A 128,979-nucleotide genomic window follows, 5' to 3' on the forward strand; every position below is an offset into this window, starting at 1 on the left:
TTTTTTACTTTTATATTTGTTTTGTTTAAGTATACTACATTTCTGAAAATTATGGTGTTACCTTTTTTACATTGTGTGTACATATATGACAGAATCTGTAATGACAGGAATGCTCAAACTGGGCTTTGTGCAACACTGTTAACTTGTTTATTCAAACTCAACCACGAATTATTAGTATTTAATAATGCGACGATACACTAAAATTAGCTGGACACTGTCAGAACGACTTGGGCGGGCCTTATTGTGCCCAAAGTTCTAGTTATCAAATTCAAATCCATTTTTGTGTTTATTTACCATATAACTGCAAAGTAACTTTTTGCGTAATATTAAATTGCAAAACTACTTAACCAATTTATAGTAAAATAGAATATTTTTTTGCATTTTAATAATATCCAAAAAGTAAGTAATCATTATCATATTCTAATACAAAAATTTGGTTTGAGTTTGGTATGGCACAATTGAAAATGTCGCCAATTAGCCCATGTCCAACTTACTTACAATGGCTATGCTCCAGCTATTTTTAAAGTATCTCAAAAATGTGTTACCATGGTATAAAACTATCTATTTCTGGGGAAATATTTGTTTCTATAGTTACTCAGATTATAACTTTAAATTCCCTGGCAGGAGGCTCTTCCTCAGTAAGTAGTATTCGGCCTCTGTTAAGTATATAAATAACTAGTACAATTAATATTAAATTGGACGCCACCAGCTTTTTAACGAACGCAGTTCAAAACTAATAAAAAAGGCGGAAATGCTGGAAACACCTTATTAATGAAATTTAAAATAATCAAACAAACCAAAACTATCTCCGGACACAATTAAATCCAAATTAATATTTATTTCTAAGAACAATAAACAAAGTTTCAGCAACAAATAAATTTATTTAAAAAATAATAAGTTCGCATTAACTGCGTATCCAAAAGAGCACAACGAACAAAAGCAGTTATGAATAAAAAACAAACTCAAATTTCTATATATTAAAGATAAGGATAGGACTTATCTATGGAAAGCCGGAATGGTTGCAGCCCTAAACTGGATTCCCAGCTGTTGAAGTGAGTTGAATTTCTAGTCTGGTGGTTCGATCCTTTGTGGTTGAAACTCCCAACCTGGCAGCCGTAGAACAGCGAATATAGAGAATAAAATCACCATAAATTTACTTTGATTTAAAATTTATATAGACAGAGGAAGAATTCAAATACATTCAGAGGTTTTATTGAATTTTTCGAATGAAATGAGAGGTCAATAACAAATTAATTTCTTCAAAAACTCGAAAAAATAAATCAGAAGTGCCACAATACGTGAACAAAGGAATATTCAAAATGTTTGAAAAAAAAAACTAATAAGCCGAATGGCATGTTTACAAGATGGAGAGATACACTCAATTAATGTGTCAAAATTCTAGTCTTGCAACTTATTCAAAATCAAAAGTATATAGGCACACTATTTTTTTGCTCTGTACAGATGAGATACCAAAAACAAATGAGGATTTTATTAAATATGAGGAATTTATTCAAATTCGAAAGAAAGAAATTTATCAATGTGAGGTAGTTAGCAAACATACTATGGTACACATTTTATAACCAGACAATAATTTAGAACATTAAAAAAATGTTTTTATTTGTTCTTAAAATATATTGGAATCTTAGCTTTGACTTTTTTATATACATTTGTTGAATATTTAATAAACAATTAAAGTTTAGTGTATGATTCATTTTCACCTTAGACAAGGTAACCCAATTTTAAGGAAAGTAAGGAGTTTTTTGAAAAAATTATTGTTATATATTGAAATACATAGATACATTGCTTGAGAATTTATTTCTTAAAAATAACACTGTCCAAATGTAAACCATGTAAACCAAACTTTAGATTTTACATAACCACACAGGAAAAAGTCATACATAGGTATTAAATCGGAATTGCGTGAAGGCCAACTTATGTCACCTCTCCTGGAGATCAGTTTGCCATGAAAAAATTTACGAACTCGTGGCAGAGATTATTGGACGTGTGTGAAGTTGCTCCGCCCTGTTGAACCATGTTCTTTGGTTGTAACCATCAAAGTTGGTAATTCAGACTCGAAAACAGACTCTTTTAAGTAATAATTCAAGGCCACATCACAACTTCATCTGTCAGGCTTTCCACAGGCAAGTGCACTTGGCCTGGACCCCTATCGTTATGTACACAGTTAATACTCCCACACACAACAACGCAACTACCGCAATACATGAAGATGGCACTGCTAGGCTATTGACTGTCACATATTGCAAACCAATTTGGATGTTATTTCCTTGTAGCTGAAAACTTTGAGAATAAAAATTGATGAAAATATGTTCATGTTACCTACACTCAACAGACAGAAACCTGTCCAACTTTGATGTTAAATGGACATGTTCTGCAGCAAAAAGAGTGCAAAATACCTTGGAATTCATTTAGACCGATGACTAATCTGGAGCACACACATACTATCATAGAGAAAGCAATTGGGCCTAAAACTTAGTTAACAGCATTGGTTAATGGGTCGAATATCCTAACCAACAATCAACAACAGCTGCTAATACAGAGTCACTGAAACCCGTCTGGAGTTATGGCATTATCACTGCATCCAACTCAAATATAGCAATTCTAGAAATATTTCAGTCAAAAGTACTCAGAATTATTGTAAATGCTCCATGGTATGTACCCAACAACGTTATTGCTTGTGACCTTTAAATTCAGTCAGTTAAAGAAGAAATATCTCGCTTCCTTCCGTGTGATTCATCTCATAGATTTTAGTGTCAATAGTGATGTGTTTTTTAGTTATCCTTCAATCAAACTAAAAAAATTTAAGTGAAAGGAAATTGCCAAGATAGCTTAGATATTGCTTTTAATCATTTGCTCATTGTAAATTTTAAAATTCAAAAATTCGACCCAGAAACAAAGCGAACTAATATTTATAATGTCGAAACACAATTTGGAAAATTTCGAAAATAAAAATTGTGAGTTAGAAAAAATATATTTTGGGAATAATTTCTTACAAATGAACCCATTCAACTCACATTTGTTTGTATACCTGTACACCTACGACTCCATATAAAATCGTTTCGTGGAGGTATAATCCAAGTTTTGTATCTGCAGGGTTCTATTGTAAACGTGGCCTACAATCAAATATTTGTAATGCTATTGTCGAAGAAGATAAAAACAAAAAAATAAATTATATATATATATATATATATCATTTATTTTTACATATAAAAATATATTTATACCCATTTTAAATTTATACTTTGAATTTATTAAACAATAAATCAACTAGATCACAATAAAATCCCTTTTCTACAAATTACAATATAGTTCACTACTTACCAATAAACCCAGATTAAAGAAAATATTGTTATATTAACTGTTTCATGATATATATTATGACTATATTATCTGAAACACGCATCAAATGCAATTCCACTGTAATTTATTATGCAAATATTAAAATTTACTTTTGATGATCACCTTAAGGACTTAAGGAGATTTTTGAGTTTTTTACTGAACACACTGTTTACTGCAACAACTACATAGGCCATGCACCAGAGCAAAGATAGAAGTTCAAATGCAAAGTTCTAGAGAACGGATTTATTTTTGAAATATGTTCAGGGGTGTCCTCTGAATGTAAATCCAAGTGGGCGTCATTTGGGGCGCCCGAGTCAGCCGCCATATTGAAAAACACGTTTTATCGAAATCTTGTGAATCGCGCATCGTACGACAAATATAGTAATTTATACGTACGACAAGTTACTATATTTATTACATATTTTTTATTTGAAACTTTTTTTGCATAAAGCATAGATTTTCAATTATAAGGCTCCAAACTTTTTGCAATATATAGTTAACGGTTCATGATAAATATTGTAAAAAGTTTGGAGCGGCTGACTCGGGCGCTTCCAATGAAGCCTACTTGGATGTAGATTCAGGGGGCACCCCTGAATATATTAAAAAAAACTGTACTCTAGAACTTTGTAAAAAAGTACCCGGCGCTTGGCCTAACACCGACACGCAAAAGAACTAGGTTCATGGGTTGAACCGCGTTAGAATTTAAAAAATTCTTGATGTTTCCGCACCCACTTTGGAGCCATTATCAAGAGACGGTATAGGGTGGTTATTCGTTCATTGATCTGGTCTTAAAAACGCAGCTAAGACCAGCAGTGAGTGTGTGTTAATGTCAACAGTGTTCTTGATGGTAAGCATATTATTTTTATTTTCTGTTTCAACCTCTATATATTTTTTGTTTCAGCTTTTCTTTTCCTCGGTAAAATTTTAAGGAGTAGGCAGATTGAGGTCTTGGAATCAACCAGGAAAAAGGGGTGATTCGTTGCATTGAGTAGGCAGATTAAGACCACGGATTCGGATCACTTCTTACCAATGAACGAATAACCACCCTGTTCCCACCCTTCTCTTGATAATGGCTCCAAAGTGGGAGCCGAAACGTAGAGAATTTTCAAAATTCCATCGCGGTTCAACTCGTGAACCTAGTTCTTTTGTTCACGTTGCTTAACAGAGCGCTAACGTGTTAGAATTGATATAAAAAATTCCGTTTTGGAGATTTTTGTTGAGTTGATAATGACCAAATAAAAGTCATAATTGAAGAGGATCGTCATATAACTATTCGAGAGGATGCGTTTGTTGTAGAATCAACCAGAATTCTAGAATTGGATTTTGATACAAAGGTACTATAAAAAAATTAAGAGATCTAAATTTTTTTTTTAAAACTCCCTTTTGAAAAACGACTTTTTGCAAAGGCACATTTTAGAAGATAATGGTAAAAATATTGACCTAATACTAGACTGTAACACACGATGGAACTTCTTGTCATATATGGTAGGCCGAATTCTCAAATTAAAATCGTGAGTTTTTAAGACGTTACTAGATTTGAAATCAAATGTAAAATTTACAGACGAAGAGACCCAAGACCTTCATTACAACTTGGAAGTAATAAAAACTACTGTTTTGTCATTATGTTGCCGTGATTCAAACGTTGCGCCTCTAATTATGCTAGAGGAACTTAATCTTTAGTCAAACGATCTACGTGGAAAATTAGCCAAATCTCTTAGAAAGAGAATAAAGGAAAGGCGAACAAATATATACGATGTTTTGCAAGATTTGCATAACAATGAGGGTTTTTTTTAAACTGCTGTCACAGAATATTTCATGAAACCATCTTCGGATGATATACGAATGTATATAGTGGAACTGTTGAAAGATAATTCTGCACAAAGATGTTAAATACATAGCCATAACCGAGAGCATCGGACGCAATTACCACCAGTGACGAGGAGTTGACAAAGAAATAAAGAAAGTGACTGTAAATAAATCAATTTCAACAGTAAACACAGATATCCATTCCATTATTAGGGTAGAAATTTACGACAGCGCTGGCGGCGGTCGCGAAGTTTTTTGACTGCAGCGTATAATTGCTTTCGATAATGCCTACAAGTGTTGAAGCCGAGCGAACCTTTTCATCCGTCATATATAGTCAACTAAAAAGTTCCTAGGAGACAAAATTTTAAATGCCTTGTCATTTATGATCACATTTTCAAGAAAGAACGAAAAAAAATTATTTGACTTAACTGATGTACGATGAAAAGTTCTTGAATAAATATTTTTTTGTTTAAATATTGTGTTCATTTTGATAATTACTTGAATTTGAGATAGTAAAAGATAATAGGGTCCTTGCAGTGCTTGGTAATTTGGGTATTTAACATATTTAAAAATTTATATATCACTTCTTATTTATAAATTTGGTTTGAACTGTATTTTATTATAACTGAAAATATTATAAATCGCAAATATAAATTGATGATAATTTGAATAATAACACGTGACAGAAAACATGTTAATATTGGTTACTGCGGTTGTGACGTAGAAACTAAGTAAATACTGAAACGTGGTCGCCGCGTGTCGCCTTTCAAACGCCATTCTGTGGTTGTGAGTGGAGGTAATTGATTGTTTAGTGTGATTTTTGTTTTAGGAAGGGTTTCCAAGACTATTCTAATTGAAATATCGGCCGAAATAGGATATCGAAGCAAGATCGAACAATCTATCTAAGGTAGATGCTTTCATGGTTGCTATGTTCTTTGCTAATAATCAATTATTAACTTCAGTTGAAATATGTGGAGTTAAAAACACATACTAATTGGACTTTCTTATAGTAACGTCATTATCACATTTATTTGCTTGAACTTTATTAAAATGTCATAAGGTTATATTTTGATTAAAGCTTTCGATGTCAAAACATTTGTATTATCTTTCAGTGCTGATCGAAGCACCTATGAGGATGCTGCCATTGGATACGTCCAATTAAAACGAGAAGGTGCTTTCTGTATTATAAAAGGTAGAATATGTCCTGAGCACAAAGTACGCAACCGATATTTTGTTTCTACTGCCAAGGAGAAAAATTTAAGTTGCCATATATTAAAGTATTTTATAAAGTATACATCCTGTAATAAATTAGGTGTACACCAGCTTCTGATGGGCTTTATATCAGAAGGACGCAGCACTGCAGTTGCTTTCCAGGAATATGCACAGACACACGAGAGAAGAAATCTGTCGAGAAGCTTGTTAATGCCACAAGTAACCGAAGTTATAACAAGTTGTGACATCAACTTCGTTATGGACGTATTATGACATCCTGCATTTATGAAGTTGTAAAACACCAATAGGCACGTTAGTGGAGCAAATTGTGGGCAGTTTAAAAATAAAGGAAACTGTAGCGATGCAAAGAGGAAAAACATTTGAAAAAAAAATATTGCTGATCATTGAAGCACAAATGAAAATTAAATCATAACCTGTAGGATTACTACTATCACCCTAGTATCCCTACTTAGGAGCATCTCCAGATGCTATTAATGATCAATATGAAGAGAAATAATATGTCCCTCGAGTGCAAAAACATATAATTTATGTATAAAAGATGGGTTAATAACAAATAAGTGTAAAGCACAAATAAGCCTGCAAATGCATTTATTTAATAAGAAACGGAGTTTATTCTGGGTTGCAGATCCATCATTCGAAATTAATAATGAAATTAGCGTTATTCATGTGGAGTATGACAATGTCTATGTAGAAAATATAATGTGCATACCATTTCTGGTTCAATAATATTAAGTCTGTTTACTTACTTTCTACGTCACACTCAGTCATATGACAACAAATGCGTTTTGGCGCGCCATTCAGTTATTTAAATTTATTCATTTTTTTAATCTAATTTGCCGTTTAAAAAAAATTAAAAAATAGTGTGATTAAGAAGATATACTAAACGTAGTTAAGGTATAAAAAAAGTATGCAAGGACCCTATTATAAAAATTATAGATACTCTATCTACAATATTCACGAAAATTCAGTCAATTAAAAAAAATAGGAAAAATTACGTATTAAGGAATTGAAGAAAAAAGTTGCGTAATTACGTAATTGGCATTTCCGGAATTCTGGAAGCACTAGAAATATCCAACTCAATTTTATGGGACCTGGTGAGTATTAATTATCACTATTAATAAAAAACCCTTCAATCGAAATATCCATCTGCCAAACTGATATAGTATACAGATTTGGTACTAGATCTCGTTAGGGATCAAATAAAGGGTTTCGTATGTGCCTCAGTTTAACCCTACTCTTCATCGATATCGGATATTCGCTGATTTTCACCGGACCGTAACAAGATTTTCTTGTATTTGACTGGTAGGAATTGCTCATGTTACCTATTTGTGTTTTAATTCCTTGAGATATTTGTTATTATTTTATTATAACTATTGTTTTTGACTGATAGTCAGCAATTATGTTTCACATTCTATTTAAATAAATAAATAATTTTAAGATTAATGAGTTTCTGTTATTGATGATGACCTTTGAACAAAAAAAGTAAGATAAGTGTATAAATTCACAAAAAAGAAGCTAAATTCCCATATCCGTCTATGAGACGGATGTTCCTCATAAATCAAAAAAATTATGTTTCGTCTGACAGGTTCATAAATAATTATCTATCAAATCTACTATACAGTCGAAACCGATTATAACGACATCGTTTACAACGACCGATCGGTTATTACAGCCAGATGTAAATGCCCGCCCGAATCTCGAGGACACTATTCCGCAAATATACCTCCTATAACAACATCGGATACAGCGACATATCGCTTACAACGACGAAACTTTATCGATATTCATCGACTATAACAACCAACCGCTTCTTGTCCCAGTCAAGTGCTATAAATTATACAGAATATTGAAAACAGCAAAGATACTAAAAGTCTTTTGTTCTGGATACAATTCTAATGATATCGGAAGTTTGGGAAAAGGTCACACAGACCACTATAGCCAACTCCTTTCGCCATGCAGGTTTCAAAGATCTCTCTCCATCACAAGCGGAGGACGACGATGATATTCCGTAAGCGAGAATGATACAATCTACAGATGAAGATGACAACGTTCCACTTGCTGAATTGGTTGCTCAGTTGCAAAGATCTACTGCTACAGAGATAGAATTGAGATAGAGGAATTTATTGGAATAGATGACAGTGTCGCTGTGTGCGCCTTAGCTACCGAAGAAGAAATTCTTGCAGAAGCTGAAAGTAACAATCGTAACACTGAAGAATGGTTTCCTCCAACAACAATTTCCGAGGCTCTAAATGCTATGACTGAAAACTTTAAAATCTAGAACTCGTACTATAAGCAGCTAAGTACATTTTGTATTCTAATTATTTCTTAATAAATATTTCATTTCTGACATTTCATTTGACAAGTTCACATACATAACTTATAACTATACTAGATAGATACCTATGATAATATAACTACACAACTAATATAACTACTGTACTTGGATATATGTATTCCTTATAGCAACTATCGGATATAACGTCGGCAATTATACGGACCCTTCAATGTCGCTATATCAGGTTTTGACTGTATTTACCAATCTGTAACCTATAATTTTATTTTCGTTCTGAAAACCTGTTTTTTCGGGAATACCTCGATTGAAAACTGGGAAACAGTTTATTGGTATTTCAGTTAGAAGGATTATACTTGCTTCCCAAATAAGGAACTTACAGATATTGTACCAATGAGCAAAATATTGGCACACATTTTCTTCTTAACTCTTACTCTAAAGCTAAAGTATGGTAAACTTTTGTCAGCTAATAAATTGATTGTAAGTAAATAAAAAACTTGAAAATTGAGTACTAAATTCGTTGATTTCTACAACTCCATGTTATTTAAACATTTTTATCTTTGGTATAATTTTTTTGGTGGTTATTTATAACTAAATCAATCGCAAATTAAAAAAGTTTGACATTTTAAAAAAATTGCATAATAAATATGGGAATAGTCGTGAAAAATAATAATTATAGATATATGTTATGAAAAAACCTCAACGCTTGATTAAAATTTAAATCTATGTAGACCACATGTAGAAGTAGGTATTTTGCCAAAATGGTAAATATTGTGCCAATGGAGTACAAATAATGCTAGCTAATGGTACTTTGCTCAAACCCATCAAAAAGGAATGAATTCTATCTTTGCTGTATCGTTCGTACATAGGTGATCGCAAGAAATATAATATCAAAAGCATTGTCCTTTTAGATATCTGTAAACGCTGCTGTGGCGTCAAAGCTTGGATATTCTTTTTTGTACTGGATCGGTATAGTTCCATACTGTAAAATAAAATTAGTTTAATATCGTATACAATTGCAGAGAACATTAATAATAACAATTAAAATCTTGTCCCTTGATTAGAAGTTGTTTATGAATTAAAATTTTATTTACCTTGTAATATCTAAAGCTAGAGAAATCATCCATGGTTTCCATGTTTTGGTACCAAAACAAGCCATTGACGTTAGATGAATAATCGGTTTAGCAATATAAATACTTTCTGCAATCAACTGTCTTTTACTTATAGTGGTTTCAAGCAACTGATTTCTATTATCGGCTCCTAATTGTGGTAATGGTTTCCAGTCCCTTAAACCTAAAAGTTTACATTGAATGACAAATCTCAATTGATTAAATAAATGAAACAAATGTTTTTGTGATTCCAATAAATTTCTAATATAACATAACAAAAAATATAAAAAAAATCTTTATGACCATTTATAAGCGAAATATTCCGAGTTGTATTTAATCTATTGTTAGAGGAAGTGTTTCCTATCTTTTGCTTTCATTTTCCACTCTTGAATTTATCTGTCTTTTTCTCTTGGGTCTTCTATTATGTTTATGTAACATATTTTCTTTGCTCTGTCTCCTTTTCTGCTTGTTCTGTTTTTAGTTGTTTTCCTAAAATCTGGCAATTTTCTGTATATGCTCTGTTCAAATTAATGAATCTCATTGTTTTGTTCAGTACTATTTTTCCAAATAAAAAAATTGTTCATTATTTATTCTCCTTTACCATTATTTCGTTTCAAGTATTTTCCTTTCCTGCATATTCAATTCCTCTTACGAGAATGTATTGATATCTAATTAACCTAGACCAGTTCCATCCATAAATAAAATATTGCGTTACCATAGTCCACCGAAATTGTGAAAATTTAAAAATTGGAGTATCGAGCCATCAACAAGTATCTGTATTTAAAAGGGTTAAAAGGTAAGCAGATTTACTAAAATATGCTTAATACCCTTGGTGATCAATGTCCTTCGTATGCGACCGTGAAAAATTGGACAGCAAGCTTCAAAAGAGGTAAATTTTCCATTGAAGATGATGACCAATCAGGAAGGCCAGTTTCTGGTTCAGTCTCCGAAAATATCGATGCAGTTCATGACATGATTTTATCAGACCGTCGAATTGGGTCAAAACGGATATCTGAAGCACTGAATATTTCATACGAACGCTTTCATTATATAGTTTACGTCAATTTGAACATGAGAAAAATTTCTGCAAAATGGATACCCAAATGTTTGAATGTTGACCAACAGTGTGCAAGAGTAGAAGCATCGCGTTCGATTTGAAAACGATGTAGACTTCTTAAGCCAAATTGTTACTATGGATGAGACATGGTTACATTTCTATCATCCAGAAACAAAGCAACAATCGATGGAATGGCGACACTCTGGTTCTCCAAGACCTAAGAAGTTTCGTGTCCAAAAATCTGCTGGAAAAGTTCTTGCTTCAGTTTTTTGGGATTGCCATGGAGTAATCATGATTGATTTTTTGGATAAGGGTAGAACAATAACTGGAGATTACTATTCGACATTACTGACCACTCTACGGGAAGAAACTAAAGAGAAAAGGCGCGGAAAGCTATCCAAAGGTGTTTTGTTTTTGCAGGACAACGCTCCTGCACACAAATTTCATGTAGCCATGCAAAAAATTCGTGGTTTAGGGTTTGAATTACTAGAACACCCTCCTTATTCACCAGATTTGGCTCCGTCCGACTATCATCTCTTTCCTCAACTGAAAAAAAGTTTAAAAGATCATAAATTTTCTTCCAACGAGGAGGTAATAAAAGCTGTGGAGGTCTGGTTTGCAGAGCAAAAAGAAACATTTTATTTTGAAAGGTCTAGAGATGTTGCAGGTTCGCTGTAATAAATTAAGAGTAGAATATGTTGTGTAATAAAATATTTTGACATTTTAATTTTGTTTGGTTCTATAGTAGGCTAAGAATTTTTCAATATATCCTCGTACATATATATATGAGGAAAAGTCATTTGACCGGTCCTGATAGGAATAGTGTTAATAAGTTTGTAACAGCACTAAAAACTAAAAAAGAAGAGGAAAACGAGATCAGAAGCTTTTGCACAATCCCAACAATCCCCTTCTACAACCAGCATACTTCAGTTTATAACAGCAATCGCTGGAAGTCTTCATCATTTTCTTTGCACCATTGTGCAAATAAGCGCGTATTCATTGCATTGCTTCTTATTTTTTTAAGTGCATTAATCACAAATTGAAGCGATGTTGCAATCTATAACTTAAATTTTTCTCTACTAGATGTTATCGGTGGATAACACAGTTACCACTGGTATAATTCTTATAAAATGGCTTATAAACCCAGGATATCGCACAACCATGACAGGACTTCCTCTGTTGTCACATTCACAAACAATTTTGTGAATAGAATTGATTTTTCCTTAAAAATATCTTTCAAGACATTAAATATTAATTCACCTTTAGTATTTGTAGTTTTCACGAATAGTAACTCTTCATGAATTTCTTTGCCCATAACAAATCAAACATATGTCAATAATAATGCTTCATTGCCACATAAATTCTTTTGAGTATATCAAATTATAAATATAGCAGATTGCCTGGAAAAGATTTCTTCCCATTAAATTACCATTTTTTGTTTGTTTTCTGACACTGGCAATCACTAATATCAATTCACTTTACTTTTCTTTTGAAAGATTGTAAACAAATTCCTTCACTGTCCAACAAATTAATAACTCTTATCCTTGACATTAGTATTTATATTGGTGACGTATCAAACCAATTCATGCAAAATTAAAATCAGATACGTTGCGGACAGGACGACGACCGGAGCGGCTACCGCAAGTCCCGACGCGTTGTACTGAATATGCAAGTTTTTACAAGTAACAGTCAAGCTAACATCTTAGTCCTTCACTACCAAATAAATTTTCATTGACCCCCATCGAGTCTCCCGTGACCCCTGGTGGTCTACCTGGAATCACGGCACTAGACCAACCCTCACAATTACACTGTCTGATAAGCATTGTGCTGTTCACCTCTGGTCTCTACAGACAATAATTTATTATCTAAATATGCAAGGGTGTAAGTATGAAGTTTGGTGTAGTGTAGAGGTACTAGTAAACAGCATGAATCTAGAATCTATATAACTAATAATCAAATAATTGGTTATTGACTGTAATTTCAAGTAATGGAAACTAGTTGCTAGAACAAATTAGTATGAGCTTTCCTAAAAATAAGAGGAAATATTAGTTACAATACAAACCTATTGGTGGAGAAGAATCTATCTTTCTCATAACTCTCCCAGAACGTTTCAAAGTGAAAGAAATTGAATCAAATTCAGATTGTGATATATTTCGTTTCTGATGAGTTATAGTTTTTCTATTTAATACTGGAATCGATGGATTCTGAATGATTGGTTCTTTATAGTGGAATATTAAAAACATTCTTGAAATACATCTAAAAAATAAATTATTGTTTATTCACTGTGTGTTATTAATTCTACATTAATTAAAAGATTTTCGTTTTGTTAAGTTGAATGAGGATTTTCAAAATTTTCCTGTCTTAGCTACTACTACTGGCACTACAGCCCTAGAAGAGCCTTGACCTCGTCCCTCCATTCCTCCAGTCATCACGGTTTAACACCTAGCTCCTGAAGATTCTCTTTGACATCATCCTGCCATCGTTTGCGCGGTCGCCCAGGGGGCTTCTGCCGGTACGCTTTGCGAATCCCCTGCTTTTCAGACGTACACTTCAAGTGGCCTTAGCTGGTTACTCCATTCAATCCCAAGTGTGAAATTGTTGATTTCCCCTATGCTACCCATAATTTCTAAACTAATTGCAGATAACACAACTTAAGCGAACTTTTCCTGTTTCAATTCATTAGTTCTATCACTATTAAGTTTTTTATCTGTAACAACAGGTATTCAATAAAAATTTGTAAGCAACCCCATTTCTAAGAGAAAGTTAGCCAATTAGTTGATCTTGCAACAGTTTTGCAATCAAAATAAAACTTTAAAACTTTTGAGCGTTGAGCGCATAGGGATACAACTCGGTAGTCAGTATTAAATCAGTTGATGCAGACAACTCAGAGTACAGAAAGAATATTGCATCCATCCCTACCATTGGATCCAAAAAGTTGGTTTATTTACAGGATGCTGTCTAGCAAAAATATAGATTTTGGATGGGAAGAGAATGAAAAACCAGTTCATCTAGTTGTACAATGCCTTACTAATGTAGACAGATGCAGATACAATAATCCTTATGGTTACACTATGTAACCCTTAAATATTCATCTATCTAATTAACCAAGTTATTGTCTACAGTTACAAGTCAAAAATATTGTAGTTAAACTCAAGTTAGGTTGATTGCCAATCCACAAATTCAATTTTATAGACAGTTTCTTAGAAGTTCTTTATCATTTCACTTACTTGAAAATTTGTATTGATACAATAATAATCCATTTTCCAGTGTTGCCCCAAAGTTTACTTGCTGAAAGTTCACAGAAAACCTCAGAATATTCAATCACAGTCAACCAGAGTTTGATCTTTTCCACACTTGCACTACTGTCAATTTGATAAGCTTTCTTAATAATTCTATCATTAAACATAACAAGAAGATTAGAGAGACAGTAAATTAGTTCCGACACTATATGAGAATTATTTATTCTACCTGAAAGATGAAAAGGTAACAATTTAGCGAACGAATATGTCATTATTGACTTTAATATAGTGCTTTTGTAAATTCATCATTTATGGTGGTGTGATACACTTATAACTAGATGCATTTTGAAGAGTTCTATACTTCACAATCAATATGGATTTTGTAATATCAATTTATATAGGTTTATCATATCTTGTAAATGTTTCCACTATAAACTGTAGTTAATGGCACCCAAAATTAATTGAAAAGCTACTGACATAGACTTTGTGGTATATTATGTTGTATCGAAATAAGTTACAAATATCACTCTGCATTATTTCGAGACTGAAAATAGTTACCTTTTAAAAAGTTGGGAGTATCGATATTCCATCACTTTCTGCCAAATTATTTTTAAATAAATAAAACTCAATTTACTATTGCTTTTAATTTGTTTTTTCCCTATTCGCCCATTTTCGTAAATAAAATACCAATGAATAATTTGCAGACATAATAATCATTATTATGATTTGACAAAATATATTCTAAAATTGACTATAAGTCAAACAAATAATTACCTGCCAAGAAATAAGATATCCATTTCACACTTGTTTCCCAATCTCCAATATTGTTTGGGTTTTTGCTTACCCATGATTTATATGATTGGTATAATTCTGGCAAACTAAATAATAAAGAAGACATTTTAATGTTGTTATAACATAATATTCAACGTGAATTATTAAATAATATTAAGACTTGTTAAAAAGTAATTATGTATGGCCCAAGTCCAGAAGTTACGAGATTAGGTTATGTTAGATTACATCTTTCATAAGTCATCTCTCTTCTTCATTTTTTAATCAGCCAGGAACTTATTTTCAGTTATATATTTGTCACCGAAAAATTGTAAATACCGTTAGATTATAACCTATCCCGCAAGATTGTGAATTGTTGAAAGATTGTAAACCGTAACATATTGCTTACAATTTAACGCATTATTTTTCAATAGAATCTAATCTATCGAAGTGAAATTGTTAAAACACAATCTTACATTTGTTAACTGTCAACTTAATCTAACCATATAATTAATTCTATAGCTATGAGTTATTTTCAACACTAAATCAATTTACAATCATAAAAACACTGATTGTTTACATTCGACCAATCAGGTCTACTCAGACCTTAACCCAGAAATAGTTTTTGATCAGTTTCCTAACGACGCTTTGTTTTCGGCGGAAATCCAAACTTACAAATCAACCCAGGAAAACCTTTAATCATTTTATTTTCATGCTTAATTACTCTGTTTAAAGTTTTTTATTCAATTGCAAATTTCAATGCTTAATAGTTTTTATTGAGAAGTTATACCCAGTGTCTGCACGTGTTGTACACTATATTTTACCGACGACTTTACAAAGAAAACAGTTGTTGATGTCCTAAAAGAAACAAATTCCTTCTTTCCCGAAACGGAAAAAGCATTAAAAATTTTGATCGCTTTACCATGTACAGTAGAGCGACCCCTTAGCAGCCTCAGAATCACCATGACAGAAGATCGCCTTAACGGTCTGGCTATGATGAGTGTACACAGAGTTATAATAAATAAAAACCTAAATAACTTTAATGATAAAGTAGTTGAAAGTTTTGCAAAAATCATCGCAGGTTATGTTTAAATTAAATATTATTTTTGTTAAAATAAATAATTCTTACTGTGTTTAAAACTTTGATTTAGTTATTGTGCTGACGAGGGTTTGTGAAGTTTTATACATTGATATTAAAACAGTTCTTTTATAATAGTCATCGAGACAAAGACTTCCAAAGTGTAACGCTTCAATTTGTTAACTTTAGTAAATCACTGTAATCATAAAATAAAACACAATTAAAAAGAAAAGCCTTTTATATTTTACAAATTTAAAATACAATACTTATTGTTTATATTTTAATAAAATATCTTTTAAGATTTGTTACAATAGTGCTTCTATAGAAGATAGGAAAATTTTACCCTCTGTGGTACAGTGAGGTTCAGATATGAGCTGGTTGGACATTTCATTTCACTCAAGCCCAATTTTTTACAAGTGATTGTATGTAAATTACACAAAGTATTGAATGACTGACTTTTTCTGTTATTTCTTCCATGACTAAAGTCACTTTTACAAGAATATGTTGTGAACCTATCGAAGTATTGGATGAATTACTTTATGAGAAAAATAACAGTCAATTCAGAAATGAAGTACAATAGAGAACAAAACAGACCTTGAAACTTCTGGAAATTCCATCGACAAAGCAGTAATGGTGAATTTGCTGTTTACTTTAAACATTTTGTCAACTCGTTGAACAAAGTCATCTGAAACGGCAGATTTGCGCCCTTGGTCCCCTTCATCATGCCCATCACTCATGAAGTTTCCCTCATATACATGACTCATTCTCCGATGGATTTCTGTAGCACTATATCCTTCAGCCTGTAGAAAACGAGTGTAGTGCGAGAGCTTCGCAGTCGGCTACAGTGCATGCCCTCTTTCTTCTGACCGTGTAGCGTTGTCACGAAGCAATCGATGGTTGAAAAAAAACAGCCCTCGTAATATCTAATATTCATTTTAGAGCCATCTATATTTTGTTACATTTTGAATTTGGCGCTTGAAATTTGAAACTTTTTAATTTGATTATTTTTATAAATATCCATGTCTATTCAGAAGATTTCAGTCTCTGAAGACGATAAGTTCGTATCGAAACCCGCTTTAGACAATGTAAATTGTGAGTATTTAAGTGAATATCTCCAACAGTTAAAGAAACTCCAAAAGAAATTTAGCAAAATGTGCAAAAAAGAATTTAAAGAATAAATTCACAAGAAAATTAAAACAGGACAATCAAGAAACAATTGTGTGACTCTAAAAAAGGAAATTAGTTTTGTATTAAACTGGGCCATTTCATTTGTAAGGAGCACTAAACAGTTTCATATGTAAAACTTAGTAGATTAGAAGTAAAGTAAAGAAAATAAAGTTTAATACATTGATTGCAATCATTTATCATCATTAACAATATATCTGGGTCGGAAGCTATCTGACCATACCTCATATGTTATACAATACCACATTTGAAGGTTGATGTATAAAGTATAATTTCTACATAAAAAAATTGAACATGTTTAGTTAGTACGCAGTTGATAGTCTCCATTTTGTGTAATGTATCTAACCCAAGGTAAAGCCTGGTATCCACTTTTTTCAATAATCTTCAAGTATCTCACTTGTATACCTGAAGTGGTGAAATAAGGAATTTCAAATTTAACTTGTATTGGTGGTTTTCCTTCCGTATCTTCACATTCAACACTGGGAAGTCCAAAATGAGCTCTCATTAGATATTCCTTGCCTCCTGGAAATGATTTAATGCTCCAAGTAATAGCATTTTGTTCAGGAGCATATTTTACACTACCAATAGTTGTTTTGAATTTAGGAGAGTCGGCATCGTGAGGCACTGGAATGATTATTTCAACATTATTTGCAGTAGATCGCCTCTTAAATTGTGATCTAGCCTTAATCATGTATTCAACTCTACTATGTGCATGCCGTTCTATAACAGATTCAATCCAAATTAGAGGTTTAACATGTGTATTCAAACGGTACGACATTAATTCAAATTCACCATCAGGAGGAATAAATGAGATAGTTCTGTCAATTTCAAATCTAGATAATCTAACACACTGGTGAAATTTAACATCTTCCAACTCCACAGATTTAGATTTCCCTCTCCCCGTACTTTCGAATAATACTTTGTCATTAAGCCCTAGTCTCAATTCAGGCATTCCAGAAAGATATACTCTCATTTTGATAGCCCCCACTATTTCACTTCTAAGAACGTTGCCATTAGCACTTGCTAATAAGTTTACAGATTCTATTACATCTAAAAATACTTCATTTTTTCTATACTTGATCCCTTCAGAACGCCACGATACTGCATTTGTTACAGCAACAGGAATTCTGGGTTGTATTTCTAGCTTGTGGCCCTCTTGTGTGATATATTCTTGAAGAATTTTGCTGTCAGTGGTTTGAGGGTATCCAAAATCAAGAAGCTCATCCAAAAGCTCATAGATCACAACAAAATTATCCCTTATACTTTCTTCTTCGAGTTCTTTAAAATATTCAGTCATAACTTGGACAATTTTATGTAAAAATACAAATACGAGAGCTATGTTCCCATTTTTCTTTGTAGTACTTACTATGTAAAGATTGTTAGTCTTGATGTAAGAAAAAGTACATTCAGCAATTTGTAAAATTGGAGTTACGAGCCCTTCTTCCTCTTTTTCCATCAACAAGGGCATGAATTTTTCGATAACTCCCAGATCAATATCGCCTCTGTAATTTCTAGAAATGAGAACTTTTCCTTTAACATCTAAAATATATATAGCAGAACAGGACATTTTGATTAATATTATTTCTATATAAACTTTAAGCCGATTCTTATGACTTTTTATTTTATTCTGGAATGTCCTACAATCTTTGGGATTCTTGCATGAAATCCTGCAAATGAAAATATTAATATTTCAAAGTAATAACCAAATTACTATTACTTACTACATAATGGCATCAAAGGGTTTAAAATTATAATTAATCGTAATTTTATTATATAAAGTAATATTATCAATTTACATTAAAAATTACACGTTACATAGTACTTATCATAAATGACATTTCCCATCTGTCAGTATTCTTCTGTTCTTTAGTATGATATCGTTAGACCTACTAAAACATTTTTCAATCCACTATACATTATCTACAACTCGACATCATCAAATCCCGATTTTGCCTAATACATATCTGATAACAAGAACAAAATACAAAATAATTTTTCCATATTAAGGCCTGGAACCGTCTATGAAATTGTGTATTTATCTTGAGACTTACATTAAAAAAATCTAAGTAGATTCAATGTACCAAATGTGATGAGAATGTAATTATACCTATTTCTCATTTAATCTATCTTGTAATCAGTTTAGACAACTTCTTGCAATTACCTCAATAAAAATAAGAAACAAAGCTTATACATGAATAGATTTAAATATACAAGTCCACTTTTATTAGATGGCGAATCAACAGTTGCAGTAGAAAATAATGTAAGGTTATATGATGGAGATCAAAAGGTGAAACTGATTTTGCCATTTGAAATTTAGTGTTTACCTTTAGATTTTTTAGACGTCTTTTGAAGGAGGGGAGCTGATAATAACCACACATCGAATTTTATGGGGCCGTCCAGGACAGATACCTAGAGGTCAAACATGTTTATCCTTACATTTGAGTTTTGTTGTCTTTGTTGAGGAAGAATCACCTAGTGCATTTAGTTTCAGTAGATCTCGAAAGATCATTCTACATTTAGCTGAATCAAATGGTAAGAATGCAAATCTCCAACTTACAGATCATATAAATAAATTTTTTGCTACAATAAAGGCTTTCTTATGGAGAGATTTCATATATTTTTTTCTTGAAAATATTCCTTGTAAAGCATTGATCAAAAGTTTTTATACTATCTTACTAATAAAATTCAAAATCTCAATGCTAGTTACAGAACACCAGATGATAATTGACTAAATTATTTGAAAAAAATCCCATCACAATAAAATAAAATAGGAAACACAATACCAGACACAGTAATGACAATATGATTAAAAGAAATATTTTTGGCTGAATAAATGCTTGTCTACAACATTTGTTTTTTCCAAGACAAACTTTGAGAATTGGTATTTAAGAGACCCAGAGTTACACTAGAGTCTTTAATAGAGAATTCAAACACAATAACTCTTTATTACCAAATATTTTTAACAAGATAAACTTTTTTTTTATGTAAAAAACAAGCACCCTTTTACACTCCAGTAATTCGAGTGGTGCATACCATGTGAAAATGCCTGTGGATATTGATCTTGAACTTCTGTAGGTTATAGTACTCAGGGAAGATGTGCAGTCTTGCACTTCTCTAAAGAAAGGAGTCCCTATGTATTTACCATAATTATGGTAAATTGAGCATGTATACAATCTCTTAAAAAACTTTGACTTTTATTAATAGTATTTTAATTTATTTTTGTTATTTTTATTGATGAAGGTACCACTTTTCTCTATTTATTGAATTTACTGGTTTCTCAATTATCTTAATGATCAACGACAACAGTTAATATGGTTTTTATAGAGTCTTTACTGTAGGAATTTAAATCATAATTTAATTATATTCTTTACAAGTTCTACTAGTCAAAGTAATGTTATATGTAATTTGTTACAGATACTACTAATGGACCCCAACTAACAAGTATTTATAACTTCATAAAGCTATCTTTTAGAGATGGCTATACAAACAATGTTCTATCTATTCTTAATGAAGTGCTACAGACAAAGCAATGGGAGCCCAAATTACCACAAATACCTGTACAAAATAAACCCAATATACCTGTTATTAAACCAAGATTGGGAATTGTAGGAATAGAAAGGAGCATTCAAGCAAAACAAAAAGAGACAGATGCTTCTATAAATATGGCATTTCAAGATTTAAATAAACTTATGGCTATGGCAAAAGATATGGTTAATATATCCAGAACAATATCAACGAAAATTAAAGAAAAACAAGGTGATATAACTGAAGATGAAACAGTACGCTTTAAATCTTACTTATTGAGTCTTGGTATTGATGATCCAGTTACTAGGGATTCTTATAAATCTGATAATCAATACTATCAGAGTTTAGCCAAGCAAATTTGTAGTTTTCTACAACCACATCTTGAAGATATGGGAGGCATGATGGCTCTTAGTGATGTCTTCTGTAGAGTCAATAGAGCACGAAGTTTAGAATTACTGTCTCCTGAAGATATATTGAATGCTTGCAAGATCATGGAAAGTTTAAATTTACCATTGAAATTGTACCAGTTTTCATCTGGGGTAATGGTACTACAGTTAAGTAGCTTGGACAGTGCTAGTATTTCAGAAGCTACTGCTACTTTGGTATGTTACACTTACAGTTTACAGTATCTTTATTGCTTAGTCCTATACATAAGTTAGTTTCTTATATTTGAAAATAATGGGAAATTCTGGGAAAAATTTTAAAACTTTTCGTATGATTTAAAAAATAGCAGTTTAGAATTTGTATGAAAAAAAAAATTCTAACAATATAAATGAGGTGCAAAAATTGAATTGGAATATTATCCTTTTTTCACTTGAAAATGGGACTTTTGTTTTAAAAGATAATGAGCAGGCGGAATACTTATTTGTTTCATGTAAAACTGATTAAGGGGGTTATATAAGATAGGACAGTTTCTGAAATAAGATTAATATTGTTTTTTCAACAACCAACATTAAAAAAAAAATGTAAAAAATATTTTTGAATTTATAATGTGGATAATAACCTTTTTTAAGTAGAGAGAACATGATTATACTCTTATTTGATCGCAATAAAAAAGAACCTACAGAAGTAAACCTGAATTTTATTAACAATATAAAAGGTCAAGCAAAAGAAACTAAACAAATAGTCCTTCAGCTCTTATTTATAGTCACAGTCTTGTGAATCATCCTCACATTCGGCATGCAAAATTCCACATGGTTCACTGGCCAGGAATGTCATAAAAAATTGAAGTTTTTCATTTTGTATTGCAAAGTAACTGCAACGTCTGTAAATGTTTTATTTTTTTCGACTTTGACTTTTCAATTCCTTGGAATGGGTTTATATGTTTGCCAATTTTTTGTCTTTTTTAGTAATCAATTCAAATTTTTTTGAATTATTGTTATGTTGATAGTTTGGTTCCATTTTTATTCTAACCAAGTAAGGTCTGTCTTTTCTAAAAATTAACTGTTTCATGCCTTCTTTACCTATAAACTTTTTCAAATCTTTATCCAGTGCTTTGTAATCTTAAATCAACCAATTTTCTTGAAGTTGTTTTACTGTATCAATTTCCTCGTAGATTTTTATGTATTCTTGAACATTAAGCAGTACTTCATACTTCTTTAGTCTTTTTTCAAGTCTTCCAAAGACCCTATCCGCTGACAAAAATGAGTGCCCTTTGGCTGGGAAGGTTACTCTTATTTCTTGAAAAGAAGGAGGAGGATCATTAATTAGCCATAGAGATAATGAATACATTACAGTCAGAATTTATATTACTTCCTAGAAAATGAATCAAAGCGGGTGCAATTTCATTTGCTCCCCTTCCTTCTTGAGTTTTATTCAAAGTGGATAAAAATGGAGAGTGGGTTTCATAATCAGTTATGCAGAAATTATAAAAGGATAATTGTCTTAAGTAATAAGCCTTAACAATTGGCAATTTAGGAAGTTTTTGCACTTGTTGGAGATTGAAACCAATCACCTGTGAATCCAGTTCTTCTCGCTTCATCAATATATTGAATTGTTTTCCCCTTAATTTGTGAATACACTCTTCAGTTAAAATAGTCACTTTCTTGGTAAGATCACAATATTTAAGCTTATTTTTTTTTTCGAAAGCAAAAACTGCATACATATGATGCTGGGCTTCCGAATCCTATGCTCAAGTTTTTTGAAAATGTATTATAAAAAAGACTGTGTCGAATCTTCAAAGCTTCCTCAACTGTGGAATTGTGATATTGAGACTTACAGGTAAATAGAGTCTCCTGGACTTTTGTCTATTATAGTGCCTTTTTATTCGAACAATGATCTCACCATCTATTTTCTTTAATATCCTCTCCTAACATTATAGTATGTGTAATTGTATGCAAATCTTTATCCAGTGCTTTGTAATCTTAAATCAACCAATTTTCTTTAAGTTGTTTTACTGTACCAATGTCAGTAATGCTAATTAGCTTTACTGACTACAACTCCTTCAAATTCTATAACTTGCCACTAAAAAAAAAAAATATATTTCACTAAATCCTCTAGAAAACAAGTTGTAAACAACACTGAAGTGAAAAATATGTGTGTGGATAAAAGTCTTTTAGAACCTACATCTGATTTCTGATTGTAAAAACTAGAGTGGATAAAGTCTGGTCTGTACCAAATTGCACGTTTATTCATCTGAAGTAATAACATTTTAACATAGGTTTTAAAGCAGATAAAGATCCATTTGAATGATTTGGAGTAGTGGATTAAATTAAAATGCAACTTATGAATGTATCGCCATCCAGAAGCGAAAATTGTAAATTTTGGATAGTATTCCTTTTGCATTTTAGCTCCTCAAATGTTCTATTAGACAAGGGCAGTTTTGAAGTCTCATTGAGTATGTTAAATTGTAACTTTAGGTTAGATGGGCATAAATCATCAATTACCTGTAGTTTGCATTTGGCAAGAGAATTTCTAGACACCCTGTATATGTTGACGTTTAGAAATAAAAAAAAACAGAAATCTCGTTAGTTAAAGTTGGTGGATATGTGTTTTGATATAATTAAATGAATATTTGAATAATAAAAGTTTTGGGTCTAACACCAAATTGCTAAATTATGTGGAAAATAATCAAATCTTCATTATAATCATTATATTTGGAGTAATATTTCTATTATATCGTAGGTAGAAGAAAAAGAATCACTTTCAGCAGAAGAGTTATCTCAACAATTAGGAATTTCTTTAACATTAGCTAAAGAACGACTACTTACTGCGGAGAGGTATGGCAAATGTTGTAGAGACGACTCTATCGAAGGATTGAGATTTTACCCCAATTTATTTTTAACTAAAGAGGAATAGGTAATATTGTTTGATATTCTTTTTAAATTATTATATTCTAAATAAATTAATAAACCATATTTTATCATAAATTATTGGAATAAGTTTTATTTTTAACATATTTATTATTGATACATGATTATGCAAAACAACTCTTTTATTAATAAATATTTACTAATTCAACTGATAGTTGCACAATATATAATATTTCTGAATCAGTAGTTTTTGTTAATCCGTTTTAAACTTTGCTTTTAACGAAGTTATACAAGGTGTTTAAAATAGAATTATCTTTCATAATCTATATACACACATCAATATAGTCTTGGGATATTTGAAGATATTTTATACAATTTTTTTGTTTATGGTTCTAAATGTTCTTGATTTTAGGTCTCTTTTGATTCAAAATTATTTTTTTGTATAAAAAATCAAGAATATTTAGAAGCATAAATATATCGAAAGGTGTAAGAAATAAGAAATTGATATCTTCATGATAAAACCAAAATAATATTAAAAACCTGTAGTTGTAAAGTTTTTCTTATTTTTTCTAAGTATTTCTCAATAAAATTCACTCAAAAATGTAGAGAAGACATTTAACAGGAGAGTAAATGTTGAGAATGTTACAAGGTAACACAATTCAAAATGTTGTGTCAGAGGTGCAGTATGATGGAAATGAGCATAATCTCTATGCTCTTCAGTTCCAGCTTTTCTCGTTTTGTAGTCCTTGTGTTTTTTCAATAACAATTACTCCAAGTTGATTGTATTTAGTGATTTCTTCTCTTGCTATGACCACGTTGTCTTCTAGTATTTTTTATTTTAAAAAATACTGCTTGGTTTATTCTATTTTGATATTGATCTTTGGTTTCGTATAATGTTACCATTGCCCGCCTGGTATTTCTTAGTGTGCCATTTCTTTTGCTTTCTTTAAATTGAATTCTGTGGCATTGTTTCTTATAATTGTTATTTCTATCGAACTAATCACACACAATCATATATACCGGATGGTTCTAAAAATCCCGTCTCTAGGATAGATAGAAAACTGAAAAATATTTGGGCTTTATTCGATAAAAAATTTTCGTAACGCCATTCTTGTTCAAGATGAAGGCGTTGCCGCCAACTACTGTCAACATTGTATTGAAATTTATACGAATATGTTTTGGAAGCTGATACATCCAATGAATTTATTTTTGTCTGACTCTCATAGAGGGCACTAGTTACACGGTTCGTACCAAGTAGTATTGAACATAACTTATTAGTATTAAATTTAAGTGCAAAATTCGTGTGAGTGGGTAAATCATTGATAATAATTGCTCAATTGCAATTATTAAATAGAATCTATTATACAACTAATTAAATATCTGGGAAGAATTGACGTACAAAAAAGTAATAATAATCAAATGTTATTGTAGATCATGTTTTAAGTTATAAACTGTGATAAAAATCTGTTTTTGGGTTAGGATCCACAACCAGCTGATAAATGATCTACCTGAGCTCAGATCATATTTTCCAAAAAGCCCTGGAGATTATATTGAAAAATAAAAATGTCATATTTGACAATTTTTTATTGTAAATGTATCAGGTACGTAGAAAAAAATTCCGTCCTCGTAGAACCGCTCTAAAATGATTCTAGTAATGTTTGGTTAACGATAAAAACACCAAAAATATTCAACACTTATTTATATAATTTATCAACGTTGACTATGTAGCAATACATTCAGGAAATGTTTCATATTTTTTTGTTTCATAGTTTTTATTTCAATTTTATTCAACTATCCGTAAAGCAAGATTGAAAGATGGTCTTATGTTTAACTAAACACAAACAAATCTCGTGTGATCACAATGTGAACAATATATTTTGTTATTAAATTTATTTATTCACAGGGACGGATTATTGAACTAAATTAATGAATAAACAAGTCAAGCTGAATCCTTGAAAATATAATCTAATTTAAATTTAAAGTACGCGTTTTTGCGATTTTTGAACTCTTGCGTAACAAAACAAACAAAATTGTTGTAATGAAATTATTTGAATTATAACAACATATAATATCGATCAAAACAGGTCACATATCGACGCAAAAAAATTGCTAAACAATTCCACTCCGCGCTCTGAATCATCGTTGTTCTTTCTGTTCTATTGTAAGCAAACGTAGCAACCATCTGGAAAGAAAGTTTTTAGTTTTAAAACGTAAATAAATCTGGTCGGATTACATCTTAGTAACGAACGTATTGGATCGTCATTTTCTCAAACGTCAACATCGCAAATCGCATTAGCCCCAATGAAACTCTTGTTGTTGTCTTTCACTTTTCTTTTGATATTTTTGTCATTGTGTTCTGGCACAACCGCTCTCTAAGTCTGGTCGCCTTATCTGCCAATTTTTCTGCCCTAAGCTGACCTGTCAACTCAGCGGGGATATTCGCCATCGGAATCGGTGTTGCTATCAGTTCGTCAGAGAATTTCTAAAGGTCTAATTTACTGAGGTTCTATCGCGTGATCTGTTGGGTCCTCGTACGTCTCGTTGTCGTTCTACTGTGTTCCGTGACAGCGAAGGTTATGTACTGGTGGTCGCCGACAGTATAGGCATTAACAATCCGACATACCTCGATTTGTGTTAGTATTCTATACATATTAAGTATCCAAACACCGGTCTTCTGTATGTTGATGTGTTTCCCGTATTTGCAACTACTAGATTTAGTCTTGTGGCTATTTCCAGTACTAGCCGACCACGTCTGTCAGTTTCCGTCATTTTTCATTTGATTGTCCTTGTGTTAATAAATCCCCCGTGATTCTGAGCTCAAAAAGTGCTTTTAAAAATCTGAGAACAGTTGGGGGTCAGGTAGACTTTGCCTACTATAACCCAGACATGATCGTCGATCGACAGCACTAGCAGTCATCTAGGAGTGGGGGTATCTCTTATCCAGAGTTGGCCGTTGATTCTGTTTCGTTCGTGTCATTCTTTTTGTGTACGGTTCGCACGGGATATCTGTATCATGTTCGGTAGATATCTATGGTAGTAGCGTGTCTACTGTCATACTTCAGCTCAAGTTTACTTGATTTATCTGGTGCATCTGTCTCAAGCGCTCCTCTATCACAGATGGGACGTCGCAGACCTCCCAAAACTCACGAGATGCGTCTCAGGCTGCATCGTTTTTACAATCCACTGTGTAATGTCCCGTTTCGTCACATTTTCTACATTTTTTTGTCCGGTCCTGACTTGCCTTGACTCTCGGATGCGGTAGTGTACCCATCTAATGCCTGTTTGAGCTCTAGTCTAGTCTAAGTTCATGATCTTCATTTGGGTTTTGGGGATCATAGTACTGACATTGCCAGCGTGCTAGAAATCGTCTCGTTCTTTGTCTGTTTTCGAGAGACAGAATCCGTTTTTGGTCTTTTTGAGAGCTGTCACCTGCACGCCATTCTTCGTTGGGTCCACAGTTATGCGTATTTTGTCCGAGTACGTTTCATCTGACCTGAGCTTGATTAGAGTAGTCATTCACTGATTTGTGGGTGTCTCTGTCCCATCTAATACGTCCTTATGTGCCGTATTAAATTTCGTGTTACTGACCAGCCGCTAAGGACTTATAATTTCTATTTTTGTAAGTATCTCTGAATTTTTTAAAAATAAACATCTTACTCTTCACGTTTAAAATCGATTAAATATATTTTGAGTTTATGAATTAAAAACAAACTTACGAGAATGTATTGATATCTAATTAACCTAGACCAGTTCTATCCATAAATAAAATATTGCGTTACCATAGTCCACCGAAATTGTGAAAATTTAAAAATTGGAGTATCGAGCCATCATCAAGTATCTGTATTTAAAAGGGTTAAAAGGTAAGCAGATTTACTAAAATATGCTTAATACCCTTGGTGATCAATGTCCTTCGTATGCGACCGTGAAAAATTGGACAGCAAGCTTCAAAAGAGGTAAATTTTCTATTGAAGATGATGACCGATAGGAAAGGCCAGTTTCTGTGTCAGTCCCCGAAAATATCGATGCAGTTCATGACATGATTTTATCAGACCGTCGAATTGGGCTAAAACGGATATATGAAGCACTGAATATTTCATACAAATGTGTTCATCATATAGTTCACGTCAATTTGGACATGAGAGAATTTGCTGCAAAATGTTTGAATGTTGACCAAAAGCGTGCAAGAGTAGAAGCAACGCGTTCGATCAGTGCTCGATTTGAAAACGATGTAGACTTCTTAAACCGAATTGTTACTATGGATGAGACATTTCTACGATCCAGAAACAAAACTACAATCGATGGAATGGCGACACTCTGGTTCTCCAAGATCTAAGAAGTTTCCTGTCCAAAAATCTGCTGGAAAGTTCTTGCTTTTTTGGATGAGACTAAAACAATAACTGGAGATTACTATTCGACATTACTGACCACTCTACAGGAAAAAATTGAAGAGAGAAGACGTGTAAAGTTATCCAAAGGTGTTTTGTTTTTGCAGGACAACGCACCAGCACACAAATCTCTTGTTGCCTTGCAACAAATTCGTGATTTCGGGTTTGAATTACTAGAACACCCCCCTTATTCACCAGATTTGGCTCCGTCGGACTATTACCTCTTTCCTCAGCAAAAAAAGTTTAAAAGGTCGTATATTTTCTTCCAACGAGAAGGTAATAGAAGCTGTCGAGGTCTGGTTTGCAGAGCAAGAAGAAACATTTTATTTTGAAAGGTCTAGAGACGTTGCAGGTTCGCTGTAATAAATTTATCCAATTAAGAGGAGAATACGTTGAGTAATAAAATATTTTGACATTGGAATTTTGTTTGGTTTCATAGTAGGCTAAGAATTTTTCAATATATCGTCGAATAAACGACCAATATAAATATAGACGATTTAACATTGACGTTTTTATGGATACTGGTAAAGCCAACACTGGACATGATTGTTTGATTGAAATAAGGAAAGGTTAAAGAGCTATCAACAGGTTCAAGCAGAGAAAAAGGTCGTTGATATCATAAAATAAATACTACAGTTTTATTTGCAATCAGGTTAGTCTATTATCAGTTACAGAAGATAAGAGTGCTCGTTTTAAGTGTTCGAAAATGTTCGTAACGCATCATTTTTCTATAGACGAAGTGAATAATTTAATGAGTGAACATTTTGTCAGGATATTTGGGAATGTAGTGGAACATTTTCCAGCTGCAGCTATTGGGATTTTGAAATACCGGCCGTTTAACGATAGCAATGCTATAGTAAAAGCGATTTACGATTTTTTGGATTCCTTAAAATGTCAAGGTAAGCATTTTGAAATGATTATGTCGTACTTAAATTAGCAATTAACTATATCAGCATAGGAATGTTAATAATTATAGATAAATCAAGATTCATGGAGAGATTTAGATACAATAATATAGTATGGAGGTAAAGTTATTATTATCAACTTTTAAACAATTAAGCCTAATACACATGGAGCAAGTGAAAAGAAACTAAACTCAAAGGTGACTGAAACCACCAACTGGTTGCCAACTGATTGGTGAAATTTATCTGCACCCACAGCAGACGCAGTTGTGACCGAAACTTGACTGACTCGAAAGTAATTTTTTACAAATAAATAATGAATAATTATATTAGTAACAACATACCTCTTCTTTTCAAGTTTAACTACAAAAAAAAAAAAAATAAATTATACCACTGTTGAACCAAACAATCCAGTCCACACTTTTTTGTAAATGTACAAACTATCTTATTCGTCCATCTTTGGAATATTGCTCGTACATTTAGAGCTCGACCACCAAGCATTCCCTGAGGATATTCGTCTCAATATAGAAGAGACTTATAGGCGATCCAGAGTGGACCAGAAACTTGGAAAGCTTGGAGGATAGAAACAAGGTCCCCGACTTGATTCTGTTTTACCGATGCTACCACGACACATGCACTTCCCAACATAATCCCACGTGGAGCAGTTTGTACGACAGACAGACGTCGCTCATGAATACCGAGTTCACCTGCAGGCTCCCAGATCGTCAATTCATCAAGATTTCTTCCTTTGGAGAAGTGCAAGGCTGTGGAATCGCTACACTAACTATAAAAAACAGAAGTTCAAGATCAGGCATCTTGTGTTTGCTTTTCACATAAAAAAATAACAAGTATAGTTCCAAGAAATCAAACAAATAAAAGGAAGTAATTTTACTAGAACGAATTACTAACATGTTGAAGTGAAAAATTTGTGTTGTCATAATCAGATTAAAAACAAAATAACCAAATGCCGGCTAATCAACAAGTTGAGCTTCTTCAAACAAGTTCCCAACGCGTTGTCGTCTGGTTGGTAACCAGTTCCCCATTCAAATGTTGTTACTCATTGCAAACTGGTTTATTATAAATAAATAATATAAATAAGCTGAGTTTATTCGTATGTATTCGGCCTTAGGTGTCCATGTGCAATTTTGAACAAAGCCAAAGTGCCCCTTTAAAAATTGGATAATTTCTATATGAATAAATTGCTAAAATTAATGAATAAGATAACTAATAAAATAACCAAATGTTCAACAATGCTTCTAAGAAATTTAATTAAAAACGTTTTCGTTTCAATTCTTGCCATTGTGTTTCTTGCAAAAGTTTTAATATTTCTCGTTCATGACCAGTAAATTCTACTAAAATCACACTCGTTTCTGAATTATCTTCTGTAAGCCGGGTACGATATGGATTCAAAATTATTTTCATATGAGACAAAACTTTCTCACAAATATAGGACGATCCGAATGCTAAAAACATTGCAAATTCCACATTTCTTGGCAATTAAATTTACCCAGTAAACTATCACAATTTAGGATTTCGTTTAATTTATCCCGAGAATCATCTTCTTAGTTCTACAAATTTTTAGTTTCTAAAATCAAAATGCTAAAGCTCGAAATTTTGAATTTCCTGAAATTCTTCTTTCATTGTGAAGTCATGCAGTTTAACATTTCCTCATTGGAGGCCATATTATCAGTACTAAAATCTCTTGTGTTAACATTTTCCTACAAAAGAAAGTGGAATTTAGTCTACAAATGAAATAATTGCATTTTATAGTAAGATGTTATTAGTTTTTTCTCGATTTCTATGAATTTATTTAATTTTCAAAACATTGCTGGTTGACCTCACATTGCGGAGACAATGTGTTTCTTCTTTGGTAATGGCAGTACCTTCCTAGACGATATTATCTTGTACGAGGTGTGGCTATAAGTAATAAGCACAAAACACTTATTTTCTTTGCTGCGGAAAAAGTACGCTTGCGCCAAAGATTAACGACTGTCTGCTGTTGCCCGAAGCTTACTCTTTCGAATGCGAGCTATGTAGACAAACCAGTACAGCCGTCGCTTTCGTTGGTTTTTATATCGCCGTAAAAATGATCGATCGAAAAGCGGTTTAAGCGTTTTCAAGATGGACGAGAAGATGTTGAAGATGATTCGCGTTTCGGTTGCCCTTCCTCATCAATTGACATGTGTGCGCAGAATTTTTCACATGCAAAGAGTGTGTATAAAATTGGTGGCAAACTCCTCACGAAGATATTGGTATTGACAGTTTGAATACGATTGAAAATGACTCAAACTTTTAAGAAAATATAATAACGTGTGAGGAATCAAATCAGCTTTAAAAGGAACAAAATTTGATTTTTTTGAAGCTGTGAAAGAAAACTCAGAACGCGTCCTAAAGGAACTGACAAAAAAATCTTTTTGCACTGCACCAAACAATGGAAGAGTCGCATTGGACGGTAGGGCAGAGGTGTCAAACTCAATTTTGCAAAGGGCCATATATTAAATTTTGAATTCGTAGCTGGGGCTGATTGAAAATAAAAAAAAATGAACTGAATTATTATTTTGCTTGCTACTAAGAGACGGAGATACTGTCTTTCCCGCTTGTCCAGGCACGCGCTGCCCTTGAAATTACGTAGACTTGAGAGTACGAGTATATAAAAATAAAATTAAAAATGCCGAATAATGGTAAATATCTAGGAAAATATTATGATGTTATGTGGTCCTATTCCTACTATTGAATCGAGGAGCAGCATTCTCTGCGTGATCTGAATTATTTGTCTCTGTCCGAATAGGCCCCATGAACTATTGGAATTTTTCTCTGTTTCAAAAATCAAAAAATTGTGAGAAAAATAACAAAAATAGTGAAATCGTGAGATTTAAGATAAAATCCTGTGATCTTACGATAAATCGTGAGACCTGGCATCCCTGATTGACTCCAAAGCGTGGAACGACGCAAAAATCGGTCGGAAAGTTTATGGTATCAGTATTTTTTTTTGAGGGATTGAATCGCGGAAAATTAGCATCATTTGAAGAAAAAGAAGGCATCGAGACAATACATCGTGTCACAAATCAATGAAACCGATGCCAAAACTACTTGAAATGGGCTTTTAATTGCCCCTGCATTAACCGTACTCTGTATGACTGCTATAATCGTTGTATAGCCGTGAAAACGATAGTGACGTTGGAATAATTATGGAATAGATTCCAATCAAAATTTTTGTAAACACCACGATTTCTTCAGAATTTTTCGTATCAAATTTCATAATTTTCATTTAGTGGATTCAACAATAATTAAATAGAATATTAAAGTTTATGTCTAATATATCTATCTAATCGTAAATAGGTTTAGTAAGATAAAACAAATTTATTTTTTAATTATGGCCTTGAGACTGTTTACTATTTTCAAGTTCAGAGATTATGTATTGTTTGTCTACAGGTGTTAAGATAAAACGAAATATCTGGAAAGGAACTATATTGGTATTCCTTACTGTTAGTTTTACGAGGATGGTCCCAGAAGTACCTGGCCTGACTTTAAGATGGCAGTAGTTGCTTTAAAAACACCATTGTATTACAATGTACACAATCTATACAGCATTTGTTTCAAGTTTGAAGATGCCACGTTGTTTGGTATTTGTTTAGCATCCAACAATAGTGAAGGTTTTCAGTGAATTTGTAAACGTGAAAAAGTTGGTCTTCGTTATGTGATACAATACTTTTATTTGAAAGACGTTAGACCAATCAATGTAAAAGATTCTACTCTTCGTGAGACTGCGCCTTCGTTATCAACAGTAAAATATTGAGTAGCACATTGTACTCGAGGCCTTATGACCTGTGAAGACCAGCATCGCAGGGGTCGACCCTAGAAATGTTGAATAAAATCCACTGGATGATCGTCGACTGAAATTAAGCGTGCTAGCAGACGTAATAGGCATTTCACAGAATGCAATACCGGATATTAACTGAAAATTTGGATATGAGAAAGCTGTGGGCAAGATGGGTGCCGCTTTTGCCCACAATGGAACAAAACCCAGCATCGGTAAGATGTTTCCATCGATTGTTTGGCAATGTTTCACAAAAGTTTTGGCGCCGTTCCATTACGTGGGTACATCACTCCAACCCCGAAAAGAGAAAAATCAAATTAATGGACTGAAGAGGGAAAACCGGCTCCAAAGAAGACAAAGACTGTTTCATCTGCAGGCAAAGTCATGGCGTCGATTGTTTGGGATGCGTGTGGGATAGTTTTCATTGATTATCTTGAAAAAGGAAAAACTATCAACGACGAGTATTATGCGAACTTATTGCTACGTTGGGGCGAAGAAATCAAGCAAAAAGGGCCAACATTGGCCAAAAAGAAAGTGTTGTTTCATCGAGACAATGCACCAGCTTACAAGTTGTTGCAATAGAAATTGATGAATTAAATTTTGAATTGCTACCTCATGCATCCTATTAGCCAAATTTAGCCGCCTTGGATTATTTTCTGTTCCCAGACTTGGAAAAATGGCTCGGTCGTCAAAGATTTTCCAACAATGAAGAAGTGATGCCGGTAGTTAATGGTTATTTTGAGTAGCTAAAGTGTGTGGAGCTAAAAGGAGATTACGTTGAAAATTAAATATATTTTTTTCCAAAATTTTTGTATTTTCTCTATTCAGGTACTTCTAGGACCATCCTCGAGTGTAAGATTTTCCATTAATCCTTCATTTTTGTTACAGAAAAAGAACAAATTTTCCAACAATACCCGGATATCTTCGAAAACGCCATTTGTAACTACCCGTTAATCGTAGATAAAGAACCAGGCTACATGAACATTGCAGAAAAAAGGCGGCTACAAGAATTGAATCTTCGATATAAAGAAAAATTCGGTTGCCCTTTTATCACCACAAAAACTGAAATAGACGATGTATATTCAGAGCTTCTGTCTAGAATAGAAAATAATAAAGACGACGAAATGCAGAGAACGATGAGGGAAGTTAAAGCAATTGTGTACGATAAAGTTCACGAAATAGTACGTTAATCGGTCAATTTATTGTATTGAGTGAAAATTGAAAAGAAATTATTTGAATACTTGAATGTCTTGAGTGAAATTTTCCATATTAAACGATGGGAAAACTATCAAATTACTACGTTAGACGCTTTCTATAATTATTAGTCGCAGTAATTTGGTTATACGTTTTTTTTTTAATCTAACAATAGGCAAATTTTGGAAGATATTGTACAAAATATTATTAGAATCAAATAATTAAGTTTCGTCAATAGTTTGAAAAGGAAAAGATACATCAATCATAGTATTGGATAATTTGAAATGGGTATGGGCAACTTTTGCTCAGCCCTGGGAGCAACTTCGACACTTAATTAGTTCGGAGGTTGTAGGCAACGAATAAGTAGATATTAGAGGCGAAAAAACTGCTCATATTTATACGTGCTTCCAAATCTGTCAATTATTTTCCGTGTGAAAGCTCTCACAAATTTCATTTGGGAAGGATTTCTTGTTCTTCTATGGTGCTAGAGCCCGCTGCGGGCTTTGATCTCTCTAAGTTTTCTTGCAAAGTCTACAGCTGCCCTTTTCCAATTGCGTATATACAAAAGCGAACAGATTTCAACACAAATTTCGTTAAAAACACCAGATGAAATAGACCAAGTCATTTATCAACTAACTGGAGTCATACAAAAGGCCGCAAGGGCAGCAATTCCAGAAAATAGTGGCTCAGAAAGCACAAATAATATTCCATTGTAATTAGACAGAAAACAGTCGAAAAAACACAGTTACTAAAAAAATGATAGATTTCAAGAAGTGAAAACGACAAATCCAAATTAAACAAAGCCACGAGGAATCTGGAGAAGCTGCTTGTAGAAATCAAAAATAAATCAGCCAAGACTATTCAGATTCTTCAACTGCCACTGAAGCCACAGATTAGTCCCTCTAGAAGGCGACAAAGAAATTGAAAGACCGCAACAATTTTACCCTCCAGTGGGAGATAGCAATAGAAAATGGGCGAGGAATGACATAGAAAAGGCAACAGCTTTGTGCAATTATTTGAACCAAACTAAGCAGACGCCACTATGGATCATAAAGATATTAATGACTTTTTGGACACTCCTCTGCAAATGGACTTACCGATAAAAAACTTTAGTCTCAAGGAAATAAAAAATACAATTAAGAACAACTTAAATCCAAAGAAGGCACCGGGGTATGATCTTGTGATTGGGAAAATATTACAAGAATTTTCAATTAAAGGTTTTAAAATGCTACAACAGATTTTCAATGCAGTTTTAAGGACTGGTCACTCAACGGAAAGTTTCGCAGATCATCATGATACCAAAAAGTGGAAAAAAACCAGAAGAGTTAACATCATATAGGCCAGTAAGCTTACTACCTATAACTTCGAAGGTATTTGAAAAGCTCCTTATAACACGACCCCAGTTCTAGAGAACAAAAAACTTATTCCAGATCATCAATTTGGCTTTAGATCAAAATAAGGCACAATAGAGCAGGTACATAGAATTGTTCACAAAGAAAAGAAATCCTTCCTCTCAGCAGCTTTCTTAGACATTAGTCAAGCGTATTTAGAGGAATAATTGCGTCTTCTGCCACCTTCTTCGAGTTTTTCCAATCAAAATTTGATTCAAATACTTTTCCCAGAATTATCTGTTCATTTATTCGCACTATATGACCTGCCCATCGCAATTTCTGTATTCTGACAAATTCCCTGTATTTTTGACATAATTTATGATTATATCTCACATTACGAGCCATTTTCCTGTCAAATCTGCTAATGTTTGTGTTAAGATCCCTTTTCACAAGCGTACGTTATTACAGATCTTAGAATGCTCTTGTATATTCTGTCTTTATGATGGCGTTTGAAAGTTGAACGTTCATATGGTGCAGCCATCTGAGAATAAAATGATGGTTTTATTTCTATCTGCGTGTTTTTCAAGGAACTTGACAATTATAGAAGCAAATTCAGTTGCATTTAATCCTCCATCAACCTCGCTCCGCAAAAAGCACCAGCCTTTGTTTGATTTATTATTGTAGATTGTAGAATTATGCACACGAAGTTAAGTTTTGTAATACATCGTTGATACTTTTGAGAATGGGGTCAGTATTACAGATTCCAGGTCCACTGTGCATCCATCATCTAAAAGGTTCTTCATTGTCTCTCTAGCCTTTTGTTTTTTCATTATATGAAGGTCATATGTCTCTTTACTTACGTTTTTGTGCTTATAAATCCCGCACGAATAGATCCTTTTTTGGTCTAAAGCAGGGATGGGGAAAATACGGCCCACGGGCCGTCTCCGGCCCGAGCGCGGACTGGGATATGAGCGAAAACCGAAAATGAAGCTCGAGTAGGTGCGTCTACCCATTTGAAGCAACTATTTTTGAACACCAGCAAATTGGAATTTTATAATCTCGGACACAATACCCAAATATAGTTGCCCACGCCCAGAAAATAATGGCTATGTTTGGTACAAGCTATTTGTGCGAACAAACGTTTTCAATAATGAAACTAAGCAAAAATTGTCTTCGTAATAGGCTTTCGGGTGACCTCCTTTTTTCATTGTTAGCAATTCAGCATCACAAATGGAGCCGGCTTATGATAAAGTCATACAGAAACAAAAACAGTTCCACATGTCATATGTTGCCACAAAGACCAGCGCTTCTCAACCTTTTACTTCGCGGCTAACTTGAGTTCAATTAATTGCAATGGAAAATGTTATTTTTTAATATTGCACAATAAATTATTGTGCAGAAAAATCAAAACAATATTTTTATTTTACTAAATAATGTAGTGCTACTTGGACCACCATATATTTCGTTAGCAAAAATTGGCACGCGAAGAAAAAAGTTTCCCCATCCTTGGTCTAAACAATCCTATGTTCAGCTCGGCGAAAACCTGATTATATAAACAGATGGACCCCTTTAAATTTGAATTTAACTCTTTCCATAGAAGAGGTCGCTTTTGGTAGTAAATGACTCCTCCAAGTACTCCTTGTTGGATCTTGCCTGGCAGTAATGTGATGGAAGCTTGGGAAGGGTTTTCAAAAACGAAATCATGGTTTCAAAAGTGCTGCGCTTGAGGTTTCTCTTTCTCGTTATGGGGCTTTCAGGTGGCTGAATATGGCAAACACTTTTCCCACAAGATTTTAAAGTTGACGATCTTATAGATAAAGTGTTAAGAAACATCGTTTCCACACTCATACATGAGTATTTGGCAAGAAAAATTTAAATGTCATCTCTCTTTTTCTTGTTTTTATGGCATTAGTAGGCCTTCTACGCTGAGTCGATGGGTTGAAGCAGCATTTGTACAAATAATTTATTATCAATCCACCCCATTTTCCAAAATCTCTTAAAAATTAAACGCCACTTGTATGTTTTCGGCAAACAGTTGCACCGTGATTTCACTTTTTCTTTCTTCTCTTGGAATTTTGTAATTCCATTTGCCGTCGGTTTTATCTTTCCGCTTCCGTTCATCAGCCTTGCCTTCTTCTCGCCTGCGCTTATTTCACGTTCAGTCCACTCATTCTTATCAATTAAGTGCCACTTCTTTCTGGTCTTTCTCCCAACTGTGTCATCCACCTGAGCTTCTGGGTTATTTCCAATTTGCTTTACGGAAAAAAGTATTTTGTATTGTTTAAAATGGAGAAAATCTCTTGAATCCAGTACATTGCGCTACGCAAATGTTTTAAATCCATAACCGGTACAATACCGATTTTGAAACCATAATTTAATTGGTTTTACTGTTGAAACATTAACTTTCTCCAACAAATAATCAAAAATAACGTTTAAAATTCCATAAATATCCAGTATAACTCATAAAATAATATAAAAATAATGAATCACCTTGACTTGAATATTTTTCTGCCGGCATTTTGCATGTACACAGTTGGATTTAAAATATTTGCGCCACCTGGTTAAGCGGTCAGGATGTAGAACATTTTCTTTCTTCACTACGGTGGCCCCGCAGTTTTTTTACTGGTTATAATTCCTTTGCCATTCGATGGCTTATTTTTTTTAACACAATGGTACTAATAACTCATTTTCGCATTTTTTTTGGATTTAAGATATTTGCAGATTAAGGTATCGATATGTCATAATTTTTCAACGTTTTTTCAATAATTTTTGTACGATGACTCCTTTATCTTTATTGCCAATATTTTATTATGAAAATATTTATAAAAAAGTCAATAAATAAAGATAAATTTTATGTATTGAGTGTTACTATTAAGGATTTTATTGTATATGTAGTAGGTATGTACTTATTTAGAATTTTATTATTTTTTTCATTTTAGAAAAAGTATTGTAAATAATCGTATTTAATAAAGTATCATTTGTATATAAACTTATTTTTATTTTACCCTCTACTGTAACAAGCGATACAGCTGGAAAATATTGAAACTACGGCAGTTTAAGCAACAGAATTAGAGATTAGTTACGAAGTATGGGATCATCTGAATTTTCAGTTTATTATTTTATATTCTTATTAATATTGCTTTACTAAAAACTCATATTTCACTACAATCCCCTATCTACTGCCATTTTCTGGTTAGTTTTATAAATCCATCGTTGTAGAACCTTTGTGGTAAACTAGCAAAAAAGCTGCTACGATTTTCGGAGTCTTTTTTATCAATAATTTTTTTAGATGCTGCAACATCTTCATAACCAAATTACTCATCAAACATGTGCGTGACGGGTGTTGTTGTGGTAAAACAACATTTTCACTGTTCGCATCAGACATTGTCTTGGTCGCCTACTTCATCAATGCTATCAACTTCGACTTTACATCACTTTGTGTCATCCAATGGGTTTTTTTCTAAGACAGATTTTGACACGCTTATTTGAAATTCGCGCTGTCAACTTATGCGAAATCTAAACATCAATTCTTCTATTTGTTTTGTATACACATCATATTTCTCAAATGATTCCAAACTATTTGCTTGTTGATGTCCAGTAGATCAGTGAAGTCTTGACTGCTTACACGGTGATCTCTCTCGACGAGTTCAAAAGATCAACGGCTTCTTCAGTGATCCAAATCTTTCAGAACCAAATTTCCACCATGAAAACGTTCCTCCCGATCAGTGATCCCTACACATGACATATCTTAGCTTTCGAACTGGTTAGAGCTGCAGCAAATTGAAAAAAGCTTCATTTTATAGATAGCAAATAATAATAATAAGGTGTAAAGGGCCGATGCATCAGCCTGTGGATAAAAGTCGCAAATACGATTATTGTTTCCAACTTGTTTTCATTTAGTAATCCTTTCATAGTAACCTCAATGATACGGAATTGTAGCTTTTAATCCCACATTTTAAAAACTTAGGATAGAAATCTTGAACAAGTGGCAAATCGATTATCTGTCTCATTGAAACAATTTCAATTTAGTGGGCCCTTATTTAATGTTAAGTACACATCAATGTCACTTGAATTTTTAGTATGGCAGGCATCGAAGGAGGTAAGTAATAACTATTTTACATTAATACTTTTGAATAACTTTTTTTCCTTAATATCTTTGAATAATATTTTTTCGTTGATATCTATATAATATTTAAGAAAAACTTCAAATCGACATTTCCAATTTCGACCCAAAACATTCTTAGTTCTTAAAATATTCTGATTTAGTAACAAATACGAATCATGAATATATAAATCATTCCTGCTTTGAACGGTTTTATGTTTATTTCTTTCAGAAAAACATTGATATTCTGGAAACTTGGATAAATTCCAAAGGATCAGACAGAGTTTCTGCTGTTTACTCTGCTATCGTGGATCGTTTGCATCTTTCTGTACCTTCAGATTCCATACATAAGACTATTCAGAAAACGGCAAAAATGTATGACTGGGCGATGAGAAGAAAATGGCAATCTTGTGCTCAACATCGGGAAAACTTTTGGACGATGACGAATATTCTTTGGATTCACTTCAATTTGAACTATACAACTTATCTTCATCTACGTCATCTGATGAGAGTATTCAACGAGCAGTGACTCAATATAATTTTCAGATATATCTATGCATTGTAAATTTTATTGTTGTGATATTTATTATTATTTTATAACTCTAAAAAAACATTATTTGTATTCAAAGATCGTTACTATATTGTTTTTTAAGTTATCAACAACAGTTTCTTTAAAAGCCAGTCAATAATGATTTTTGTCCACTTCGATCATAAGAGCGCCGCACTGTGATGGTAAGGCTATCAATGTTTAAAATATACCGGTTGAAATGTCAACCTACTCGAGTGGTTATAACTGGTACAGATAAGGCTCTGGCCATCGAGTCACGATTCATCGAGTGTTAAGGAAAGGTAACACTCACAAAAAAACAACCCTGCCATCCCACATTAGTAAGGATGGTAGGGAAATTGCCAATATCCCCTTATAATAGGACAAACCCAAACACAGCCTCTAGTCAATGGTAGCTCGAAGAGCCCTAACTGCAGTAGCGATTGAACAGCACAACGAGCAAGGCAACAGCAACGAACACTTTCATCTCCTCAAAAACTTCTTAAGCTTGAGAAAGAACTCTCACAGATCAAGTGAGACATCCCAAAGTCTATTTATCGAAGAAAAATAGTAAACCAAAATAATGATCAGAAACGTGAGCATCCTGGGTGAAACGCGGCGCGGCATCGTTATTGGTCCAAATCAGTGGCACCATAAAAAACCACAAATAAAAAGCCGCTATAGTGAGATTGTTTATTTTTGTCTGTTTCGTTAAGAAAATTTTCTTAAACATGTCTGACACGGATGCAGCTGATGGAGTTGTTGACATTAGCTACACTCCGCCGGAAAATGGCTCGAAAGCTTCATTTTAACGGTAGCAAGAAATGATTGTGAATATATAAAAATTAAATGCAATAAAATTGTGACAAGACTGTTGATGATGTTATTTCCAAAAGTGCAAATATTTCGGGAGTATCTTCTTCAAGTTCCTACCGAATTGTTCGTGAGTACAGAGCCAATCATTCAGTAGCCGAGAAAAAAAAATTAATTGATGATTTCGACAGGAGCGCCATCAGAGGGATTGTGCACAATTTTGTATTTCAAAATGAGTTACCTACAGTGGATATAATTTTGAGAGAAGTTAACGAAGATAATGACTTGCCGGATTGTAAGAGATCAACAATTTATTAAATGAAATGGGATTTCAATACAAGAAACGTGGAAGGAACAGTTTATTATAAGAAAAAAGCAGAAATAATTAGGTGGAGGCAGGAATACTTTAGAAAAATTAAGAAATTTCGTGAAGAAAATAGAAATTCACTACCTGGATGAAACATGGGTAAACGCTGGACATATTCAGGATAAGATTTGGGTGGAATCTTCCATACAATCCGTAAGCATTCTTGAATTGACTTTCTACCTGATTAAAAAACATATCAGGTAGGTAGTGCTTCATAAAAATTATTTTTTAGACGACGCCATCTGAAAGTTGTTCGTTCTGTTTTCATTTAAATACCGAAAGTTGCATTTTGAGTGTTCCATGTAGTGAAAGTGACAGTTCCATACTGCAAAACACTTTCGGGACGCTCTGGAGTAGACAACTTTAACTTCCTTAAATGTAACTCTAGCCACTTCAATGTTGACAGTTGACAGTTTCACTTCGATGATTTTGCATAACCTTAAATTTTTAATTTTTTGAAATTATTTATTTTATCCGAAGTTTTGTCTAAATTAATGAATAACAATGAATGATGATGAAAAAGAAAACATCAGCGATGAAGAGTTACTCGAATCCACGCCACCTGATCTCACCGGAGAAAGCAATGCGACCGTTCTTAATTTGTTGCCGTATAAATCTCGTGCAAGGTACGAAAAACAGTAGGAGCTCTTTATAAATTGGTGTCACCAGAAAAAATTATAAATAAAATGTTTATAATTCTCTATTGTTTATTTTCTTTCCTCAGTGTAATTGAAAAAGTTTTGGATCTTACGCGTCGTCTAAAAAATATTGTGTACGCCACGGCTGATATACTACTTTGTTGGACTCGTCTGTCTTATATTTTCTGTAAAAACTAGAATACCCACAATAAGAAACATATGAAGTGTCCGGTTTTCCATCCTTTATTCAAACAAATATAAATTCAAAAACCAGCAATTTTTAAAAATGTATTACTACTGTGTTTTTGTAAAATCTAAATTTATTTAAATCGCTTTAGTTTGATGCAAAAATTGTTGGCACTATCTGCTATTGAAATGAAATAAATAGATGGTGCAGTAGTTCCAAACTGTAGTGATATATGCATATACACACCGTGACTATAAAACTTTGACCTAGTGATTAGTCACGTGATCTATATACTTAGATGTTATAATGAGCCAACCGGCGCCAGTGTTTGCGTAAATATGTAAAAAATTATAATTACTTGTTATTATTTATACATGCAAATATTTTGGAATGATAACAAATTGGAATAAAAAATACTTTGATAAATTTAATTTATTAGACATATCATAACATAAACACTGTGAAAACGAAGAGGTGTGAATCATCTCAACACTGTAAGGCGTATTCTTAACCTTGTAGACGACTATCTGAACCTCGTTGAGTTTATTTTTTAGTATGTTGCCTAATAATTTTTGAACTTATAGTTTTAATATTATGTCGGTATCTATTAAAAATATATAATTGGCGATCAAAAATCCCTTATGCGATCCCAATTCTAAGTGTGTTAAATAAATGTTTAAGGTAGGTATGACGTTGATTTTTTCGATCCCTGCGTCTTCAAATCAAATATTATCAAGTGTTTGAAATGAGATTCTATTACAGACATGGGTGAGGCCACATTATTCCGAGTCAGACTTTTCTCCAAAGACAAGTAATGGAACATTGTACTAAATGGAAGTCAATACACTACTGAACGATCACCAGGCTCGGTATTCTCATGTTCTCGCTTGGAGCGATATCGATGTCGGTGAATCTCATGCCCTCTGCTCGTAATAGGAACGCTCCCGCCAAAGAGAAGTGATTTATTTCACTCGCATTCGCATATACGAGGCATATTTTTTAAGTAAGTACCGTTTTACGATTCCGCCGCCGCAACCCCAAGGTCAGCGTTCCGCACATGCGCGCTGGTTACCTACATCTCTTATCTACGCACTGACGCAGTGCTTAAGATGCCTCCGATAATCGTGAGTCCCGCGGATTATGAAATACGGGCTGTTATACGATTTCTTAGTGCTAAATGCGTAAAACCGATCGATATTCATCGTGGATCTGTGAAAAAGAAGAAGCAACAATCCATGGAATGGCGACATTCATCATCACCCAAAAAAGTGAAGTTTAAGAAAACAATTTCTGCCCGGAAAATCATGTGCACCGTTTTTTGGGACAGAAAAGGAGTATTGCTCGTGGAGTTTCGGCCTCGTAATCGATGCAGCGTCTTATTGTGAGACATTGAACAATCTGCGTCATGCAATCCAAAACAAAAGACGTGGCAAGTTGAGTAAGGGTATCGTTTTGCTGCATGATAATGCCCGTCCACATGTGGCTAATCGGACCAAAGATCTCATCCAATCTTTTCAATGGGAAAAGTAGTGGTGGTGATACAGAATTTCATAAGGAGGGTATTCAAAAACTGATGCCACGTTATGACAAGTGCCTCAATATTCACGGAAATTATGTAGAAAAGTATATTAAGGTACAGGCTTTCATGTAAAAATAGAATTATTGCGATATCTTTGCACTTCTTTTTTTAATTCCAAAACGGTACTTACTTAAAAAATATGCCTCGTATATAGACAATTCTAAGCTATCATTTTTATTGAAACAGTGTTTTAAAAATTATAATTGTAAAATTCTAAGGGCTTGTTGTGGACAATTCCTTGAAATGGGAGTTACATATTGCGCTTTATCTAAAAAAATTAAGTTCCTCCTGTTTTGAGCTCAGATCAGTTTCCAAAGAACTGAACTTATTCCCCTCCTTAACAGTCTTATCGAGTCGCATCTCCGATATGCCCTTTCCTTTCTGGGTATATCTGGCAATGAGAAAGCAGACAGTCTCGCTAAAAAAGGGTCAACGATTCCATACTTAGGACCAAAGCCCTCACGAGATGTCACATCGACAACGAACAGAACGGGTGGCTAAAGAATCAGATGGAGTCTCACTGTAGAAACGCTCTAGACTCCAGGCTCGAGACAATCTAAAAGATTCATAATCATATCAGTTAAGAAGTCTGGGGAACCAGAAACGACACCAAACTGGTTGTCGGTATTCTGACAGGTCACTGCCCCGTCTAATACCACTTTAAGACGATAGGTATGGCAGAGGATCAAAACTGCAGATTCTGCGAGCAAGCCACGAAAACAGCAGAGCATCTACTCTCCGAATATCCTGCCCATTTTATTATAAGGCTAAAGTACCTAGAAGGAGTAGTACTAACTCTAACAGAACAATGAGATGAAAAATCTTAAATAAGATATCTTCTAGGTATAGGTAGAGAGTGGCTGAAAAGCTAAAACTACTCCCCAAACAATCCAGGTTTGATTACCTTAATTGGCCAATAACTGGGGAAAAAGTTATTTTTCTGTCAAATGCGATATTTTCTTATAATTTGCCGTTTCATAAATCCAGAAACGAACTTGATGTTCCAACCCAATTATTGGTAAAACCGGAAGTATTAATTTCCCACATCTGAAACCTCAATAAATGGATTCTACGACTTCGAAAACGCTAAACTAAGTTGTTTTTATTATGATCCTAAACCGGCAGTTATAGTAAGTCAAATCATATGAGATAATGTCATCATTAAGGAAAATTATTGGTGTGGTGCATTGCCTTCTCCTCATCGAATTTATTAAATTCCACTTTGAATGCTGATGAATATTATATTTGAATATTTCGAGACAGCTAGGAAAGTATGTCGAATTATTGTTTTCAGTTTATACCAATATATGTCTATTATTCCAAACAAATCGTGAATTTCAAGATCTAGAAATGACTAAAAGTATTTCTAATCTCTGGAACCGACTATAAACTGAAATGCCTCAAATTTTCTCCATGTTATCTTCAATAGTTGGAGACTTTTACTAACTGAACTTATTGTGCTAGTTTTTAATCACACAAAAATCCCAAAAATTATCTTCTGATTTACTAAATATTTTATAAATAATTGATAATTAGTTTTATATTTAGTCTTGCTTAGTAAGTAAACAAGTGATTAAGTATTTCAACTTCCAACACAAAATTCTGGCAATTTTATTAAAAAGGAATATTTTGTTTTTTAATTAGACCAGTTCAATAATAATGGGAGTAATGCTATTACCATTGAAAAGTGGAGATACTTTTTCTATAGAATACGAATCTGCGGCCAAAATTCTTCACTTGCGTAATTTTTTTTAAAATATTTGAGGTTATCTATGCAAAGAGTATCTTTTTATCTATTTTTGAGGTTGTTAAGTTGCCTCAACAAAATTTTTGGGATATCCTCTTTAAATCCATAATTTATTTAGTTTCTTCTTAATTCATGAATAACAGAGTTTAATCAAAATTTTTTTTCTGTTGTAGATTGTTTGGAAGTAGTTTTGGCTCTGTACTTATACCTATTTTGTACAAGATTCTACATCTCATTGTTCTGCTTCCCAAATGCGGAGTCTCCTCCCAAAGTAGGCTATGTCATGACAACAGCAAAACTAGTTATTCTCGCTAGTTATGGCTCGCGGAATCTGCAATTGTTGTCCTCTGCCATACTTATGGTATCTGACGGAGCAGTGACCTGTCAGAAGACCGACCACCAGTTTGATGTTGTATCTGGTCATAGAGTTCTTCAGACTTTTAACTGAAATGGTTATGAATCTTTCATATTATGTAAGACCTGGAGTGTTTCCCCATTTGATTCTTTAGCCATTCATTCAGTTTTAGGTATGGAGTCGTTGCCACTTTTTTGGCAAAGTTGTCTGTTTTCTCTTGGCCTGGTATGTTTTGATGGCCCAGTAACTACATAAGGATTACTTTGTTTCTGTTAGCTAGTGTTTTAAGTTTTTTTGCACTCCCGCACTAATTTGAAGGTGCACTCAATATCATTCAGGACCTTCAAGGCCTCTTGGCTATCTGAGTGAATGTGCTTTTTATCCAAATACTTCTAAGCACATTTATATTTAGGCTGTGATTCTTGTTCAGTTTTTTCCGAGCTTCCATTGGTTCAGTTTTCAACTACCAAACAAGCGTTGTGTGCAGGGTCGGATTAAGATTTATAAGGCCCGGGGCTAAAATAATGACGGGGCCCCCTTAAGGAATTCGGAAACCCGGAAATTCACAAAATAGTATCAATACTTTAGATTTGTGGCATCAACACATTAAAAAATACAAAATGATTTCCAAATGATGGGGCCCTCTTGGACCTGGGGCTATAGCCCCCACAAGCCCCTAGCTTAATCCGGCCCTGGTTGTGTGTGTGATCATGGAATTGATGACTGTTTGATATAACCAGAATACCTTCTTAGGCTTTAGTCCACATGCCCTGCGAACAAGCTTGCCACAAGTACATATAGCCACAGTGGCTTTAGACATTACCTTGTCTATATGATTGTTCTAAGATGACTCTTAGATATTTTACGTCAGTATCAGTTTAGTTCCTTTAAGGATAGATACACTACTATTTTCCTTCTCCTTGTAGCCTAGAACTATAAATCCATTACTGCTAAGTCTAAAGAGAATTTTGTCAATTACAAATGACCACAGTAGGGGTGATAGGTCTTCGCCTTGCGGACAGCTTTTAACTGTAGTAACAGTGAAAGGGTTGCCATTTATTTCTGAGATTACTAAGAGATGTTGTAGCATCACATCGGTCCATTTTAGAATAGGGATTTCTACTTCCCGCTCTACTAACGCTCTTTTGATGGTTTGATGTGAAATGTGTCAAAAGCTTCTACGTCGATGAAAGCTGTTAGAGCAATATCTTTTCTGTCAAGAGCCTTTCTATGTCTTTAACTAGACAATGAACTGCACTTGTGGTGGACTTGCCTTATTTTATAAGCAAATTGTTTCATGTTTTTTCCTGTTATGTTAAAGTGAAGTTACATGGGGTTATATCATTCGGATTAATTTCTTTAGAGCAGATTTGTAGGGACAAAGGGAATTCAAGGTTCAATTTTGAGAAAATAATGATTGTTCACCAATTGAGTGAGGTTAATGAATAAAGAGCCAGAATACTGCTGCAATAAAATGAGGTAGTGACCAGTATCAATATATGACTGGTAGCTGTTTATATATGTTTTGTTTCAAAAAGGATATTAAAATTCATATTTACAAAGAAATAGATTACAAAATATATTGTAATATGGCTTTGGACAAATTTATTTTTTCAGCATATCAGCATAGGCACCAGAAATCAAATCCTGCTTACTAATATTTAATTTCACCATCAACTCATTTGCAATGTTTTCACCATCTTCAGGGCTTTGATCATCATGCAACATTACCTGAAAAAAATTGAATTATTTTGAATTATATTTATCAAATTTATTTGTACTTCTGAAATATAACACTATACCAAACTCAACTTACAGAGGCGGTCAAGTAAAATTAATTTAAGGGTGTAATCACTTTTATTCTCTCTTCCCATTGGTTGAGTTTTTGTCTGATGCAGTGTCTAGTTCATGGACTATGTGTTTGATTCATAAACATCAGTGTTTTGTAAGTATCCATAGTTATTTATGCTAATGCAGGTATAAAGAGTGTCTGATTCTTTATGGCAATGTTACCACTAACTTTATTACTGCTAAAAAATTAATTTCTACTATAAATTTATTTTACAAAGCACATTATTTATTTTCAAACTAGGAGAAACTTTTCTGTATATCAAAAGATTTGTGCTACGGCAAAAAAGAGTGTTTCATAGAAAGAGATTTATTTATAAATAGATATTTTAAATGGTACAAAATTGTAACCTAATCAGTGGGAAAGTCTACACAGAGAAATAAAAAAAAATATCTATTACGAATAAGTTGAGGTTATCAATGAGAAAATTCTTGGTAGCAAAATATATGTTTTTATTTACTAAAAATTTGATATAGGGAAGAACATGAAAACTGGAAAGAAACTTGAAAATCCCTCAAGGGGAAAAGCAAATCATTATGTTGTCATTGTGAAGGGAAACAAATAAAGTCTAACATGTCAGAAGTTACAGGGAAGAGAATATGAAGGAGGTGAATAGAATTATTATTGATAGAAAATTTTTTTCAATTGAGAGCTAAAAGAACAAGAATGAGATAGTATAAAATGCTATACAAACTGCACCAATCATTTTAAAAACTACAAAATTTTTTTAATTAGAAAATAAAGTACAAATTTCATTTATATAAAGTAGGAAAGAAATTAATAAATATTACTAATAATTTTTATGTACCTCTAATTCCATAAAGTGTCCTAATCCTTCTACATCATCAATATGGATTCTAGTTTGGCCGACTAACAACATTTTTCTAACTTTTCTGACAATATTCTTAATACCCAAAGCTTCTTCTAAAACTGAAGTTAAATCATCAATAGATACATTTATAGAAGCCTTTTTAAATGTAGATACTTTTGGTCCCTCTGTATCAGGTCTATCATAATAAATTAATTCTCCAGTATTATTCTGAAAAATACATAACTGAAAATAGACTACTACAGATTTTTGAACAATTTTCCATTATGTGATTAGTTAGCTGAGATTTTGGGGTAATATATATGCTAATATATTTAGATTATGGGGAAGAATTCAATTAATAAAATTAGTACTCTGAAAACTTATTTTAGACCAATATTTCATTGTAATGATTTTTTCATACTCTTAGCTTTTTAAAGCAGCATTCAAAATATTACAGAAGCTATTAACTTCAAAACAATTCTGTGACATTGATTCCAATCATAAAACAAGGGCTCTTAGGGAAGGTTGACAGGTGTCCGGCTTTGGCCAGACATTTTCAACTTTTTACAGTCATGTCTAGCTAAATATATACAAGTCTGGCTTTAGGTCAACCTGATTATTAATACCTGTTACTACACTCAATATGACCTGACATACATACATCTTTCACCTTTTCTACATGCTCTTTGGTTAAAGCAACTCTTTTTTTATTCATAACATAAATAATAAATATACAAATAGAAAAGCTAATTATTTTTATTCATTTCAAAAACAATGTGTCAGGGTTTTAGGGCAAAATGTCCGACTAAAACTGAATCTATATTTGGCTTTTAAACTTTTGGGCCTGGCAACCCTACTCTTAGAAAATATTTTATTTAGTTTTGCATAGCATATGCATTCAAACATTAAGTTTAGTAGCTACACAAGATTCTTTTATTTTGGATATGCTGGTATCTTCAATGCTTCGAGAAAACTATTTACCTAGGTAATAAGTGACAAACAAAAATATTTTCTCAGCTATGTTTGTTAATAAGTAATAATATTGTAGTTTACAACAAAATAGTCTATAGAATTTGGATATATTCGCCTATAATTAAAGAAATTATTAAAACTGTTTACCTCAAACTTTCTCATTTTCAGTCTTCCATGTGAAACATTGTAAAATGTGTCATATTGTTTGATTATTTCACTTCGTTCTGGATTTAACGAATTTGCTCGTTCGATAAGATCATTTATATTACGTACTTTGGCTTTAATTTCAACATTTCTTGAAGACATTTTAGAGTTTAAATAGAATTAAACAAATACTCTATCACTTCTCTATTATTATTTTGAAATAACCTTCAAAGCGGTAAGCAATTCTTTGATTCTTCTTTTTTATAAATAAAAGATTAAGAAGTTAGTTCAATAATTTTAGATATACATATAGTAGTTCGATAATTACAATATGAACGAAATGAAGGAAGAAGAGCGTGTTAATCTCATTTAAAATGTATTATTAAATATGTATAGACTCTTTCGAATTTTACGAAATAAATCTAATTTCAAAAAGAATTTTAGCAACTTAATATATTCAAAGCATTCAAAAATATGTAGAGTGCGGATTAATATAGAAAGAACATTAAAACATCAGAACTACAGGCAATATTCTTCGGAGAATGAGGAACCAGATGATTATCCCTTATTGGAAACCGAAATATTGGATACACCAGAACGAACAAAATATCTCTTATTTAAAAATAGTGATGATACTTTAGTAAATCAGTTGAATAATTGTTTATGTATAGAAGATGTATGGAATTTATTTGAAAAATATAAAAATGAAATGTCTGAGAGACACTTAACTCAAACCATATTAGTTTTAAGAGACTTGCAAGTTGAATACAGTACGATTAATTGCTTTATTGACAATGCATCATTGTTTTTCTTTAATAAATTGAAAGACTCTCCTGCTTTTACAGATTTACTGAATAAAATTATTAATAAATTACCAAATTTTAATATTGAACTTCTAAGCTATACATTTTCTTACTTACATAAAATAGGATTACATATAGAGGACTATCCAATGTGTATTATAGCTGAAAATTTACGGAGAAATTTATTACAAGATTTTGATATTGGAACTTGCAGTAGGTGGATAAAAGTTATTTTTCATGAAGGTGGAATAAGACCATATTTTTTGACTTTGCCGTTTATACCAAATGTTTTGAAGTTATTAGGTGAGATTTATTTAACTTATGATCTTCTTAATTTACTTTATATGAAACTTCTTTTAAAATTTTTGAAGTTAAGCTATTTATATTAGTTATGTAGTGGGAATACCAAATGTTAATTTTTTCAATTATAGTTTTATATGTTGAAAGTTAAAGCCAAAAAACATTATGATAGAGCAACAACATATATTTAAGCATGCATTTTGAGAATATTCGCCATACTTAATATTAGAAAAGCACTTTTCGTTTAATGTCTTGTCTTATGTAACATCAAAAGTTCAACTTAGTACAGTGATATTGTGGGGTATAATTATATGCAAGGACTTGTGCAGTTGTTACTTCTACATCATCTTGTTAAAGGCATCTCACCTATTTGGTTATGGATTCCCTACAGTAATTGTTGTGATTTTGATTATTTGTTTATCCATTGTTTTAAAGGTAATTTGATAGATTTCCTGTGAAATGCTATTTCATTTCATCTTGGCGAATCTATCAGGTATAATGGTTTGTCAGTTATCATCACAAGTATTTTGTAACTAAGTCATAAATCATTTATATTTAATTTAATTATACATCAGTATTTCATTACTATAATGGAACAATAATAATTTTAGATGAATGTGATTCCATTGAAGATTTTGAAAGTATAACTACTTGCCTAATGAAATTAGAGAGTATGGTAACCAAAAGTGTTATTGAAAAATATATAGATAAAGTGGAACACTTTTTAGAAAATAAAAAATTAACAGGAGATAAAAAAAATGCAGTTCTAAAGATAATAACATTTCTAAGTAATCCGTCTTGGAGGGATCAACATGTTCCTTTGATGTCTAAATGTATTTTATTGTTAAAGAATGAATTTAGCCAATTTGATGCATCTCGCCTCCTACACCTTTATGAAGTGAGTATGTTCATATATTTGTAATATATTTTTGTTACAATATTTTTATTGCAATGGAGGCTAACATTTGTGTTAACCAGTGGGCTCATTGTTGAGTAAGGTTTTCTATAATACCTCTCAATGATGGCTATTATATGCATGGTAACAAATACTTTGAAATAATATTATAAAATATAAAGCTTGCCACAGTTATGTGTAGTCTTGTCCAGAAAAGGATATACATTTTTGAAAGATAACACTATCTCAAAGGACCGACATAACTTAATGCCATAATGAATCTAACATATCTCAATATATTGATACAATAATTATAAACAAATCCACATAATCCATCTATAAAAACTGATATTTGGTATTTATTTTTAGCACACATTTTTTATATGATAGACCAGATTAGTTTTCATTAGCTTTTATTTCTCATTTATCAATATAACAAATGAAAAAAGTGGCCTACAAAAATAAAAACCTTTTGCAATAAATGAAAAAGCTTTGAAAAATCAGGTCTGTTAAGTTAGCGGGCTAACCTATAAAAAAATAAAACCCTGTCAAGCTCAAAAACTGCCGTTTTTGTGACGTTTTTTGCAATGAAATTCTCAGAATAATGATTTGATGAATGATGATTTCAGTTTGAATATCCGTACAAAGGGAAGCAATATTCCAAAGAGTGGCCTGGAATATTAGTCCCGTTTAAACAATAAGTGTAACAAAGCACGTAGATAGTTGCCTCTTAATTTGCAGTTCACGAAAATATCATTGTCGACCTCAGGGCTCGTTGGCATCTGGGGTAAAACGGGGAAAGGTTATTTCTTGGCATTAAATCATTCCAGATTTCATACATAGAAATAGTTTTTTCCTGTTTTGCCCCCAATACCGACGACGTGCTCCAGTGTCGGCAATTATATTTTCTTGAACGTTAAACCAAGTGGCAATTATCTATGTAGTTACTTTTAGTTATTGTAAAAAGGAGAGCCATTTTCTAAGGGGTGGCTCGTTATCTTGATACACAAGTTATCGAGCCACCCCATTATTTTAAAAAATAATTAACGGCAAATTCTAGAAATTTCACGGCATAAAAATGGCAGTTTTTGAGCTTGTCAGAATTTATTTTTTTATAATTTGTCCCGTTAACTTGAAAGACTTAAAAAAATCAGTTTACGAAATCTGATTGTACTGTTTTGTTTATTGCAATTAGTTTTTAGCTAATAACTGTATAAATGTATAAATTTTATCAACCGCCATTTAATCATGTATTGATGCATTTATTTCAATAATAATTTTTAGATATTTTTCAAAATTCAAGAACCGGGGGATTTACTAAATGATATCCAAAGAAGTGCCGCAAAATACTGGCAGCAATATGAAGAAAGCGGTAACCTGGACACGAATACAGCTTTAAAATTATTTTCAGCATTAATTTATTTTAATTCTCCTTTGCAAAGGATACAACTTCGAAAGGATATAAATAAACTTATCAAGGATAAAATGGGAATAGCAAATTTAATTCTGTTGCGGAAAATATTTTCTTACATTAAAATTTCTGATTATCAATTATGCCATAAGTATTGGCAGTTGTGGGGAAATATAATACAGGAAGATAATAGTATTCATTTATTAATTAAAGCATGTCACAATTACATGCAGTTTAATACCGATATTGATAACTATAGAAATAAAACATTCGAAAAACAAGCTGTTCAACAAATTATCGACATTGTTCAAAATGATAGAATTATTTTCCCCTCAGATTTGACTGTTCTATTAATGTTTGTTACATTATATGCTAAAGATAAATCACTCATACAGATTTTCTTGGAAAAATTTAAGAGCAATCCATATCAGTTGAAGGGGCTAGACTGTCTTATGCTGTCACGGATATTTATAAATGAGAATAATTGTTCACAAGAACAATATTCCGAAATTAAATGCGTTTTGAACGAAGCTTCCCAATATCTGTTGTCATTAAATCACAAAAGATTTGAAACAAATGCATTATTAATAAAAGCAGCGATTTTGAGAAATGAGTATAATAATTATGAAATTGATAATCTCATTATGGCATTTAAAGAAATGGATTATATGTCTTCAAAGTTCTTAGAAACCATTAGTTACATTTTCTTAAGTACAAACACACTTGTCCCAGAAGTTTTTAATAAAATGACTGAATATGTTGTGAATAAACGTGGTAATATTGTTGGATTCAATGCTGAGAAGTTGTTATTTTTATGTTTTTATTTAGCATACTTTCCCATAAATGCTGATAAATTCTTTCTCACCATAACTGATATCATTATAAGGTAAGGGTAATCATTTTATTTCATACTATTTCTCTTGATTCAAATTAACAAAGTAGCAACAAGAATGGCCATTTTCTTTCTGCAAATTTGGCTTCTCTATTATATTGTTTCTTGTACTGTTCCAATTACAAGGTCTTTGTGACTATCTGGTTTGAAACATACCAGGGAGCGTCGATAATTGCTCACAGAATCTTAGATTCTGCCTTTTGTATAAAGGCTATACTCGAATTGCTGGCACAGTCCCACAGTTGTATGCCAAATTCCAGATTGGAACGATGACAGTCTTGTAAAATAAGATCTTATTTTCTAACGACATTTTTGATTTTATGCCTAGCAATCAATACAATTCTCTCATTTTAAGGTCTATTTGCGTTTATTTTAAGTTTGTTCAATTTGGTATCTAGGTGCATTTCTAGATATTTTTATCAAGATTATTGAGAAACGTTGTTAATGTATATTAAAAGACACCCCAGATTCATGGGTTTAAATTGTAACGTTTTGCCTTATATTTTTGTTCAAAAGAGTCTATCTGTTTTCTATATGATTTCGGTTGAAAAATGGAGTCGGAAGACTCCATTTGATTTTAAATAGAAAGCTGTCATGCTTAACTCTATGAAATGCTAACTTATGTCTAAACATACTTCTGAACAATACTAAATTTATTTTATGCGCAATTCGATGGCACTGTTGAGTTGTTGAGTGTTTTTGCTGAAAACCAAATTGATGGTGTGGAACTATATTCAGTTGGGATTAATTCGTTGCAATAAAAATTTCTCAAAAAGTATCGAAATGGTAGGTAATAAGCTTATTGGTCTCTATGAAGATGAATTGGTTAGATCATTTCCTGGTTTTGGGATAAGTATTATTTCAGATTTTTTAAATATTTTTGGCCAGTACTGCAGTCTTGAGATCGCGTTAAATATACAAGTCAGCATCACGATCCCTTTTTTGGGGCAATTCCTTCAACATTTTCAGTGTTATTATATTTTTTGATGATTTCAGAAGAGAAATTGTTACTTTCAATTTCTTTGGACTTCTAAGTCTTATGTTTGTCGTGTATGTATCTTGATTTCTATTTAGTTCGTTTTGGATAGTCTGATCTTAAAAATCATTGAGAAGGAGGAAATTTCTGCTAGGTGTCGTGAAAATAGCTTTACTTTTCCTTCTTAAATCATTCTAAATGCCAGATTTCGTCATTTTTTAAGTCTTAAGATTTGGTCATTGGTCATAATTTCATTGAAATTATTAACAACTTGTTTCAGTGCAGGAAATATTTATTTTTGTACTTTGTACCTATATATAATTTTCTTTTATGGTGTCTCAAGTCACCTCCACAGGGGCGGCGACTTGAGACACAGCCTAAATTGTGTTGAAACTCAAGTATGCTAATCGTGTTTCAGACTTGAGACATCAAAAATCATTTTTAAAATATATATGCGATCATTTTGAAAAAGTAGTAGATAAACATAAAATATTCTTTGATAACCTATCTGCAGATAAATATAGAAACTGAATAAAAAAACTTTCCAAAGAACAGAAAAAAATCTAATGACTAAAATTCTACTGAAAGAGTATATCTACCGCGATGAAGAGATACAGGAACGAACTTTGACAATAATTGTGTTTCTTCAACATCTGTAATGTCTTCAACCTTAGAAATGGCGTATAAAGCTGCATGTGAATACAAAATTTTTTTTGTACTTATTTTTCCTATAAACTTAAAAATGTTTGACATTTGTGGAGGTCTTTAGTTCTTCTGGATTTACCTCACCACCATCCCTGTCATAAGAATAGTTAAATTCGAGATCCCATTATGTCACGAATCATCGGAATCTCTGTAGGTCCGGACTCTTTTAAGAGTTTTTTTTTCTTTAGAAGTTGATGGGGCTCGGTATACATTCTGATTTTGATCGGTTAATTCTTCTTTAATGTTTTTTTGGATTGTATTGCTAATATTAACATTTTCAATGCTTTTTCCTGGTTCTACTTGAATTCTTCTTACATTGATAAAGCTTTCTTTAGAATAAAAAAAGCTTAGAAATGTTTTGAAAGCATTATCTACTGTAATATTGTTCTTTGAGTTTTCAGCTTCGAGGCGCTCTTCTAAAATTGGGTGGCAACTTTTCTTGCACCTTTTGTCTGTTTATTGGGTAAATTCCAGATGCGCGGAAACCCGATATTGGTTTGTTTAATGTTCTATAATTCTCGTCCAGTTTTTTCAAACATTATTTCAATAATCTGGGGAATCTATTTTTTGGCACTACACCCCTACTTTTATCTTTCAATTCAAAAGCGTATCTCTCCAAACTCCTTTTAAAGACCTAAAATAAGCCACATCTAATGGTTGACATATGTGTGTGCTATCTTCTTTGCATAATTCTATAACGATATGTAATATGGCTGGCGAAATTATCGCTTATAAGCGCCTTTGGAGAATCTTTGGGCAATTTTTTGAACTATGGTAAGGTAATAGCTCTAAACCATTTCTCGAAAATAGCTTCATTAAACCAGGAAGATTCAGACTTATTATATGTAGCCCTTACTGGTCCATTTTGAGTCCTACTATCGATTTCCGGCCTTCTAACTATCTATTATCCTTATTTGCACGCTTGGAACCTCTTCTGATGAAAACCTTGCTCCTTCCCGATCATCCGAAGTATTTGTTTAATCGTCGTTCAAGCTTTACTTGTCAAAATACTTGTTTATAACCTCCTGCCCCAACTCTCTTAATATTTCAACACCATCGGTTAGAAAGCATTTCGTGGTGTCATGTATGTATGTATGGGGTCTCATAGTCACTGCTACCCAAAGCATCTATTGTGTCCCGCTTTTTTGCTGCAATACTGGAGAACCCAGTGTTTACAGCTGATCCATCAATCCCACTCAGTTGTAAACACTTGGCTGTCCAGTATCGCAGCAAGAAAGGGGGACACAATAGATCCTTTGGGCGCCTTCTAATAAAGCTTCTCATAAATTCTCTGCCTGGTAGGTTATTTTTCAATTTGACCACATTTCTACGAAAACTGTCAAGATATACCTTAATTAAGTACCCACATTACTGATGTTGAGGGAAATCCCCATTCTCTGCTTAGCTGGATATTTTCCACTAATTTAGCCTCTTCAGCTGGGGTCATAACAGTTTGTCCACCTGGCTTCAACGAATAACGATGTTTCACCCTAAGGTCTATAGTGTCCTTGGGTATTCCGTATTTTTCTTGTGGTTCTCTTAATGAAACTCCTTCCTTTTTACCAATATTATATCTCATTATTCGCCGTTATTTAAACAGATACACTTAATTGTAGTCCTAGTTGGAAAAAAAATCATTATTATACCATGTTAACTTGATACAACTGAATTATACGTAAACGTAAATAGACGAGTAAAATGTACCTGCCTGTAAGGGAGTTTGGCTTAAACAGGGTACCAGACGTGAACTGAGCCTTTTTTGTACCCCATTTGTCTATTAGAATTTCGGTAGTCTTTTATCTGACGAAAATAATCTTGTTGTCATCGAACGATCCTTGACGATTCGGTTATTGCCATTCGTTTATTCAGTTTTTTGTGTTTAAAACATTTTTTAAACATTCGAATACTCGTATATTTAAAATAACCTGCTGTGTTTGTATACTTAAATCTTTATTATTAAATTCATACCTGCCTTTATTCTCACTACACTGTGCAATTTCATTTTCTTCATTCGCCCATGAGGTAAAGAACGCCATATTTCTATTTATTTAAAGAAATTTATGAATTAAATAAATCTCACTAAGCCACGCCTCTGCTTATCGCATACTGTCTGGCAGGAATATTTCGAGGAAATTGTGTACAAATACCTTCCGACTGCTTCGACCAATAGAAATGCATTTATGTTTACGATTCAATGATTTCATTGGTAAACAGTGGAGATGATGAGTCCATGTGGACTGACAGTTTGTTAGATGTTTACCGAATTTTATATGGGGAGTAAACATTATTTTTCATTTCTTAATTTGGTATGAGTACCGTGCGTATTTATGAAATATTGATTGATCCTCGTTTAACTGTTTTCTGCAATTGATATTTAAATAGCCTCAGTTGAAAGACGAACCAATGTTAGAAGTTCTAATAATAGCTGCTGACCCGTTACCTTTGGGGAACAAAAGTTATTGTTGAAAATGACTTCAAATACAGAGTGAGAATAAAATTTATCAAAAACCAATAGAAAAAATGGGTCGAATTAAAATTCAAGATAATCGATATAGTGTTTCATTAGAAAAAACATAACTTTGAGGTGCTGTAACCTTGTGATTTCAAAACTTGAAGCTTTTCACATTTTTCTAAAACTTCTTTTTTAGGGATCAGGAGAGACTGAGCGGATTAGCGTTTCTGCAAAGCGCCCTTTCTCTAAGTTTTTTCAACAAGTTGCCAAGTTTTCTAGTGAAACAAATCTTCAACGTTGAATTTATGGATAGATTAGACAATGAATTGGCCAACTGTTATTCAAAAGTAAATTGAATTTATAATTGTTTATGTTGTATACCATCAGTTAATACAATATTAATTTGTTCTTTTTGTTTTAGGATAAATACCCACAAAGAGTGAGGCAAACCTTAATGTATCTTAACAGAGCTGTTTGTTTAGAATATCCTCAGTTTGGTGTTCCATGGTTTCATGAAAAATACATTAAGGAAACACAGAAAATATGTAAGTAGGTATGTAAACCTTTTGAGGTTTCAGTATTGGTTCTATAATGGAAAATTTGTTACACAATATTTCAGATGAAATTGTTTGGGTTTTGAAAATGTCATATTACAAACAAAACACTATATGATGACGAATTTTCTTTTATTATTCATCAGTTTTCTCGCGATTTTAACTTTCATTGAGTATTTTTCAAAATTTGCAGAAAATATAATTCAATTACAGCTATGAATTTTTGTCAAACACACATTTTAGATATAAACCATGATCAAGTCACCAGTCTAACCGTTAGAGATCAACATAAATCATATTTTTATATTCTCTTAAGAATATAAGACATCTTCAGAACGACAGACATTAAATTTTGAGCTTATTCCTTTAATATTTCTTCGGGCTAACCAATTATGGTTGACCATATTCTTTGTATTAAAACATTAAAACTACTTTGTGAAAAACTATTAATTATGCAGAAAAATAATTAATTAAACTTGATTTCAATAATTCGACTACCACACTTGACGAGTGCCGAAATATTAAGAACCTCGTATCTGTTTACAAACCGCTTTAAATATCAGAATCCTATTGTACACAAAATCTATAATTATATTTATGGTTAGAGTCACATCAATATAAAATAAAAATTATTAAGTGTCTAAGGGACACTTGGAATCGCTTAACTATGACGTTGGTTCCCATTAGGAGCGGTCAATGTACAATAAATCTTAGCGAATACAATAATAAATAGAAGTTAGGTTTATGATTCTTCAGTCACATTAATACAAGACAAAAATTAAGTAAACGAAAACGATACGTTAATGGACGGTAAAATAAGGGACACTTTAACGGATCCTAATGGGTCCCAACACAAGAGGTTGTATCTCTGTTTCTGTTCAGTTCAATCGCAAACAGGAGATCATCATCATGTCCGATAATTAAGCAGCCATTAGAGCTCTAAACTCCAATAACATAAAATCCAAACTCTACAATGGATTCCGGGACATACCGGAGCGAAGGGAAATGAAATAGCTGATAATAGCCCTTCATGGAACCTGAACCCTCCTGGGGTATCAGCTACAGAACAATGGAAAAAGCACTGGAAAAGAAGTAGATAGGAGCAAAAGCAATTATTGGGACAACCTACTAGGGTTGAGACAGGCAAATACTCTTCTGGGAAACTATAACCAGAGTAGATCTACTGAATGTAACAACCTAAGTAAGAACAATCCACGAATTTTGTTGCACAGAGCACAAAACCTCTATCCACATTCTCTTGAAGTGTGAATTACTAAGGAACTCCAGAGCACTACACCTGGGAGCAATTGAAATACACGATGAAGATCTCTGGCAATTGAAGCCATCCCACATTCTAGACTTTTTAAAAGAAATGGAATTGATGGGAGGTATCAGCTATAAACATTGGGTTCTCCAGTATCGCAGCAAGAAAGGGTGACATAATAGATCCTTTGGGAAGTGGTAGAGAAGTTGTAACCTGGTTAACTTTGGACGTTTACCAAGGCTGCTTTGAATCGTGGAAGCAACATTGGAATCGTTGTGTAGAGTTAACTTTAGACTACTTCTTTCAACTTTATTTAATTGTTCAAATTGACTGAAATATTTTTTAAGGTTACATTGATTTTGTTGGAAGTGGAGTGTATTCTTACTTATTCTATAGCAAACTTGGGAAAGTTTTATTGTACATATTTTTCAATCAGATTCGATTTAGAATTTTTTCTTCAATAAAACTAATCAGTGCTATAATATTGTACCTACTTGATGAGGCTTTTGTCTAATCTTTTATGATTTAAATCACTTTTCGCTTAATTTTAATTGGGGAGTTTTCATCTGATAATTCGACACCCTACAATATCAATGGAATATTCAAGTTTTAGATTCAATTGACGCCGAATTTAATATAGTTAAATCAATAAAAGAGTATTTGGTGGAAATAGCTGGTAATGATGTACTGGAAAATGTAATCACTCCATATGGGTATCACATTGATTTTATTATAAATTTGAATAAGGAAGATAAAATAGTACCTCCCCATTCAAAATCCATAAGCAAGAGGTATGTATTTATGAAAATGATTCGAATAGTTGAATTTAAACAAATAAAATTTTTTAAATGAATGAAAAGAAAGTACTAACGTCCAATGTTAAGATATTGAAATGAACAGTGCTTATAGCAATTCGGTATTCTCCAATTTTTGTGACTTTATTTTCACTTCATAATTTTTTTTAACAAATTTCTTAATTTCTGGTCTGTTTCAATAACTAAGTTGTTTTTTACAGGGAAGCTTTTTGACATTTTGACTTTGACATAGTATTATTCGACGTTAAAGACATTGATATAAACAGAAGAGATTTTTTATATACACCTTCGAATTTATAAAACAGAATAGGGTACTTGCATTTTTTTAAAAATATTTATTCTTGATATGAAATAATGCCAGAAAGTGAAATATTTAATTAAAAGTGAAAAAATAAATATCTAAACATATTTAGTTCAAAATTGCTAAAATTTCAAATTTTTAACTACATAAGAAAACGATTCTCATTGGTTTTCAGTTGTGACGTCATAGGTTTAATAAAAACATTGAGCAGTTGTCTCCTTGATGATCACGAGGTTATCGTTGCCGGTAACGTAGCGTGTGCTGTTATAATACAGTTTTTATTTATTAGTGACGTATGAATAAAACATTTTTCTATATATAAGAATAAAGGGATAAACCTTTTATAGATTAAGTTCTTACATTGTTACATAATCACGCTAAAAATTAAAAGCATAATAAACTTAATCACTATGAATTATTAAAATAAGTTAAATTTGAATCTTACTTTATATTAAAATGTTCCTGGCAATAAAAATAATTACATCTCCCAGGATTGTCAAAACGTCCAACACTTTCAAACCTTTTTTGTTGTAGTATATTCGAATTTCTTGGTATCATAAAAAAAACTTTATCGGGTGTTTTAGTCGTGGTATTTTCACATCCTGGTACAAAACACAATTCATGTACCATTTATCAGATTATTCAAAGTTTAATAATGATTATTTTAGAACAACCGAGAGAATAACTGTCGTATTTACTTTTAATCATATGTTCAGTGTTTATTTTATACCTTACTGAAATGTGTAAACTACCTACAAAATTTTTGAATTTTCAATAACTATTTTTTCTATAAATATTGATTATAGAATTAAATAAAAAAATTATAATAAAAGTTGAATATAAACTATCCAAAACCATCCAATCCCCATATTATATTTTTTGTTCAAATTTCTTAAGTTTATTTTTGTGGTATATTGTTACGTTTAAGTATAAAGACCAAAGCGTCAATTTGAATATTGAATTTTGAAATCGATGAATTTTATGTTTTTACAAGAAACTACATTTAAAACCGTCGAATCTTGATTCTTAAGTAATTATTTCCCAGACGATGAATACATAAGTATTCGAAAGCTTTGGTGTTTAATTTTGCCACATTCCCAATACGAAAAAGCTCATAATCTAGCTTTTTACACCACCACTACACCAACACTCACAATTACACTGTCTGACTAAAAATATTTTGATAAAGACGTCAATTAGTCTGTCGAGAACATTTAGATGCATAAATGTATCAAAAGGTCTAAGAAAAAAAATTGAAGAAATATATAACTTATTGACGTCTTTATCAAAATATTTTCAGTCATACTGTGTAATTGTGAATGTTGGTGTAGTGGTGGTGTAAAAAGCTAGATTATGAGCTTTTTCGTATTGGGAATGTGGCAAAATTAAACACCAAATTCAGTGTGTCCTTTGCTTAGCTAACCAGAGCTTCCTTTTCCCTTCTTTCGTGTTCTTTTCACCTATCTTCTATTATAAATTTTGAAATGGAATTAAATCGAAAACAAGATAGTTTTCAAAATTTTTTATATTCATAAAAATTGATGACTAAGATTTAAAAATTTAATAATTCTATTTGATAGATGTAATATTTAGAATCAAAACGTGTACAATGTTCATTATAAAAAAGCAATTTATTAAAATAGATTTAAAATCAAGAACATTAAAAATAATACAAAAATGTTTAAGAACTCATTATTTTTCGAGTAATATATCAAATTAACTGAAAAGTTTACAATGTTTCAGGATGGCTCTACTACTTGTTCGTAATTATGCTTTTACCCGGTTTTACATCCATTTGAGAGGCACTTATCAGATGAAAATAAGACATTTGGAAATAATGGGTTACAATGTTTCAATAATGAAATTCGACGAATGGACTAATTTATTATATTCAAGTGAACGAATAGAATATTTGAAGAAGTTAATATGGCCTGACAATTGGGAAACAGTTCAATGTTTATCGAAAAGATGACATACGCGAAGTGGTTGTTTAAAATGACATTTGATAAGTGGAATAATAAAAAAAAAATTTTTCAACATCACTTGTATGGAATAACATATCTCCCAACAAAAATACCCGGCAGAGTATGGAGCCTATCTCATCCATTTGTGCAAATAAGTCTCTGGAATCGTTGGTGATATTCATACTGAATCCACTGTTTTCACTACCACTACACCAACACTCACAATTACACTGCCTGACTCGCGTTTCGATAACCAAGATATCATCTTCAGAGACTGAAGGTAAACAGACTCCGAAGACTTGGTTATCGAAATGCACGTCAGACATTGTAATTGTGAGTGTTGGTGTAGTGGTGGTGTAAACAGTGTGTTCAGTAAAAACTCTTCTATTTTCAGTTTATAGCACTCTTAAAAGCATGGTTTTGATTTTTCATTACAAGTGTATATCTGTATAACTTTGTCACCAATTATTCAGCATCAAGTTATTCATTCAGTATTATATATTTGTCATAGTCTATACAGGTTGGCACATGTCTCAAAGCTTAGATGTAGAATCCATGTGGGTAAATTTAGCCCAGCTTTTTTCGAAATTCAAAAAAATCAAAGTTGTCTTGAATTGTGTTAAGTTTGTGCCACTTGAGATGCGAAACAAATTTTTCTTTTAATATTACAAGTTCTATGATCTGATCAAAAATTCAGAAAAAGTTAGTCCAGCCATTTTCTAATTTCGAAAAAAAAAATAGGTTTCAATTGTGCTAGCTTTGTGCAATTTGTTATACTAGAGAAGAATTAGGAAAATTAATTGGAACACCTTGAAAAAAAATTTTTATCGCAAAAGTGAAGGTTGTGCTAGCATCCTAAGCCACAATTCAGCACAACTTTTATTTTTTTGAATTTCGAAAAAAGCTGAGCTAACTTTACCCACATGTAGAATCATGAAATGCAAATACGATGATTGAACCTCACTATATTCGAAATCATCTTGTTAAATTAGTTTAATGCATTAAAGTTTTTCTGAAAAACAATCACAAAAACAGTTGGTCTGAATCGATTTTCATAATTTTTGGCATGTTCTGTGAGTCTAAGTCACATTTTGAGATGGTTTTGGTGATCATCAATGTTTTGTGTTGCAAAGGGTCTATTGTGTTCCTCTTTTTTGCTGTGATATTGAGAATCCTCAGTTTTCACTTATCTATTAATTTCTCCTTTCTCAGAAATTTCAGATCTAAGCTGCCAGAGATCTTGTTCTATTCCATACGCTCCCAGGTGTAGTGGTTTGGACTTACGTATTGTCCCACACTTCGAGAGAATGTGGATAGAGGTATCATTTTCTGCGTCTTCAGGTATCCATTGAAGTCCATACAGCAGATCTCTCCAGATTATAGCTTCACAGGCGTCTTTGCCTGTCTCAGCCCCTGTAGATTGTCCCAGTTTTACCCCTCTTACTTTCTTTTCCACTGCTTTTTCTATTGTTCTATAGCTGATACCACAAAAGAGTTCAGGTTCTATGAAGGATTTGCTGCCCCTACTGTAGCAAGTGGGTTGCTATTTCGTTTCCCTCTACTTCAGTATTTTCCGGAATCCATTATTCTTCTTGTTTAGCTTATTTAGCTTGTCCAGGCACTCCTATGGATTTTATGACTTTGAGATAGCCAAACAACTCTAATGGTTGTTTGGCTATCGGATAGGATGATGATCTCCTGTGGGTATACCATTTAATGGCATTTCTGTTCATTTCTCGAATGGTGTGTTGGCCCCATTTGGGTGATAAATCTTCAGTCAAGTGTGAAAAATTTTTTTTTCAGAGAGATGTCTAGTACAGAAAACTATTCAACGTACTGAAAATATTCAGGGTGTACCATGTAATTAAATAATTGTTTGTATTTAGCGAATGTGACCCTAAATTAATTAGATTCATCGGAATTTAACTTCTACTATTCACTTTCGCAAAAAATGGAAAATCTCAAGAATGGCAAAACCTATGTTTTTTCAAATCCAAAAATGTGATCAAATATAAGGCGTGCCATTTACAGAATCGTATGTTTGATTTGTTCAACTACTTTTGGGAAATTCTTTATGTCTGCAAATAATTTGAAATGGTAGCTGTAACGATGTTGACATATCCACAAGAAAAAAATACCCCCTGTAATATAAATAAAAAAATTAATTAGAAATTTATTATTTTATATATAAATCTTGCGATTCATTACACGAGAGAAATGAATAGGTACTAAAAATATGAAATGTACAAAGTAAAAACAATGGATTCCGAGCAATAAGAATCATACTTGATTAAACTAAATTGGGCGTAATGTCAGTGTTATTAGATAAACTGGGCTGATACTACATACAATCAATTGCTTCTTAATTTATCATTTAATCCTTATTATGGTTTTAAAGAACACATACATTGGAGGATATAAAGTAAACAGGTTCATTGGCTTTATGTAGAGGATGTCCCAAAGAAATTTATATTGTGTATATTTTGATCTACACTAACTACTTATTATAAATGGTAACATAAGCCATTGTCTTCTGAATTTTCAATATTTATTTCTTTATCAGCAAACAGAACATATTCAAAAGTTAATTGGACTATGTCGGGGTGAGATCTTCTTCAATCACTTTTTGTAGGTTTTTTGGCAAACATGTAAAAAGTGTAAGGCATGTACAAGTTGTTGTGTTCTGGTTGTAGTTGCTTGGTAAAACTAACTTTGAAATCTTCGTTAGATTTAACATATGCCACTTTCACTTTGTTGTAACCTCGATAAGTAAAATTTCTGAAGAAAACCTCAGTCGAGGATGACGAAGAGAACACAATAATAAAAATTTAATTAAGTACATAAAACATATTTATTAAAGAAATACAATTGGAGTCACTATGAGGCGAAAGCAACCAAGAAATATGAGTTTTTTTAAGTAAAAAGCAAGCACAAGAGACTAAACCCTTTACACTCAAAAGTAATTCGAGTGGTGCCTGCTGTGTAGATATTGATCTTGAACTTTTGTAGGTTATAGTGCTCTGGAAAGACATGCCTTTGGAGCTGTTTCCACAGTGTTCATGAGCCACGTCTGAGACAACTCGTGGTAGTTTAGGTAAAACAGAGTCAAGTCGGTGACCTATCTTCTATACCCTGAGCTGTCTAAGTTTCTGGTCAATTCTGTATCGCCTATAAGTGGAATTACTCTCTGTATTGAGCCAAAGATGGATGTAGAGGATTAGAAGCTGTTGCGGGATATACAGTTGTTTGGTCCTAGAAAGGCCTCCAAGTTTTTGTGGAGCTGCATCGATTAAATCGGCTACGTGACTATGCCAGGATATATTGCTTCGAACCTTAATACCAAAAAAGCGAATTCGCGGTGTGATGGAATATTTAATGTCCAGACAGGACCAAATTTTGAGCTACAATGGCCGCCTTCTTTGTAAAAACAGCAGGCTGAGTCTTTGCTGCATTAAATTCAATCAGTTTGCTTCTACCTTACTTCATAATGTTTTCAAAATCGGTATTGATCTTTTGCTGTGTACGGATTGAGGTGTAAGTTTAATTTATTGGGGCGTTTAATTTGACATCAGTGTGCTATCGTCGAAGAAGCTATATATTGGGTTTGCAGCTTTGTCGAGTAAATTGTTGATGTACAGGCGAAAGAGTAGGTGAAATAATGCATCCCTGATGAACAACAGAACTTCCTAAAGTGTGTCCATCAATAGCGACCTAGATGGATCGATCTTAGGCATGCCGAACACTGTCAAAAGCCTTCTTTTTCTATAGCTTCAGTACATACATTGATGACATAGGCCAGGAGGTCCTCGGTTGATCTATGTTTACGTATTGATGGTATCTGATAATGTTAGCAGACTCAAGATTTGCTGGTTAACGACTTTCTTCATGAACTCAAGCAGTGTGAAAGGTAGAGAGACGTAGTTATGTTAATTTTTCCTGAAACGTACTACAAGATTTATCTTGATGTAAGTTCTATGTTGATGTAGTTGTTGTTGTTGAATCGTAGAGTTCTCTAAACTACCTCTCCCATTTTTCCCATATTTTCTTTTGTCTCCCGTAGAGATCATTCTCCATATCACTGCATTTTCCAAATATTTTCGTAGACCCTATTTCTTACGATTTTCTCTTCTCTTCATTCAGCATCTTAATTTCTTTTCTGAACAAAAGTTCAGTATTTGATCTTCCCCCGTTCTTTATGGTTTTTTTTCCAAACGCTTCCTTTGCTACTTCCAGTATGGTCGCTCTTAACTTTGCCCATGCCGTTTCGACGTCGATTTTTGATACCGGGTATAACTTCATGACCAATTCTCGCATTGAAATTGTTTGTAATATGTGGTAGAAAAAGTCTATATATACTTGTGGTTTGCTCTTATTATATGTGTTGGTTTTGACCTTTGTAGTTCGATTGTCACCTGTAATAGTCTGTCGTTAATGTATTCCACATTGTTGATGTGGGCTTCAAATTTCTCTTGTAACAGTAGGCCTACTCCTGATGCTGCTCTCTCATTTTTATCCTTGCCGCTATATATCAGTAGTACTCCCCATATTTGCTGTTTCCTTTGCCCTTCTTTTAGGTCTCCGATAGGGCACACATATCTAACTTATGTCTTTTCATCTCAAGAATAATTTCTTGACCCTTGTTATTAAATGATGTTACGAGTACATTCAAACATCCCACTCTGAGTAAAATCGGCTTCCGTTTGCGTTTAGTCCTTGTTTCCGCTAGGTAGTTATCATTGGATCCGGTCAATTCCGAGGCTACGTCATTGGTTCTAGGTGCACTTTAATTTAAGTAGGTCACTGGCCTTACTTGGAACCCTCCTCTTTTATCCGGGCTTGAGACCGGCTATAAAAGCACTCCGTCCACCCAACGCAATCATAGGCAGAGTTTATCTTCGTTCTAATGGTCTCTGTTGAATTCGTTCATCTCGTACTTTTGATGGTGATTTACGCAATAATTGTGCGGTACTCACACATAAGCAATGTTTTGTTGGATTTCTTCGCCTGATCTTCGTGCTCTAATATCTTGCATGACTTTAGATTTGATTGTTCGGCAACTCACATTGGTCTCTTTGCATCTTGCTGACATTGCTGACTGTACATAGAACATATAAATAAATGAAGTTAAAATACTTATTGGTGAAACTTAATGTGACTTAATATTGTATTCGTTTGCTTATTATTTGACTTATCGTTTACAATGATAAAACACGTATAATTTATTAAACATGTACACGTTTCTGTTTTCATTTAAAACTATTTGTAAAAAATGTTAAGTACAATATGTACAGGTACGGTAATGGCCGTTGTTGGCGGGAGATCACAACACGTGTTTATTAACATGAGAAGCCATTTCGGAGGAGTATAGTAGCTAACATTATGACACGAGATATTTAAATATAAGATTTCTTCTTTAAATTCTATTATTTTTCTTAAATACCGAGCGTTAATTTTACAGCCAATCCGATGCCCTATAATAACCTCACTAGTTTCATTACACAGAAACATACATGTCGACGTAATTTATAATTTATCGTGGTTTACTTGGTTTATTTATTAAAACTCGAGAGAAAGTTTATCTACCTTGCCATTTTTCAAAAACAATATACGACAATACGACACTTGAATGTATAATGTACTTTATGAATATTCTCTTTTACAATGGGATCGACCTACTATAACACTGTCTGAGTTGTTACAAACAAGAAATAAATTTTTCGTGACATTGAAAATGATGTTTTTTTTTAAGTATTTTGTTATATTAATGCAAGTATTTGTATGCGCACCTTTCGCTGAAAGAATAACAAAAAAACTGTTATTTATATACTTTTCATGAATGTTATTATTTATCCAGGCAAAATATTCCAAATATTTTTAATTTACACGTAAATTGATTTGAAACCGTCAGTTAATAACGCCGAGTAAAATGTAGTATTAAGAAATAATTTTCACAAGTCCCTAGGGCATTTGTCGGCGCCTCGTCGGGATAAAATGTTGAAATGTGTTGAAAGAAAACGAGTAAAAAATACTCAAACATAAAGCATTTTTTTCTTATATGAAATACTACAGATAAATAACCCAACCATAAATATAATAATAAAAATACGGCTCAACACTTTCATATACAGGGTGTTTCTAAAGTCATGTGACAAAATTCAGGAGTTGATTGCTCGTATGAAATTATAATTCCTATAACAAAATTTCCTCGGCCCACCCCTTTCCGAGATATCACCTCTAAAAATTGTTCATTAAAATGGGATTTTTATTTTTTTTTCTAAAATTTCAGTACTAGACACTTGAAGCAACCCTTACTTATAAGCATTTATTATTAAGCGTATTACATTTTACATTTTTACTGTTTTCCACTAAATTTAATAAAAAAATTATAAATTACTGCCTTTTTTTCTCTGTAGCTATTGGTTTTGGGAAAAAATTTAACAATAAATAATATTTTGTAATGAAAGAAGTTATAATTTTATTTCATAAAACTTCATCCTGAAAAAAAGTTTTGATATGAAATAAAGTAAGGACTGCCAATTCAACTTTGTATAATGTAACAGGAATACAGTAGAAACTCGATTATCCGGCCCTCGGTTATACGGTTTCGCGTTTATCCGGCTCTCAGTTAACGGATTCGCGTTTATCCGGCCGTCGGGTATAGGGATTCGCGTTTATCCGGCCCTCGGGTATAGGGATTCGCGATTATCCGGCCCTCAGTTACACGGATTCGCGATTATTCGGACTATCAACTGCGACCAATTAAATAATAAAATAATATTGAGCCAGTTACAAAATGTTTAACCTATGTACTGAAAGTCGAATTTATGCAAGCACGAACGAAAGTTTAAAGTACAATTTTTGCCTCCTAATGTAACGTCCTTGCTACAACCAATGGATAAAAGTATTATTGAAATATTGAAACAACTTTATATAAAACAAATTTAAGCAGATTGTTATCTGTTTATGAAGATGATGTAGAAGTCGTTTTAACACATTTTAAGGGAACGAATGTGAAGAAGTAGAAGAACATGTTTGTGGATGCGTGGAATTTGATTGAAAGGAAAACATTAAACAAGGCTTCGAACAGAGTACTTAATCGGGAGAATGAAAATTCAATAACCAATACGAATGATTTTATTTTGGAGGATATGAATGAGCTAATGTTAAAGATACAAATATACCATGCCAGGATCGTGATGATAATCATATCAAAGAATGGGTCACTTGTCACAGTAATGATCAAGTCTTTTAGATTTTGTCGGATTACGAATCGTTGTAAATTGTAAGTAGATGTAGCAATTATTGCTCTATTTTTGGAATAAACAATGAAGAGAATCGCAGAACTTTAGTGGCGGCTACAGAAAATACTGATTTTGTCTATATTCTACTTGGAAAACAAGATTTACAGAAGGAGAATAGCCCACACTCTTACCTCTTTTACTGGACGACAAGACTTACTGGAAAAATGTGAATGTGAACCCAAGTACAATTTACTCCTCAGACACTTGGCCGACTGTTGATCGGAGTCGGATCGCGACGCAGAAATAAATGAAAGATTATCTATTAACGGTAAATAAGACAGTATACAGCCAATATAAACGTATGGAAGGAACATATTGATTAAATCAATAGCTAAAATGATAAAAAACAAGTTCAGATAGTTTGAACGTATGGTTAGAAAGTTTTTAGTATTTCTTAGCGTTTTGAAGCTTTACGATCTTATATTTGACGCTGTATTAATGTAAGATGGCGCTGTAGTCGAAGTTATAACACGTGACCTCGTTTGAATTCTGAGCCAGCGTCAACATGAAATTGCATTTCAATTTCACACGATAAATCCGTATTTGGAATGTATGACCTAGATCACCTATATTTGTTTTATTATAATGTTATTCGTTTGTACCAAATTCACGCCATCTAGGAGACTGAACTTTAACTATTAATTTGTCATCTGTCACAAAATATTGGCAAACTCTAGTTAAAACATCACTTACCGATTTATTTACTGAACGGGCAGCCGACCCCTTGCATTGGAAATACAGAAACACTCCCCCTATCATATGATATCATATAATAAATTTCTTTGTCATTTCTTTTCATATGATTCCCAAATTGATCATGTCAATTTGTCAGAATTGGTTATAAAAACACCGACTGCAATAAACTTTTTCATTCCAAGAAGGGATATATCAATTTCTTTGGCCTTCACTGATGATTCCAAGTCCGAGAGAAAGGTAGGTTACAGAATAAATTCCCCTTACTCTCCTTGTGTGATCAACTACCTTCCCATTTCTCTATCTTTTCAGCAGAATGTTATGCTATCATGATTGCTTCACAAAAAATCATGATTTCCAATATCTTCAATGCTATAATTTTCTCTTCCATATCTAAACTACCCTTCTTTTTATCCTTCAATCCCTTCATCCTTAAAATTGGGGAACTGCTTTATGGGTTGTATCAGCAAGGAAAAGACATAACAGGATCCCATGAAAGAGCAGACAATCTCGAAAACCTGGGAAGAGCAATCAGACGTTCCATCTTCCCTGCCGTACCCTATTCAGAGATGGAACAGCTTATTAAAAGTAATATAATTGAAAAGTGGCACTCAACCTTTAGAACACTTAACTCGTCAAAAGGAAATTTATACTCGCAATTTATCAACTATCTGAAAAGAAACCCCTGGTTTTTCGCTGGAGCTAACTTATCCAGAAAAGAGATATGCATCATCTCAAGAATACGCTCCAACCACTGTGCAACATTGGCGTTCTCGCATCGAATTAACAAAGTGTCCTCGGATTTATGCCCCTGCGACAAAAAGCAAGACCTACCACACATTTTGTTATAACTGCTGCTTAAATAACTATCTCCACAGTTCTTTGAAGATTACGAATAGAGTTTATGGTCCATTATCAGTGTTTAAATTTCCAAACAGTGAAAACATAAAACTTGTTTCTAAATTTTCAAGTGCTGCCAACATCAAATTATAATCATAGAACTGGTATTAGCAAGTTTACAATCTAAATAAAACCAAATATGAACCATAAATAGATAGGAAGTCGGATAAAGTCACTAAAAACAGTCCGAGTAGCCCCAACCTTAACAAAAAGAAGAAGAATTGGCAAATTTTAATTTTATTAATGGTGAGAAGTTTGATTGACAATTTACGGTTATTCATAATCGTTACTGAAAAGAAAAGAAAGAATACAAACTACTCGTATTGCGATCCGATCTGATTCTTTATTTTTATATGGAATGAGCCAATGTTTCTGATATAACTCTGTAGATATTTTTTACAGCACTACTTCATTATTCGTATTTTGCAGTGGCAACATGTAATTATTTGCAAATTAATAGGCTTACTTTTCAATTCTTATGTACACTGTATTATTACCATTTAATTATGTTACCGTTTATTTGTACTAATGAACTTAGTTTAATTGTTAACTTCTATGTATGTTCTTCCCACCCATTAATTGACTCATGAGTTTTGAAGTGGTGTAAATAAATAATGAAATAAAAATTATCATCGACATTCCACATTTGAATTCAAGATTCTGTATTCAAGATTTTGTCGCAACTACTGGCAAAATTGTATTGAAATTTTAAACGATTATGTTTTGGAAGCTGATACATCCAATAAATTTGTTTTTATGTCCCACTCTCATAGAAGGCGCTAGTTACACGGTCCGTACCAAGTAGTATTGAACATAACTTCTTCAATATTAGATTTATTAAGCAAAATTTCAATTCCACTTAAACACCACTCAATTTTACACGAAAAAGGTATTCTTGATAAAACTCGATACTGTGTACCGTTTTCGGAATATTTTAATTTGAAAATTATGAAGTAATAACCGATACTGGTATAAAGTATTTTATTAATTATTATTATTATTAATTAGTAAGCATTATATGAATTGGAAATTTTTTGACGCGTCAATGAGCCCCAATCGATAAAACGGATACATTTAAAAAAATTAGGCTTTCATTTCTTGTAACGTTTTATAAAAACCTGTCTCATCAGTATAGGATGTTTTTTCAAATTTAAATAAGTATGTGCACTGAACAATTAGAGACCTAAGTATGGAACAAAAATCAATTTGCTTGTTTCATACTAAGGCCCCCAATAGTATACTGAGTACCCTTAACTATTCAACTTTAAGTTTTATACGGTAATAGCATTTTCTTCGATTTTCTTATGGAAAACTGCCATTCATTGAGAGTTATGACGTTGATTCAATAATAATTACATTTATGAAACCTTGTTATTTGCTAAATTAGATATTGTTAACCAAAATGTACTCAAATTTTGAATTCACTGACATGTTATTACGCGTTATGCAGAGAAGTTTCCTCGAAACTTACCAAGTAAAAATACATTTAGAGAGTTTTGAATGACGTTGTCGAGAAACTGGGAATGTGAGACCTAAAAAATAAATTCTGGTAGCCCCAGAACAACAAGAACTATTAATAAAAAAATATGATTTTCAGTTAAATTGATCAAAATCCAATGTGGTAAGACAAAGAAATACGCCTTCTTTAAGTACTTGGAGGATACTTAAAAAGCAACAGCTACATCCTTATCATTACAGACAAGTCCAAGAGCTCTTGCCAGACTATCTACCGGTTTTTAAAATGTATTCTTTTTAAGGAGGTGGCCACTTTTATGCGACCAGGTATGTTTAACTCCAATTATGCACACTGCTACAAAGTTTATGCTACAGAGGTAAATTCACCACAAGAATTCAGACAGAATTCAATGACATTTTAATGACCTCATAGCTGACTCCCAACTAATTTAGAAGATTAATGGTCTTTTTTAAATTTTCATCTTGTGATTTACTTAATTAATACATTTATCATTACTTCATAACAGCATCGGTTATTACTTCATAATTTTCAAATCAAAATATTACGAAAACGGTACACAGTATCGAGTTATCACACACAGTTCACTTGAAATTTTGCTTAATAAATCTAATATTGAAATAGTTATGTACAATACTAATTAGTAACTAGTGTAACTAGTGCCCTCTATGAGGATCAGACATAAAAAAAAATCCATTGGATGTTTCAGATTCCAAAACATAATCGTTTAAAATTTCAATACAATGTTGCCAGTAGTTGCAGAAAAATCGTGGAAAATGTGTGTAATTTTTTCTTCTTCAACGCCCTTTATCTTAAATACGGATGGCGTTAGGAAATTTTTTACTGAGCAAACCTCAAATATTTTTCAGTTTTCCATCTATCCCAGACACGGGGTCACCTTTTTTTGAAACACCCTGTAGATATAAATGAAAAAAAAATCAAAGATGTAAAAATATAGCAGCTAATCTTCTGTATTTCTTTTTGAATATATCCACTACTTCATTCGCATCAATTTTTATCCCATAGTGAATATTCAAGAGAGCAAATCCATTCAGTTTATTTTCACTCATTGTGTTCCTTAGACTTGAAAAAGTTTTGGGTTAGCAGACGAAACAGAGGTATGGTAGCCAAGATTTTTAGCAATGTATAAAAAATCTTTGATCGCACTTATCTAAGCATGCAAAGTGATAATCGTAACTGCTTTCCACACTTCATTTCCGCTTTTACGACAGATGAACTTCTTTTGCACAGCACTATTAAATACGTATAAAAAATTGCCCCTCCAATTTAATTTTTTAGAACTGATAGTGCCAAGACTACTTTACGGTGTTTCGTAAATCAATTGTGTAAATTTTAGAAAAGGTATGAACAAATTTATTTTGTAATACGTGCATATATCCGACGAACGATTAAGGTGCCTTCCATCGTGGCATTTGCGGTATACCACTATTTTCTTCGAGCAACATCTTTGCTTCTTTATATCTAAAGATGAAGGTATTCTACCTTAACTTTATTTCTCAAAAGTTGCAAATCATTAAACATATTATTCATGTGACTGAATGCTGTTATGAGGTAATTGTTAATTGCTTGCAGTTATTTTGATAACGACAATGTATATCTCATGACTTTCCGAAGAATCACTAGACTCGTAACAAAATTCGAGGTAGTGAATTAAATTTGGACGGCTTATTGCAGTGTTTCTTTATTATGATTAGACTGGAGTTCTTCGAGAGCATTAACAATCGCTGAATAAATTTGTTGGAATCTCATAAAGACTTCATGCTTGTGAACCCATCGTGTTGCAAGCAGGATTTTTGTTGATCAGCCAGAAAATGCTTCCGAATTTCACCTTTCAAAACGGCAGTATGTTGAGCAGATTGTCTGAAGTAGGGTACAACAGACTGCACGATCCGAACGCAATTCCGCACATCTGCTTGGTAACATGTGTCAGCAATAGCAAGGTTAAGAAAGTGTGTACTACAATGTACATAAAGAGGAAGAGCAAATTTTTGACGTATATACGCCTAGGCAATGTGCAAACACCCACTCATTGCTTCAGCTCCATCGTAACCTTGATCAACCATACGGGAACATTTAAATCTAAGCTTTTCAGAGCTGTAATTATGAGATTTGCAAGATCGTCAACAGTTGGAACATCTCGTTAACTTTATGACGTTTAATATATTTTAAATCAACATATCGCAAGCGCAATGAGACTTGCATTCATCAGAGAGAATAGCAAAAATTCAGCTGCCTTTACTCCCACCAATCTCTTGTTGAATGTTACATTTTGGGCCGTTACTCTATCATAAGAATACATATTTGGGTAATGATAAGTAATAAGTTGTTAATATGATTATTAATATCTCAATTTTTCGAGGGGAACGTTTGAGTCCCAAAACCTTCCCTATGGCTAAGTCCGTGAGTGAGGCAATTTTTGGGTTTCCTGGCGGGTATCTTTTGTAAATCGCTAAGAATATGTGCCATCCAAAGAGTCACAATTTTTTGTTCAAGTCATCATATAAAATTGAATATACTGCTACGGAATCAACTTCAAGGTTGCCTCGCATCATAGGAGCTTCTTGGATCTTCTTCGATCACGCATTTCTCTTTCTCAATGTTTCCAAAAGTAACTGAATGTCAGAGTGGTCTTCGTCAGCAATTCGAGTTTAATCGGAACAAGTTCAATGGTTAATTGAAAACTCAAGAGCAGTTTGGAAGATAAACAATCAATTTAAACGAACTCAACGGTATTTTCCGTAATAACACACACACACACACACACAATTGCCAACATAATAGAAATCTAGTGTTTATTTCTAGTTTTGGTTAACGTATATTACAAACAATCTCTTATATAATACCACTTTGATTGTTCATTCGGGTATAAATAGCTTTTGGTGTAATCAAGTTGTGGTTATAGGCCAGTTTATGAACTGAATATATTTTGATTAAGGTAAAAATTAGGTTGAAATGTCAAAAATAATTGACTCCTGCAACAAAATAAGTTACTAGTGTTTGATAACCTTCTCACTTCCACTTCTACATATAACAGGTCTGTCTAAAATGTTCTGTAAATGGTATTAACAAAGAAATACAACGGAAAATACTAGATTATCTTTATTGGCATTAGAAGTAATCGGCTTTGTCCACAATTAACGGTTGTCCATAAAGCTTCTGAAAAGTTTCAGAAAATTCCTTCATTCGGAGAAACAGGAAAATATTAGTGTGCAGCAGGACCCAGTCCTTTCTCGTAGAATGCGGTGTCCAGAGAAACGAGTACCTCGTGGATCATTCCACCGTTGTCGAAAAATGTGATCAACATTGTTTTGACAGCGACACTTTTTGGGTCGCGGAGAAAACTGCGAAAATTATTCTATCGACTTCCGCTTGGAATAAAATCGAACTGATAGCATTAAGAATAGATCCCGATTGCAAATTGTAATGAAATCTCTAGTGGATTCATCTTACTCATATCTTATCAGACGATGGTACTAACCGTGTCCTTGCTAATACCTCAATTTATCTTCTATCAATAGTAGATTAAGTCTACGATCTCTTTTCACCAGTATGCCGGTAGTTACATGCACCAAGACTCGTTAGGACATCCTCAACCCAGTAACCTCTCATGACAAGTAGAATAAAAATCAGCCACTCAAGACTCACTCATGGTTATCTAATGCTTTCTAAGTACAGACCCATTTGTATCGGATTTAGTTCTAGTTATAAGTACGTTATATTTTGGCTTACTGTCACAAACATGCTGCCCAAAGACAACAGCTTCAGGTTAATTCTAACTGTAGTAGCCGAGTTCATTAGAAATGATTAATAAATGGAGAATTATTTAAGAAATTTGACAAACAAAATTGCATTGAGAGGATTGATAAAAAGGTGATAAATACAACAGTGGTGGCTTTTGATTTAAAGAGAAGGGGGTTTGTTACCTCTGGAAGATATCTAGTTTGTGGGGAATGTGGATGTTTACCGAATAGCCACATTTTATGAAAAAACAACTTGCTTTTTAGAAAACGGCTTAGATTAGATTGGGCATATGCTTCCAGACAATTAATAATACAATGTACCTCCTCAAAAATAATTAGAGCCACAGCAAAATCACTTTCTTCTTTAAATTTAGAACTGTTACTTTTTAATTCGACCGATAGTTGAAATCCACCCGTTGCTGCTTTTATCGAAAAAATAATATTTTGGAGTTTTTCGTCAGACGGATTCCCAAAACAATCTTTCTTCCTTCATTGGATTTCTCAAGAAAGTACGAATGTCTTTCAATCCCATCCAAAGAGTCACAATTTTTTCTTCAGGAAGATCATCATATAAAATTGAATATACTCCTATAGAACCAACTCCAAAGTTGCCTCAACCGCTTCATAGGGCCTTCATGGATGTTCTTCGCTTACGCATTTCACTCTCCAGTAACTGAATGTCAGAGTGGTGGTCTTCGTCAGCAGTACGAATGTCTTTCAATCACATCCAAAGTGTCACAATTTTTTCTTCAGGAAGGTCATCATATAAAATTGAATATACTGCTATGGAACCAACTCCAAGGTTGCCTCAACCGCTTCATAGGACCTTCATGGATCTTCTTCGCTTACGCATTTCACTCTCCAGTAACTGAATGTCAGAGTGGTGGTCTTCGTCAGCAGTACGAATGTCTTTCAATCACATCCAAAGTGTCACAATTTTTTCTTCAGGAAGGTCATCATATAAAATTGAATATACTCCTATAGAACCAACTCCAAAGTTGCCTCAACCGCTTCATAGGGCCTTCATGGATGTTCTTCGCTTACGCATTTCACTCTCCAGTAACTGAATGTCAGAGTGGTGGTCTTCGTCAGCAGTACGAATGTCTTTCAATCACATCCAAAGTGTCACAATTTTTTCTTCAGGAAGGTCATCATATAAAATTGAATATACTGCTATGGAACCAACTCCAAGGTTGCCTCAACCGCTTCATAGGACCTTCATGGATCTTCTTCGCTTACGCATTTCACTCTCCAGTAACTGAATGTCAGAGTGGTGGTCTTCGTCAGCAGTACGAATGTCTTTCAATCACATCCAAAGTGTCACAATTTTTTCTTCAGGAAGGTCATCATATAAAATTGAATATACTCCTATAGAACCAACTCCAAAGTTGCCTCAACCGCTTCATAGGGCCTTCATGGATGTTCTTCGCTTACGCATTTCACTCTCCAGTAACTTTATGTCAGAGTGGTGGTCTTCGTCAGCAGTACGAATGTCTTTCAATCACATCCAAAGTGTCACAATTTTTTCTTCAGGAAGGTCATCATATAAAATTGAATATACTGCTATGGAACCAACTCCAAGGTTGCCTCAACCGCTTCATAGGACCTTCTTGGATCTTCTTCGCTTACGCATTTCACTCTCCAGTAACTTTATGTCAGAGTGGTGGTCTTCGTCAGCAGTACGAATGTCTTTCAATCACAAACGCACTTCGCTATCCACGGATACTCTTTTATAGTCTTGTTTCACATTTAAATTGAATCATAGTGCGACCCTAAATAAAGAGCTGCCATTCTCCGGACTACCTTAAAAGGACAGTGGTCATAAGGCAAAGGAATTACTAATCGTGGACTGTATTAAGACAAGAATGCGGCGATATAACCCATGCATTACCAGCAATTTGGAGCTTAATAGGAAAACGGTCTCGCAGAGCGAACCTATCTAAAAACGAAGTTGATTCTTTTAAATGTAATATTTTTTATATCACCGGTATATTTAATGAAATTATCCGCTGTACTTCTCCAATTTTTGATAATATACCTTATGGATAAGACAGCTATAAAATACGTCATTTGAAACTCCCTCAAATCTTGACCACGATTTACACTTTTGATCTAGATAATGAAAAATTGACATTCTAAAAGTTAAGCGATTATTATCTAAAACTATGTAAATGTTGAAATCACGTCATTTTTGTTTTATAAACTGGCCTAACATACACCAACGTAGACGTATCCAGTCGAGTTGTTTCTAGAAGGTGAGTACCATCTACCTACCTGTTAAATTAAGAAAAGAAAAGATCATTGATTCCCTTGACCTTCAGGTAAATACCTGAACTGGTATATAGTGGAAAGAACTCAGTGAAGTACTTGGAATACAACAGAGAATCGCTAATGTCTGATTCGACCGCATAGGACAGCAAACTCTGAAAATTAAACTTTTTTCCTTATTTTAATAATAGCTGCAACTAAATAAGAAAGTCAATTAACAACTTATATAAAGTTAGTTAAAGTTATTAAACTGTTAATGCCTATTTATAAGATAATTTGTTGAATCCTTTGAAGTTCACAGATTTTTTTTATTTTATCACTAACAGAAACACTTGTTATTGCATTAAAATAACATTATTTAGGTTAATTAGTACTTTGATATATAATAATGTTTTCTTTCCTTTTTGAAGTTCTATTATTTTCCTGTCAGTGTTCAGTTTCGTTACAATGATCCACTTTGAGAGTTCATACCGAGTGTATTGTCACGTTTCTCAATACAATTGTACAATTAATTACTTGAAACATTGTCAATCCTCAATTATCACATTATCTACAACAGTATTAACAATTTCATAATCTCCAATTTTCTACTATCTCCTATAAACTCCTGCCGCAGAAGAAATGTAAACTTATTCATTGGAAACAACATGACGGACTTTCGATGCCAGTGCCCTCGATGGAAGGCGGCAGAACTAATCTATTTTCGCGGCTCATTTAAATTTATAACAATAAACTGTATTCTGTTATTCATTTCCATCCAGTTCCGATTTCGCAGTTTAGTGAATTCACGATAAAAAAAACATCTTAGAACTGGGACACGTTTATTTACAAAATAATATTTATTCTCAACAAAAACAAGGAAAATTAGTAGACAACAAACAAATTGAGAAGTATAATATGTAAATAAATACTAACCAGAAATAAAATAGTATAATAATATCATTTCAATGATATAGTACTAGCATTTTGGTTGTTAACAAAAAAAATATTCTACAAACAAAAGTCTCGAATATTCATGAACGTGCCTCTAAATCAAAACAATTCAAAACAAGAAAATGAACCAATTACGCATAATACAGCATTTTTAAGAAAAAATAAACATAAAAATTCAATGTTCTTGGTTTAGTATACAGTCATTAACTTTGGCATAACTGTGATCTTCATAAAGTAGACAAGCAGATGAGAAGTAGGAATAGATGGGATAACTTTATACTTCAAATGTTTTCTATTGCAAATTTCAGAAAATGATTTTCATAATTTTCATAATTTGATGTTGAGCATTGAATTTTACAAAATTTCTCCCATTTTGAACACACACCAGAAAAGCATTTGGGAAATCGAAAAAATGTTTATTTATCTTTTCTTCCATATATTTACTATTTATAGAAAAGAATACTTACCTCTCAATTTTTCAGTTATAGTCCAATAAGATCTTTCGTGGTCTAGGGCTATGCTTCCTACCCGGCTCTAAAACAAATTCTCATTAATATAAAATTACAATCTAACTGTATACTAAGAACTATATATTCTCCATTCGAACCAATACCAACAAGAAATCATAATTATAAATTACATTTCTGATAATATCATTTATCTGTGTACCGAAATCTAAAGGAATGGCGGGAATTCAGAAATTGATGACGAATGACATATTGACATTGACAGTAATGACACATTTTTATTACACTCGTGTCACGATTGGTAGGCCTTCTTCTTCTTCTTCTTCTTCATTGTACGTTAGGACTCAGTCCTGTGTATGCAACAATGGTTGCCTAGCTGCAGCTGGGATGATAAAGATCAGCTTTCATACCATCTTGTAGGTGGTCGGGATGTATTCGGTTTTTCTTCCTATGCAATCTTTGCCAACCTGTCATCTGATATTCTGGTCAGGTCAGGTCTTTTATATTCTGACTTTTCTCCTGGTAGTCATATATTTATTCCGTAAAATTACATCTCTCAGGTACCCTGATATTAATGACGCCTTTGTTGTTTTAGCTTGCACTTGATTCTTCAGATTTCTATTACTTATTATGTTCGCTCCTAGATATTTGAATGACATCACTTGTTCTACACTCTGATCGAATATTGCGAGTTTACATCTTCTCGTTTCTCTGGATACTTTAAAAGATTTCGTTTTCTTCAGGGATATTTGCATGTTAAAAGCTTTCGTTATTTGTTCAGACCTATACAGTAGCCTTTGTAAGTTATCTTTGTCTTCTAAGATGATCAATGCGTCATCAGCATAACATACTATTTTTATTTCTGAATAGGTCGCATATTTTCTTTTGTCCCCCGTAGAAATCATTCTCCATATCACTCGAAAATGTTTCTCTTTCTAGAACATGGTAAAATCATCCAAAGTGTCTTCTTCCAAAACATTTCAAACCTAGTTTAGTGTAGTTATCCAATAGATGGAGCCACTCACCATCTTTTATAATTCCACTCACGTTTTTGGCAATGGCATGCCTGATTTGATGGTTCGAATAACGTATCGGTGTTGAAGGTCGTTTAGACGGTTCGCAATGTTCATATAAACATATATATAATATATAATCGATTACAAGTCGGATGTATGCGTTGTACATATGAGGTAATGTATTTCGAACACTCAACTGAGCTTTCAGATCGGCCGTACAGTTAACAATGTGAGTAAATTCCTGCGAATCTCTGTACGTTCTATCCAAAGCATCAAGCGGGGCTTTTTCGATATAAATCTCACGCTACCAGTGTTGGAATAGTTGAAAAACATGACTTGAGTTTTTGGGGTATTGTGGGCCAGTCTCCATCTCCCGCACCAATTCCAGGATTCCATCAAGAGATTTCTGGATCGCATATTATTGAAAGAGCAATTGTCGGCGAGTTGAAGCAATGACTGCGGTAGTGCCGTGGGTGTCATACGCATGAATTATGTATAGAAGGGGCCTTGTGAAATGCTAGTCAGAGGACTGAATGGTTGAGAAAAGCAATAACAGATTTTGACACACAGAGTTGCCATCTAGAGGCTCTCGGTACAGATCTTGGTGAGTGGAGGCCAGAGGGATACTAGTCATCCACACTCTCGATTTATAATATATTCACGTCCTTTGAATCTGTCAGGGATGATAGTGAAGCCGAGCACATCGCCCACACTCTCGCATCGAATAGCCTTTTGGAGAGTCTTTATCGGGCAATATAGTATGGCAGGCGGATGGTAAGTGTGACATTTTAGAAGAAATAGATTTTAATTTTGTACTTTTCAAGTGCTAGGGGTTACTAGTACATAAACACTGCAGCTGTCATTACTAAAAAGAACTGAAAAATGATAATAAGATAATTTAAATAGTAATAATCTGAGTTAACACATTTTCTATTACTTATCCAAAAGACAATTTTTAATATTTCGCAGTTGGCTTCTACTATCATGATAAACGATAAGTAAAGTCGACCAGTTGAATAATCTAGCTACCTTACACGCTGTATTAGTATTCATCCGGAATGCAAGAACATGCTCTATACGCTCATTACTTGCTCTACGATGACACACGTTATAGTCTCGATGGTCTAAAACAGTGACGTATTCAGCTAGAGAAGTTCGCCGCATGCATTTTAGTGCAACGCGTATAATAATAACAATATACTGTAATAGACTGTGTCTTACTGTGTTCAGAATGGAAGTTGTATTCAATTTAAGTGAGTTGTATTCAAGATAAGAAATACGGTGAAAAGGTAGGTTATTACCAAATATTATTTCAGGAAAAATTGTTGTGGATAGAAGAAGAAGCTACACAAGATCATAAACACTACATATTAATGCATCGTATTGTTTTTCCTTTTCGGTGGTGATATAGCTTGGACGGAAATAGAGATCAGCGATCTAGAGCATTTAAGTTTGAAGATAAAGCCACCAAAATCCAAAATCGCTTTCTTTATAATTGCGTTATTAGGATCACTCAATATTATGGTTAAATTAGATTCTGCTTATTGGTTAAATATGAGGCATAATGGAAATGTGTCGAATACATTCTCAAAACTTATTGTGGTTTTGTGTGGTTTATAAATTGATTCTCTCAAAATGGTTAAGTTACTGGAAGTTTAAAATTTGTTTAAGCTGCTCATTACATTTTTGAAAACATTGCGAATTTTACTTGGAGACAATAAAAGTAAAGTATAGTAGAGACCTAGGTAAAGACGATGATAAAATTGATGGAAATTTGGCAAAGATGACAAGATAAGTTTTTGGCAACGTTGCAGAATAGCTAAAATATTTTATCACGAGCCGCCATTGATAAGGGCTCACATTTGCTTTAAGTTTTGTTCAATAGATTTTGCGGTTTAATTTATAACCTACCTTTTAGTGATACCCTGTATATATTAACAGAAAAAAATCGACTACTTCGATTCATGGTTAGAGAAGATATAGGGAACGAAAGTAAGTTAAAGAGACATTTTGGATCCCTTATAAGCTCACTCAAAGTAACATGGATTGATTGTCTGGAATTTAGATAATCATCATTCTTCGGTCGTCAATCCAATTGCATTCATCTGAAGAATGACAAAGCAAAATTAGTAATGGTTAACCTGCTGAGTTAATCTATCTACCTTTGATAGTATACAAAAAGTAGTAACAAATTTTAGAATAGAATCAAATATACCTGCTTGGTAGTTAAAATTTGTGTTGTAAAATATGGAATATTATGATTAATAATTTTTTTGGAAAACTCAACTTGATAAGGTTATTTCGGTTAATTGTAACATAAACATTAATTGTTGCTTTAGAACTGACAATAAGTAATTATCAAATATCACTGTAGCTTAATAGTAGAATTAATAAAAAAAGCCGTGAGCAGCAGAGCTCCATCACGAAAGTCGAATTTTTCGTCGAATGAAGAATTTAACTAATACACAAACAAATATTTCCATAAAATGAATTTCTTGGAAATGATATCAATTCTCAATCTTATTTCTTTATATGGAAAATTTGCTATTCCATAATTTCAATAGACCCGGTGGTCTCGAACCCTCTTGTTCAATTCCAATTGACAACAAAGAAAAAATTGTCATAATGACAAGAAATTTCGAAAATGGGAAGTAAAAAAATCACCCTAGCAACGATCATACTCGTATTATTCATTAAATAGGAGGCGGTGCATTTCAACAATTACAACGATAAAAATGATTTCGGGCGTTTTGTGCTAGAAGAACTGAAGAAGAAAACTTTGAACTTGACAAAGACAATTATTCAACATCACCCCTACTTGCATACGAAGTTCGAACCCTCTAGTTAAACTTTTTCTGGCCAAAAAATAAGAAAATATAACAAAAATGACCATAGAATGGAGAGGGGTGGAGATGGAAAGTTTCGACCTTAGACAGGAAATCATCTCGCAACTAATTGAACCTTCATGTGAAATTTCATTTTTCAGTCGCTTTTCGTTTGACCTGCGGAAGCGAGCAAAGGTCAAAAACCACTTTTTTGCACTGCGACCCCTCTAAAAAATTCATTTGTTTCCAACCAAACTCTAATAACATCAATCCGCCGCCAAAAAAGCATGTATGCTAATTTTGAACCAAATCGGACCCATAGTAATTGCTCGAGAGACGAAAATATGGGAAAAATGATGTGCCCCCCATTTTCCTTCTAGTCATGCCTACCGTAATAGTCTAATTTTTCTTTGAAAAATACGACTAAAAATGGTGATTTGAAAATCATACTTGAAGGTCAAAATCATTTGAAGTAATATTGAAAATTTATCGTGAAAGAAATTTACTTAATATGAAATATAAATTATGATACTGTATATATAAAAATCTACCCGATACAAAAAAGGTGAACTATCTGTTGGAATGGCAAAGACAAATCACTATTGGATGAAGAATAGAACATTGGAATATTGGGATTTGGAAATTATTGGAAATTCAGACAACGCAGAGGAAGATTTCACCCTAAAACAATTACCTTCCTGACCATGAAGATGTTTTCGTTGAATTTGTAATACCTTATCTTAATCTCTTAAGAAACACACTCAGTTGGTGAGGATTTTTTCTAAACAAGACTTCACCAAATTTCATAACTTATGTTTAGCTAATGATTGGATTGATTTTTCTGACGATATTGATTCTAAATTTCTTCAAGTCCTGGTCTGACGCGAACGGTCTCTATTTAAACACTAAGAAAACTTTAGTTTTATCCTATAAAGGTATGATTTGCCAGTCCGGGGGTCTTGTAGTTTGCACCTCCTCGAATCTATCTTCAAATTAGAGCTATTCGTTATATTTTTGGTTTGAGTACTAGCACGCATTACGAATTCTAATTTAAAAAACATAGAATTGTAATTCTCCCCGCTGTTTTCATTTTAGAATACGTTTGTTTGATTCGCAAACATTTTCACAATTCAACTGAGAAGCCCATTCATGCTTACCATACTAGAAGCAAGAATTTGAACATTTATTTAATTATATCCACTTCTGATCTGGTAAAAAATTCCATCATCTTCAGCGCCATAAAATTAGAATGGCATACTTCAATTTGGTGTGAATTAAAATATTATAGGTATATATTATGGTCACTGTTTTAAGTCAAATTGTTATTTTATATTATCTAATATATAATTGTATTGCTTTGTCCATAAAATTGTGAAATTTTCTAATGACAATGCTTATATATATATATATCTCTCTACAATTTGTTAGTTACGAGCAAAATCTACAGCTGCACATGCTCTTAATTGATTCTAAATAAGCGTTCCATACCTTTAGAACACCAAAGTTATATTATTTAATGAAATACCTTGGACTACAAATTAGATGGATTAATATTAGGAGCTTTAAATTTAGAGAAAGAGGATCAAGACAAGGTGACTCACTTTCTTGGTTTAAGCAATCACCTAATGTTAGAAACCATCACGAGGAAAAGTTATACGAATACTACAGGTAGTATTTATCAACAGAACCTCTAATGTATTGCCTATGAGGACGAAAACTATTAAAAATAATGAAAAAACTGAACGCATAAGTCTAAAAGGATTAAACCTGTTAAGGTCGGAAATATAAACCACAATTACCTGAAGAAGTGTACAGGATTTGCTTTCAATAACAAAAACACAAAGATCCAAGTTCTATTATCGAAGTCTTAAGTGAAAAGAATTAGAAAACAATAAATCATAGTTGAAACAACTATGGCAGACGCATTAAGAGCAATCAAACCAAACGTCTACCTTGACGAAGTTGGAGTGAGGGTCAAAATTCAAAAGTATGAGGACGCCCAATGGAGATGCTCTGCTAGGAGTACAGGGCGGGAAGCTAGAAACGGAATTAATGACAATAGTTATTTATGTAACAAGTGTGTAAAGCCTTTTTTGACGAATGTGGATATGAGCCGGAGGCGAATGCGACAATCACATAAGTGGAAACAAGGTCTTTACATACGAATTGTATACAAAATTTTTCCTACTAGCGAAAACTCAAAATACAGAAGTTTAATGGTAATTTTTCTTTAAAATATATTATTATTTATTAATATTTTGAACTTTGTAATCAAAATTAGAACCAAATAACAAACTATCGACCGAATTTGTGTTATTAAATTTGTCAACTCTTCTCCTCGACATGTATAAATCCAACCTAAAAATAATTATTACTACATAAATAGAAGAATGAAAAATGGCATCAGCGCAACTTCAACCTGAGATATCCCGCATGTGATCCTCGTATTCTAGCCACTACACTACGGAGACCTTAATAATACGTTTTTTACACATTACTGCTTAAAGTATGTTTCTTTACGCACTAGCTCGGAAAGTTTTACGCACTCGAAAGTGAGACTAAAGTACGTACTTTACGCACGGAAGTAGAAAAAAGAGATTTAAAATAAAAACCAGAACACGAAAGTACAAACTAATGACAATACACATTAAAGACATCGATAGCGACATTAAAGAGAAGGAAATAATAGCTGCAGTGAAAAAGAAAGTGAAAATGGAAATATCAGAATACTTCAAACAGGTTTGAGGGACAAACGGCAACAGATACCTTTAAAAAAGGCACAGCAACAGATCTTGAATCGGGTCGATCATTACATGGATGAAGTAGAATGGACTCAAACTGGCTCCTCACAAAGCTGCGTCAACGCTCGTAAGAGGAAATCAAAATAGAGCCAATATTTGCTTCACGCTAGAAGGAATTACCATAGTTCTCAATAGTACTATAAAATAGCTAGGAATCCTAGTGGGCAACTGACTAAGCTTCCGAAAACATATTTATTATCTCGAACGTGGGTGTATCAAATAGTTACAAAAGCACCGTCCACGACATGATTTTATACGGGGCACAAATTGATAGACCTAATAATTACCGAAAGAAGCTTTATACATACATGAAAACACCGAGGACGAACGAAACGTAACAAAAAACAGAGCTAGAGAAAGAACTCCAAGAACCTGGGAAGAAAAATGGGAAAACGAGAAAACAAAAGCATAGATGGCACAAAGGCATAATAGGAAATATTCGTGAATGGGTAGACTGCTAAGCCAAATTTTCTTAAAACATGGGTATATACAAAACGATTTGGAAAAAGCGACACAGAAAATTGTTAATAATCACCGTGGAGCAAACTATCTTTAATTGCAGATAACATTATAAAGTCAATGATTGAGAGCAAAAGAAAGAGGTTGACAAACATCATGAAGAGGAAGAAAGACGAACAGAGTCACGTAAGAGAAAATCACTGACAGGTGCCGAACCCCTAATCATCATTGATGGAAGGGGGAAGTAGAAAAATTACTGATCTTCTAAACAAGACAGATGCCAATGAAGATATGCCTAGATGGCAGTACCACAGAAAATATACGTGAGAATTGTAGCCTCTCAAAATTGACCCTGTATTTTTGTGGGTGGACATTTTGCCCTATTTAATTAAAGCTGATCACATATTTTTGCAGTTTCAACTATTGTTCTCCATTTTTCTCTGTCCTGCATCTGTTTATTCCAGACACGTACTCCCAGATTTTCCATATCTTGCACAATCTGATCTTCCAATCTATTTTTTGGTCTACCAGGCAATGTTTTCTCGCTCGGTCTCCATTCTGTGATTTTCCTTGTGCCCTACTTTTTTTCATTCTTTTAATGTGCCCGAGCCATTGTGTTCTTTTTGCTGTAATTGTATTTACTATATCCTCATTTTCTAATATATTCTTAATTTTATAGTTCATTAGTTTTTTACAGTCATTATTTCCAACTTTTACTTGTCCATGAATTTTTCCAATTATACTCCTCTCATATATTATTAGTTATTCTTTGTCTATATTTGTTAGCCTCATTGTTTCAGCGGCGTATGTAACTTTTGGTCTTATCGCAGTCTTGTACACTCTCAATTTGATTGCTCTGCTTATTATTTTGCAGAGCAAAATAATAAGCAGAGCAATTGTACTTATTATATGCCCTATATCCCGCATGAATTCTTTGTTTTGTCTCGTTTTGTGTCATTTTTGTTGCTTATCATTGATCCTAAGTACTTAAAGGTGTCGACTACTTCGAAGATGAGGTCATTTATGTTTGCGAATTTCCTTCCTTCTTTCAATTTTCATATATTTTGTCTTTTTCTGATTTATTTTTCATCCTCTTTTACCCGCCTCTCTTACAATTTTTTCTAATATGTTCTCTAGACTCTTTCCGTCTCTTGCTATTAGTATCAAATCATCAGCATATGCTATTACTTGTATTGATTCATTTATTTAAAATTCCTCAGCTGGTCCGTTTTTTGCTATTACCCTTGCATAGTCATTTTCACCAATCGTTTCAACTTTTGGGGTACTTGTAGTTTTGCCTTCTCCTTTATAATCATCCTCCTTATCAGACTGTCGAATGCTTGTTTGAAGTCGATGAATAGCACTTACATATTAATATTGTGCTCGTGTTTTTTCGACCACTTGCTTTATAGTATGTACAGCATCTACTGTGGATTTTCCTTGCATAAAACCTTTTTGGTAGTCCCCTATTTCTGGTTCCACTACCTTTTTCAGACTATCATTTATTAATGTTGTTAGTATTTTGTATTAAGCAAACTAATACCTCTATAATTACTACATATGTTGGGATTTCCTCCTTTCAGTATTGATATAATCCATCCAGTAGACCACTTTCTTTGCATTGCTTCTGTTTCCCATACTCTTTCTATGATCTTGAATATCTTGTACCTTAGTTTATCTCCTCCATATTTTATTAGTTCATTCACTATTTCGTCTGGTCCTCCTGTTTTATTGTGTTTCCGTCGGCTTTACTTCATTTTCTAATATGGTACCATTGTCACTTATATTATCTTCTTCGTATTTACTATCTTCTTTCGTTAATAATTCTTAGAATACTGACTCCATTCTCTTTCATTAATATTTGTTGTATTTCGTTTTCTATTTTGTTTCTTTATATGTTGATATAATTTTATATTATTTTCATTGTCCTTTTCTAAGTTGTCCATATTATCCTTTAGCCATTTTATTCTCTTTGTCTTTATTAACTTGGTGCTCTCTTTTCTTATTTGTATATATATGTATATTATAATCCTCTTGTTTCATCGTTCTTAGCCATTTCAACTTAGCTTCTTTTTTCTCTTTAATTTTGATTGTACATTCCGTATCAAACCAATCGTTATTTTTTCTAATATCTTTTGTACCAATGACTTTCTGCGTTGCATTTATAACACTTTTCTTAATCACTTCCCATTGCTAATCAATAGTATCTCTTTCTTTACACTTTTGTAGTTGCTTTTCTATTTCTTTTTCGTATTCTTCCTCGTTTTCAATTCCTTTACATTCCATTTTCTCCTTTTTATCGCCTTGTTTACTATATTCACCATTCTTAATTTGATTTTGATTATTACTAAGTGATGATCAGTCTCAACACCTTTTCCTCTGTATGATCTTATAACTTGTATCATTTTTGATCTCCTTTTTGATATTAATACGTGATCTATTTGGTTTCCCTTGGTACTACCTGGTATCATCCATGTAATTTTATGTTTTGTCTTATGTTTAAAGCTAGTGCTACTAATGTACATGTTGAATTCCTCGGCTAGACTGCATATTCGCCCTCCATTATTGTGTGTGGGTGTGTTTTTCTGGCTCAGGCTTCAAAAGAAATAAATTTTTCATTGAAGATGATGACCGATTGGGAAGGCCAGTTTCTGTGTCATTCCCCGAAAATATCGATGAAGTTCATGACATGATTTTATCACAACGTCGAAATTGGCTAAATCGGATATCTGAAGCACTGCATATTTCAAACGAACGCGTTCATCATATAGTTCATGCGATGAGACTTATGTACATTTCTACGATCCAGAAACAAAGCAACAATCGATAGAATGGCGACTCTCTGGATCTCCAAGACCTGAGAAGTTTCGTGTTCAAAAATCTGCTGGAAAAGTTCTTACTTCAGTTTTTTGGGATTGCCATGGAGTAATCATGATCGATTTTTTGGATAAGGGTAGAACAATAACTGGAGATTACTATTCGACATTACTGACCACTCTACGGGAAAAAATTAAAGAGAAAAGACGCGGAAAGCTATCCAAAAGTATTTTCTTTTTGCAGGACAACGCCCCTGCACACAAATCTCATGTTGCCATGCAAAAATTCATGATTTAGGGTTTGAATTACTAGAACACCCCCCTTATTCACCAGATTTGTATCCGTCCGACTATCATCTCTTTCCTCAACTGAAAAAAAGTTTAAAAGGTCGTAAATTTTTTTCCAACGAGGAGGTAATAAAAGTTGTGGAGGTCTGGTTTGCAGAGCAAGAAGAAACATTTTTTTCAAAAGGTTTAGAGACGTTGCAGGTTCGCTGTAATAAATGTATCCAATTAAGAGGAGAATATGTTGAGTAATAAAATATTTTAACATTGAAATTTTGTTTGGTTCTACAGTAGGGTAAGAATTTTTCAATATATCCTCTTACTTGCGATTCAAAATGGCTCCTGAAGAAACAAATAAAAAAATCAAAATAAGTTGTACTTGAAATTGGCCAGAAAAAATAAATTTTCAACTTTAATCTTGTCAATTTGAAACAATTTGTTTTCAAGATATATAGGAGCTCTCCTAGTCCGAGAAAAGGATTGAATCGAAATATTAGTAAAAATATAGAATGTATGATAAAAATGGATCGTACTTAGAAGAAAAATCGACGTGCTCGAACGTTTCCTTGAAATATATTGAATACTGTCAAATATCGGGGAGAACTGTAGCCTACTTTGTGTAATATTCTGATTCCGCAATTGAAAATGTTGAGGAAGATAAAAAATATGGTTAAATAAAAAGCCAATTAAGCAAATGAAATGCTTTATTAGATATACACCACTGCAATAAATACACGCTTTATTATAACAAACTGATATGATCTAATCATCAAAAGTTGTACTTAAAATTGGAAATAAAAAATATAAATAAAATACAATATCGATTTTCAACTCAGATTGATAAGAGAATGGTTTTTGTCCCATCCAAAAATATGAGATCAATGTTTTTTGGATGTACAATATTTTACATAAATTAGTTTAAAAATTGACCTGCAAAACTATTTACTAGGCACACTTATATATAACAAGAAAGTGTTTCATGAAAAAATAGAAACTTTTCTGACAAAAAACAAAACCAATAAATTAAATCAACCCCACTTTGTAGAGTAGAGCGTCGCAACGGTATTTTGTTCAAATTTTAAAAATAGTTTATATTATTACATCAACATATAAATTATCCTTGTAACATTACCATTACCAACAGTGTATACACGGAACGTTTAAAATCAGCCAGATAATGTGCTCCAATATAATATAGTTATCGAGTGACACATATTATAATATTATTAACGATCATATACAAAATAAATTTTTCGAAATTCGATCTTTAAAGGAAACTACTACCATGAGCTTCTATACCATTTTTTTTATTGAATCTTAATACCATTTCGAATAAACGTCATCATCTTATTAACGGCTAAAGTTACTACTAACTCCTCATTAAATTTTATCGCATCAATAAATAATAAATGAAGTTTCATCATATGATTTAAATTTAATTAAATACAATAGAATAGTAAATTTAAGAAACAATAACTGATTTTATCAAACTAAATGTAATTTAGTTTTTTTTAATACACGTGTGGATTGTTCGGTTATGTATAACATTTGATTAATGATTTGTTTTGACTGAAAATATCAACGAAAAATTTTATCATGATTGTACGAACATAATTCAATTTTTTATTGTTCATAAATGGATACGAATATGAATATTCACCGGTTGGTTTTGAGAAATTCTCAGAAAATTAAAAGGTCTTTCATTTGCTTTTCCAAAGTTATCTTGATAATAAATTCATATATGTTTCCAGGAACTGCGAACCGAGGAGAAACATAGAAAATGTAACAGCAAAAAACGAATTAATATTATTAAATATTAAAAGAAGTGAAGATAAAAAATTCCTGAAAGTATAAAATAGTTATAAAAGGAAAAATTAAGAAAAGAGACAATGACAAGCTGGACAAATTGCTAAAATACCATAAAAAAAGGATTAACAGGAATGTAAAAATTATAGAGGTCAAATCTTAAACGATAGTTAGCTGCTTAGTTGATAAATCCAGAGACAAAATGAGAAAATGCCAATAGAAACTAAGCTAAGAAGATGGATTGTAATGATTATATATTAAGAGAGAACTTCAGACTCACAAACTAATAGAGGTGTAAGACAGAGGTAACACACTCTCAACGACGTTCTGCAATTTAGTCTTAGAGTAGAATTTTATCAAATTTATGGTTACTTTTGCATTTTTTCTAGTTTTTTTACATTTTTACATTTCTTTTTCAACATGAGGCTTATTGCGTCAGATTAATCCTTCCTTAAAACTTATTAGTTCCATTATCTGCTGCTCCTAAGTTAAAATGTATTATTTGTCTCAATTTAAATAAATTATCAATCAATTTGCAAAACTTGTTGCTTTGTCGACCAATTCTGTGAAACATAAAGAAGACATCTTCAGTTTCGATTTATGTAAAGCCTTCGAATGTACCCTTGAATAATTCGAATCGCTCTAGTGCTACAACCTTTCTTGAAAAATTAAAAAACACTTGGTTGTTGATGAAACGACGGATGTTTGTGGGGGATATGTAGCAAATGTATTAATATTCTGACTCAAAATTTGTCAACAAAATATTTCTTAGTTGCCATAGAAGAATTAGATATAATAAATGTTAGTAGACTCATTCAGGAAAGTTGGATAAACATATTTTTAACGAATGTATTGTTTTAAGTTAATGCTTATCGATGCTGCTACATATATGGTTAGCGGGCACACATTTAAAATAATTCTATCCCAATCGAATTCACTGCACTTGTCTCACTCATGGATTGAATAAAAACGCCGAGGAAATAGCAAATCAGATCTTATTTGATTAACAACATGAAAAAAGTATTTATTGAAACTCCTTTAAGGGTGCAATGAAAAACTAAAGTTGCCAGTATCATCCAGTTTATTTTAAAAAAATTATATCTAAACGCTATTAATCACCGTTTTCATTTTCAAATAAGTTTAGGCAAGGTGTCAACCTTCTTCCAATGTTCCAATTCCAATGAACAAAAAAAATGAGAGGTGGAAAACAGTATAAAAGGGGGGAAAATATGAATTTGACAAACTGAAAAAGTTCAAGTATTCGGAGGGCGCAATAGGCAATAATAGAAGGTCTAAAATAGTCGAAAAAAATTATTGGAGTTAATAGAGCTTACCATGCCAATGAGACATTACTGTGAAACTGTATTAATACCTAAATTTATTTTCATCACCTGTGATAATGGAATGAAAGAATATAACAATTCTAGTTCCAACAAGAATTGGCTGTAATGAATACCGGTATTGTAGGAACTTTTTTTTTACTAACACTCAAAATATTTTTTACATTCTTTGGGTTAATTTGCTCGCGAGTGTTAGATAATCTAGCATCTCTAATGTCTTGGTGAGGCTTACATCCAGTGATGTAACTTCTTGTACCTCATATTAGTCTATTGGCCAACTTTATTTCAGTCTTTTCGTGTTTCGTGGCGTTAACAACTCCTCTAGTAGTGGATTTGGGTGCATTTCTATAGTTTTGTGATCTTTTCCTTTCTTGGATAACTTCTTGTACAGTGGGCACTCCCAGGTCCACGTGAATGGTGTGATTTGTTACATACCATGGAGCGTCTACTAGCTGACGGATTATTTTAGATTGAGATCTCTGAATAATATTTGTATTAGATTTGGAAGCGCAACCCCACAGCTCTATTCCATATGTCTATATAGGCTTGATGACAGATTTGTAGATGAGGACTTTGTTTTCAAGTGAGACTTTGGATTTTCTCCCTATCAACCAATGTAGTTCTCTTGCTTTTATATCAAGTTGTTTTCTTTTTTTTGTGATGTGTTGTTTCCAGTTCAGATGTTTGTCTAGGTGGATTTGGCACTATCTGCTTGTGTTATTTTCGTATTGTTTAACCCGACTGGCGGACATGTACTCTTACGTAACATAAATGCTACATTTATTGATTTGGTGTGATTGGTCAAGATGAGCCTGGACATTTTTGCTGCTGTTTGTGGTTCTTGATCTGTAGAGAGGATAACTGTGTCGTCAGCACAAGTTCCTGTTTTTGTATACTGTGTCTGATGTATACAGTGCATAAAATGGCGGGCCTAGTACGCTACCCTGAGGCACCCCTACTGCTATAGTAAAATTTTCGGATTTTTCCTCATTATCTTTCGTTCGAAAGGTTTTGTTGGATAAGTAAAACTTCAGAAGTGGGTAGTAGTTTGGGGTAAAAGTTCTTTTAATTTTGTATAGCAGCCCTTGATGCCACATTTTGTCAAAAGCCTGATGTGGGAACTATGAAATACTGAGAGAAATGAAAAGTGAAAAGAATAAAAAGGTTCAGCAGTGTTTGAAGAGAGTGTGAAATCGTTTTATCAATGCTTCTGTCAGATACGGGAAGTAGGAAGAACCAGAGCGGTAAAAAGAAGTAGAGAATGATTTAAGAATGATGACAATTGCTAAAAAGAAACCATCACATACCGTATTAACCCCTCCACTTCTCACCACCAGACAACATGTTGGTAAACCGAACAAAAATATTATGGAGAATTCAGGTCCGGGATGCGCCGTTCTTAGGAGTCTTAAGTTAGCTCTACCTATGACGATAGACCTCTCCGGTAAACCGTAACGTGTATGTCAACCATTAAAATCGTGTTCAGTTCTATTAAGCGTTTAGAATATATAATACAAAATAGTGGAAGAGGAGGTTTGTATAATGTACTAAAGTATACAGTGTCAGTTGTAAGTAAGGAAAGATTCAATTATTCCAGAGACGACGATATTTGTAATTTTTATAGCGGATATTATGGTGGTATTTATATTTCTGTCAAATCTTTTGTTTTTCTGAAAATATAATGAACTATACATTTTTGTAAATACTTTATGTTTTTTAAAATTCGTCATTTTTTTCTGCTTGAATGTGGATCATCGTTTGAGAAAAAATCTACTACGAAAGTTACTAATTTACTGACAGTAGATTATTGTTAGGATATAAAGTATCGAAGATTATTGAAATTAAAGGATTTTATTCATTTATACCCATTTTGATGTTTTAACATCGACGGAGATTTAGCAATTAAAGCTAACATTCCATAGATGATTTCACAAGCAAAAAAATTGTTTTGAAACAACAAAGAGCATTTTACTTCTAGAAAAACGAACACCATAATATCGGTCATATTACAAAACCCATAGACAAAAATCTGTAAATTAGGAGCCGAAGAGTTTCGAGACATAAGTTTTCAAAGGTCTCCAATAAACTTCGGCACGTTATACTATTTTCACCATTTTTAATTCGTATTGATGATTTATATCTAAAATAATACTACGTTAAGAGAAGTGATAAATTGTAAACGTACCCAAAATGTCGTAATATATTAGGTAAATAATAGATGAAATATGAAATTTATATTTGAAGAAGGGCGCTCGTCACAATTGACCATATACATAATAAGTTGTTGATGTTTCGTATAAAAAATACCAAAATTATATGGAAAATTTGTTTATACTATCAACACTTTTTAAAAATTTCTCGCGATTTTTAATAAGATTGACGAAGTGATTTCGATATAGTTTTAGCTAATTTTTTTTGCATTTTGTTTGGATATAGAAGCCCAACGGAAAGTTACAGCTACGTATCAATAACATTTTGATTAACAACTTTGAAAAACACTTTGGAAAGTTTAGTTTGCCAACAAGTGGAGAACAGTAATATTTTATTGTCCACTGCCGCAAGAGAACTAGTTATGTGCACTTCAGGTGAAAGGGGGTGCAAGCATGCGCAGAAAATCTACACTAGGCCAAGCCAGGTGCCAACCTTAGGCCAATGAGAACGAAAAGAATCATGTACACAACTATAAACATACCAAGTTTGTCATATGTCATTGATATAATTATTTATGTATATAGAAATATAGTTATGTACATTTTCTTTATTGATTCGTTTTATATTAAACACATCGGCTTAACACTTGATAATATAGCTCAAAAATATATTACATACTTCACGATATATTGCCATCAATTTTGCAAATATAAATACACACTAACGCATCAGTCTTTAGAGAAGAAGAGATATGGGTATAGGGTTTATTTGATTCGAGAGATTTTTTCGGTTAATTTGGCACACTTTGAGACATGTATCCCCTTTTAATTTATAATTCGCTTAACTTTCATCATGGATCATTATAATTGACATCATAAAATCAATTGCTAAAAATGGAAAATTTGTGATTATTATGACCTTTTACATAATTTAATTTGAAATGACATACAACCCACTTATCAATATAATAACCACAGCTTGATGTTACGCATTATAAAAACTTCCATTTGACCGAAATAACCCTTAGCCAAAGACCTCTTAGTTTTGGCATTTTGGCAACTTTGAAAATAATATTTTGAAATCATTTTTTATAATGAATTCAAAGCAGCTAATACGGTTTTAATAAGATTAGACATGGTAAGTATTATTCAACGATTGCTTTGACAAAATTTCAAGTAAATACTAATACAGGAAGTGAATGAAACGTACCGGAAAACTGATTGAATATTTTTTTATTGTTTCTAATGAATGAAAAATGATCAAATTCTATATCTTGTAAAACTTTCTTATTTTTATAGAAAGGAATAAAAACGAAAAAGTAGATTATATTTGTGCATTTGATAAAAAAGAGAAAAGTAATTTTAAAATATTTATCCATTCCAAATCTCATTAAAATCGCATAATCCGTTTTGAATTCGTAATAAGAGAACGATTTCCCGATTTCAACTTCAAGGCCACATAGCGCCCAAACTAAGCGGCTTTGCACTAAAGTAAGTTCACTTAAATCAGCTTATTTAGATCTGAGACTTTCAGAGACATGTATAATAAATCAACATATTGGACTCAGTATCTTATATCTAGTACCACATAATAGGAAACAAATTTTGAAATTTTAGTCACAAAATAATAACAAAGTTTTATTCAATATTATTATAGAAACTTTGATTAATAAAAAAAGTAAATTTTTAATACAATGTGCTGGATGGTGACTTACGTTTTGGTTGAAGTTGAAACAATATTTGATAAGAAATTTTGGCTTCAAGTAAAGTCAATCACTAGTTTGTATGAGATGCAAGCAAAAAATTGAAATACCAAGTACCGTTCAACAATTGAAAATCTATCTTTTTCGACTAAAATAAAAATGAATGCGAGAATTAATGTAAAATGCATACAGAAAGATCAATGAGGAAACTAATACGATGTTCAATATTCGATACCTAGATTACTTAATTACCAACAACAACTCTATATGATTTAAAATATAAAACAAATTAATTGAAAAGACAGTTTAGAGATTTTTCTAGTAAATACGTTTGAGAATTTCAAGGAGTTTAGTAGTAGTTATAACGACAAAGAAAGATGTTTTGATAGATAGTTGAGACAGTTGTAAGATTTTGTAAGAGACAAAATGGCATGCGATGACAAATAATTAAATACGTTAGCGTTGTTAGGAATCAGAATTGTTCTGGTAAGTAATTACTTCAAGTCCTAATGCGTTGACTGACTATAGAAGATGTGAAAGAAAGAAGGCTAGGAAAACTAATTACCAACAAGTCTTAAAAGTTGCGTTTACCGATGTCCTGATCTACCATAGGATTATTTTGAAGTCACTACTTTCAATTATCATAATTGGTTTCTATCTTTTCGGTTCCATGAAATCACAATCAAGCATAAGCTAAATCTACTAAATTAGCTTCCAAAATTTTTGTTTAATGTCAATATTCTTATCAAACAATAACTTATAACAAATATAATGTGAGAGTAATAAATTGATAACTTGCAGGAATAGTAGTAGTAGGAAAATCAATAAATAAATTGGTCAAGTGAACATGAGCTTTCAAACTAACAGAGATAAAACAGCAATTTTACTATCTACCTAGGGTTATATAAAAAAATTATCAGATATCATGCAAAACAAGTTTCTAATTCCACTACATGAAAGTAGTTGACCTTAAGCCATTGTGATGATAGCGAAATATCCAAGTCAAATATTTGGACTAAGTTGGGGCTCATAGAGTTAGAATTGTGACTATGAGATTTAACAACTTTTTGACAATACGGGGCTCGCCTTGGAAACATTTTATATGACAATGTTTTTAGTGTGATTTCACTTCAACCAAGTTTCCTATAACAAAATGTTTGGATATGTTTCATGAATCACTCTTCCTTTTAGCCTCTTTCCTTTGGTTGTTTACTATTTGTAATAAGTATTGATGTGCTGTTAGTAAAGTTAAAAATTATCAGATGGATACTACACGAGTTAGTCACACTTGCCCACAAAATCTAGATGATCCAACATCAATGAGAGTCCTCTGCTACTGACTTTGGACGTGATTGGCAATCTTCTATGTTCGGATTATAAGTTTCTGTCTTCCTCCCTTCTTCAAAATAATAGCGAACACACATTATCATACCCTAATTTGAAGGGTGGGAGAGGATTCACACAAAATTCTGATTATCTCTTTCATTATTCATTTCGTACATCAACTTTGAAACCTTTAGTTTAAGTTGTGGGAGCAGGTGAAAATTCAAAGTTTTAAAATTTTGTGATTGTTCACTTATATGGATATGGATAACATACAAAATTTCAGCTTTCTAGGACTTCAGGAAGCATTTTAAGAATATTGATTATCGTTAATAACGAAAATTTTAAGGTATAGAGCTCTAGAGTTGAATCTTTAATAAGTTCATTGTCGATATAATAACATAAGACTGTTTGTATATTTGATATAATTCAAACTCAAATTAAGAGACCGTAAAAAAATGATAAAGAAGTACAAGAAAAGGTAGATAGAGTGCCTTTGCGGCTTGTTTTGGCAGGGGCACTGTCATGGAAATACAACACAACAATAGAACTATTGTCTGTGCTTCACCTTACACTATAAAATATCAGATTTGACTTTAAAAATTCTTATAATGAAAAGAAGAAAGGCTACTCTACTATTTATAAAGAAAATTACGAGTAGTACTAAACAACTAAACAGTTTTTATCCCTAAAGACGAAGTTTTTTTGAGATTTCGTAAGCTATAATTTTCTCGACTGAGCTGAGTTTAGTTTTAAGAAAAAATTGACCCCAAAACTATGCTGTCCAAGTAAATACGATGAGAACTCTCCAAATTAGATATTCATAGAAATATCATCAAATGATAAACAGATGGCGTCAAAAAGGCAGAAAGAACTGGAGTATGAGCCTCAAACCCAAACTGGTGCAAGACACCAAATATTATTCAAGTGGAAATATACGAAATCAAAAAATGTGAAGGAAGCTATCATCTTCTCCGATAGCTAAGCAATTAATACAGCTCTGAGCTTCAAAGTTATAAAATCCACGAAAATTGACAAGAGTCTCGTTGAAGCATTGCCGACTCAATGGACTACTGAATATTCTGGGATTAACAGAGGATTAATAAATCAGCTGTAAACAATTACCATCCCCAGTGCCACATCAAGTAAAGGGAACAAAGATCATTTGGGTCTTTGTCTCTTTCTGTATTTGATATTGAATAAAGTAGTGAATATTAATCTTCTATGATAAAATCGTTTTCTCATAAAATAAACGATGAATGACCCATGACTTCATCCATGAAACCTATCATGTATGAAATATCGTATAAAAGAAACATTAGCACGTAACTATCAGTTTGGATGATGAGAAAAAAACTAGCAAAATTATAAACTTTTTTGTCATAAAATTTGAAATAAATATCATACAATACAACTTTACGTAGCAGCCTCGTTCATGCTGATTTTTTTCGTATATTTGTAGCAAATGAATTTAACTTCCTTGACTGGTTTAAAATGTCAACAATGATTTAGTTTAGTTTATTTAACGTATCTTCCCCATGTTTATCATATTGGAACAGATACAAACTACTTAATCATATAAATGTTATAGTATATTAAATCTTGTTAAAACAAATATTAAAAATGACTTGCATTCGGTGATATTTTTAAAGAAAAACGTTTTTCAAAACTACTTTCTAAATCATTGAACTGTACATTCTCGAAATCTAAACATTTTAGCAGCTTGAATTTAAGTAAATTGTTGTTTATTTTTCATTTCCCAAAGTTATTGCAGTAATCCTCAAGGCACGTATCTCATAATAGAAATGAACTTCATCTACGTGATTAGAATCCTTCGAATCGTAAACTCACTATCAAATAAAACGCAATACACGAAATAATCTCAGGATTCCATAAATTTCTATATTTCCCAGGCTGTCAAACACATTAGGGATTTACTCTTGAAGTTTTTGTAGTATTTTGCCATAAACCCAATACTATTATTTTAAGGAATTAAGTATGATTAAAAGATTCGCAATTGCTGTTATTTTTGGAAAATAACAAAAACGTATTAGTTATACAACATTTGACATTGTAAATAAGGTGTCATTTATCGATCCAAGTCATGTGTAGTTTATAAATTCAACTATTTGTATATAAAGTGAGGACGTGACAGTCTGCATAAATTCGAGATTTCATCGACACAAAATTATATCCACAAATCCCCTGGTAGATCAATTTTATTTCCCATTAGGTATTGAATGTAATAATTAAATAATGATAGCACGATCGTTTTTATGTATATGAAATTGAGCAACACATTTTAATTTTGTGTTTCCCCGCCAACATACGGTTCCGTTTTCTTTTCAATTTCAATCTTTCCATTCTCATTTATATAATTTACAACTATTTCAATTTCTTCTGTAATCTTCTATAATTATGAATTCCTTCTATCTTTTCTTTTAATTATCTTTTTTGTATATCTCTACTAGTACTCCATACTCCATCTAAATATCTTTCATTTTGTATTCCTATGGGTTTTCAAATATTGTGGAACCAGCGTCTTGTTTGTATCTCCCTGTGTTCTAATATTCTTTCTTATGTTTGTTGCCTTATTTATCCAACATACTGTAAACGTTTTGCTTTAACTTTTGGAATTTTGGAGCATAAATATTTCTTCCCAGTTAATTAGATATACAGGTACTTATGATTCGATTCTAAAATTTAACTTTACTATTATTACGGGGGTCATTTTTAAAGTAAGAAACGATAACGATTCATATCCAAGTTACGTAAGATCAAGGTCTTAGTCTCTTTCTACGCTGTTTTGCGTCTTTTCTGGTGTTTATTGTATGGTCAAACTACTTCATTTGCCGCCGTATCTATCAGCAGATTGTGAAGTTACCTCAATTTGATTTTTAAATGCAAGCAAACAGCGTCATGATAAAACTCACGTTGAAGTTTATAGTGTAATGAATGATGAAAATATGTAGTCTTCTTAATAGAAGAAAGATAAATACTCATAACGAAGACTTTTATCTGTTTCCAAAATTTTGAGGAATTTCTTGATGGAAAACGTTTAGAAAATGATGACAAGTTGGTTGGAAAATCATTGTTACTGACAAAATGACTACCGAGAATGTTGACAGAAGAACAAAAAAAAGCAACTGACATATTCTTTGTTCTTATTGGAAGCTATCACAAAGATGTTAACGAATCGCATTGTGAGAATGAAACGTGGATTACATACTACACTCCAGAGAGTGACTTTTCGACACTACCACGAGAAACTTCAATACAAAAATTATGGTTTTTTGGAACCGAAAATGCATTATTGAAAAATATATTCTTGGAAATAATGTTGGCAGCGTTGTTTCCCTTTAAGACAATGCTTGGATTTATATTGCGACAAAGACATAACTAGAAAGTTTTCACTAGGAAGTGCTGGATCATCTAACGCATAGCAGTGAACTAGTGACAAGTTAGAAACCAGTTAATAACTGGTTTAACGGCCAGAGTTCTTTAATGATGGGATTCAAAAGCTAGTGACTCGGTTCTTACTTAAAAACTCATCCTCGTATATCTTAATTAGTTCCTGATGAAGTATGAAATTAATAAATTGGATTTAATGAAATATTATAACATATCAGTGTTTTTGTATTTATATTCTCATTTAACTTTTCATATTTCAAATGTGACAAAGATGAATATTCAATATCGTGATAAGTACGCTAACATAAAAAAAACGTTACCGGAATATATATATTTTCAATCATCATAATCACAAATTTTTCCTGTAAAAAAATTTACCCTAAACGAGAAAGACAAACAAAAACGAAACTCGTCGCCATACATCGACGCCAACACCTATCAGGGATACTTTATCACAATTTTCTGCGATCGTTAACCTCTCCCTCTGTGAAAAATTCACCCTTGGTTTCCATATCTGACTTAAACTTAGGCGCAAAAGCACACAGTGAAAAAGACAGAGATATAGGCAAGGACGGACATGAAGCAGCAGGATAAAGCGGAAGCAACAAAAGAAGCACATTATCGGGAACGAGAGAACGCCATTTTTAAATATGACGCAGATATGTGTTTAGGAATGATCTAACACACACTAAATCTTATTCGTTGTAAAGTGCCTTATATTTTTTATCGAACTGACAACAATATTTATTCAATATTACAGTTATTTCTTGATAGACTTTTATCCAGTAATACAAATAAATTATAAAACCATATTCATCAATGAAACTTTAATTTCACTGATTTAAACTAAAAAAAAAGGTTTAATAAATAACATAATTTATTAAGTACATTTTTTGAAACATTTTTGTATTGTACACTATATTGTACCAAAGTAATTTTCAAAGTCAAAGGTATTTTTCTTTTTATAAATGATTTCAGCCCTGTTTTATGATGATAATATTAACGATTACAAAAAAAAAACAAGAAGACCAAGTACCTCCAATAACCACTTCCTAGATAGAAAATATTATACAGTATTGCTACACTTTGATAACACTATCTGACTTACGTTTCAATAACCAAATTAATGTATCAGGAAAAATGAAGACTAGAGGATAATCTGGTTATAGAATCGCGCATCAGTCAGTGTAATAGTGTTGTTTGATTAGTAGTTGGAAGGAAGACATCAAAAAGTAACAAAGGGAGATGAATCTCAAGTTGATAGATTCTAGAAGACAGAAGATGTGATATTAGTTTTCCGGAAGAGAGTTAAATTAATAGATTGAGGACTGTTACCGTTCATTATTTGTGGTTATTCGGAAAAGAAACGACAGCTCGATGTTATAATAATGATGTCCTTTAACCACCTCACTTCTTTATTAAAGAGGAGTCTATTTCATCGCGTCAACGTATATCTATCGTAGGCAGTTTGCAGAATCCGGCATTCTGCAGACTGCCTAGGGAGTTGGCAGACTGCCGGCAGATGGAAGGATGTATCATCCAAATCACCTGTCTTCCAACTGTCTGCCGACTGCCTAGGGAGTTGACAGAGTGCAGTCATTCGGTTGACAGCTACGATAAGAAAAAGTCTGTCGCGTTTTCTTTTCATCGTAAATCGCTTTTAGTTCTGCCTCAACCCACTTTTTCTGCGAGTCGTGATCATAAGTGATTAGAAAATGGGTAGTGATTCAGTGAACCGAGATGAGTTTGAACAAAAACTGAAAGATGCGTTAGGTTATGTTATGTTAGGCTAGGTTAGGTTAAAGTTTTAAGAAAATAGTCGTTCGAGGTGTAACATATAAAAGTTGTATGAAAATTATTTTGATAGTGGGCCTAAATGATCGGGAACACTCTTGAAACAAGCAAACAAATCATGATGTTCATAGATCCTGTAGCTTATGTAGATAATCGGAATCAGCGCTTTCGAAAATCGATTTTTTCCGTTCTGGCACTACTGTACGCCCCTGGTTTTCTAAGAAGCTTTTATTTAACATAATTTAGTATGGTTTACATACAATATGGTAAGTTGGTACGTAGAATGGATGACAAGTCAAATGCTCAAAATAATCGATAAAATTTGTTTATGTAAATCATTTGATTAAATCTTTGTAATTTGAGTTATTCTACGTCACTATTGTTAATAAAACACACTGTATGTTTTATAAATTGTATTATAAAAGATTTTGGGAATTGTATTTGATGTGATTAACAAGATATATTTCTAAGAATACTTGAAAATTATCGGAAATAGTATGCGTACCATTTGTTATTAAAATTCTACACATCAAACCGTGTTTTGAACAATTTCTCTTCGGATTATATGAATTGAATTTTATAAGAACGCTGTTTAATAACTACTCGTATATCATACATACTTATAACAATTATAGTGGTGCTAATCCAAAAACTTATGTTGAATGGTTATATGCTAATTTTGAAAAATTTCTGTCAATTTTTCTGTCAACTTTTCTGTCAACTAAATTTTTAAGACGTTCATTGATATAAGGCTTGATTCCAGCTATAAAACAAATATATGTCCCATAAATGGTTATTTCAAACTTAAGATTCAAAAAATAATATACCTCAGATATCACAAGTGTGTGGAAAAATTATTTCCAAAACATTTTCGGATTGTGTAAACACAGCCTTACATTTTCAAAGAACTTTGTTTCTAAATCAAAAATAAATATTGAAATAACTAATCATTTGAGATATTATATTAGTATAACAATAGCTCATTGATAAAGTATTTAGAACTTAAAAAAAACGTTTGCTTAAGAATCATAGACTAAAAGGTGTATTACATTTAATTGAACTTGAGAAAAACTCGTACCATTGTTGGTTATCTCCAACAAAAGAAAATCACACTCGTCGCATTGTAAACGCCTTGTAATTATATGTATTTAATACCGTGTTATAAGTTATTCGTTATAGAGGAAAGAGGGGCACAGGTGACCGGCGGCTTAAATCATACCAAACTTATCAAAATGAATTTGTAAATAACGTGGAAACACTGTATACACAACCTTGGTAATCGAGTGAAAGCGGATGTGTGTGTGTCTTTGTTAATTAAATAAACAGTGAAAATATATTGTTTTTAAAGGTAGTTTTGTGAAAAAAATTCATTGAATTATATTTATACGAATAAATATATATTTTTTTAAACCAGTCACGTGTTTTTTTCGTAATTACTGTCTTTGGGGTACAAAGTACTAGTAGATTTGAGGGCACATAGGACCTCTGGCCCGCCTATTTTGGTTTTGTGATATAACGATTTAAAAAATTTCAACTTTTTTGCAGATATATAAAAAAAGCAGCAATTTGGACCGAAATTGATATGAAAAAAAGCAGTTTTAGCTGGAAAATCTAAAGAAATGTCGGCAAATTTTGCATAAAACAATTTGGAATCCCTAAAACATTCCTTTTACAATTATTTAAAAATAATGTGGAAGTGAGCGGTCCTCGTAATGATAATCATAAACCAGTTTTTTCACCAGAACAAGAAAAAGAGTTGATTGCTCATATTTTGGACTAAGAAAGTTAATTTTATTGCTTGACTATACGAAATGTCCGAAAGTTAACCTTTGACCATATAAGCATATAAGAGAACCGAAGCTTCAAGTATAGCTAGACCTGCTGCAGTTAACAGAATCCACGTAAAAAAATGGATGATATATTAAAATCAGTTATTGATAAATACTCTTTGCAACCAAATCAAGTATTTAACGCAGATGAGACAGTAGAAAATACAATCAATACGCCTAGAAGGGTTATTGCAAAGAAAGGCCGCAAACATCAGCAGCTGAATAATATATTCCTGCTTTTTTCCTCTTCCCTAGACAACGTATGCCACTCACAATAATGAAAGGAAGTCCAGCAGAATCGGTTGAATACACAAATGGAAGTGGATGGATGAATTATTTTTGCTCGAGAAAACAACATAATCATGGTTTCGTTGCCTCCACACACCAGTCATCGTTTACAACCATTGGTTTGTAGTATTTACAGTTCACTAAAAAGTTAATATGCCCTACAGTGTGATTTATATCGTACAAACCATCCTTCACAAAGCATTAGGATCTATGATATTTTAGAAATATTTGGTAAAGCCTTTGCTACTCTAGAGAAGGGTATTAAGGAGTTTCAAGTTATTGGGATTTATCCGTTTGATCTAGATAATTTTTCTGAAGAATACTATATGCCTTCTCAAATCACTGAAGTAGCTGAGCCTTCGACAAACCCACCATTGTGTTCAACTGAACATCAGCCATAACCACAATAATAAAGTCACAGTCACAACAGATTTTTTATACGATGACTCTCGAGCTTTAACAAGTGTCCAAGAGATAAGTAATGAAAACAAAATTCTACAAAACGTTCTCAAAAAACCAATAAACGAAAATCAAAAACTCAACCATCAGAAAAATTCACTGGTATTTTGAGAATATTTCCTGTACTTTTACAAGATATTCTGGTTCGAACAACGGTTATTGTTTACTACCAACATCGGCCACCCCTTCAGCAGATGTTAGGTTAGAGCAAATCAGGTTATGCTGAACCGCCAAGGTGAATGGAATAATACTACAGTTATTTGAAGATATTTAGAGGACAACATATCATCAAAAAATGAGGTTTTAAAGAAGTTGATGTGACATCTGCGTCTCGCATTGCCTAGCTAGCAGCCCAGATAATGAATCATGAATCAATCTTTTCTGCAGGAAATTTAGCTGTCTGCAGGATTGCTAATTCGGTACAAATACAACTACATAAGGTATATATATATACATAAGTAAATTTAAATTGTTTATAACTAATTGAAAAAAATGTACATGTTGTGTTGAAGTTTGAGTTTTATTAAACATTAAAAGAATTGATAATTTTTTCAAACCCGATTGGAAAGAAACTTAGTGTAGTATACCTGCACTATTTTCCACATTTTCACGCTGATGCCAATCTGAATATCACTCGAATCTACTTGTTAAGGCTGGAAACATACCCCTAAGATTAATTTAATAACAGTATGTCATAAAAAGGTGGTGAGTCACGAGCTTAACTGCTTGCGTGTTTTGTGAGCATTTCTCATGGCAGTTTAATTATTAACTCAAACCAAAGTTTGACCGTTTCCTGAGTTGGAATAGTTATTGTTAGGTTATTGGCGTGGGGTGTTAGAATCCACGGCGACGAAAAACAATTGACTTTAAACAGTAAACTAAAATTTACATAGGAGTATCAATGAAAACATCTTACAATCCACCAGTGTAACATTCAATAGAATATAGCCATAAATGATAACCAACTTAACGGTTCGACTAGTTATTCGAAATCTATCAGGATCACAATAAAACGGCTTGGATATCTTGGAACGAAATGGTTAAATTGGTTTGAAATATATACAACTAAGGAAATATTTTCCGATTACAATATCAAATGTATAGAATTGGAATAATGATGGAAAATCAATATGAAAACGAGAATTGAAGAAAAATCATATTGTTTACAGATGCATCAACCTTTTCGATACATCGTAAACAATCCTTCTACTATGAGATATTGATTCCAGAAAACACTTTATAGACTCATTTTCCCAAGAAATTAAGTTTGGGATTTATACAAAATTTATACATTATATACATTATATATATATATATATATATATATATATATATATATATATATATATATATTATTATACATTATATACAAGCTTCCTCACTTTTTGGTTCTAGAGAGTTGCGTCCAATAGACTTAAGGTTGATTTTTATTTGTAAAAAACTTCTAAAAAGTGATCCAATTATAATGCAAGATGTTAATTGTGAGTCGCTCCTTAAAGTTGAGTTTTTGCCCAACTTAATTTGACATTTATTTGTTTCAGTGTATGACAAATTCAACCATGGAGAGGTACACAATTGAGCAGCGCGTTAAGATTGTTGAAGCCTTTTATGAAAATGGGCGTTCAAATCAAAATGCATTTCGTGAACTTAGTGATTTTTTTGGTCATCATAATCGACCAAATGTGTTCACAATCGGGAGAATTGTGCGCAAATTTCAGTAAATCGGGTCTGTAGGAAATGTGAAAACACCTGTGCATGCTCGCTCCGTTCGTTCAGCGGAAAACATTGCTGTTGTTCGCGATAGTGTGGCAGAAGAGCCTTCAACCTCGACCCGTCGTCGTGCACAACAAATAAACATTTCACGAACATCACTGATGCAAATTTTGAATAAAGATTTGAATTTACACACTTACAAGGTTCAATTGACTCAAGAGCTGAAACCTGCTGACTATTTCAAGCGTCGTCAATACGCCGAATGGTTCGTTGAAGAGACAGAAGTGAATGGTGACTTTACAAAGAAAATCATCTTCAGCGACGAGGCACACTTTCACCTCAGTGTATTCGTTAACAAGCAGAATTGCCGCATTTGGGCAAATGAGAATCCACGAGTGATTGTTGAAAAGTCGATGCATCCACAAAGAGTGACTGTTTATTGCGATTTATGGGCTGGCGGGGTCATCGGGCCGTACTTCTTCGAAAATAAGGTCGGCCAAGCAGTTACCGCGAATGGTGGATGATAACGGACTTCTTGTGGCCAGAAACTGAGGATATGGACCTGGACGATATGGGGTTCGAACAGGATGGTGCCACATAGCCAACGAAACAATGGCTCTTTTGCGCGCGACATTCAATGGTCGTGTTATCTCATGTCGTGGCGATGTTAAATGGCCGCCACGATCATGTGATTTCACACCGTTGGACTTCTTTCTTTGGGGATATATGAAAGGAAAAGTGTACGTCAATAATCCAAGAGCAATTCAAAAGCTAAAGGATGAGATAATTCGGCACATTAACGACATTGAACCTCAATTATTTCTCAGAGTCATTGAAAATATGGACCATCGGATAGAGGTATGCCGCCGAAACCGTGGTGACCATTTGGCCGATGTCTTGTTTCACACATAATTGTCATAGATCCTTCTATCATTATAAAGAATATTAAGATAATTCTCCGAAAACTTTTTGTTTTATTTATAATCAACATCGTGCATTTTGGTTGGACAACCCTTAAATAATAAAATCATTTCCTCAAGTGTTAAGTGATCTCCTGAATTACCAGATTTATCTTATAACGTTTTTCGTTTATGATTTTATTTAAAACAAAATATATTTATTTTCTTGTTTCTGACGTTATCATTGGTGCACTTTGAATCAACATTATTTCTCAATTTTAGCAAAAATGTTTAACATTATTTTGATTTACGTGTTTTTTAACAAATATATTTTTTAATATTATTCAACGTGTCTTAATACCGTTGGTCATAGGCAAATGAGCAATAATTACATGTTTAGAGAAACTCGAAACAATTATCACTATTATAGTTTGTAATAGTGGTTGGTAGCTTTGAGAGATGTTAAAACTTTTAGATATGTAGTACAGCGTAACTTCAAGGTTACACTTTGGGTATTTGCTCAACAGACATAAAAGCAACTATGACAACTGCTGGAAGCTTCAGAAGAAGTTTAATATGGCTTATTCGAAGTCTTCTAATTATGTAGCTTAATACTACTACGCCATTTGTTAGTATGACTATAATTTCTGGAATGTTATTAAAGATAGTTTGTGTAGCTGATGGAATATTGGTTGACACTTACTGTGTAATTTTTAACAATATAATTTTCTTTGGTTCCCTATACATTTTTATTACACATTCCATCCTCCTTGAGATATAAACAACTAATCAATTCTAATGAAATCATTCGAATATAAATTATTTCTTTCCACTACTAATTAAGGAAATTAAAAAAATGTCCTTAATAAAAAAGATGGAATTTCGCAAAAAAAATGTTGATAAACATTCTTGAATAATCTTTGTAATATAACTAGCAGTTTTATAATTTTTTTTTATATATTTCAGTCGATATTTTACTTAAAACCAATTTAATTCCTTCCTGATATTCTTCTTATTTTCTAAAACATTTTATGATCTTTTTAGGGTCAAAGTATCGGTGTTTTGGTTTTTACTTTCCTTTCCATTTATTTTTTTTGTTTCGTCCTCCAGCCTGTGCTACTTGCTCTAGCCAAGTTTTCCTTGGTCTTCCCTTCGTTCTTTTCTTAGATCTATTCGCTTCTATCACTTTTATTAATATGCGTTGTGGTATTTTTATTTTTATGTGACCAGCTTAAACAAATTTTATTTCCTATTGGTTCTTGTCTGCCTATCTGCTGCTGTTATTCTACTCTCCGTCTTTCTGTTCACTACCCAGGTTTCACTTCCATTTATTAAGATAGATACCGTCAAGTTTTATACTCTAATTTTTTTTATTGACTCTTTCCGTTTTTTATATCTGTTATTCGATATTCAATGAAAATGACCTCCAGGTACTCGAATTTGTTTAATTTATCTATTACTATTATATATATATATATATATATATATATATATATATATATATATATATATATATATATATATATATATATATATATATATATATAGTAAGGGCAAAAAGACTGCGTTGGTTGGGGCATATAGCCAGAATGGAAGAAAACAGGTTAGTGAAAAGAGTGGAGGAGATGCAAAAAGAAGAAGAGGGCGTCCACGTAGAAAATGGATAGATGCGTGTAAGAAAGACTTACAGAAGCTAGCCATGAACAAAAGGAGTTGGATAAAAGCTGTAGAGAGACTTCAAGCCATGCTAAAAGGCCTGATGTGCTGTTTTAAGTATATTATTCCTCCTTCAATTATTAAATTACAACCACGTTCCCTTTTTTGTTTGATTTTTTTTATATTGATTTCCACTCCATTGTCATTTGGGTTTACTCTCTCTTCCTCTCTCTTAAATCCATCTGCTACTCTTACCATATCGTCTGCATATACTAATCTGTTTTGACTGGTACCAGATTCTTTAGCGTCTCCAGTTTATGATTCTCCTCTTTTATTTCTATTCTATCATGTTATCTAAGACTTATATAATCATAAAAGTACTAAGATTGTTACCTAGTTTTACTTCTATCTTCATCCTCATTCTATATCTTTCTCCTTTTTGGAGATTCTTATTTTCCTCATACCATTTTTTTTCTATTGAATCGAAAGTGCTTTTAAATCGATAAATGTAATATTCAGTTCTTCTTCATGTTCTGTTTTCTTTTCTATTAAACACCTTAATATGTATATGTTATTCATCGTCTGCTTTCCTTTTCTATATCGCACTTCCGCTCAAATAGTGTCAAAAAAAAACAAACTATCGAGTAATAAGAGTTTCAAATTAATTTCAACATTTTCCACTTTTCGGATGATTAATCAAAAAATTGCAAAGTTTCCGCATTTATAACTATTCTTATTTAAGATAAGATTTTTCAGTTTTATAGCACTAACACTACAATAAAAAAGATTTTATAATTTTTTGACTTATGACACTATTTGACCGGATGTGTGATTTGTACATTTCCCCTCCTATATTTTCTTATCTCGTTGTCTTTCTTCTTCTTTGTCTCTAGGATTCTCTTATATGTTTTTAAAACAACAAATGATAATCATATTGTTTAGTAATCTTCACAAATCAGGTCATTTCCTTGGCGTATCCAGTTTTCTTTTCCTTCATTCATTTCTCCACTTGTTATGTTTATATTATCTATCTCATATTATATTTTGTCGAAAAAGTTATATAAAGGTTCTTCCCATAAATTTCTACAAATCCTCAGAACACTGTAACCACCTACAACCAATCAAAAACTGAATTTTGAATATTTTACTTGTTATTAAAACACAGCTTAAGACTTTTTAACAAATTTGTAGATGCTTATAAAGAATTTCCGCTTATTTAAAAATAGTAATTAATCAGCATATTCTGCGTTGAATTATTCATTAAGTAGTATTGAGTCACAACGTTCTATTGTATTTTACATCATAAGAAGGTTTGTTAGATGTTTAATTGAAATTCCTATATTCCTTAATTTTTTTTTCAGTATTGGTTTAACCCAAACATCGGTATTACACAATACGAGTTCCATCTTTCGACACAAAGAGGAGGAATGTCAATATTTGAAACTTTGATGGAGAAAGTGATTCCTTTCATTGGATTACTTTTATAATATTAACGTTAAGTTTCTATATATGAAAACATTTCCAGGATTAATGAATGCGTTGTTTTTATTTCAAATAACTCTCTATCTAAAATATATCAATAAAAACTCATTCCACAAAAGTGTTACTTAGAAATTGATGACTTTCATTGATTATACTCCTCTAATGCATGTCGTAATTTATCTTTGTCAGCTATTCAACAAGGAATCTAAGAAACAATTTAGAAATAAATTGAGCTGATACCTTATTTTTGATATGGTCGAGAACTACTCAATTATTCTTCCGTTACATTTATAAATCATGATAAAAAAGTTAATAAAAGCTCAAATTATTACTGAAAAAAAACGTTAAGTTGACAATCAAATTGGATATGGACATATGCGCTGTAGACTAATTAGTTAGAAAGTGAGATATTGTACGTAAAATTACTTTTTCAATGTTAGTATACAATATCTTCCACAATGCGATATATCAATTTTTTGATAGTTCGAGGGTATTTTTTAACATAAGAACCGATAGTGCATTCTGCCAAGATCTCATTACATCGCTATATCGATTCACTTCTCTGTCAGCCTTGGTTGTATCTTTGGATGGCAGAAGTAAGGAGAAGTATCTCAAACGGGAGCTAAAAAGCTGAAAAACTGTCCAGCTGTATACGATAAATAACAGTTCCAAAACCTTTTGATTTGATATCATTGTTGACTTAAGTCCATTATAAAAAATTTTAACGGCTTGCGTTGTATCAAAAAATGTTGTGAATGTAACCTAAAATAAATATATCCAGATGCTAATGTGGAGCCAACTTTATTTAACACATTTCGACGGACAATTTTTCATTTACATAGATGATTTTCCTCATCTCTATCCTCCGTAGTTGTATCATAGTCTAGTCATCTTAGGCCAAATTAGGTGAATATCTCGGAAAATTGACATACCCAGTATATTACCACGGAAAGTTTTGAAGTCAGGTGTCAGAGGTCACAAAAATCGATTCTTTTTACATTCATTGCAAATACCTCGTTTCCTATGGGCTCAATGCTATTTGTATTCAACATTTCTTTATATTTTGAACTGTTTTCGAGATAGAGGGCGAAGAGCGCGTGGTCAGAGAATTATCTAAGGTCAATTGGTAGTCTCGATCAAAAACTCGTAATATTAAGTTTATAATTTATGGTTAAATGTATATTTATTATTGTTAAAATTAATAAAAATTTCGAAAACAAGTTCTAATTTCACTTCTTCATGAACTCTTTTTCTTCTTCTTCATAATCGTCTTCATCGTCTCTCTGCTGCAGAATTTCAATTTCCTCTTCATTACCGACTTCAAAAACATTCGTCTCCAAATAATTCATGATTTCTAGGCTAAAGGTTCTATCATCATTAATATCGGTCTGATATGGTTCAGCATTGAGACAAGTTCGTCCATTACACTGTCCGCAAGCTAAAGAGCACTGTTACGCCACTTTCCTGCATCAACATCTTGAGCTACAGCTACTTTTCCAGTTACTTATTATTGAGTGATTGGTATAGGTGGTAAAATAGTCATGATAGGTTTCAGACATTCATTAAGTATTTTCCAACACCATACCTGGAGTTCTAAATCATTTCCTAACCAAGTTTGACTTGACGTTTAGTGCATAACGGAGATGACCGATACTATCACAGATTTCTGAGCAACATAAACTGCTAATAAGGTTCGCATGCCACTCTCAAATAATCTCTGAACCGTACAGTTTTCTTCTTCAAATGCTGCATCAAGTTTAAGGATCTAAATGAGATGAACTTAATTATTTTTTACTTCAAATGCTGTTAGTATAGTTGTCCTTTAGTAATTATCGAAAGAGATTTTATGAATTATTAGAAAAAAAGATTGGATTTAATCTAAAAATTGATAATTATAAATAGTGCAATGAAATATAACCTAATATTACGAGTTTTTGATCGGGACTACCAGTTGACCTCAGATAATTCTCTGATCGCGCGCTATACGCCCTTTATCTCGAAAACATTTGTAGGTATAAAAAAATGTTAAACACGAAAGTTATAGAGAATTAAATTCCCTACAATATTGATAAAAAATACAAATATAATTAAACCCAAAAAAACGTGATATTTGCAAAAAATATAAAAAGAATTGATTTTTGTGAATTTTGACCCCTGACTTCAAAACTTACGACAATCCTATTTTATGTGAATTTTGAGAACAGTTTCAGGATGCCAAAATACAAGTTTTTACGTGGTAATATACTGGGTATGTCAATTTTCCAAGGTCAACTTCCTATAATGACTGGAATATCATTAAACTGCTTTGGACAATCAGTAATCACGTCGTCTGCGAATTTCGTTCAGTCTTCTCTCTTTGCTCGTTACCTTTTACATGAGCTTCGTGACCTTTTTGGAATGTCTTTATTTCCTTTTTTTTAATGTCAACTTCCATATCTCTATCTTCAGCATTGTGTAACGTTACGTGAACAAACCATCTACTTATTTTTCCCTATACTTCTCCCGTCACTATAAGCCTGTCAATATTGGCATCTTGTCATCTAGATATGTGCCCAAAATATTGCAACACTTCTGGTGGTTATGTTTTATACGGCTTCGGTTTTTTATGATTTCATTGAGGCCTTCGATTGTGTTGATGATGATTCTGATTAACAAACTAGAGTATCATGGCAATCTAGGTGTTCCATTAAAATGATTTGTATCTTATCTTTACGAGCTAATGGTAAAGTTTTGAGTGATTTACCAGCTGGCAGCAGAACCTTAGATCCAATTCTTCTTTTGGTGTACATTAATAATATCACAGATTTAGAAAATAATGGTAAATTCACTTTATTTGCGTTTGACATCACTGTAACCTGGAGTGGTCCAGATGTAGAAGCTTTAAATTGTACCATGGGCAAAGATCTCATTACTATCAAGTCCTGGTGTGATGCGAATGTGATCTGGTCTGCTTAAACTCTGACAAACTTTGGTTTTATCCTAAAAAGGAGTTTCGTAACCTCCAAACCTCAAAAACCACTTAATACGATCATATGGTCTACATATTTATGGTGCCTTTCAATGATCTGTACATGTAAAGACTTTGAGTCAATCCGTTTGTTTGAGTCGCAAACACTTTCACAACTCAACTAAGAGACCCATTCATACTTACTAGAAGAAAAAAATTGAACATTTACTTAACAATACCCACTTCTGATCTAGTAAAAATTCCATTATATTCAATGCCAAATTATCCAATCAGCTACCTTCAGAATTAAAAATACATTTGATAAGTTCTGGAGATTGACAAAGGCATTTCTGCTTGAAAGACCTTAATATATATGCACTCGTTAGCTCTAATTCTCCACGATTCTGGGTGGTATGAGAACATTCGAACCAGATTCATTCAAGTGTTTTTCGTTATGTATGATGAGCTTCTCCATATTTTAGTAAGTAAAATGTTTTTAAATTACGATTATGGATGATGGATGTACGTCAAAGTTGAGGGTCTTAAAAGAATGAAGGTCTATGGCCATAGTTAAGAACTATTTGGATCTTCTAGTTTGATGAATCCAGACATAACATATGTTATATGAGTTTTAGTAGTTTATTACATTGTTACTGACAAAAAATTTTGCAAGATGGGTACCGGAAATGTTGACAAAAGAACATAACGAATGGCACATTTTTGGCAGCACAAAGTTGTGAGTTACCCTGTAACTTGTGATAAAATTCCAGAGAGTAATCGTGAATCTATTTACATGACCACCAAAATTCAAACAAGAGATTTAGGCACGAAAAATAATAACCACAGTTTTTTGGACTGTTAGACTTTAGGTCAAGAGAAATGACGATGAATACTGAGAGATATTGTGAAAGATTAATAAAGATTGTGCACGCTACGGTCTGAGTTTGTCGCAAAAACAAATAACAAACCATCATCTGTTTTTGAAGTTTTCTTGGTATAAAACGCTTGAAAAATATTTTGAAATTTCTGGAATCGTCGGTTATATCTATACTTAGCACACTGCATACGCTACCACTACACCAACTCTCACAATTACACGTCTCTGAAGACGATAACTTTGTTAACAAAACACGCGCCATGATAATAGTGAGTGTTGGTGTTGTTCTAGAGTAAAAAGTATGTTCTAGATGATGATAATTTGAACAGCTTTACTAACTGATAAACTGGTACATGATATATTTTTGAATATTAATGGGGACTATACCGAGAAAAATTATACGTATAATAATTTTATCCCACTATTTTATTAAACGATTTTACTTGGAAAAATACTCTTGTAGAAACAAAGTAACACCAAAGCTATCTTTACTACAATCATATCTTTCATACAATTTATTTAATCGACAAGAGTTTAAAGTGATGTCCATAGACAGTATATCCTCTAGAAATAGCTAGTGGTCTTATGTTCTTTACTCAAATCCACATTTCTCGCAAAACCCCTATTTAATCTTGATTCATCCGAATGCCTTCAACGTTTGGGAAGTTTTAGATTACAATCCTAAGTTTTAGGTTCCAAAAGGGATTTCTACGTACCAGGTGGAAGCGATACTTAATTTCAAATCCTTGAAGATTAATTTAATAATGCATTTTAGCCTTTGTATATTTTCAAGTTTCTCTGAGTTGGAACTCTAATCTAGCAAAATAAATATGAAATTAGTTATCAGAATGAGATGTTGAACACGCATTAGGGGTATGTATATGCAAACGGCAAAACTAATTAAAATATGTGAACAGTTTTCCTCTTCGCGAGGAACAGTGTTTAATTCGTATGTACAAATTTTTGAGGTGAGGACGAACTTCATCATGCTTGAAGTTTTAGGAAAATTGGTAAACAAAGATAGTCGAACGATCCAAGATAAAATCGAAAAGACTTTGGGGGATTGAATCGGCAGCTAAATGTACAAAAGTTAAAAACCATCTACGTGACTGCATTCTTTTAGAAAAATGGTTATATATAAAAAACGGCCTTCGTTTGTGATTATTGATTGGCAACACCGAGAAGAAACTCTTGTCTCCAAAACCTCAGGGAATAGGTTGTTTTAACTAATAAAGAATTATTTTTAGCAACAGCCAACAAAGTTAAAATGGTAATTCTAGTCGTCTAGGTCCAATAGGCACTACCAGAGGAAGAATACTGGCATGACGACAATGATTCTGCTCAGAGTACTACAAGAACTACCGATTCATTTGGTGAACAAGAAATTAAATTATTTTTTTTTTATTTCCGACTACTCTAAGTCTTGGATATACCAACGATCTAATAAACTTTCTCAAAATAATCTTTTCGTTCCTTAGTATCGTATAATTTTAAGTATGACCCTCGTATACTTCATAACGTAGAAGCTAAATTTTCATCCGTTTCTACGTAGATTGGTAGTTCTTATTACAGCTCCTAAGAATATTATTAGGTATTCTTGAAACTCACGGTGCTGTTTGCGTTTGAGTTTTATTTTTGATTAGTTAGATAACGTGAGGAATGGGTGACAAATCGTGCGATTCATCACGTGATTTAATTCATTATTATACTATTCACTCTACCTTAGGAACTGTCATTGCTTAGATTGACCGATTGGCTTTAATACCGCCGTTAAAACTAAGATACAACACCTTATATCGTTTGACGCAACTACCCGCCCTCCTTAGGTGTCACCTTAACTATTCTGTTCAAAGTAAAATAGATGAAGTTCGTGGAATTTCCTCAGAAATTCCTTCTCAATTGGTAGATCGGGTACCTTGGTACTTGTATGCATTCGTATTTGTATGGTTGATAAACAGAAGTCGGTTTATTAAATTGGGATCATTTTGTTAAAAAATAACAAATATTTTATCTTTGTTACGTTGCTCTTCCATGATAAGAAAATATTAATTATCCTAGCGCAACACAATCGGATTTGCGAATGCGCGAGCGGACTTGTCAGCATCTTAAGTCTTATTTTGATAACAAATTAAAAATTTTTTAAATCATGCACAAGATTACGCAGTTACTGTAGGTGTATGGTTTATATTTTTTATTTTATGTTTGGCAGAAATCTCAAATTTTGAGCAGTAGAACGTAAAATCAAATTTCTCTTGTTTAAACCAGTAGTTGATACAATTTTGAAGATTGAAAATTATTAATAATACATCCTTAATAAGCTCCAAGTAATGATCTCTTCAGTAAGAAACCCACAAATCTTTATAAGATTAACTAAACATTTTTGCAATTCCTCGTAGAAGCTTAAATAAGTTATTAAAAGGTAATAACACATCGATATAGATTCATACTTTTCTTTCAATATATAAATTAAATGAAATGAATCGCCTGAAAGTAAAATTAATCCTAAAAATTTGATATATATTAAGTGTCAAATGTGAAAGACATTAAGCACACTGAGCCACGAAAGTATGTATTTGTGCAAAAACTAATCATTTGCACGTGAAAATTATAGTGCATATTAAATTAATTACGAAAGGACCCGTGCTGCTCCGCAGTGATGACTATGTGAATTATTATAGCTTCGTCATAAAATCAAACGATACGATGTCGTCAAAAGGATACAAAAAGTATCAGGCCACAACCAAAAAATCAGCCATCATGTTGAATGTCCGCGCTTAACTCAATCCCCCAGACTCAACCAATTCACTCATATTATATCTCAAAAGAGAGAGCTTTATGTACTGAGTATTTTTAGACCAAAACGAAAAACTTATCTCAATGAGAACTTTGGATACGAGAAAAGAAACATCGGAAATGAACGGGAAGAAATCATGATTGAGTATAACTTAAAAAGGACATAAGTTGCTTGGTAACAAATGAATTCCGTGCAGTAAAAAAAATGAAGGAAATCGGCCGGATGGGGTCCATCAGATTTTTATAATTTCTATTAATACATAGATTGTAGTGAGTTTTGTGTAGAATGTAAGAAATAAAAAAAATATTTTGAGTATATAAGTGTTTCAAGTTGAAAAATTATTTGAGTTAAATACCTCAAATTGCGAGATGGCAGATTCACTCTCAAACAAACAAACAACGAAGCAAAGTAATGAAAAAGAAGGAATACAGTCTAAAATACGTATCTTGATTACACAAAGAAGGGATATGAATGTGTATTTAAGATATAATGTAATACAGTTTTATCCATAATATAATAATGAATAAATAACATATATAAATACTAGTTTTAGGAAGCACGCGTGTATAGTAATTTCCTCTGCAGGATTATGGTGTTGTAAGGGTTTTTTTAAAGATAACTATGTCATTGTAAATGTGTATTAATATATGTAGGTGATCGATGTAAGTTTGGTAATAATAATTAATAAAAATTTCTCACTGGCTCAATAGAACTTCCAGTATACGATCACACATATAACACAATCCACTTTCATTTTATTAGATTATACAAAATAATCTCATCGTGTATTCAATTACAATAGCCATTTGTTGACTTTTGGTAAGATATTTTGGTACATGGGTGATTCCATTATAACTGTGATATTCAATGTCCTGTATTGTTTTTTTGTACTAGTCATTAATTAATAATCAATTAATAAAAATTTTGTGTTAATTGAATAATTCTTAAGATATTTAAACATTATTTTTATACAATATAACTTGCCACTTAAAGAAAACTTATACTACATCACTTGAATGTCAGTACCGTGTCATGTCCATTCCTAGAATTTACCGATAAATTATTAATTTTTTTTGTCGTAACAAATGATTTAAACTAATTACCTTATAAATTCTAATGTTTATGATCAAACTGAGGAAAATTGATGCACTTGTTGTTTAATATCTTAAGTTACCATGTCAGTACCGTGTCATGTCCATTCCTAGAATTTACCGATAAATTATTAATTTTTTTTGTCGTAACAAATGATTTAAACTAATTACCTTATAAATTCTAATGTTTATGATCAAACTGAGGAAAATTGATGCACTTGTTGTTTAATATCTTAAGTTACCATGTCAGTACCGTGGATAAATGAGTCAGTACCGTGGAACTCAAAATCCGACATTTGTGTCTTGCTCGTGATACTTTGAAGTTGTAGTAAATTCCTCTTAGAGTTTTATTTTTACAGTAAAATAGATGAATAATATGCATAAAAAAGTTAGAAAAGTTAAATTTTAAAATCTTGAAATTTTGAATACAAAAAATCACAGTTAGAACGGAATCACCCACATATTCGTTTCCAAATGACGAAAACCAAATTTGAAGCGATTTGGATATTTATATAGATCATTTTTTCAAGTCATCTATTTTATATTTATTGAAGTTTAGCATAACATACATATATCGAATAGCGATGAATACTGTCTGAAGTTTTTCGTATAATATACCTTGTTTATATTCAAATTTATGGCAATACACGTTGTTTTTATATGAATAATATATTCAAATACCAATTGGTATGTATTATATCCTAAAATAACTTTCCTTTCCTTTAATACAGTCTCTTTTTCATAAGCGATTAACATCTTTCATCACCGTTTCATTTTTTGATTCTCTAATTGTACTGGAAAATAGAATCAACGAAACCAACATGATTGTCGTTAATCAATAAAATGATATTAATGAAACTGCATGGGATATTTACACGACTATATACTAGAAGACAATTTCATAAAAAAATAATAATGTTCAGATAAACGTGCTTTATTTTAACTATTAATTTTAAATTTGGAATGATTGTTTAAAAGGTTGTCAGTTCGATATGCCACAAAGGTATTTAAAACGAATACTAAGTACACATATAACACGCAAATGTCTATTGCTATTGCGACGATTGGCAGGAACAAGTACGGACAAAGCGGCTATAATGCTATTTTGGCGTGTCCGGCAAAACCCGTGAGACTATATGAGTTACAATCCTCCTTTTTCAGTCTAGGACCAATTTTTTTGCAATACACCAATCAATATAAACCTTTTGTATGAAAAATATACATTTTTACCTTATATAAACTGCGCTTCGGCGAAAATGGGCCACCGCATATATTTGCTAAATCATCAATAGTTACTAATTTCTCATTTATTAATTCAGTAAAATGTGCTGTCACACCGGCCCTGTACAAAAGAGAAGTAACTTCTCGGAACCAAGGAACAATACAATAATTGTTAGTTACTGGTCAAACACCAATCGCTTGAATGAAAATTTCGACTACTTCATGTACGTTTATTGTGATTTAAAACGTTTGCGTTGTAACATTTCAAGTGATTTAAAGTTTTAGACGATCTTTGTACTAAAGTAGCCTCTATAGATTTGAGTTTGGTTCTTAACATGAATGAAAAATATCGGAGAGCTGTTGAGATTTTAATATTGCTGGATATTGGTTAGTCGTTCAAAAATACAAAGAGCTCATCGGCGTTTTCTGGCGACTGGCTCTCACCATCAATAGCCCGGTACGAGTGGAAAACGAAAAACAACAGCTTGAATGGATCGCTGTCTCACGATTTCTGCACTGCAAGACCGAACGCAAACCGCTAAAATGCTCCAAAGCGGCCTTCAACAAGCTCACGGAATAGCAGTCAGCACTGTTCGACGAAGGTTCAAAGAACGTGGTTTGACAGCTTGCAGTCCAGCTAGAGGACCCTTGCTTACTGCAGCTCATAGAAGACGCAGACTTGATTTTGCTCGTGAACTGGACAGTGGACGACTGGACAAAGGTATTGTTCACGGATGAGTGTAGAATATGTCTGTATGGCAACGATAGCAGAAATAGGGTGTATAGAGTATGCTACCTGTACTCGATTACCACGGACTGCGTATGGAGGTGGCTCAGTAATGTTTTGGACAGGTATTTCTTTTGAGACACACACGGGTCTTGTCGTGATTTACAGAGACGCAGTAACAGCACGACGATATGTTTGAGAGATCCTAGAAGATTATGTACTACCATATGCTGAATTTGTTGGTAATGGTTTCCTGCACGATAATGCTCGACCGAACACTGCAAGAATGGTAAAGGAGTACCTTGAAGAGGTTGGTATTGCAAAAATGGACTGGCCCGCTCAAAGCACCGAACTCAATTCTATTGAGCATATTTGGTACCAGCTCAAAAGACGTGTAAAACATCGCATAGCTGCACCATCAACACGTGAAGAGCTCTGATTGGATCTGAATGAGGAATGGACCAATTTTCTTCAAGCAAACATTCAGAATGTCTTGCGTTCTATTCCCACTCACATGAAAATTGTCATCCAGTATCGAGGCGGCAATACGTCTTTTGAAAAAATAAGCCCCGTCACTTTTTGTGTGTGCTTTGTTCAATTATTGTACTGTCTGAACTGAAAGTGTTGTTTCTTAATGAGTGATACTTAATTTCTAATCGTAACCCATATAAACATCATATTACATGCTAAAAGCAATTTTTAGGGTGGCCCCTTTTTCGCTGACATGCGGTATATTTTCAGTTATAACTTTTTTATTTATTTTTAATGTGCTCAGTTACTATGGTCACTTGCATAGGAGCGATTATTATTATAATTTTCTTCAAGTTTTCACTTTTTAGATCTTTTAAAATGTTTTTCTTGATATTAGGTCTTTTTTGATAATAAAAAACAGGTAAAAATAGAAGTCTCGACCTTGTCGACGTGTCTTATATCTGTCGCAGGTATTTTGTCAAAACCGTGGAATTACAATTTTACTGGTAATATCATAATTATATAGTAGATTGTCAATCGACTTCTTCAAATCTCACAATTTAACGGACTCGTTTTAGTGTAGTCATTAGAATAAGTCTCTTTCTGATTATCAATTTTGCAATCATAACTTCCAGTTCTTTCACTCATAATATGCTTAGATATTATGATTTCACTATAGTGTCCACTGGAATTACGAATCTAAAATGAGGCCGCTAAATTGTACAAAATGAGGTCGATTCACAAACTATCAATTAATTATAATATCACTAGTGAAATTGTAAATGTCACGACTTTGACAGTATAACTGCGACATATATAGAATCATTAACAACATGAAGGTATAATTGTTCTTTAATTTATGGGAGTGTTCACATCTTTAAGGAATGGAAGTAGGAAGTAATTTGTTCAGGATGTTTTTGTGATTAGGATCAAACTGACGTCGGCTCCACACATTGAGGCCAGCGTTTGGGCAAACAGCATTCGTTCTATGTGTGGATGAACAAAATAGGGTTGACGCTAATGTTTAAAGTCTTTGGCGCTCGAATTGGCAGTTAACCAAAAGATCAAAGGGATTTGTCTCGTCTTTATTCTTGCCGACAACACATTAGTTTGAAGTTCAGTCTTATTTGAGTTCAAACGAATTATTATTAAAAATGGGTTCGTGTTGAACAAATGAATTAGTATTGGAGTTTCTAGAACTATATCAAGTGCAACTGATTCTTTGGATTCCCCGAAATTCTTAACATAAAAGTTGCCATGAACTGTTTGAAATTGCCACGATAAGGAGAAAGTTACTGATGTTTATTTATAGACTACACAAGCCTAGATATCTCAACATTGGCCTGATGTAGAAAGTAATGACCTTGGCGCAAATATGTGACACTCTATTAGAACGCTCCTCGAACGCAGTTAAGTTGGTCCACACATTGGGCCCAACGTAGGCCTACATTGGAACTACAAATGGGTCTGGAAGAAGAAATCATAAGATATCCATGGGTATGTCTTAAGAGGCTGATTCTTACTCTTCGTACAGTGGTTAAATGTTATCTCGAGATACCTACAAGTTACTTGGCTACGGTGTTGTACGCAGTGTAAGGAATTATTAACGGTATTCAAGTTTTGTTGCCACATTACTATTGTTTTTATTTTAAAGAGACATTTTAGGTCCTTATATATAGTTATATAATCGTTGGTTATGTACGTTGAACCATTTTTTGCCTGTTGATCTGATAGTTCGTCACCTACGATCCCAATGTGGAAATGTAATCAAATGTTATGGGATGCGGGAAGCTGATAGGAGTCATACATAGATTGGTCAAAGAATAGATGAATTTGGAGCGAGTGAGTCTGTATATACTGCGACGAGCTTATAAGAAAGAGTATTGAAACTGATGGTTTGTAGTATACTAAATAGTTCGCCTGAATGAACACTGTGCAGCCTATTTCTGTTTCTTTCTTGGATCGATACTTATATAAAATTAAATCAAAGTTACAACCAGTTATTATTATTTCAAAGGCTTTTTTAATGAATTGTTTGGATGGTCAGTGTTTGTCGTATCCCGTAAGGGAGGTTAATAGGCAATGAAAGTTAATAAGAAGAGGCTTTGTTTGTAAAAGATCTAGGACGTTGAGAAGCTGTGAAAAAATAAATGGGATGGATTTTGTTACTGGAATGATAGTAATTTATAACTATTACTACGTGGTATTACAGTTATATAGTGTTTTCGATTCACTTTGCCTATCGATGGTCAGGAAATTTCTTTTTTTCACTAAATAATGAAGATTTTATTCTAAATGGATAGGAATGAGGGCCAAAAATATCAAAGTTCAGTTGAAGTAATGCGGACAGTAAAATTACAACATATTTATCATACAAATAAGTATATATTAACAAATTTATTTCTTTGTACCAGAAGATATATTTGTCTTTTTCCAATTACCAAAACAATACGACGTGGAGAAAATCGAGAACTAATATACTAGAAGCAGCGAAAAATGCGGAATGATAAGGTAAAGGGAAAATTAAGAATTAGTTCTAAAAATAAATAAAAAGATTGGACAGAAGAAATCGTATTTGAAGTAGAGATCCAACGCTCATATAATAATTATAAATCTGTAAGAAACCGGACATCTCGTATGATATTTTCGTAAGACACAAGAAAATATACTACATTGAAAGAACCAATAAAAATGTGTGTACATAAAATAATTACGTCCGAAGAAAAGGAAATCAAAAGGAAATCAATTTGAAAAACTTTATAGCCCATTACAAATCAACTTTTCAAGAAACGAAGTATATAATGTGGACGAAAACATTAACTAATCCCAATTTTAGACCATATCTATAAAGAAAATATAGAAATTGGCAGCAAAATTAGGAATGAAGAAGCTCCTGACTATTAAAAAACAACAAATGAAATAATAAACGATGGAAGTGATATATTACAGATTCTCCTTAAAAAAATATATCATCCGAATGGAATGAACTCTCAAGGTAGTGCAGTACAAAATTTGTCTTTGAAAATGTAAATAGTCACCAAAATTTATAGAAAACAGCAAAGATTCAGAAGCAACTATTGAGGCCCAATTTATTCTACGATCTTAGTTCTAAAAAGAAATAAAAAGATTGGACAGAAGAAATCGTATTTGAAGTAGAGATCCAATACTCATATAATAATTATAAATCTGTAAGAAACCGGGTCTACGATAATATTCAAAGAGATTTTCAAACAACATCTCGTATGATATGTTCGTAAGACACAAGAAAATATACTACATTGAAAGAACCAATAAAAATGTGTGTACATAAAATAATTACGTCCGAAGAAAATGGAATCAATTTGAAAAACTTTATAGCCTATTACAAATCAACTTTTCATGACACGAAGTACATAATGTGGACGAAAACATTAACCAATCCCAATTTTAGACCATATCTATAAAGAAAATAAAGAAATTGGCAGCAAAATTAAAGAATGAAAAAGCTGCAGGCTATTAAAAACAACAAATGAAATAATAAACGATGGAGGTGATATATTACAGATTCTCCTTAAAAAAATATATCATCCGAATGGAATGAAAATATGCTATTCTCTATTTTTCGAAAAGAGAAAAAACAGATCCTCAAACTATCAAGGATAGTGCTGTACAAAATTTGTCTTTGAAAAATGTTAACAGTCCACCAAAATTTGTAGAGAACAGCAAAGATTCAGAAGCAAGGATTAAGGTTTAATTTATTTTACGATCTTACCCAGACATATCAATCAACTATGGTTATAACCCCCCAACAAAAAAATGAGAACCCACTCGAAGTTAATAACAATAAGGGGTGAAGGAAATATGTGGTAGAGGAGAAAGTAAGGTCATGAAAGAGGAAAAGGGAGTGGAGAGTCTTGGACAAAATGTTGAATACAATTTAGTGAACATTGCTAATAAGAAATGAAAAACATACCTTGACCACTGTACTACATATAAGATAGTAAAGCTGGTTATCATCATCTCAACTGTTCCTGTGGAGCTCCTAAAGAAAGATTTAGTCCTAGCGTATGGAGACGAAGTACTTCAATAGAGGCCCCGTTCGATATTTCAGTCAGTGTTTATAATAGTATTAAAGGTGGTTTTATATGAATATGCAAACTCTCACGTTCAATTAATTTCTCGAATTTGTCTATCGCCTACGACACAAAACTTTCATAGGGCTCTATAAATTGTAGGAAGCTTTTTATAACTTAAAGAAACTGTATCCGAAATTTTCCAATTAATCTTGGATTATGATATTATTAATGGATATATTAAATCTAAAATAATCGCTTCTAATACAAGTTTCAAGTAACGCCGATAAGTATATTCCAGCTTAAATTTTAACGATAAATTTGGAAATATATCAATAAATAATTCAGGTTTGATAGCATTATTAAAATATTAATTATACCAAGAAATCGTTCTTGCCCATATGAATTGACTTTTAAAGAAATACGCGGATTTTGAAGGTGAAAATTTTGTTTATACAGATTTTCAAAAGATTTTTGTTGCCGAATTGGTCCTAAACTAATATTTGAGAATAGTTTCTCCTACAGCCGGAATAACACGGGCCGAGAATTTCAAAATGTGCGGCTTCACAACAAGAAAACACTTAAATATATCATAATATAATATGTTGATAAACTCGAAATTGCCAGTCCTAACAAATATCTAAAATACTACTACTTTACAACCGAATCCTGGGTCTAGGCGAGAATATACCAAAGATTACAACTCGATTTTGCAATTTTGATTAGATTTAACTTCTCTAAAACAGTTTATAAGAAATTTAAAAAAAAAAGATAACACTGCGACAATTATTTCAGAGATCTACAAAAATATGTTTACATTTTTTACTTTACTTAACATCAATAGTTTTCACACACTTTTTTCTAAAAGTAATTAAGTTGTTTCGAGCAATTTTCAGAGGACTTTACTGAAACCATTGATACATGAAATTAGTGAAAAATTACGTAAATATTTTATTGTACTCATGTTATATATTTGTTTGCTTTGGAAATCCTACAAAAAATCTTATTAATGTGCCTCAAAAATTAGAGTGGTTGCTTATTAAATACTAGCTGATTCAATAAACATACTAAATATAAAAAAAAATATATTATACTCGAAATGTATGATATATAGTAGATGAATATGAATATGAATAATAAAAAGAAGTTATTAACAAAATGGTTAAGATAAAGGTATTATTTGGGACGGTTATTTTATGAAATACGTCTAGAAAGCAACCTTACGTCATGAAAAATAGTATATGCAGGTAAATAAGGTCTCGTCTTGTATACACTTATTTGCTGATAACTAGGAGCTAATTTGAAAATAAAGGGGACTCAAAAATTACAGTACACCGGCGACAGCGGTGATTCCACTATAAAACGTTAGAAAGTTAAGGTAAGGTAGCACAAGGCCCAACAGTCAAGCAGCCGAATTCAATGCTTTAGAACAAAAATATTAAAAGAAAAGTATCATCCATTACACAATAATAGGAATAACATAGGCTATGTGCCATTGAAAAAGAAGTAGCAAAAAATCATGATTAGACCATGTAGGAAACGATCATATCATGACCGGAATTTAATGTAATCGAATCAGATGATACAATCACTTCAAGGAAGACCGAAAAATATCAGATAAAGAATTTTCCAGGAAAATAAAAACGTGGCAGACCATCGCATAGTCGGAATAAAGACGTGGAAGAGGAAAAGCCGTGGTCTAGATGAGGGATATTAATTGAATAGAAATTTGTTAACGTCAAGAAGCTGTAGAAGACTGGTCTTCTAGTAATTAAACTTTAAATAATATTATGTGCATTGGGATCTTCTGCGAGGATGAAAGAATTGAATAATTGCTCGATCGGACTAGATCAATCAGCTACTGTGAAATAATAAAGTGAATATATTAGCTGTACGCCCTTATTTTCTTTAAACGCCCTATATTAATTTTTCTAGTGGAAACTAAAAACCACGAATCTGATAAAATCCCTGCGAGTG

At 32.7% G+C, this 128,979-nt stretch overlaps 6 protein-coding genes and 1 long non-coding RNA gene across 10 annotated transcripts; 4 read left to right on the plus strand and 3 right to left on the minus strand.

The window, feature by feature from the left end:
- Positions 1 to 3,245: 3,245 nt before the first annotated feature.
- On the minus strand, positions 3,246 to 15,367 carry LOC130900077 (peroxisomal membrane protein PEX16). Its single transcript, XM_057810415.1, has 5 exons — positions 14,866 to 15,367; positions 14,080 to 14,320; positions 12,915 to 13,108; positions 9,781 to 9,979; positions 3,246 to 9,668 (listed from the first exon to the last, which is right to left on the minus strand). The coding sequence occupies exons 1-5, from the start codon at positions 14,987 to 14,989 to the stop codon at positions 9,410 to 9,412; spliced, it is 1,017 nt and encodes a 338-aa protein (XP_057666398.1). The 5' UTR covers positions 14,990 to 15,367; the 3' UTR covers positions 3,246 to 9,409.
- Positions 15,368 to 16,157: 790 nt separating this feature from the next.
- Positions 16,158 to 19,013, minus strand: LOC130900124 (AP-1 complex subunit mu-1). Its single transcript, XM_057810504.1, has 2 exons — positions 18,844 to 19,013; positions 16,158 to 18,789 (listed from the first exon to the last, which is right to left on the minus strand). The coding sequence occupies exon 2, from the start codon at positions 18,687 to 18,689 to the stop codon at positions 17,421 to 17,423; it is 1,269 nt and encodes a 422-aa protein (XP_057666487.1). The 5' UTR covers positions 18,690 to 18,789; positions 18,844 to 19,013; the 3' UTR covers positions 16,158 to 17,420.
- Positions 19,014 to 19,124: 111 nt separating this feature from the next.
- LOC130900128 (vacuolar protein-sorting-associated protein 36) lies at positions 19,125 to 24,015 on the plus strand. Its single transcript, XM_057810518.1, has 4 exons — positions 19,125 to 19,409; positions 19,462 to 19,654; positions 20,537 to 21,249; positions 23,771 to 24,015. The coding sequence occupies exons 1-4, from the start codon at positions 19,314 to 19,316 to the stop codon at positions 23,942 to 23,944; spliced, it is 1,176 nt and encodes a 391-aa protein (XP_057666501.1). The 5' UTR covers positions 19,125 to 19,313; the 3' UTR covers positions 23,945 to 24,015.
- A 4,891-nt stretch (positions 24,016 to 28,906) lies between these two features.
- Positions 28,907 to 38,516, plus strand: LOC130900131 (2-oxo-4-hydroxy-4-carboxy-5-ureidoimidazoline decarboxylase-like). Its single transcript, XM_057810521.1, has 2 exons — positions 28,907 to 29,182; positions 33,891 to 38,516. Exons 1-2 carry the CDS (start codon positions 28,990 to 28,992, stop codon positions 34,190 to 34,192), a joined length of 495 nt encoding a protein of 164 aa, XP_057666504.1. The 5' UTR covers positions 28,907 to 28,989; the 3' UTR covers positions 34,193 to 38,516.
- Positions 38,517 to 42,507: 3,991 nt separating this feature from the next.
- LOC130900132 (uncharacterized) lies at positions 42,508 to 48,505 on the plus strand. Its single transcript, XR_009060135.1, has 2 exons — positions 42,508 to 42,862; positions 42,944 to 48,505. It is a non-coding gene; the product is annotated as an uncharacterized LOC130900132 (long non-coding RNA).
- LOC130900130 (uncharacterized) lies at positions 47,417 to 49,901 on the minus strand. 2 transcript variants are annotated; one of them, XM_057810520.1, is made up of 3 exons: positions 49,642 to 49,901; positions 48,520 to 48,750; positions 47,417 to 47,593 (listed from the first exon to the last, which is right to left on the minus strand). In XM_057810520.1, exons 1-3 carry the CDS (start codon positions 49,798 to 49,800, stop codon positions 47,468 to 47,470), a joined length of 516 nt encoding a protein of 171 aa, XP_057666503.1. In that variant the 5' UTR covers positions 49,801 to 49,901; the 3' UTR covers positions 47,417 to 47,467. The 2 variants fall into 2 exon arrangements, with proteins under 2 accessions (XP_057666503.1, XP_057666502.1); XM_057810519.1 differs by having other exon boundaries at positions 48,520 to 48,765; positions 49,642 to 49,899.
- A 73-nt stretch (positions 49,902 to 49,974) lies between these two features.
- Positions 49,975 to 69,369, plus strand: LOC130900125 (FAST kinase domain-containing protein 1, mitochondrial). Of its 3 annotated transcripts, none has more exons than XM_057810505.1 (7): positions 49,975 to 50,744; positions 51,353 to 51,639; positions 52,921 to 53,933; positions 58,269 to 58,419; positions 58,494 to 58,617; positions 60,498 to 60,681; positions 62,750 to 69,369. In XM_057810505.1, exons 1-7 carry the CDS (start codon positions 50,027 to 50,029, stop codon positions 62,976 to 62,978), a joined length of 2,706 nt encoding a protein of 901 aa, XP_057666488.1. In that variant the 5' UTR covers positions 49,975 to 50,026; the 3' UTR covers positions 62,979 to 69,369. The 3 variants fall into 3 exon arrangements, with proteins under 3 accessions (XP_057666488.1, XP_057666489.1, XP_057666490.1); XM_057810506.1 differs by having other exon boundaries at positions 60,504 to 60,681; XM_057810507.1 differs by lacking the exon at positions 62,750 to 69,369 and having other exon boundaries at positions 58,494 to 58,625; positions 60,498 to 60,613.
- The last annotated feature ends 59,610 nt before the right edge of the window (positions 69,370 to 128,979 follow it).

This window comes from Diorhabda carinulata, chromosome 12 (genome assembly GCF_026250575.1).
Source record: "Diorhabda carinulata isolate Delta chromosome 12, icDioCari1.1, whole genome shotgun sequence".
Taxonomy (NCBI): domain Eukaryota; kingdom Metazoa; phylum Arthropoda; class Insecta; order Coleoptera; family Chrysomelidae; genus Diorhabda; species Diorhabda carinulata.

What these genes read in the sequence shown, in the direction of transcription:
- LOC130900128 (XM_057810518.1), top strand. Translation starts at nt 19,314, where the DNA reads ATGAATAGATTTAAATATACAAGTCCACTTTTATTAGATGGCGAATCA. An exon ending in ACATTTAGCTGAATCAAATG is followed by an intron (nt 19,655 to 20,536) that starts GTAAGAATGCAA and finishes AATTTGTTACAG; the next exon opens with ATACTACTAATGGACCCCAA. An exon ending in CAGAAGCTACTGCTACTTTG is followed by an intron (nt 21,250 to 23,770) that starts GTATGTTACACT and finishes ATTATATCGTAG; the next exon opens with GTAGAAGAAAAAGAATCACT.
- LOC130900077 (XM_057810415.1), bottom strand. Translation starts at nt 14,989, where the DNA reads ATGTCTTCTTTATTATTTAGTTTGCCAGAATTATACCAATCATATAAA. An exon ending in GTATCAATACAAATTTTCAA is followed by an intron (nt 13,109 to 14,079) that starts GTAAGTGAAATG and finishes TTTATTTTTTAG; the next exon opens with ATGTATTTCAAGAATGTTTT. An exon ending in CTAGCTTTAGATATTACAAG is followed by an intron (nt 9,669 to 9,780) that starts GTAAATAAAATT and finishes TTTATTTTACAG; the next exon opens with TATGGAACTATACCGATCCA.
- LOC130900124 (XM_057810504.1), bottom strand. Translation starts at nt 18,689, where the DNA reads ATGTCCTGTTCTGCTATATATATTTTAGATGTTAAAGGAAAAGTTCTC.
- LOC130900130 (XM_057810519.1), bottom strand. Translation starts at nt 49,800, where the DNA reads ATGTCTTCAAGAAATGTTGAAATTAAAGCCAAAGTACGTAATATAAAT. An exon ending in TGAAAATGAGAAAGTTTGAG is followed by an intron (nt 48,766 to 49,641) that starts GTAAACAGTTTT and finishes GTCTATTTTCAG; the next exon opens with TTATGTATTTTTCAGAATAA. An exon ending in GACACTTTATGGAATTAGAG is followed by an intron (nt 47,594 to 48,519) that starts GTACATAAAAAT and finishes AATTTTTTTCAG; the next exon opens with GTAATGTTGCATGATGATCA.
- LOC130900131 (XM_057810521.1), top strand. Translation starts at nt 28,990, where the DNA reads ATGTTCGTAACGCATCATTTTTCTATAGACGAAGTGAATAATTTAATG. An exon ending in GGATTCCTTAAAATGTCAAG is followed by an intron (nt 29,183 to 33,890) that starts GTAAGCATTTTG and finishes TTTTTGTTACAG; the next exon opens with AAAAAGAACAAATTTTCCAA.
- LOC130900125 (XM_057810505.1), top strand. Translation starts at nt 50,027, where the DNA reads ATGTATAGACTCTTTCGAATTTTACGAAATAAATCTAATTTCAAAAAG. An exon ending in AAATGTTTTGAAGTTATTAG is followed by an intron (nt 50,745 to 51,352) that starts GTGAGATTTATT and finishes TAATAATTTTAG; the next exon opens with ATGAATGTGATTCCATTGAA. An exon ending in TAAGGAAACACAGAAAATAT is followed by an intron (nt 58,618 to 60,497) that starts GTAAGTAGGTAT and finishes GGAATATTCAAG; the next exon opens with TTTTAGATTCAATTGACGCC.